The following is a 118,057-nucleotide window of genomic DNA, read 5'->3' on the forward strand; positions in this document are numbered from 1 at the left end:
TATTCTTGATACTCGGGTTCGAATTGAAGATGGAACAATTGTCGATTGTTAATGAGTTTACCGATGTGTTTCGAGGAATTACCGGTTTACCCCGGATCGTGAGGTTGAATTCATAATTGATGTAATTCCTGCATGTACTCAATATCAATAACACCGTATAGAATGGCACCAGGTGAGTTAAAAGAGTTGAAGACACGGTTGCAAGAGTTATTGGATAAAGGGTTCATCGAATCGAGTACATCACCTTGGGCGCTTTGTCTTATTTGTGAAAAAGAAAGATGGTTCGTTGCGATTGTGTATTGATTACGGTAGTTGAATAAGGTAACAATTAAAATAAATATCCATTACCTCGTATCGATGATTTGTTTGATCAACTGAAAGGTGCTGCAGTTGTTCTCAAAAATAGACCTTAGATCTGGGTATTATCAATGAAGGTTAAAGAGTGTGATGTGCCAAAGACGCTTTTCGAACTCGGTATGGTCACTACGAATTTTTGGTAATGCCTTTTGGTTTAACGAATGCCCTACTGCATTTATGGATTTAATGAATCAATTTTTCAGTCTTATTTGGATAGATTTGTGGTGGTATTTATTGATGACATATTGGTCTATTCAAAGACAGAATCCGAACATGCACAAAGACTTGAGAATTGTACTACGACTTTGAGAGAAAAGCGTTATATGCGAAATTAGTAAATGTGAGTTTTGGCTTCATGAGGTTGGATTTCGGGTCATATTATATCACCAAGGAATTCGTGTGGATCCAAGTAAAGTTTGGCGGTGGTGAATTGGAAAACACCAAGAATGTAACTCAAGTGCGAAGTTTTCGGGATTAGCAGGATACTATTGCCGTTTTGTAAATAATTTTTCCATGATTGCTTCACCAATGACTCATTTATTACGAAGAATGTTGAGTTTATGTGGTCGATGAATGTCGTGAGCTTTGATCGATTAAAGAAAATGTTAATGAAGCTCCGTCTTAACTCAACCGAATCGTATATACCGTATGTTGTGTACAATGATGCATCTTTAAGTGGTTTGGGTTGTGTGTTAATGCAATGGAAAAGGTAGTGGCTTATGCTTCACGGCAATTAAAACCACATGAAAAGAATTACCCTACACATGATCTTGAGTTAGCTGCAATTATTTTTGCCTTAAAAATTTGGAGACACTATTTATATGGTGAGAAGTGTTATATGTATACGGATCACAAAAGTTTGAAATACTTAATGACTCGAAGGAACCGAACTTAAGACGAGACGGTGGTTAGAGTTCTTGAAAGACTATGATTTGGTTATTGACTATCATCCGTGGAAAGCTAATGTAGTTCTTGATGCCTTTGAGTCGAAAGTCATCCTTGTTTGCACTTCGAGCAATGAATGCTCATTTGGCTCTTAATGAAGAAGGTGTTGTATTAGTAGAATTGAAGGTAAAACCAATGTTTCTTCAACAAATTCGAAGCTGCAGAATGAAGATCCAAAATTGGTCTTGAAACGACAAATGGTTCGGGATAATTTAGATTCGAGTTCAAGATTGATGATGAAGGTATATTGCGCTATCATAATAGGATTTGTGTTCCAAATAATTCGATTTAAAGAATGATATTCTTTCTGAAGCACATAATAGTATGTATTCTATTCATCCGGTAGTACAAAATGTATGGTGATCTGAAAAAGACATATTGGTGGCTGGTATGAAAAGAGAAATTTCAAATTTATTGCAAAATGTTTGATTTGCCGACAAGTTAAAGCGAGCATCAAGTGCCAACGGGTTTATTACAACCCATTATGATTCTGAATGGAAGTGGGAGCATATTTCAATGGATTTTGTGTCGATTGCTGTGACTCCAAGAAAGAAAGATTCGATATGGGTGATTGTTGATAGATTGACAAAGTCGACACTTTATTCGGTCGAAATGATTTTTCACTTAATAAGTTAGCGAATTGTATGTGTCGAGATTGTGAGACTACATGGAGTTCCAATATCTATCATTTCGCATCGGATCCGAGGTTTACTTCAAGATTTTGGAATAAATTGCTAGAAGCTTTAGGCACCAGATTGAATTTTAGTACAGCATTTCATCCTCAAACAGATGGACAGTCAGAGCGAGTGATTCAAATTTTAGAAGATATGTTAAGATGTTGTATACTCGAGTTTGGTGACAGTTGGGAAAGGTATTTACCGTTGGCTGAGTTTGCTTACAACAATAGCTATCAGTCTAGTATAAAAATGACACCATTTGAGGCTCTTTATGGTAGAAAATGCAAGACTCCATTGTGTTGGTCTGAATTGAGTGAATCAAAAATAGTTGGGGTTGATTTGATTCGAGAAACCAAAGAGAAAGTCCGGATTATTCAAGATAGTTTAAAAGCAACTTCAGATCGTCAGAAGTCATATGCGGATTTAAAACGAAGAGACATAAAATATGCAGTGGGTGATCGAGTATTTTTAAAAGTTTTACCATGGAAAAGGGTGTTACGATTTGGTAAAAAGGGAAAATTAAGTCCGAGATTCATAGGGCCATATGAAATTGTGGAAAGGGTTGGTCCTGTGGCTTATCGTTTGGCTTTACCTCCGGAACTTGAGAAGATTCATAATGTGTTTCATGTGTCTATGCTAAGGCAGTATAGGTCAGATCCTTCACACGTAATTCCCCATACTGAAATTGAGCTTCAACCAGATATGACTTATTCAGAAGAACCAGTGAAGATTTTGGCTCGTGAAGTTAAGGAATTGCGGAACAAAAGAGTACCATTGGTTAAAGTATTATGGCATCGACATGGTATGGAGGAGGCAACCTGGGAAACAGAGGAGTCAATAAGATCACAGTATCCAAATCTATTTTCAGGTAACAAATTTCGAGGACGAAATTTTTAAAGGGGGGGAGAGTTGTAACTACTAATTTTCAAGTGGTGTCGGAAATGGTGATTTGAGATCACTAAATTCGACAAATAAGATTGAACAAGATAGTAATTTAATATTTATGAGTCAAGTAAGAATTTAGAAGAATTTGTGAAATGGTGAAATTAGTGAATTAAAAGAATTTATTAGGTCAAACGGGTCAAAAATGAAGTATCGAGACCTCAAAGTCGAAAATCGAGCTATAAATATTTTTATAAATATTTATGGAGTGTCATTGAGTTAGTATTAAAGTTTCGTTAGAAAATTTTAACGTTTGGATGGCTAACTAATTAAAAGGACTAAATTGAAAATAGCACAAAATTTGTTAAACCGTGAGTAAATAGCTTAAGTATTTAAAAGATGGATTTAAAGAGCAATTAGACCCAAAGGTTAATGGCTGGACGGTTTGGGTATGAAATAAGCAAGAAAACAATGTGAACAAGGGTAAAATTGGAAATAGATAAAAGTTAATAGTTAAATAATGATGTAATTGAAAAATCTAGACATTTCTTCATATTTTCTCAGCCAAAACGCCATAGAAGGTCTGGAGAAAGCTTGTTTTCATATTTTTACATCATGTGAGTTTAATTCTTGCTTTTCTTGATAATTTTATGTTTTATGACTTTTACAATTAGGTCCACTTGTAGAATTCATTAGTTTTTGATTTTATGGGTGAAATTGGAAGTTACCCTAGATGGATAAGGAATTTTATGATGAATTATTATTAAATTTAAGTTATAATTTCATATTAAGGTAGTTTTATTAAGTGATTTTGATAGGAAATGATATTTAGGACCTAATTGTGAAAAAGTTGTGAATTGAAGGTTGTTGTTGAAATTCAGAATATAAAAGGTTTTGAAATAGTTTATAATGATAAAATAAAGTGTTAATTGAGAAAAATTAGTTCAATTGATGGGTGAATTAGCGGGGACTAAATTGTGAAAACTGTAAATTTTGGGGTAAAAGTGCAATTTCGAAATTTGAACAGCATAAATTGTGAAGTGAAATAGAAATCAAATAAATGCTAATGAGTAGAAATATTTTATATTATAGATCAAGAATCCAAAGAAGAACGAGGAAAAGAAAAAGTTGCGGAATAGTCCCTAAATTTCAATATCTTCTACAAATTAGCCGGGTAAGTTCATATGGTTGGAATTAGATGTTTATTTGTGAATGATTGAAGTTTATAATGTGTTATTATATACGAATTTGTTGTGGGATTGTGTAGATTTTGTTAATGAAAGAATAAATGTGGAAATGCAAATTAGGAAAAACGCAGGATTGAGTACGTTCGTATCGTGACGTGTGATGAATTGACGGATAAGACCATGGTTGTTCCATGGAAAAGTGTGAAATGTAGGTATGGTATCATCCATACTGAGTTGTGAAATGTAGGTATGGTATTATCCATACTGAGCTGTGAAATGTAGGTATGGTATTATCAAATCCATACTGAGTTAAAAAAATGTAGGTATGGCATTTCCCATACCGAGTTGAAAAATGTAGGTATGGTATTTCAATGAGGAAAACCATACTGAGTTGTGAATCGTGGCATTGAGCAACGACGTACTCAATTTCGTAAGCCGTTTCCTAATTTGATTATAAGAAATAAAAGAGAAGTGATCCAAATGAAAGAGATTGAGTAGTTGTTACTGTTGAGCTCAACTATGTGAATTATTATAACAATGGTTGTGAATCGCAGGAAACTTTAGTAAATGTTTTGGTATTGTTTGGAAATATTATGTTTGGTAAGCATTACTTTTAACCTATGAACTTACTAAGCTTCAATAAGCTTACTTGTGTGTGTTTAATATTTTTATGTAGATTGACTTGAAGTGAAGTGGGTAGATCGGATCAACACAACAAAGCACACTATCCAGATCAATTCCGTAGCTTTTTTTATGTTTGAAGATTTATATGGCATGTATAGAGTTTAAATGAAATAAAGTAAAGATGTTATAAACTAGTTAACAACATTTTGTACTAAAATAGTTTTTGGTTAGTAGCAGTAGTTTGAGTTTGAAAATTTACCATAAATCATGAAAATCTAATTAGAGGTTGAATAAAATATGAAATTAAATCTTATTGAATCTAGTTTCACATAGAGGAAACGGTGTAAGCAAAAGGCTTTCATATCAGGAGATATTTGAATTTCTGTGAGACAAGGTCAGAGTGATTTTGAACTCCCCTGTTCTGATTTGTAAAAATCATTAAAAATTGTAAAAAAATTAATTAGGAGTCATACGATATATGTATGGATTCCTTATTGAGTATATTTTTAAGATAAATAAACGGCTTGGTTATTTGAATTCTGTACATGGAGAAATTTGGTTCGTAGTGAACAGGGGTCAAAGCAGCTGAACCCTGAAATAGGGGAGACTTCAACTAATAAACTGTACGAATTGGCCCAACCAAAAATTCTAGAAAAAAATTAGTAAGTAGATATATGAGCCTAGATTTGGGAAAAATTTACGGATTTGGATTTCGAGTTTTGTAACTTGAGATATGATTTTTTTTCATCTGTAACGCAGTTGGACAGCTTGTCTGGAAAGTGTGATATAAATTGTTTGAATTTGTTTAAGTGCTCAAATAAGTTTAGTAATGCCTCGTGCTCGACTCCGGCGACGGTCTCGGGTAAAGGGGGCGTTACATTTAGAATTCGAGTCCTAGTCTAATCAGTAAAATTATCAATTTATTAGTGTAATTAATTTATTCAGTTCAATTAAATAAATTATTAAAATTTATATAAATAAAAATATTAAAAACACGATTCAACCAATTCAATCTATCTGTCTAGATTAACTAAATACATCATTAAAAAATTATAAAAACAAAAGATATTTAAAATAAAAAATTATAATTCAATTACTCAATTCAATTAATCCGTATCAATTTTAAATAAACTAATTTAATGTATTTCTTCATACTGAAACTCCCAATCAATCCGATTCACCATTCCATTTAGATTCAAACTATCATTATTTTTTCCAGCCGTAAACAATCCAATCTAAGAAGTAAATTATTCCTAAATCACTTTGGCATAAAAGAAGAATAACATCAAATCAAAGGAGTTGAAATTGAAAATGCTTTTTCAATCTAAATTTTAATCCGTCTATTGTCTTCATTTCTTTTTCCTTTCATTTCAGCCGTCATTATTAATCTATTTACTTTTTATCAAATATTTTATAATTTTTATAAAGAAAAAGGACACCAAGAATATATTCTCATGGGCACACACAACAAGAATAATATCTACTAAAATCAAACACAACTTTCGATTTTTTATATCTAGTTTGAGGATTAAAATAGAAGAAGGTGGTGGTTTACGCAGCAGTGAGGTTGTCACGAAAAAGGAAGGTTTCGTTTAGGGTGACGGTGTGGTGTAATACAATACGTTTAGTTTATTTTTTATCTCACACTATAGTATTATTGTAGTATCTAATTTTACCGTCATCGTTATTTTTACACTAACCGCAGTTAAATGTACCGCCCATCTAAACTCACTCGAAGTAGGGAACAAAAATAATATTTATAGGCGAGGATGATCATTTCTTAAAAAGGGAAGCCATGAATTTTATTTGAGATTAAGATAAACTTATAAAATTTTGAAGGGTAAAAAACGTATAAAAAAATTTATTCAAAAGTTAAAAGATTTAATTTAAATTATTTATATTTTGAGAGAGATTAAAGTGAAAATTTCTCATTCAATCAATGGATCAAGGTAGTTGTTTATCTCTTCGCTTCGATGTTGATCCCTTCTCCCTAAGTCTTAACATGTGTTTGCTCTAGTTTTGTCATGGTTGATCACTTATAAAGCATGATAGATTTTTAGATGATGATGGAATATCTCACGTGTATTTCATGTAAAATAGAATTCAACACCAAACTTTAATAAGGTAGATCAAAGATGTATTGTGTGTTGAGCATGAATATGCCTGTGAAGACTATAATTGATGAAATATTGTCCACAAGTAAAATCATCATTGACGAAGTTAAGACCATACAAAATAAGAGTGACGATGCCTATTCTAATAAGGTATTGGTAACAAATTCCAATGAACATAACAAAAATAGTTTAAATATTAAATAAAAACGTTAAAGTCTATTTCATTATTTAAAATAATATTGAAAAGTTTGAAATATATTATTCATATTACTCTTAATATATTTTGAAATTAAATTTAAATAAATATAAAAATAGTTTGAATAATTTTAGATCCATGGATTGATATTTTTAGTTAAAATATATTTAAATTTTTATATTTTTGTACATTTAAAATTTAATTGCTCTATTTTTATTTCCATAAATTTAATTAATTTAATTTTCAGATTTCAAATGTCAAATTTAATTGTTAATACCGTCAAAGTTATTCTATTAAATTTATTAGGTGACATTTTAAAACAACAAAATATTCCATTAGTGGTCGCGTAACAAAAAAAAACTTTAAAATGAATCTAAATTAAAAAAAACTTTAATATTGTTAATTTTTAAATACAAAAACTAAAAATAAAAACTAAAATTCCTTAAAATAAAATTATAAAAACTAGACTCTTAAAATAACAAGAAAATAAGAGGATTGATAGGAACCTCCAATATTAATGAATTAAAGATAAAGTTTTGATTTAAAATATAAAATATAAATTATGAAAAGGAAAATTATTATATTTTAACTTTGTGAACCCAAAAATTTTCAAACGTAAGCATCATTTTAAAGAAAATATAAAAGCCAAAAAGAAGGGAGGGAAGAAATCGCCCGCTCACTATCAACGACCAGTCCGTGATTAAACATTCACTTCATTCTTTTCCCAAAGATAATTCTCCTTCACTTTCACAACAAGATCAAAGCATGTAAGTGGTGCAAAGACTTTTCTTTTCCCCTTTATTCTTTGATTCTTTCTCTTTTGTTTCCTTTTATCTTCTTGGGTGTCTATATCTTCTTCTTCTTCTTCTTCTTGTTTGGTCCCAAGGGTTATTTAGGGTGGTTTTGTATTATGGATGCTCGTGTTCTTGATGGTATAATCAATAGGTTGCTTGAAGTTAGAGGTAAACCAGGGAAGCTAGTCCAGCTTTCTGAGTCTGAAATAAGGCAGCTTTGTCTTGTTTCTAAAGATATCTTTTCCAGGCAGCCTGTTCTTTTAGAGCTTGAAGCACCTATTAAGATTTGCGGTATCTTCTTTTTACTCTGTTTTTTTTTTTAAAAATTAAATCTGTCTCTCTGTTCATAATTATGGATAATTTTGACTCTTTTTGAAGTGGGGGGGGGGGGGGTTGCCATTTTATGTGTTCACTTGTTGTTTGATGATTTGTTTCTGGAAAGTTTTTGTGTTCTTATGTTCATAAAATTCTTCATTTCTGTGATGGGTATGGCTGAATTTAAACTACTTAAAATGGGTTATCTTCGATTTATTTTTGGAGTCAAGCTTGAAGTTATTTTTGTTGTATGGGGCCTATGGGCGTTTTGATAGCAATTAGACCTTCTGCATGTTGTATAACACTAAGATTTATTTGATTATTTCTGAAAAGTTTTCAAATTTAGTTTCCTTATGTAGTATTAAAGGTGCTGATTCATGAATATGTTCATAAAAATTCATCATTCCTATGATGGGTATGGCTGAATTTAAACTACTTAAAATTGGTTTATTAAATTCTTGCTCACGAGATTGTGGATAAAAATACCATATACCATTTACTAGAATTTAGATTGTATTTTGTCCTCTTTACTAAAAAATTAGGTAAATTAATCATTGTAAATTAAATCAAAGAGCAAATTACTCCTTTTATTAAAGATTCTATCAATTTCTACCTTTAAGAATTGGTCTTATATGTTCGAATGAGGTACACGTGGCATATCACATGTAATTGTCTGGTTATTCTACTAGCAACACCCCTTTTTAATAGTAGAAATAGATGAAACTTTTAGCAAAGAAAACTGGCTTGTTCTTTGATCTAATGGACAAGAACTAATTGATCCATTTTTTGAGTAATAGGGTAAAATACAATCTAACTCCTACAGCAGGACTTCCATGGTAATTTAACCGGAGATTGCGCAATTTGACTGCAACTGCATATTTTGCATAGTGTGAATTTGTTTTCCACTTTTGGAGGTTTCTTAATTCTTATTGCTGCCATAGCCATAAGCTTCGCGATATTCTGTTTTTGAAATTCATTTACACTCAGTCTGACTAAGATGGGATTCATTGAGAAACCTAAGCATAAATCATACATAACATGTTTCTTATTTGATGATTATTTTCATGATCCAGGAGACATTCATGGTCAGTATTCTGATCTCCTGAGGCTATTCGAGATTGGTGGTTTCCCTCCTCATGTCAATTACTTATTCTTGGGGGATTACGTAGATCGTGGAAAACAAAGCCTCGAAACGATATGCCTTCTCCTTGCATACAAAGTCAAATATCCCGAAAAAGTTTTCCTTCTAAGGGGCAACCACGAATGTGCTTCAGTGAACCGCATCTACGGATTTTATGACGAGTGCAAACGAAGATTCAATGTCCGGCTTTGGAAAGTGTTCACTGATTGTTTTAACTGCCTGCCTGTGGCAGCTCTGGTTGATGAAAAAATATTCTGCATGCATGGTGGACTTTCACCAGAGCTCCTTAGCATGGACCAGATTAGAAAGATAAAGAGGCCTACTGATGTTCCAGACTCTGGCTTACTGTGTGATCTACTATGGTCTGATCCTTGTAAAGACATTCTGGGATGGGGTCCTAATGATCGGGGAGTTTCCTATGTGTTTGGTTCCGACAGGGTGATCGATTGTCTCAAGAGGCTCGATCTTGATATCATATGTCGAGCACACCAGGTTTAAATTCGTTCTACAGGAAACATTTGTTAGATTCTTATGGCTTCGGGTTCCTTTGTCTAATTGAAAGATAATCTATGCTTGTAGGTGGTTGAAGATGGATATGAATTCTTTGCTAACAGGCAACTTGTAACCATATTTTCAGCACCAAATTACTGCGGCGAGTTCGACAATGCTGCTGCCATGTTGAGCGTGGATGAGTCTTTAACTTGTTCTTTCCAGATAATAAAGGCTGCAGATAAGAAACCGAAGTTTGGGTTTGGAACCTTAGCTTCAACCAAGTCTTCCATTACTCCTACTAGAATCAAGGTATGGAGTCTCAATATGCATTTCCATTTGGGGTTTTTGTTATTGTTAAGTCTTAATGTAGACCCAATGGCATATAATATATGGAGGATCATACACTGATGTTCATCTTCGACTATGTTCTGAAAACGGGCACTTCAAAGAAAATGAAAAGTTCGGGTAACATTATGTTTGCAGGAGCAATGGCCGGAGCAAGAGGAAGAAGAGGGGTGTCATTTGATGTGATTTGTTGCTTTCTTTTGATTTAGAACAACACATACAAGGAAAAAAAACATAAGGCCAAGAAAAAAGAAGAGAAAATAAGGCCAAAAAAGAAATGCTACTTTCTAGATGGGGACAATAAGGCATGAAGTCTTTTGAATGTACATCTGTCAATCCAGATTCATGGATTTTGCATGAAGATAATAGGGATCTTTGGACTTGAGCTGTTTATCATTTTTCTTCGTTGTTTGGAAAATATGTAGAAATGGTGGTGAGGAGGGCTTAACTGCACTGGAGCCCTGGGGATATTAATGGTGTCAAAATTTGAGTGAATCATTAGTTTTTTTTAACCAATTAAATTATAACCAATTAAGCATGATTTGATGGTACGTTTTAAAGTGTATGATTGAGGTTTCTGTCATTCTTACATTGCATGAGATTAAAGAAATCAATCATAGTTTGTTAATATGAATATATAAATAATATGTTAGTACAAAGTAAATTAGTGTTTGATTACCTGAAGTATTGGGTAGTGCTAAAATATATTATACTCTTAAAGAGAGAATGCATATTTGAATTTTGAAGACTATGAGAAAAATAATCACAAACTCTTATCGTGGATAGTAAATCGGATATAAAAATATAAAAATTTATTGAATAACAAGTGGAGTAATAAAAGATAAATTTTATCAATCTTAAGTTTGTTCATTGGCTGTAATTTTGATTCCTTTTGCTTTCGTGATATATTCGTTAATTTTTTATACAATTCTTATTGCTACACATAGTACTTAAAATTTTAAATAAGAGGATAAACAATTTAAGGGCATTAGATTCTATATCTATTTTATTATTAATGTATTTAGAATTGAATCAATAATCAAACCAATCAAATTATCAATTTCCTATCAATGAATTCAAAGAAAATAAATTATTAAATTTTTATAAAAAAAAACTAGTCAATTTTTTTAACTTGATCCATGCCAATTTTCAAGATGAACCGGTTTTACACCTCTAACGACATTGGTACCCCTGCCTGCCAGTCCTTTCAAACAACACTGTTTTCATCATAAGCAAACAATATTTGAATTTGTTTAAGAAAGAATGAAACAAAATATAAAAAGAATGGTTTCCCCTTGGGATTTTATTTCATCAAGCAGCACATATAAAGCTAGAATAAGTTTTTTATTTGTTTTTAGCCCCTTTGTTCTACAAATGTTTTCAGAGTAGTCCCTTTAATTTCATCTGCGCGTGAAGAACCACATGGCGGCACTGCAGATGTCTTCAGCATGTCTGGAACTGGTATGTCTTTTATGCTCAATCAACCGTCGGAAAGCATCAACTTCCTCATCTCTAAAAACGGTGTCTTGACGTGAAGATAAAACTGCAAGAATCCTCAGTAGCCTATCAACAAGTACACCTCTACCGATCTTCCGCAACACAATCTGCACTGCCCCTAATTTATTAAACTCTGCTATGTTCTGATATACAGTACAAAGGCTGAGTATAGCTGAAGCAGCATCAATCTTTGCCAACGGATCCCCTACTCGTACGAGTTGGAGCAAAGCCGTGGGAGCCATGGATTTTCCGATGATGAACTTGTTCGATTCGAGTGACAATAGCGATACGAGAGCCATTGCAGCACTTCTCTTTGTTTCAGTGGTACCATAGTAAAGAGCTCGAGTAAGCACATGGATGACAATAGGATGTTCCCCCATATGTTGTTTATTGATGTCATCGGTTGAAATGTTTAAAACTGTTTTGATCAAATCTTCTTGGAGCTGGAATTTGGAACGGTACACGGTGACCGATATTGGACCGAGCAATCTCTTGATACTGTCCGGGATCTCAGCAAAAACTGCCCTGCATGCTGGTTGTGACTTTGTCACCATTTTAAGCTCTTGAGCAGCTTCCTTCGCATCAGAAAATGAACAATACAACTTGTGAAGCAACATGTTTACTAAATCTCGACTCTTCTCCATCATCTCTTGGCTTTTTAGTTCAGCTTCATTCGACTTCAACCAGTCTAGGGCCTGAAAATTGATCAACATCCATAAAAGATTCTCCAAGAATTAGATTACAAGTTTACAACATTAAGTAAAACCCATTAAAGAAACAAGAAAGTCTAACCTCGGTTGAAACCGAGACAAAGGGATCACCCATAATGAGTGGTGGAGATGAAACAGTATTGTTGATTAGCTCATTCAAGACTGACTGAATTTTAGTATCCATTCCAATAATAGCAGATCGATTCAACTTCATCTCTCTTAAACGAGACAAGATTCTTATAGATTCGCTTAGTATATCAATTCCATTGTCATCTTCATCTTCAAGAATCATTGTTACTACCATCTGAAGTTCTTTCTTTAACTCCCTTACTTCCCTTGCAGCTGCTGATGGCTCCCCTGTTTCAGCCATTGAAGATGATTCCTTCCCTTTTGTTGATGATGACTCCCCTGTTTCAGCCATAGAAGATGGTTCTTTCCCTTTTGCTGATGATGACTCCCCTGTTTCAGCCATAGAATATGGTTCTTTCCCTTTTGCTGCTGATGACTCCCATGTTTCAGCCATTGAAGATAGTTTTTTCCCTTGTGCTGAAGATGACTCCCCTTTTTCAGCCTTGAAGAAAGAAAAAGAACTAACAGTTTCTTGGTTCTTTCTACTTTGAGCACTCAAAGAAAGAAAATAAAAGGGGAGTTCAACTAGCAAAAGAGAGAAATGAAAAGAAAAGATTGTAATCTGGACTGAATTTTCTCACCCTTCTCCCTTTGTGCTATATATATTTATACTTATATAGAGGAAACTATTGTTAAGCTGTTTTTAATCATCCAATTATTTAAAATTACAAATTAGTCACTAAATTAATTAATTTTTTTTAAAAAAATCCTGAAATTCCACCTAATATACTTTCCATGTGAGATTAAACAAATAAAAGTTAAATCTTAACCCGCCCTCCCCCAGCTTTTTACTTTTATCAGAGAAAACGTCCCAAACCTTGGTGATTAGCCTCCGAGCTTCAGGTGAAAACCATGGCAGAATCTTGAAATCTCCTCTGCAAATTTTCTTATACATCGCCACAAAGTTATCATCTTGAAACAGTAAAAATACCCCACAATACCAAATATCCGCCTTAGCTTTTCTCATTATTTTGTTCTTTTGTTTACAATCTTTGTGACTTCAGTGAAGGTTCAATGACCCAACATACAACCAAGCTCGGTTTTAGCTTTATCCGCCATTTTTGAACTTTAAAAGTTCAAGAAATAGAAAAAAAAAAACCCTTTTATCTAAAGAGAAAGGATTGTATGAAACAACCATGTTATCTGTACTTTCCAATAGTTTTATGTCACATTAGTATTTTTATTCGTACTGATATAATATAAAACTATTAGAAAGGGATACAGATAACGTGACGTTACTGTTTCATACAATACTATTCCTTATCTAAATTACAATAGAAGTGACAAAAATAAAGAAATGGAAGACTAAAAAATGAGAGAAGAACATGTGAGTGAGTGAGTCAACGAATGAATGAATCACATGTCTTCGACGTGTTTACTCTTGTATGGAAATTAGGTAGCTTTTAAAGTATATTTGGTGGAAATTCAAGAATTTTTTAAAATTCCACATCATTCATTTATTATCTTTTATCGATACTTAACAGAACAGGATAAAAAAAACAATTTCAATTAGTTTGGTGATTAATTTGTAATTTTTAATAGTGAAGTGACCAAAATAAAAGTTTAATAATAATTGAATGACCTATGGTGAAATTTACCCAATATAGTGTTGTCAATTCTAGGAAATAGGAATGATTGAGAGGGATATTTTATGTCAAAATAGGTTAGAACTTGACTGACCAATTATTTTCTATTGCTATGCAATTATATTTTGGCATAATATTAATCTAATTTTGTCAATTTATTCTTTATTTTTAAACTATATTTGATTTTCAACTTTTAAAGAAGTTTAATTTGAGGAATAACCTTTTTTAATGAGTTAAATTGTTATTTTTAATTAAAATATTGATTAAAATATTAATTTTTAAATAGTGCAGTATGTATGATAATTCATATATAGTCCCTCTTTTTTATATTTTTAAAATTTATATATATATTAATTTTGATTTTTAATTATTGAATATTTTATTATTTTTAAATTATTTATTAACATGACATATAAAATAAATAATGTCATGTCAATATTAAGTATAAGTGGACTACCGATAGTTATTATGTTAATATCACTAAAACTTTAATGTTTTAATCAAAATTTTCGCTAAAAAATAATTTAACTATTTTAAAAATAATAATTATCAAATTTAGCTAAACGAAAGAATAAAAACGAGATTAACAAAAAATATAAACATTAAAATCCAAATTTAACGTTTCCTCAAATAAGGATTATAGTAATTAATTTAATTAATGGAATTATGCTCGAAATTGCTTGTGAAAAAGTACTAAAGCTCAAATCAACACTCAAATGCTCATTTACTATGAAAATCAATTAGCATGATTATGAAATAATGATAAATTTAACTATTAAAATATTTTTTTTATGATTAGGTCCTAATTTTTTTAGTCAGCTTTTAAATTTAAGCCGATTGGAATTGAAAATGAAGATTCAAAGCAAACAATATTTGAATCTGTTTGAGAAGAAGAATGAAATCAAATGTAAAAAGAATGGTTTCCCCGTGGGATTTTATTTCATCAAGTAAGACATATCAAGCTAGAAAAGGTTTTTATTTCCTTTTGGTCCCTTAGTTCTGAAAATGTTTACAGAGTAGTCCCTTTAATTTCATCTACGCGTGAAGCAAGGTATGGCGGCACTAGCACTGCCGGTGTTTTCAGCACGTTGGGAACTGATATTTCTTCTGTGCTCAACCAAGCGTCGGAAAGCATCAACATCCTCATATTCAAAAAAGACGTCTTGACGTGAAGATAGAACTGCAAGAATCGCCAATAGCTGATCAACAAGTATACCTTCATCAATCTTCTGCGACATAACTTTGATTGCCCCTAATTTATTAAACTTTGCTATGTTCTCATGTACAGTACAGAGGCTGAGTATAGCTGCGGCAGCATCCTCTATGTCTACAAATCGAAGCAAAGCCGCGGGAATGGTGGATTTTCCGATGATGAACTTGTTCGATTCGAGTGACAATAACGATACCAGAGTCATTGCAGCAGTTCTCGTTGTTTCCATGGTTCCAGTATAAAGAGTGCGATCAAGCAAAGGGATGACACTAGGATGTTCCGCCATATGTTGCTTATTGTTGTCATCGGTTGAAATGTCTAAAACTATTTCCATCAAATCTTGCTTCATTTTGAGTTTGGAAACTCTGTAGCTCAAATCTTGCTCGAGTTCGGGATCGTAATAGTCCTCGGACAATAACGGACCGAGTAATTTCGTGATGCTGTCCGGGAGCTCGGCAAAAATTGCCCTGTATGCTGGTTGTGACTTTGTCAGTTTGCTAAGCTCTCTAGCAGCCCTCACCTTATCAGAAAATGAACCAGACAGCCTTTCAAGGTGCAGGTTTGCCAAAAGTCGACTCGCGTCCATCATCTCTTGGCTTTTTAGTTTAGCTTCATTCGATTTCATCCACTTCAGCGCCTGAAAATTGATAAACATCCATAAAAGACTCTTCAAGAATTACAACATTTCTGGAATGATAATACAAGAAATCAATTAAAACCCATTAAAGAAACAAGAAAGCCTAACCTGGTTTGAAACCGAAACAAAGGGATTACCCATGACGAGTGATGGAGATGACATAGGAGAGTCGCCGTCTTGCTTAGGTGGCAATACTGCTTTACCTTTATCATCATCCATTCCAATAACAGCAGGTTGATTCAACTTCATCTCTCTTAAACGAGACAAGATTCTTATGGATTCGCCTATTGTATCAATTCTATTGTCATCATCATCATCTTCTTCAAGAATCTTTCTTACAACGCTTTGAAGTTCTTTCTTTAATTCCCTTACTTCCCCTGTTACTGATGATGATGAATCCCCTGTTTCAGCCATTGAAGATTGTTCTTTCCCGTTTGCTGCTGGTGACTTCCCTTTTTCAGTCATTGAAGATGGTTCTTCCCCTGCTGCCACTGGTGACTCCCCTGTTTCAGCCATTGAAGATGGATCTTTCCCTGTTGCTAATGATGACTTCCCTGTTTTAGTCATTGAAGATGGTTCTTCCCCTGCCACTGCCGGTGACTCCCCTGTTTCAGCTATTGAAGATGGTTCTTTCTCTTTTGCTAATAATGACTCCCCTGTTTCAGTCATTGAAGATGGTTCTTCCCCTGCCGCTGCCGGTGACTCCCCTGTTTCAGCCATTGAAGATGGTTCTGTTTCTTTTGCTAATGATGACTCCCCTGTTTCATCAATTGAAGATGGTTCTTCCCCTGAAGCTGCCAGTGAATCCCCTGTTTCAGCCATTGAAGATGGTTCTTCCCCTGACGCTTTCTTTCCCTTTTGCCGATAATGAATTCCCTGTTTTGGCCACTGAAGAAAGAAAAAGAATTAAAACCTTCTTTGTTCTTTCTACTTTGAGCACTCAAGAAGAAAATAAAACCGGGGGAAGGGGGGTTCTAATAGCAAAAGAGATTGATGAAAAGAAAAGATTGTAATTCGGACTGAATTTTCTTAGCCTCTCCCTTTGTGCCGTATGTATATTTATAAACTACATTTCATTAAATTATTGTTAAATTTTCTTTTTGTCACTCAAGTTACAAATTCGTCACTAATTTGTTTTTTTCTTTTCTTTTCCGTTAAGTGCATAACAGAGGAATGACGTGGAATTAAACAAATCTTGAATTTCCACCTAATATATTTTAAAAGCCACCTAATTTTCCTGCCAGATTAAAAAACAAATAAAAATTAAATCTTAAGCCACCCTCCCCAGCTTTTCTTCTTTTATCAGAGAACTCCCCCCCACCAAAAAAAAAAAAAAATCATGGCGGACACTTGAAATCTCCTCTCTAAAAATCTTCTTATACATCGCCATCAAGTTATCATCTTGAAACAGAAAAACCACCCCCACAATACCAAATATCCGCCTTAGCTTTGTCGTACCCGTTTTGTTTACGATCTTTCTTTCTCATTCTTTTGTTCTTTTGTTTACGATCTTTGTTTGATCGTCATGATATCAGTAGTTCTTCATAAACTTTAGTGAGGGTTCCATATTTTTCGTGGAGCAGAGATGTGTTCTCGGTTTTAGCTTTATCCGCCATTTTTGAACTTTAAAAGTTCGAGAAATAGAAAGAAAAAAAACCCCTTTGTTCTGAATTTCTGTATATTTATAATAGAAGTGACAAACATAAAGAAATGGAAGATTAAAAGAAGAGGGAAGAGCATGTGGGTGAGTAAGTCAATGAATGAATGGATCAACTGTCTTCGACGTGTTTCCGGTGACAATTCCAACTGTCGATGGATCGCTTATGGTGGCCTCGAAGCTCAGGCCGCGTCAATGATGAACTTTTCATATCTTTACATTCCCAAAAGGGTCTTAAAATACGGTGTATTTTTCATATCAATTCTACTAATGATTGAGAGGGATATTTTTTTTTTTTTTGAAATAGCTGGGTTGTATTGAATAAATTAAATAAACAGAATCCTAAAACAAAATCAGCCCGTTTGACCATGAAAGGCCTGCCAGGCTTTGTAAAATAAAATAACATAAAACATAAAAAAGCAACCCAGCATTAATGAGCTGTTATTTCCTACAAATCTTCCTAAAATCTTCATTTTCATTTACAACTCCTGGAAAGGACAAAAGGCTGATATTCATTAAGTTCTCTTCTTCGAATCATACACCTGTTGGAATTCTCATCCACATCCCCGATCAATTTCTGCCTCCGTGACTCTCTTCCTTTATGTATGATAATGAATCATACACCTTGAATCGGGGGCTTCCATTCTGCTCTAATCAGGCTAGAGGCAAGTTTTCCCCGTTTAATGCTGTTTAGTTCTTGTAAGTACTGTACGCTAAATCTTGTCGTCTCTGCTCCTGACATTTTCTTGCCTTCGTGGATCCATTTGTTTCTAGCCGACCAGATAGCCCAGATGGTGCATAAGAAGGATTGAAAAATATCAATACTGTTGTTGTGCACAGTCCAGGTAAACCATTCCATGAACCATTCCATGAATTCCATATTTGCTACTCTTTCAGGCCAGTCAAATTGTAAGCTATTCCATGTTTCCTTTGCAGCAGCGCATTCTCGAAAGACATGGTCTCTGTTCTCTACACCCTGCTGACATCTTGGGCAGATGGCGTCATTAGCTAGTCTTTTAATGCGTAGATTTGATAGTGTAAGAAGGTAGTTTAGAGTGACTCTCCAGGCTGCAATTTTTATTTTTGAGGGGAGGTCACTATTCCACAATTTTTGTAGCATTCCCTGTTTCCATTTGGGTTGCATCTATTATTATTGATGGGGTTGCCATGTAATAGTAATCTGCACCCACTTCGGACTGTATATTCACCCGTTGGTTCGCCTCTCATCCTGTGAGATGAGAGTAAGCGGGATTTAGAGTATTCTCTGAGCATCTTCTGCGAAGAAGGTAGCTGTAATCAACTCTGTTTTCCATGTTCTAGTATTGCTATCAATCAGATCTGCTACCTTCAATAAATTCTGATTTCTCACTATTTTTCGAATATACAGATTTCTATCCTTCGGAGCCCAGACATCCTCTTCAATACTAATATTCTGGCCATTTCCCTCCCTCTAACACATTACCCTCCGCAAAAGGCCTTTTGTGGCCCATATACTTTTCCAAGTATATGAAGGTAAGTTTCCTAGCTTACAGTTTAGAAGTCAGTTTTTGGATAATATTTAGCCTTCAATGTCTGTGCTAAAAGAGAGTTGGGGTTTTCAATTAGTCGCCATCCTTGCTTATCAAGGAGTGTAATATCTCGAAAATTTTTACAGTAAAATATTATCCGTGATATAGTAAAATAAGGAAATAAAGTGACAAAAAGGGAATTTTTGAGTTATGTCAATATTGGGAAGTATATTATGATATATTAATTTAAGAAAGGACTAAATTGCAAAGATGAGAAAAGTCTTGTTGCACAAGAATAAATACTCAAAATTTAAGGGGTTAAAGTGTAAATATAAAAAAGTTGAAGGACTAATGGTGCAAATATTTTAAGGGTGGAATGATCTAGAAACCAAGAAAAATTGATGAATTAGGACCAAATTGAATAGGTGAAAAATTATGAGGGACTAAATCGTAATTTTACCAAATTAAGTGATGACTCAAGGATGGAATTCTAAAAGATCATGAAGGGCAAAATGGTCAATTAGTAAGAGAGAGAATTCTAGAATGTGATGATTATGTTGATGATATTTTAAATTAATTAATTAGATAAATGTTATTTTATTAATATTTTTATGAGATATTTATTATTATTATATTATTATTTATTTAGTATAAAAGGAAGGAAAGATTAAGAATTAACATTACATTTCCTTTCCCATGCAACCAACGTTAGAAGAGAAGGAAAAGAAAGAAATTTTGTTTTCTTTACAATTTGGTCCTTTCACCAAAAATTCACCATTTTCACCTAGAAATCAAAAGAATTTCCATAGCTACTAAGAGAGAAAAATGTTAAGGAGACCATGGGGAGTTAGAATATCAAGCTGGATTCAAGAAATAGGAGCTGGAGGAGAGAGAAAATCAAGTTAAAGATTAGTATCAATAGAACAAGGTAAGTATATCAAGATTTCAATACGTTTTTAAGTTTGTTATTATTGACAAAGCATGGAAATAATGTTATAGTAGAGTTTTCTTACATAAGGTCCTATGTTCTTGATATGTTAGTGAAGAGAAAATAAGAGAAAGTGATGAGAAATGGTGTAGAAAAAGAAAATAAGGGTGTTATAACATGGTAATTAATATCTTGTACTAAAACAGTTTTGGACAGCAGCAGTAGTCTAACTTTGAAAAATCATCAAAAATTGTAGAAATCTAATTATAGGATAAATAAAATATTAAATTAAATATTATTAAGTCTAGTTTCTTATAGAATAAATTATGTAAGAAATGGTATTGTAAATCATGAGATATGATGAATTTTGTGAGACAAGGTCAGAATGATTTCAGGTTCTCCTGTTCTGACTTTATAAAATCATAAAAAATTGGATATAAATAATTATGGGATTAAATTTATATTTTTAGAATCCTGAATGAGTCTATTTTCAATAGAAACAAACGGGAACATCATTCGAATTCTGTACGAGGAGATAATTAATTTTTAGTGAAGAAGGGTCAGAACTGTAAAATAGCAGAACAGAGGTAATTTTAAAGAATAAACTGTACTTATTGGCTAAACCAAAAATTCTGAAAATTTTGTGGTAAGAAGATATATAAGTCTAGTTTTAGGAAAGATTATAGGATCTTAATTTTGAGTTCTATAGCTCCAGATATAAATAATTTAGTGACTATGACGCAGATAGACAGCTTAAATATTCATAAAAGTAAATAATAAAAATTATGGATAATGTTACTTACAAGTTTGTTATCTACATTAAGGATGTAGAATGGAGAGGATGAGGAGGAAAAATATGTATGAATATTCATCTAGCATGGCTAATTTGTATATTTAGGCTCAGGGACTAAATTGAATAAAATTAAAACTTTATGGGCAATTTTGTAAAAATGTCAGAAATTACCAAATTGCATGAAATGGATTATTTTATTATTTAAATTAAAAAATTGAATGAAATTATTAATTTAGTTTAAGATCGGGGGAAAACATGTTTTAAGGATTAAATTGAAAAGTGTTGAAATTATGGAAAATTCTGATATTTTATAGAACTCATGAACTGTTATCAATACATACGAGAATAATAGCTGGAAATAAGGATTAAATTGCAAGAATTTTATTTTCCCTTACCCTAAGGATGAAATCGTCATTAATTAAAAGTTTAGGGGCAAAAATGGTAATTTTGTCTAGAGCATTAATTAAATGCATTATAATATGAAATGAATGAAAATGATGATTAAATTTATTTATAAAGATCCGGACGACTTAAATATGAGACTTGATCGTAGAAAAGAAAAGATATCGAATTAATGAAATTATAAACACAAACAAGCAATGAGGTAAGTCTGTGTAACTTGAATTATATTCTTAAATGCTTGAAATGTATGTTATTGATGTGAAAATAATTTGAATGTTCATTATATGAAAATTGACGGAACATTGATATATTTGATAAAAAGGGGAAGAAATCTCGGTTGAATAAAAGGAAATTTCAATGGATCTCTGAAAAGGAATTGACGGTAAAAAGGATCTAGCCCGGACGGGTGATCCTATCCTGATATAGCCCTCCCGAAGAATACGTGTAAATGGATTTAGCCCGGACGGGTAATCCAAATTAGGATCTGAATTTAGCCTGGACTGGTAATTCAGATCCAAGCTCATTAGAGTAATTGTCGTTGCGGATTTAACTCGACCGTAATCCCGACAATACTCTATGAGTTTATATTACGTGGATTTAGCCTGACCGGTAATCCCACCGTAAGGATGAGGTTCACGGAGTGTGCTCTCGATATGAAATGTGTAAGACCATGGTTGAAAGATACCATGGCAATCGATATGAAATGTGTAAGACCATGGTTGAAAGATACCATGGCAACTCGATATGAAATGTGTAAGACCATGGTTGAAAGATACCATGGCGACTGATATGAAATGAATAAGACCATGGTTGAAAGATACCATGGCAACATGACGGGAAATGAATAAGATCATGGTTGAAAGATACCATGGCAGCGTGACATGAAATGTGTAAGACCATGGTTGAAAAATACCATGGCAACATGACAGAAAATGAGTAAGACCATAGTTGAAAGACACTATGACATCATGTCAAAGACAAATAAGACCGTGGATGAGAGACGCGATGACATCTATTGAACAATTGATATTCAGGTAATATGTATCAGATGACGAATGGTTATATGAAATAGTTGTGTGAAATGTTTACAAGAACGGTCATATGGAAATATATGTACAAAATAGTTGTATGAAATAATTATGAAGATAGATAAACAAAATAAGAATAAGTACATGTAATATAATTTATGTTAAGTTTGATATAAACTTTACGGAATAAATATACATAAAATATATGGAAATGATGGTGCATGAAATATTGATATAATGAAATGATTGATATATACTTATGAAGAAACGGTAAGAGAATGATATGTTTCATGACATGTACATATATGATTATCTTTGATATGTTAATATAAGGAAATTATGTAAGTAAAGACAATTATTAAACTCAAGTGTAACATGTCAAGAAAATAAGTATATAAATGTTGAATTTATATGAAATATATGCAAGTATACTAACAATGATGTTGTTTGACGCTTAGACAAGTGTCAAGCTATTGATTGAATGGTAACATGTTTAATTATAAGAAGTATTGAAATGGTAAGTACTTAGATGAAAATAAAATTTAAGATTTTGCGAAATTTTTTTTATGATCCCAATTTAATTCTGGTTGGTTTTTAATGAATTTTTGGGGCTTCGAGGGCCCAATAGAGAGACGTTATGATTATTTTCAAAATATTCAGTAAACTCCGGTAATGCCTCGTACCTATTCCGGCAATGGATACGGGTAGAGGGTGTTACAAGGAGGGCTAAATTAAACTTTTCAAAATTACAATAGTCGATACCACCTAATTCTTTTAATTCACATAAGTTTTTCCATGAGCACCAGTGTATTCCCCTTTTTCCGAACCCCTTTTGCCACCAATACTTTGCTATAAGTTGTTCCATATCAATGCATACTGGCTTCGATAGTAGAAAGCATCCCATTGTATAAGCTGGAATTGCTTGTAGCACAGCTTTAATGAAAACTTCTTTTCCCCACTGTGATAATAATCGAGAGCCCTAACAATCAATTTTTGCTTTGATTCGATCTTTAAGGTGTTTGAATGCTACCATTTTCCTTCTTCCCACCATATTTGGCAAGCCCAGATATTTCTTTGTGTTATTCATCCTATTCACCCCCAATCTACTTACAGTAGTCGAACAAAATATTTCAGTTGTGTTTAAACTAAAGAAAACTGTGGACTTTCCATAATTAACGCATTGTCCCGAATAGGCTTCGTATTTTTTTAAGATCCTTTCAAAAATTCCTGTACCTTTTTCACTTGCTTCCCCAAACAGAATGCAATCATCCGCAAAAAGAAGATGAGTGAGGGCCTCGTCTACTCGCATTTACTCCTTTCAGCATTCCTTCCTTACTTGCAAGTCTTAATAGTGTAGACAGTCCCTCGCTGCATATAAGGAACAGAAAAGAACTCAAAGGGTCCCCTTGACGTAGGCCTCTCTCAGGACGAAATACTTCCCCTGGTTTTCCATTCAAAACAACCGAATATGAAATCGTACTGATGCATCTCATAATAAGCTGAATCAAAGACTCGTCGAATCCCATTTTAGCCATCATTTGTTCCAAGAAAATCCATTCCACCCGATCATAGGCTTTGCTCATGTCAATATTTAGAGCCATCAAACCTTTTTTCCCGATCCTTTTATTCTTCATAGATTATAGAATTTCATATGCAAGAAGAACATTATCAGCAATTAATCTACCTGGTACAAAGGTGCTTCTGGATCGATACAAAACTGTAGCCTGTTTGCTACAGATTTTGAAATTATTTTATAAAAAACCAAGCAAAGGCTAATTGGTCTAAATTCTGATGGAGTTTTTGGTTGAGAATTCTTTGGGATTAGCACAATATTCGTATGGTTTAAAGGATTAAGAGATTTTCCTTTATTAAGAACTTCCAAGCAAAAATCACTTACCTCCCTCCCTATAATATGCCAAAATTTTTGGAAAAAAATTACCGGAAATCCATCAGGTCCAGAGGCTTTTGTCGATCCAATACTTTTTATTACTTCAAATATTTCCTCCTCTTTATAATCTGCAGTCAGAATTTGATTCATACTATCAGATATATTGCAGCAAACACCTGAGAGTATGTGACTCATATTACCAACTCCTTTAGATTCGAATAGCTCCATAAAGTAGTTCTTTATCATGATTTCCATATCATTTTCTTCCGTTTTGAGAATACCTTCTTTATCCTCCATCCCTCGAATATGATTTATTCTACGTCTTTGGGACACGTGATTATGGAAGAAAGCCGTATTCCTGTTCCCTTGTCTCAGCCAATTTGATCTCGCTCTCTGCTCCCAGTACATCTCTTTTTCCATCTCCCAATTTAGTTCCATCTTTACATCAATTATCTCGGCAAGGATATCATTGTCTCTATCCTTTTTATCAAGTTCGGCCAGTCTTCCTCTTAGAATCTTCGCTTTCCTTTCACGGTTTCCTGTGATTTCTTTTGCCCATTTTTGTAAACTCAACTTGGTATCTTCAAATTTTTCCAAGGAATTACCAGATTACTTTTGCCAAATTTCCTTGATGATTTCTTCACACGATGGCTCAGTGATCCACCAAGATTCAAATCTGAATAAATTCCTTCCCGTGCTTTTTACATTTGACATCATCTGGATGAGGACTGGACAATGATCAGAGAAAGAGTGAGTTAAGTGTTGAACCTCGTACTAAGGGAACAGGTTTAGCCACTATTGGTTCGCAACTCCCCTATCAAGTCGTTCTCTGATATTTGTGTCTGTAAAATTGCCCCTCTCCCAAGTAAACTTTTTCCCTTTGAAACCCATATCAGCCAGATCACAATCTTCCAGAGCTTTTTGAAATTCTTTCATTTGTCTCTTATCTTTTGTTCTTCCTCCACTTTTCTCATGTACATATATAATTTCGTTAAAATCTTCACACACACACCATGGTAAGGAACTATTAGACTTTAACCTGCGAAGTAGGCTCCATGACTCCTGTTTGTTTGATTGATTTGGGTTGCCATAGAACCCAGTATACTGCCACATATACAGAATATTTTCTTCATTAATCTCCACATCAACATGATTGTTCGAATAACTATAAACTTGAACTAAATCATTACCATTCCAGGCTAGGCTTAATCCACCACGTGACCCACTCGCTGAAATATACATATCATTTTGAAATCCACATTGCTTTCGCAATCTCTCCATTCTACTACTATCTAATTTGGTCTCCATTAAGAAGACCATTTGGGGTTTATAAAGCTTCAACATATGCTAAAGCCTTTTAGACACCTGAGAATTCCCCAATCCTCGAACGTTCTAACATAGAATTTTCATTGTTCCCGGTTAGCTGACAATTTGCCAGCCGCTGATCTAATTTGTGAAAGTTCATCATTGTCTCCCTTAAAAGTTTGAGACTTAAACTTTGCTAAATATCCTCCCAGATTCTCGTCCCTGTATTTAGCTTTTTTAAATGTATCTTCACCGTTCAATTCTGAAACTATCTTTGTCTCTGGATCAAATTTTCATTTTCCATTTATATAGTCATCTATAAATGAATCATCTTTCTCTTTTTTGGATAGGCGCTGCCAACTCTTCTTCCTGTGGCCCAATTTAGGAGATTCAACTGGGCTAATGGAGCCCACTAATTTGTAGACTGTTTTTGGATCTTCCTCATTACTATTCCAAATTGTATCTGCTCTATCCACCACTTTTGTAGGCCCCACTTGCATAGAATTTGCCTTTGAAACAGTTTCTAAATTACGGTAATCTTTCTTTGTTTGTGCTTCCCCTTTTATAGGCAAGTTTTTTGCCTAGATCTCCTCGTCATTATCTCTTGGAGCTCTTTCCCCCTTTTTAGGCGATATCATCAGCGAATCTCTTTCATCTTTATCTCTAGAACGTTCCTGAAATTTTTCCATTTTTCGAGGCATAGAATCCTGTTTCGGAAGCACTTTCTTTTTCGATTGGCGAGTCAAGGATGTCCTCCTGATGATAGCACAGCCGCAGTGTTCGCCACTTCTTCACCTGTGTAGAAGCATTGTTGCATCGATTTTTTCATTAGTGATCCAAATAATAGGCTTTCTTTCCCAACTATGGAAGATTCTGCCTTAAGGGTTATCGAGAATGGATAATCCTCTTCTGTTTTACTACAGTCTCCTGTTTGTATTTCCAATCATTCTTTGACCCCATGTCCCATCCTTCCACACCCAAAACAAAAGGTTGGGAGATTTTCATATTTGAAAGCTAACCAGACTTTCCTTCTTTCATCCAAAAAGACGAATATACCTCTTCTTAATTGTTTTTGTATATTCAAATTAACTTTAATTCGGCAAAAATCTCCCTTTACCTCGGCTCGAATTACTCCCCCAAAAGTAGACCCAATAACGTGCATCAAATATTTCTTATCACATTCAAGTGGGCACGGGCCAACCTTTAACCAAAAGGGAGAGAAGATCAGTTGAATCTTATTGCGCTCCATAGGTTGCTTCAGTCTGTCAAAAATAATTAATTGTTTCCGAAAGAACCATGGGCATCCCTCCAAAATCTGTTCTAAATCCTCTTTATCTTCAAAGGAAATTGTAAATAAATTCTGACCAGCAATGAGAATCTCAAACTTTTTTTTTGTTTTCCAGATAATCCTTAATTGCGCTCACAGACTGTCTAGGTTGTACGATTTCCTCGTTCAAACTGAACAAATCAGCGTCGGATTTTTGGATGGAGTAACTAGTGAACTTTTCACCGTTAATTGAATTAACTCTTTTTCAAGAAGAGCGATCTCGCTTCTATCATCCATTGCTTCAGAATCACCGCTCGTCTTCTTCCCAACCACAATATTCACTATTTCTTTGGGAAACCTAAGAGAGCACTCTTGACTCTTCTTCTCTTTTATTTTTATTTTTTGGTATAAAGACAAGGGTAAAATTCATGGCCAGGTAAAGTTAATAAAGGTTTTGGATGCTGAGGAAGCCCATTTCTTAGCCTTAATTTCGCGATGTCGATTGTCTGTAGGGAGTTGTTGTATGGAAACTAAAAGGAGGAGACGCTAAATGTCTTGGATTGCTGGTGGAAGCTTTCATCCTGCATTCGTCTATCCTAATAAAATGTTGCACCATTTCTTGTCCATGTTGAGAAGTTCATTAGAGAAAAAATTGTAAGATTTGAGAAAAAGGAGGATTGAGTGTACCATGAGGATCCTAGCTTGAACGATAACAGCACCACCAATCAGGTTATTATTATTATTTCGATTTATTGAGACATCAAGACAGAGAGACCATTGAGGAGCCACTTGGGCGGTGGGGAGAGATTTGCGTAATCTAGGATGGGCTGCTGGCAAATTTGGGAGATCAAAAGAATGAGAAAAGATCATTAATTCTGAAAACAAGATCATTTTTGGATTTCCAGATAATCCAAACTGAGCAAGTAACCAGGGTATAGAATCTCTTGGAGTCTTGTTAAGAGATGTTATTTATATCGAGCCAGTGGAGAATCCAACGAGACAAGGAGGGCATATTAATGGAGTCTGGTCAAAACGAAAGTGGAGAACCAAACCATAAAGCCCTAGCAAAATGGTATTGAAGGAAAAGGTGTTCGATAGTTTCCCTGTGCTTGGTGCATAACGGGCACACATTACCAATCTTGGATATCCTTCTAGAATAAATTTGTCTTGTAGGTAGACAGTTGTTGCAAATTTTCCAGAAGAACACGATAATTTTGAGGGGGAGTTTGAGTTTTCAAAGATTTTACCATGCATTGTTCAAATGATCACGTGGATAGCCTCCCCTCGAGTACCGCACGGTCTGGTGGCTACTCGAATTGGTCAAATTGCAGGTAGAGCTTTACATGTGGACAGCAATGGAGGTTACCCTCATAACATTCATTTCCTCGGGGTCAGAGTTGATATCAACCCTTGGAAACCTCTTATTGCTGGTTGTTACATCCAAAGTGATGACGGAATCAGATTTTGGGTCCACTTCGGCTATGAACGTGTGTGTAAGGTCTGCATCCAATGTGGCACCATTGGCCACTCTCGCAACAACAGTCCCCATGACAACTGACAACCAGAGCAAACAAAAGAAATTAGGCTAGTCTTGGTTTCTCGGAATTCAATGTCAACCAAATTCATTTTAGATCTACCATTAGGGCCTCAAGAACCAGATGTTCCATCGGTTCTACTTGCATGGAACTTGTCCCATCTGTTGCTGTCTGTACTAGCTCCATCTATCCTTTTGCTCTAAGCCGTCTCCGTTTTGGTTCGAACACTGTTGTCCGTGCTAATACCGATGCTAATAACAATGATCAGAATAGAGACAATAACCAGCCTTGTGCCTTTGATGATAACTCTCAAAGAAGTGTGTCTAATGATGATGAAGATTCCGACCCATCCATGAGCGTTGAGACGACGATAGTGAGGATCACACCCCCTCAAACAAACATTCTCTATGAAGAGGTCCCTCCTATTGATACTGAGCAAGTTTCTAGAGATGATCTCCCACTCTTGCTGTTTGGATATTTTATGTCAAAATACTCTAGTACTTGGCTGACTTATTATTATACACTGATACACTAGTACTTGGCTTAAAAATTGAAAACCAATTAGAAAATACATTGATACATAACAAATGCCAAGTTTTTAAATGGAAAAAATATCTCAAAAAAAGCAATGATTTTGAAACGAACCCATTAAAAACAAAGGATTTTTAGCGTGAAAAATACAGAAGGATTTCATGCATATTTCAACATTCTTTTACCTTGGTGTAAAATTCTATTGACAACACATCAAAGTAGTGGGCGTGCCGGAGTGGTTATCGGGCATGACTAGAAATCATGTGGGCTCTGCCCGCGCAGGTTCGAATCCTGCCGCTCACGCTTATCATTTTCAATTTTTTTTCTTCATTTTTCCTATCAATCCTTAAACGTTTTCTTATTATTGGCTTGGCACCCCCAAATTTTTAAAAAATTCCTTCCAACTCCATTTTTAAAAAAAAATTATGTCTCCAAATGTTTTGAAACTTTTGATTAGGTCCTCTCAGAGTTTGAGAATATTTTCATTAAGCCCCCAAAATTAATTTTGAAAATTTTCATAAGTCTTCAAAAAATTGAAAAAAATCATTATAACGTTTTTATATGTTTTATTTATGAATTGATAGGAGTTATGGTTATACAAGTTTATAGTTTCATTAGTACAGTACTTGTGCATATATTTTTATACTGGTAAAATGTATTAAGATATCTTAATTAACAAATATTGAAAAGGTTTAATTAATAAAAAAATTGTAAATGTTAGTAACTGAATTTATTATTATGTCGTGTATATATATAATAATCTTTTACATTTAATATTAAAGCATTCTAATTTTTTAATTTAAACTTTTAATTTAAAATAATTCTCATTAAATCTTAAGTAACCAAGTTTGAGATCCGTTATGCACAATTATATGTGTAGGTCTTTGAGTTCTATCATATATGGAATTTTTAATCTAGTAGTTCCAGTTTGTTGGCTTTAGTTGGGATTGTATTAATTCTTAGTTTATTTATGTTGTAATTGTTTGATTATACTTGGTGGTTACTCGAACAATCCGTTTGTAATAGTTTAATATTTGTGATTATTTAGACTTGTATTTGTAATTGTACTTGCACTTGCACTTGCACTTTAAAAAATAATCTATTTTCTTTAATTTTTTAATAAAAAATCCTACCATTATAGTTAAATTGGAATAAATTAGACCTTTTATTTTTACTAATTAAATATTAAAATTTTGATTAAACTGTAATAAGAAACTACACTCATATATCTTGTCATGGTTAGACTTGATTAAGAGTTAGGTTACTTGTTTGAGCCCAAAAATCTATCTGAAATTTAGATGGGTATGAAAAAAGGTACTGTTTAAAATATAGGTTGAGTTCAAACTTAAACATCTAAATATCAACTCATTTTTAAATTTGTAATATATTGTATGTAATTTATAATACATAAAAATTAGATCTATTATTTAATATTACAATGTATCTGTTAAAAATATGTTAAGTTGTTTATATTTAAAATAGTAGTAAAAATTATATAAAATTATTAAATGTTAAATTTAAAATAGTATAAATAATTTTAAAAAATTTAAACAATCATATAAGTGAGTTTAAGATGTATTTGAGTTAATAATTTATAAAAATAAATAAATTTAAATAAAATTATGACTCATATTTTAAATCCAACCACGTTTAAAACAAATAAAATTATACCAATATGTTGGATCCGAACCTGACGTAATCACCCCAACACTAGTGTTAATTGGCAACCTTAACGAAAAAGCTAATTTCAAGAGTTTAATTGATACTTTCGTTTAACTTCCCAATTAAGTACGGTTTTGATTAAGAGTTTTATTAATTTTTAATTATTTTACAAGGATTTATATAAAAAAGAAGAAAGGTTTTTCAAATTTAATTTGAAAATTCCAGGCCCTGACCCATCCTTCTCTTCCCTTCAGCTGCCTGCTATTGCCTTCAAGTTTCCCGACGACGAAATTAAATAAAGGTAATTTTTGAAACCCTAAACTTTTTAACGGTTGATAAAGCAATTATATTTCTATTTGAATCCCAAGTTTCCCCACCGCTATTTGAAACCCTTAATTTCCAGTTTGTTAGAATCGACGATAAAGTAATTATCTTTCTGGTTTTTTTTTTAAATTTAATTAATTTCATATGTTTTTGCCCCTTTCTTTTAGATTAGACATGGCTGCTGCAGTAATTAAGAAGTTCTTCATTGCATCAATGTTCATGTGGATAGCTCCCCTTGCAATATTGTATGGTTTTAATCATAATTTACTTCCTGGTAAGACCCATTGATTCCTTTTTTTCTTTTTTCTTTTTTTAAACTGAACGTCTCAAAATTGGTTTTTTTTCCCCTTTGATTTTAATGTAGAAGTTGGATCTTCCTTTTTCTCTTTTTAATTTTAAATTTAGGCGTTTTTAACCTAGTTTAGCATTATGTTTATCTAAGTCATGAATAGTTCATCTATTTTTTTCATTTTATTAACAAAGGCGATCGCAATACGAGACATGAGAAAGGGTTACGGATATTGGGATTCAAGTACATACCATCTATTGACGAAGACTGTATGAACTAATTAGACCACGATCCGGGATATGGGACGGGGGTTATGGATGTTAGGATCTGAGCTTAAACTGCAGGAATTAATTAGACCATAGTCCGGGATATGGGAAGGGGTTACGGATGTTAGGATTCAAGCTTAAACTTGTCAGATGCCACATCTTAAAGGAAACTGCATAAACTAATTAGATCACACCCTGGGATAAAGGAAAGGGTTACAGATGTTAGGTTTCAAGCTTAAACTTGTTAGATGGCAAACTACATGAACTAATTAGATAATAATCTGGGATAAGGGAAGGGGTCGTGGATGTTAAGTTTTGAGCGTAGGCTAACTGGGCTGCAGTCTGGGATAAGGGAAAGGGTTATGGATGTTACGATTTGAGCTCAAACTTCTTGGATGCCACCTATTAAAGGAAACTACGTGATCTAGTTAGGGCAGTCTGGGATAAGGGAAGGGGACGGTCTGGGATGTGGGTTTTGAGCTTAAACTTGCATGAACTAATTAGGTTAAGTCCTAAGTTCGAGTAGTTCATCTCATTACTGTTAGCTTTTGCAGTTCAAATGAAGGCTAAACTCATTTCAGTAGAATGGTGAAAACATGGAAACGAACCCTATTGGTTTGGAAGCTTTAACTACATGTTATCAGTAAAATGGTGATCGGTGCTTATGTATCGGAACCGGTCAGTGCAAAAGCTTAACAAGAGCCTTGATAAGAACTTGTTTTCTGTCAATGAGTAAGAAAACGAGAACACTATCAGTGTTGAAACCTGGAGCTCTTTGTTGAGTTGAATAATTTAGATGCACAAAGTTGTGAAATACATATGCTGATATATTACAGTTTATCTGTTCTGATCCCACACCTAGTGAAGTGGTTGCATACTACTTTTCTATTATCAGTGCTTATAATTGTTGTGAAAGCATCGAGTTCCATTGTTGATTTATTTGTTTATGCTATATAATCTGGTTTATTGAACGGGAAACATTGGTTCTTGGAATAGGTTCAACAAATTTATCTCCCCATGCTATGACTCTGGTGAGTGGATTCGTTGCTGTAATTTCGGTCAATATAGTTATCGCATTCTACATCTATATGGCAATGAAGGAACCTTTGGATAAGCATGAGCCAGATCCAAAGTTTCTCGCTGATGCCAAAGCTAGTGTAAGCCAGCCAACGGGCGAAGCTCCAACCTCTTCCGAGTCCATAAAGAAACGAGAATAGAATAGCCGAAGCCTGAGTAACTACAATGGAGAGAATGGAACAATGAGGGTCTGTGCTCCATACTCATGCCTTATGATTATGAAATTAAGTTCTTTCTAATGTTTTTGTTGTATATTTAGACTCATTTCTTTTGGTCTTTTCGATAACATTATCAAGTTTTGATCCAAACCTCGTGATTTTGATTATTGTTAACTTGTATTGACTTGCATTTCTGAAATCATACTAATCTTTCAACCTGTCCAATGTTTCATCCAAGTTTTTTTCCTGTGTCTGCATTTTTCAATTTTTTCTGTATTCAAACATGTATATAGCGTATGATCTTATTAACAAAATAAATTAATTACTGCATAATAATTCATCCTCAATGTAACTTTTGATATATTCGGACATAAATAAAAAAATTACAATCCTTCAAATATATAAAAAGAAAAAAAAAAGAACTTTACAAATATTGAGCCGAGTTCATAATATTGAGTATATCTATGGAAGATATATATATCCGTATTTCACATTTATCACAAATCCGGGCAACATAAAATACAAAGGTTAGTTACAACTTACATGATAAAACTTTGATGACTTAAAATTTACATCAACACACTTCACAGCTAAAAATCGACAAAAAAAAAATTGTGTAACTTCCAACTCCTAATTTTTCTTGAAGCATCTGCATCCGAAACCCATTTTTGTTGCATATTCGGATATGGATACGAAGATATGATCTTTCAAGGACCTGCCAAATACATAGCTGATGATACAATTCCTATACCATATGCCTATATTCAAATCCGAGTCCGAGTAATATAGAAACCAAATTCTTATCAGTGAACTTTCAATCTGTAATATCAAAGCAAAGCTTAGCCTCATCCCAGGGGCCATTAATCTCAAACTTGTATTCTTGAATCCTTATAAGCCAGTAAGGGCAAACCACATTAACAAAGATCAAAATCCCCACTAACAACACAAAGAGCAAGCAATGCAGGCTATAAACAAATGTTAAAGTGACAGCCATTAACCCCAGAGAAAACAAAAGGTGCAACCTGAAAGAGTATTTCTTAATACAGTAGGTGACCAATGGTGCAAATAGGAAGATTTGTAATGAAAACAGCATGGTGGCGAAAACATGTACCCGTGACGGTAATCGGGATGCTATGAAAACCGAAGCGACAATGGAAGCGTTTAAGGAAATACAGCTGGTTAAGTTAGGGTTCTTGAGAGCACCCGAAGGTCTTATTGTAGAACCGGAATAGTCGTGAAGGAAAAGATGGAGCAAGAGGAGTGAAATGGTTACTGCCCAAATGGAATCCGAGCTGATGGACCTTGTCAACGTTTGGTATATTGGAGCTAACACGAATAATCCGGTTGTGAAGAAGGAAACGTTAAGGACGTAGTTCCAAAGACGTTTGAGGGAGAGCATTTCTTCAGTTAATACTAGGATTATGAAACCAGAACCAAGAAGGCTTATATCCAGAAGCAAGAGGGAGTTTTCATTAAGGGTTGACCTAAGGGTGTAGATCCATACCAAGACCACAAGAAAAACAATGCATAGATATTGTGAGATGGAAACCGAATCTTGCATCACCTTAAGCATATTCCGTTTAACGACATTAGCATTCATTACCATGTCTTCAAGGAAAGTTTCATCTGTGTGGTTGTCGTCGTATCCAGGTTGCATCCCTCCGTATGCAACTTTTCTCCATCTGGATGGAGCCAGGGAAGAATCGGCAGTGAAGTTCATATCCATCTCAATGCCACTGCTGTGGGAGAAATCGCAACTTCGTGCTTCAGATTGTCACAAAGCAAAATGTTCATCTTCTAGGGAAACCTCTGCTTCCACTCCATTAGATTTTAAGAAGCCAAATCTAAAGATTGTTTCAATGTTTCAGGGTTAGCTTGAATAGCAAACAATGAAAGCTGTTTGAATATTGCAGCAATTTATATCCAAATTTAATAAGAGCATTACTAATTTAATAGCTCAAATACAGAAAGAATAGCCCAAATGTTGGTAAAAGCATCATGGAGGCTCCTGTACTAGGTGTGAAATTGCATTTTGCCTCCTCTACTCAAAAAATGAGCAAACTAATCCCTTTACATTAGATAAAAGAGCAAACTGCTCCTTTCTGTTAAAATTTCATCTATTTCTACCATTAAAACATGGCATAGCTAACAGAATAACTAAACAGTGACACATGATGTCAAGTGTACCTCATGCTAACCTACAGAATAACCAATTTATTATTTGATCCAAATATACAAGGATTAATTTTTGAGTGAATGGGGCAAAATGCAATTTGACTCCTACTACAAGTGCCTCCATGATCCTTTTACCCCAGATATTTAAAACATCAAATCTCATTTCACTCTTCATTTTTAGATATGATCCTTCCAAACCCTCTCCAATTTTTTTTTTAAAAAAAAATTGAACATATTAACACATACACGAATCCAACACTTGTACCCAAGTTCAAGAAACATAGTCTGAAGCACAATTCATTGTTGACTTATAGGCATTGAATGCATAATTCATTGTTCATTAGCCCAAACCTAAGGCAGCCCCAATTTATCCAAAAACAGATTCAAATTATCAATCAAAGAAAGACCAAGATTCCCACGCACAAATCCACAGCGCTCCAAGAAAAAGAAAAGAGAAAATTTACTCAAAGCAATAAAAGAAAGAACCCAGAATTAATTCATGAATATTGTTGATTCAATGACAGACCCCAAATAAACAATCATCAATTAAAATCCACTTTTTGACATAGAATACTCTTAAAAATCATGTTTTTAACCACAAAAACTGAGAACAACCCACAAATCATCTCAACATCCATTTCTGTTTCAGAGAAACATAGACTTTAACAATTAACAATAGGAACGAATAAAGAAGAACGAAAATCGTACCTTAAATTCCGAGATAAAGGAACGTTGGAGATGGGTTTGAGAAAGGTGGGAGAGCTTTTAACGTAGATGGATTGAGAGAAAGAGAGGTCTATAAAGTGCAACAAAGACCCAACATTTGGCCCAAAAGGGGTAATTTTATTCAATGAACTAACGTATTTATCTTTTGGGTAAATTCCACCTAAGGTCACTAAATTATTAATAAGTTTACAATTTAGTCACATAACTTCAAAATGATACAAAATGGACACCAATTTTTCATTTAAGTCACTAAGTAGTTAAAATTGTTGTCATAAGACATTTTCTACTTGCATCGTCTATGCCAATTGAAAGATCTCGTTCCACTTCCTTCCTATAGATTTTTGTTCAAAAACACCTTTGAACATCTCAAATCTGCAAATCAGGATCTAAATAATTTTTTTCTCTTATCTCCAACATTGGTTGTCAAACTAGTTTGGATTTAAAGTATGTTCTTTTATTCGTCAATGAGTACTGATCTACTATATTGATCTTCAAATCGACGCTTGAAACTCACTAGTTAAACTTTAAAAAGAATTAAAAGTTTAATGACTTAAATAAAATTTTTTAAATAGTTTAATGACTTCAACAAAAAATTTCAAATAATTTAATGATAATTTTATAAAATTTTAAAGTTAAGTGACCAAAAAATAAATTTTTCAATAACCTTAAATATAGTTTACCCTTAGGTTTTTTAAGATTAAAGTTTTGCCAAATAAGGGCTTGTGGAATCCGTTTCCATATTCGCTTGCTGGTGCTAATTCGTATGCTGGTGTAGTCTGCGCCCACGCCGCTTATATTCCCTTTTTCTTTTTCTCGCTAAACAAACAGAAAATCAGCAACCCTCTTCTTTTACATTCTGTGGTAATTTAACTAAGAGCTGAATCTTATGGCGTCTTCTTTGGCTTCTCCGTCCCCAACTTCTTCCTTTATCAGGAACAAGGTCAGTGCTTTCGATTACCCTTTTTTAAGATTTTGATTAGTGTTTAATTCTTTTTTATTAATAAGTAAAAACCCTTTTTTAATGACCAGAAAGATTTGGGTTTCTCTGCTTTCCCTTCAACATCTCAAATCGCAATTCAGAAATGTAAGAAACAAGTTTCGAAGAAAATCGTCTCAGTCATGGCACCTCAGCAATCAGAGCGTAAACCAGCGACCACAGGCTCTGTTAGTTCCTTGTTTAACTTCCATTGTTTCATTTTCATCGATCGGTTAATGGATTTGTATTGATTTAAAAAAAAAATGGGGTTCCTTTTCAGGTGAAGACTGGAATGACAATGACAGAAAAGATTCTTGCAAAAGCCTCTGAGAAACCACAGCTGAGTCCTGGTGATAATGTTTGGGTTAATGTTGATATATTGATGACACATGATGTTTGTGGTCCTGGTTCCATTGGTATCTTCAAGAAAGAATTTGGTCAAAATGCAAAGGTATTCATTTGCTATATTACTCTCTTTTTCCTTTTTTTTTTTTTGTTGTTGTTGATTTTAACTCTTTTCTTTTCTCTTAGGTTAGTTTTGTGCATAATTGAGCTGTTTTTTATGCTTGTTAGATTATAATTAGCCTTTTGAGTTCACAATTTCACATAGCATTTCAAAATTGAAATTTTTGATTTCATGAAGTAACAATAGCTATGTCACTGTTGTAAGCTTCTTCTTGTTCTTCTCAATTGAATGCATTTTTGAAGATTGGAAACTGATTTTGGTGATTTCTCTTACAACTTTTTTCATTTGCCAATGAAGTACTTTGGTAGTGTAGAGTCTTCGTCCTTGTATTTTTGCATTTAATTGTGTTCAAGCTGTCTATTTGCAGTGGCTGAATTCATTAACTGTTTACTATCATTCCGGTATTGAAGGTTTGGGACCGTGAAAAGATTGTTATTATACCTGACCATTACATATTTACAAGTGATGAACGTGCGAATCGGAATGTAGATATTTTGAGGGATTTTTGCACAGAGCAAAATATCAAGTATTTTTATGATATAAAAGATCTTAGTAATTTTAAGGTATGACACTTTACCTACTTTATCTCGTAATTCATTTCTCGTCCGATACTCTGAGGAACTAGGGGTATATTCTCTGTTTATTTACATAAAGCTGAATGCTAATTCACAACATTGCAGGCAAACCCTGATTATAAAGGTGTATGCCATGTTGCACTTGCACAAGAAGGTCACTGCAGGCCTGGAGAGGTAACAAATCTTTACCAGAATTATTGAATTGTAAAACTTAAATTCAGGCCTTATGCTCTAGAATTGCTGTTATGTTTTTTATATCTGCCTTCAGGTTTTGTTAGGGACAGATTCTCACACCTGTACTGCTGGAGCATTCGGTCAATTTGCTACAGGAATTGGAAATACAGATGCAGGCTTTGTCTTAGGCACCGGGAAGCTTCTACTCAAGGTTTGTTAATTATTCTTTAAGGTTTCGCTTGATTAAGCGTGTATTCCTTTTTTTTTGTTGGGGGGGGTGCATTGGCTGCGCTTGTTAGTGTTATGCTTCCCGTAGAATTATTGACCCTTTTTTTATGGTGAATTGAGAGTTTAGGTTATCCAACTATAATTGAAGGATTTTTGACAAAGCTCTAGCTCTTTGATGGGTGATTTTCTCCTTCCTGTTTTCTGCTCTAGGCATCTAGTTTGATTTGATGACTGTCTTGGCCTTTCCTTCTGTGAACAAATATGAGGATTTTTATGAGTTGAAGGACGATACTTGCAGAGTTGCATTTTATTTGGTGGTATAATACTTACAGTTCATGTTCAATTGCAGGTTCCACCAACATTGAGATTTGTGATGGATGGTGAAATGCCTCCTTATCTGCTTGCAAAGGATTTGATTTTGCAGGTAAGATCATATACTTTTAGGCAATCATTTCATTTTTATATAAGTTTGGTCATATAATGTTTTTCTAAAATGGTTCCCTTTGAGCAGATCATTGGTGAAATATCTGTAGCCGGTGCAACATATAAAGCCATGGAGTTTGTCGGAACAACGGTTGAAAGTCTAAATGTAAGTGAACTTGTAATGTTCCATAGCTGTTAACATTAGGTCCTTAAATATCTTCTCAGCTAGTTTGATTTCTTGCTGGGAGAAATCATGAATTTGATTTTGTAATTTACTTGTATTGGATAGATGGAAGAACGGATGACGTTATGCAACATGGTTGTTGAAGCTGGGGGAAAGAATGGAGTCGTTCCCGCTGATAGTACTACATTTAAGTACCTTGAGGTGAGAGCAAAAATCATTGAGCATGTTTATCCAGATTCCCTACTTGGATCAACATCTACTCTTGAACAATGTTGATTTCATTTAGTGTCTATTGCTGCTTTCATGCCTAGCTTACGGATTAATATCTTTTGCTTTCTATAGGGTAAAACATCCCTGCCATATGAACCAGTTTACAGTGATGCACAAGCAAGGTATTGTGATTAAATGGTTAATAAAGAGTTCATGTTCTTATTATTATGGTCTTGTTTGCTATTGGTTAGTATGATTCAATGGGAGACTGGTCTCATTCTTCTTTGGGTTATCACTTAAAACGAGACTTATAGCCAAATAGGATTGCAAATTCTAGTATATGCTACTGTGATTTCTACCCGCATATAACAGTATTCTAGACTGAAATAGGATTTGGTTTTATATTCTATCGTGGCCGGTATTTACCGTACTGTTTCATGCTTGGAACTGTATTGAGATGAGTACAATTATGATTACATCTTCTCGTCTGGCTTTCAGTTATCTTTCCGAGTACAGATTTGACATCTCAAAGTTGGAGCCCTTGGTGGCTAAGGTGAGTGCCTGTATAAGTGATGAGTTCTTTTTTTATATACACCCTCCCCCCCATCTCCCTGTTGCTCTTTACTAAAGTTTATCTTGTAAAAGTCGCTTTTATCTCTATCTTCGCCGTCTTTTTCTTCTCTTGTGTATGTCTGTGTGTACAATGGAGTGATCTGTTAAATCTATTTTGCAGCCACATTCTCCTGATAACCGTGCTTTGGCAAGAGAATGCAAAGATGTTAAGATAGACAGAGTTTATATTGGATCTTGTACTGGTGGTAAAACTGAAGATTTTCTTGTTGCTGCTAAAGTCTTTCTAGCTTCAGTAAGAGTCATACATTCCCATTCCTTATCCGTAGAGCTCATATATTATTGCGTAGTTTATGTACAATAAAGAAACTAAGCTGTGGCTGATAAACTTTAATTTGCTTGACCTGCAGGGAAAGAAGGTCAAGGTTCCTACATTCCTTGTCCCGGCTACACAAAAGGTGCGACTCAGTATCATCAATATTAAAACATCCCCTAGTTTTCAATTAGAATCAACGAATAAAGAAGTAATGATAAAAAAAAATTGCTATTAAACTATTAAAATTGGCAGGTTTGGTTGGACTTATATACTCTCCCTGTACCCGGATCTGGTGGGAAGACATGCTCCCAGATATTTGAAGAAGCTGGCTGTGACACACCCGCAAGCCCTAGCTGTGGTGCTTGTTTGGGTGGCCCAAAAGACACATATGCACGTATGAACGAACCAAAGGTAATTAGTTTTTAACCCTTAAATATTACCTTCAAAAGCATTAGATTTGTTTTCCCGTAGTTTAATTACCTGAACTTTTCATTTCCCAAAGTACCTGGGTTTGACATATATTCAAATACGTGTACTGTAACACCCTCTACCCGTATTCCGAGCCTAGAATAGGGTACGAGGTATTACTAAACTTAATATGATCAATCATGTAAAAAAAAAATTAGCCATAAAATTTTTTTCTAAATTAAAAACTTTCATACATATGTTTAACGTCCCTTATATGGGTCTACGGGGCCCAAAACATACATTCAGGGTGGTTCGGGACCAAACTGTAAACATATGAAATTTTTGCAACACTTAGAAAATTTTCACACTTTGGAGAGTCACACGCTCGTGTTTTTAACCCGTGTAACTCTGTTTATAACTTCATCACCCTTGTCAGTCGTACACTTCATATAAATAACAACAAATGTGTATGGGTTTAATTCTCATTTAATTTCTCATATATATACACAATTTCACGTTATGTAATCATACAACATATAATAGCCATATTTCGTAATCTAAATATATTTTCATAACAACTTATCTTGATTTTAAACTATTCCCTATTTAAGCTTAAATAACCAAAGTATTTGAAATATCATCTTTATACAAATAGTACATATGAGTTATATAATTCTATAATTATGAATAAACACATTTATCAAACATTTTCTATATTCATATATCAATGTCTCATGTCTTCATATATCAATAATCGTCATTTTCATTAATTTTAAGTTCAATTTTATAATTATTTGTCTCGTGTTCAATTTATTCCATATCGAATTTTATTCATTAAAACATTTGAATTATCAATACATATGGACAATACATTCAAGATGAACAATTATATAATCACAAATGAATTCATTTATCAATCAAGTTCTATACTCGTATCTTATCAACTCGTACTTTCTTGTATCACATAATTTCATGTAACACGTATCAAACTTTGTCAAATTAGTGAACGTCTTACGAAATTAAGTATTTTGTTTTCTCGATGCCATAGTTCAATTATGGTCTTACACATTTTCACATAATGATGCCATAGTCCAGCTATGATCTTACACATATTCAGATATCGATGTCATAGCCCAGCTATGTTCTTACACGAATCACATATCTCACTGATGACATATCCCAGATATGGTCTTATATAGTAGCATATATCACATCGATGTCATATCCCAAATATTGTCTTATACGGAAATCACTTGTCACTTGTCACTTGTAGCCGAAGCTACCACTATTCACTGATCAGATGGCTGGAGCTACCATTTTTCACTGATCAGGTAGCCGGACCTATCACTTTTCATTGATCAGGTAGCTGGAACTACCACTTTTCACTGATCAGGTAGCAGAAGCTATCACTTTTCACTGATCAAGTAGCTGAAGCTATCACTTTTCACTTGTCATTTGTCATTGATCAGATAAGTGTAGCCGAAGCTATCACTTATCGCTTTCACTTTTCCTTGATTAGATAAGTGTAGCCGAAGTTATAACTTATCACTTGTTGTCATGGTTTAACCATGGTCTTTTCTTTCAATTCATCTTGTCACTGAACTGAAATGCTCAATTTGATCATTTATTTAATTTTCATGCTTTTACATTATTCACGATTTTATCATCAACACATATGAAATAACACATCATGAAATTCATAAAATTAACAAATAATCACTAAAATTTAACCATATAAACTCACAAGTTCAATTTTTGTATTATAACGATAATCATAATTTCATAATAAATATATCAAATAAAACATTATATCATTTCTAATCCAACACTTATTGATTATAATCGGGCATGTGATCAATTTATACACGAGTCATTCATATATTTTTGTATATTTTCCTTCTCTTCTTCATCCACATCCTTAGTATAAACAACACACTTGTAGGTAACATTATCCATAATTTTCACTATCTACTTATGTGAATGTTCAAGCTGTCCATCTGTGTCATAGTCACTAAATTATTTTTATCTTGAGTCATAGAATTCTAAATTAAGATCCATAAATTTTTCCAGAAACTAGACTCATATGTCTTCTTACCATAAAAATTTCATAATTTTTGGTTGGGCGATTAATCTGATTTATTCATTGAAGTCTCCCATGTTCTCATTGTCGGCGGTTTAACCCTTCTTCACTAAAAATTAATTATCTTCTCGTACAAGATTCGAATGATGTCCTCGTTTGTTTTTCTTGAAAATAGACTCATTCAGGATTCTAAACATATAAATTTAAACCTCTAATTATTTTTATCCAATTTTTGATGATTTTTCAAATTCAGAATAGGAGAACCCGAAATCATTCTGACCTTGTCTTACAAAATTTATTGTATCTCGTGATTTACAATTTCATTGCTTACATAATTTCTTTTATAAGAAACTACACTCAATAAGCTTTAATTTCATATTTCATTCATCTTTTAATTCGATTTTTACAATTTTTGTGATTTTTCAAAGTTAAACTACTGCTGCTGCCCAAAACAGTTTTAGTGCAAAATGTTGATTTTCATTTTACCCCAAATTTCACAATTCATACAATTCAGTCCTTGCTCAATTAACCCTTAAATTAAGATAATTTTCTCAATTAATACTTTTTCTAGACATTATAAGTTATTTCATAACTATTGAGATTCAGAATTTTCACATAAAACTCTAACTTCAAACTCTTTTACAATTAGGTTCCAAACATTCACTTTTTATTCAATTCTTTCAATAAAATCAGAATATAAACAATTTAAAACTCTAATTCCATGCCAAATCATCATATACTTCCAGCACTCATCCATAACAACTTCAAAAATTAGACATGGAATCACAAACTAATAAAATAGTAAGTTGGACCCAATTGTAAAAGTCCAAAAACATAAAAATGTCGAGGAGAAAGCAAGAATTAAACTTACATGAAGTTAGAGTATAAAAACCAGCTTGAACCCTCTTTAATTGCTGTTTTTCAGCTGATGAATATGAAGAGAAATAAAGAGAATTTTAGATATTTCAATTTAGTCTTTTTTATTTAATTAACCACCCAAACGTCAAAATTTTCTGACTAAATTTTATTATAAATATTTTTAAAAATATTTATAGCTCGATTTATGAAGTCGAGGTCTCGATACCTTATTCTCGACCCAATTTACCGAATTAATTCTTTTAAATCACCAAATTCACTAATTGAAAAATGTTTTTATATTCACATTTGACTAATAGGTATTAATTTATTAAATTTTTAACTCATCCGTCGGATTTAGTGATCTTAAATCTCTATTCCGATACCACTTAAAATTAAACTGTTATATATACACAAGAGCTTGAACCTCCAAATATATGGAAAAAAAGGATAGAGCATATTTTTGTTAAATATATATTCATATTTGACACAGTTTGCTTTCTATAGTTTACCCTTATGTTCATGTTCAACATATATTCAAACACGAGTACGAGAGTAGGAGCCCAAAAAAATTGAGAATTTTAATGGAATCACCATTGCAGGTCTGTGTCTCAACAACAAATCGGAACTTCCCTGGTCGGATGGGGCACAAAGAAGGCCAGATATATCTTGCTTCTCCGTATACAGCAGCTGCATCAGCTTTGACCGGTTATGTCACCGATCCAAGAGAGTTTTTGCAGTAAGAAACTTGAGTAAATATTTTGTAGGTTTAAATGTATGGCTCATATGAATAAACCATAGGTTGAAAAAAGAACCAAAAAAAAGAACTTTTTGTTGTATCCTATATTCCAATGGATTCATGCAAGGAATGCCAAAAAAACTTGAATCTCTCTTTCGTAAGCTTTCATAAATGAAAATTGTTGTTTGGACAATTCTTGGAATTATCATGTCGAGTATATTACATGTTTAATAGTTTAGGGATCTAAAATTATATTATTATCCCTTCAGATTATCTATTGCCATATTCGACAAAGTGTATAGAGATCATGTAAGGGTAATTAATCTATCCATCTTTTTTAATTATTTTATTATTATCTTAATATATCTTAAAAGCAAGTGGTATCAATTTCAATCCGCTTGTCGATATTTTTTACTCTACTTGCATAATAATTCATCATGTAATTGAAAAAATATAATTTTTAATCTTTGAAATTAAGTTGTGTTTATACTTTTTTTTTTTCTTTTCTTTTTTTCCACTTTGACACTTGAACTTAACAACTAAGTTCATTTTGGTATTTAAGCATAAAAGTTCGATGATGTAGTATTTTGACCTTACGTCATACCATCACTTGAAAATTTAAAAAGTTATATAAATTTTCTAGTAGTGTGTAATAGTCTTAGAGTGACATGTCTTTTGATAATTGAACCGGTGATTCGATAAGTTAAACCAATGTTTTCTTATTCATCTAATTTGATTGGTTCAATTGGGAAATCAATAATAATTAAACAACTAATTAAAAATTATGAGATTAAATGAATTTAATTGTCAAGTTCAGAAATTAAAATAGACCCAAAATATACAGATATTAAAATAGACTTAATTGCCAAATTAAATTCTTAATACAATTTTATCCCATCATGTAATGATCATCAATAACACACTAAACTTCTCTCCAATTGTCATTTGTCCCACAGTTGCTACAAAATTCATATTGTCCTCCACCATATGTATATATATGAACCCGACAGCACAAGGTAGCACCAATGACCTTTTTACTCTTTGAAATGTCCCAGTACTGGAACATATATAATTGCCAAAACCATCTTTTTTCCTTACATTACAGGCAATCAACAATGTCTTCCTAGGATTATATATATAGAACCTTTCCAGCTGTTGGGGTTTCCATTGCTATTATTTGTTGTTTTGAATGAGCCTACATAAAAAAAAAAAAAAAAAAGCTCAAAGTCATTAAACTGTTATTAAATTTTTGTTTTAGTCATTTAACTTTAAAAAATTAAAAAATAATTACTAAATTAATAAAAAAATTATCATTGAAGTAACTGGACTGTTTAAATCATTGTTGTATAGCATTCTTTATTTGCACCGCCTGCACTAATTGAAAGCTTTCATTCCTTTCTCTTCTACAATTCAACTTTCTTTTTTTATAAAACAATTTTAAACGTCATAAATCTATAAACTAAAATCTAAATAGCTTTTTCTCTAATCTCTTACACTAACTATCAGATTTAGATAAACTTGGATCTAAAGTATATTTTTCTACTTGTTGATGGGAATTGATTCTCAATGACTTAAATAAAAACTTTCGAATAGTTCAATAACTATTTTAAAACTTTTTAAAATAAAATAACTAAAATTTACCCTAATATTTAATATCCATTCAGACAGCTAAAAGGAAGAGAAAAGAAAGTAATAATGGGAATGGGGAGACCTACCAGTTTTGAATGAAGGGCTTGCAATAAGCAAAGAAAAAAATAGCAATGATTGCATAATCTTAAATCACCTAAATGTGTTCCATTTTTCATCAGCAGCAGTATCTTATACATCTCTCACGCCTTAGATTACATTTGATTGAATCAACCACCAAATATATGTGTGTATATATATATATATATATATAAAACAACCTTTTAGATAATGAATCAGACCACTTGTATAATTTTTGTTAAAATATTACATAAGTTCTTATATTCTTCATAAATCTAGAATTTAGTTTTTATATTTTATTTTTAGGAAATTTAATTTTCTATTTTTCATATTTCAAAAGTTAGTTACATCCTTATTAAGTTTTTTTTGAAATATCACACCAATAAATTTATTAAAAAAATTTACGGTGTTAATAATTAGACCTAAATTTTAAAATCTGAAAGTAGAGAGATTACATTCCTAAAACTAAAAAAATAGGGGCTAAATTTTAAATTTGTGAATAGTACAAACCTATGGCATATTTTAACCCATAATTTTTTTCATCTGATGCCAAAGTTCTACTTTTTTTTTTTTTTGGGTTAATATATTTTTTGATACTCAAGTTTTTTTGTCTCAATTTGGTACTTGAGAGGATTTTTTTTTGTCCGGCTTAAGTACATTAGTTTGACTTTAAAGTAAAAATAGGTACTTAAGTTTAAGTTTAGTCCCAATTAAGTTTCTAAGTTTTTACCGAAACATACATGTCAAATACTCATTGATCTATACGATATTCTTTAGAATACAATTTCAAACACAATACAATCACATGATACAAAAAATAAATTCGATATATCAAATTCTTGCATACCAATACTATTGCTAGTAACCAAAAACAAAAACACTCAGAACCTTATATTAAATGTAAAGTATAAACAAAACATAATGGAAAACACTAAATATCAAAATCACACACAAGTTGCAGCAAAGCTCAAAAATAACGCTCCTTTTTTTTCCCAGTACTCGCATATATACAGTATGTTGAAACACGTCAATTCGGTCGAAAAATTTTATATTGATTCGAATACGAAAACAACCATCAATTTTCTTTTCTAAATTCATTTAGCTTTTTGTGTTCAAACTGTGGATTTTTTTTTTTTTTTTTGTTTATACGGAAAATTAAATGGCGAATTGTGATGTCGGTCGATAATGTTATATCAGTTTGCTTCTTTGTGTTCGGTTCCTTTCATGGAATCTAGGAGCTGCAACAGATGAATAACAAGAATAAAAAATGGGTAAAAATCGAAAACCGAAAACCAAAAAGAAAAAACTTTTACCGAGTCCATTAGCCTCGGAGGTCTTCATGATTCGGAGCCTTCGAACTGAGGTGAGAAACATCCTGAAAAATACAAAAAAAAAAAAAAAACAGATTACAAACAGGGAAACATCAAACTAGTTTTGATTTCATTTTTTGGATTTAAAAAAAATAAACATACATCCATGGAACATCTCCTACAAGCATCCAATCTCCCTCTTTGTCTTCATAAGTCAAAACAAATTCAGATGATCCATCCAAAAGCTTAGACGGCATTGTTAATTGTTGTTTCTCTGCACCTACACAAAGGAAATGTCACATAAGAATCAAATAAGTGGTCAAACCATTTCAATTTAACCGGTTTATTTACTTTAAAATTTAAAATAAATTAATAATAGTTAAAGAATTGAATACTTATATACAAATTAATGGGCTAAAACATAACATAAAAAATCCAACAATTTTTATTAGAAATTAAAAAATAATTTTAAAAAATTGGATTTTTAGTTTTTAACCAATATTTTCAATTTTCGATTCTTTTACGAGTTGAAAATGATTATGACTATTTCTAGTTATATGTCATTGGTTGGACCACCAATTAAACTAGCCATGTTCATAGATTGGACTATCTTTCCGAACTTGGAGACCCGTCTAAAATTTTAAAGTATTTGGACAAAAAATTAGACCAATTTAAAATATGGATAGGTCTCAAATTCAAACGTTCAAGCCCCAAACCTACCTCAGCTTATTCTCTATATTTATAATATATTATATTATGTTATATATATTAATATATATAATTAATAACATATAAAAACTAAATTTACAATAATATATAATACTATATAAAACATTAAAAAGTTAAGGTACCTAATATAAAATTTTAGTAAAAAAATTACAAAATTAAAATAACATAAATACTTTTAAAAACTTAATTTAAATTAATTTATAAATATGAAAGAGTTTAAACAAAAAATTAAGTTCTATAACTCAAATTATAAATATAAAATATATAAATATTATACTTAATCCCAATTCAACCTAGTCGGATCCAATCCATAAACACTTTTACATTAAATTAATTTATCCAGTTTTAACTATACTGATCAGATGCTAAATACTTTAATTTTAGACACCATTGCATAAAGCTTCGGGTTTAAACTTTACCGGCGGATCTGAGGAACATATTTTCGAGTGCTGAAGCCAAACTATGATAAGAAGAATGAGCATTCAAATTCACTTTCCTTCCTATTCGAATGCCATCCATATTGACTTTAAAAAACCCAATATGCCCTAAATTTTCATTGGGTTTTTTCAGCTTTGAACCATCTTTTATAGCTTTATCTTCTTCTTCTTCTTCATTAATCCCTTTGTGTTCTTCTTCAGCTCTTGGAGCTTTAGCTTGGTTATTATTAACCAAGCTGTTCATCCTGTAAGACCTTATGGGTGGCCATCCGACAACTTGACTGCATTCAAAAACATGGAATTTACGTTAAATAAATTAATTTCGTTTATATGTATTTATGCATGTATATGTACCTGGTAGCAGTAGGAGAGCCACTGTCATGGGGGACAGATTGATCGGCGGCTCTTTTGGTCCCTGAAACGGTAACTGAAGGAGGAGTGCCGCCGTTCATGGAAGCTCGACGAGGAACAGGGAAGTCTTTGGCAGTCAAGATTCTACCACTAGCCTTATTAATCTTCCCTGTAGGACCACCAATGCTCAGCCCTAGTCCTAGCTCAAGCTCAGTCTCGGCTGGATACGAGCTTGCCTCTGACATTGCTGACTCGTTTGTTGAAAACCCAGAAGAACCACCGCTTCCGCCGCCGTTGGCTCCGCCACCAAGTAAAACTAAGCCACCTTCCATTACAAGAAAAAGCAAGAAATTCTAAGGGTTTTGGGTGAGGTGAAGAATTAAAAGGGAGAAGAAGGTGGTGGAGGGAGTGATGATATGGGACCCATATGTCCCCTGGTGCGCCCACCACCTTCACCATTTTCAGACATGATCATATCTGTGTTCTTTTTTTTTTAATCAATTATGTCTCTTTAGAATTTATGTTCTTTTATGATTTATAATTATGAAAGGTATAATAATAAATTTAGTTTTTGTTTTGTAATTTTAGTTTTTTTATAATTTTATTATTATTTTGACTCTCAACTTTTAAAGTTTAGTCCAATTATATTTTGTTAGATTAATATATTGATAAAAATGTTAAAATTTTAATGAATTTGATGTAATAATTTACATTATAGCCCCATGTGTATTTCATAAAAATCAAAAAATAACAAAATTTTTTTCAAATTCAACAAAATTCAGAAAGTTAATAATTTTTTAAAAGAATTATCCATGTAAACAATGAAATGCATATAGACTACCATGCGAACTACCATATTAATTTAGTTAGCTTTGCTAATCCCATAAAAGTAGTTTGAATAAAATTTGAAGGTTGAAAGTAAAAATAATTTTAAAAATAACTAAAGTGACAAAATGGATAAACATTATAGGCTAAATTAATCATTATGCTTATATGATATACTGAAATATTAGGTTAAACATTTGTTTTGTCTTTTTACTATTCTTAAATTTGACATTTAATCTTGTATATTAATTTGACATAATTTGATATCTTTATTTTTGTTACGTCTACTTTTATAACGTTTTTAGTTAATTCAAATGATTAATATCGTTAATTATTTTAGTAAAAAAATTATATAAAATTTCTTAAAATTACCATTTCTAACTTTTTATATTGACATGAAATTTTTTTTTTTGGTTTAGAATGAGTGTTTATAAGAAAAATTCACATCAACATTTTAATCGGAATTATTAATGGTGGTAACTATTTAAATTAACTAATACTATTATAAATGTAAAAGAGCAAAGCATTTCAAATTAAAAAAAATTAAAGGCCAATGAAACCTTGGTAATGCTGGTAAAATTTGAGGCTCTAAACATTAAGTGTTGAAGTTCAAGTTCTACCTTATAAAAATTATAGGTGGGATAGTTAATTGAGCCTAGTTAGTTAACTTAACTTGAGTTAAGCTATTCAATTCAATACCTGAAATGCGATTGAAATTGTAGTTCAAAAATATATGTAGGGATTAAATATTAAGATTGAGTATACTAGAGTGACCTAAAATAAAATTTAACCGTAATACTGAAATAATAATAAATATTTAGGGCATAAGTTGGTAACTACGAGAACTCCTAGGTAGCAGTCTCTGATTTCAACTGTCATTTTATGCTTTTTCAGTTTAAAGTATGTTACAATTTTTTTTTCATATTATATACTTTTGTTTATGATATTTTCGTAGCTAGAATTTAGCTTCTTTTTTTTTAATTTATGTATTAGTTATTTCAGTAAAATTTTAAATAATCATATAACTTGAATTATATGAAAGTTTTTTTAATAATTTCATTATATATTTTATCAAATATGTTCATTTTCATATAATAATATATTTCAAAGATATTCAAACTATATCTTTTTACATTAATAATAATACTCATGTCAATTAAATTAAAAATAATAAGTTTAAACATTATTTTATTTTTATAAATGGGGTTAAAATACATAAAATATTTTTTTATATTTTAAGGATATGTGTTACCATATAATAATATTGGACCAGGTAATTTTTCTCTTTGAATTATATTTAATTAGTACTTACCTTTATTTTCTTTGATATATAATTTAAATTTACATGAGAAATAATTATTCATTTTCCTCATAATTTTACTTTTTCTAAATTAAATATTTATAATGTTTAGAAGGTTCCATGGTACACATCACGTGTTATAATTAATATGGATAATTTACCTTTTGAAGAAGTCACCTATATGGTTACTTTTGATTTTGTCTTTAGAAATTATAAATTTGAAAAAAATCAAAAGAAAGCTCTTAAGTTGAAAAAGTAATTCTAAAACATGCTTTGTGACCTAAAAAAAATACATAATGATTAATGAAGGAAAAAATGGGATTAATTAAACATATGGAAGATGTAATCAATGACAAATGCACAAGCAATTAATATTTTATACTTTTTTTTTTATCAAAACCCAATATTCTTAATGCTAATTATGATACTCAAGTAAAGTATAAAAAAAGGTAATTTTAATTTGACTTGATTAGTTGTTTTTAAAGTTGTTTAAGGGTCAGCTCAAATCGTAATTAGGTTTTAAAAAGAATTCTTAAGTCCAAGCTTTTTATGGGTCAGCTTGGCACGATTTCTTAGTCCATTTTATTGGTTAAATTAATAAAATATTAAAAAAAATATATTTTATAATTTAATTTAATTTAATTTTAAAAATATTGTTTATTTAAATTGAACTTGGTCAACTCAATTTTGATACATAAAATTTATATCCAAACTTAATCAAATTGGATAAAAATAAGTGAGCCACTTAAATCGTGAATAAATTTAGCTATAACTTCTTTCAAATTAGAATAAAGATTTTGTTATAATACAATTTTATTTATGCATATTTTATAGCATTTAATTATTTGATTTTTATGCTAACAAGCTCGTGAAAGATTTGGTTATATTAACAACTTAATTAGATATAAATTAAATTTTAGTGATAATAAAAGTTGGCTGTAAAATTTAAGATATTTTTATTATAGTTGGAAGTTTAGTATTGTTTTATTAAGATTTAGTCTTTTATTTTATTAAGACTTCTAGCGAATTTATGAGGTAAGAGTCTCTCATAATATTAAAATAAGAGAATCTATGTGAAATCGAAGAGTTTGTGTATGATTTGACTCATCTCCATAACTTGTGACATGCTTGTTTTAGGAGGAAAATATTTTCATGTTCATTTTATAGTCCATCAAGGGTGTAGACAGGGGTCTTTTCCCTCTTAAAAAAAGTAAAATTTTCTTGTAATCCCCCAACAGTTTAAAAATTACAAGTTAGTATAATAGTAATTTTGTAATTTAGCTCCTAAAAAAAATTATGATCCACCTCTGGCCTCCTTAAAGCAATTTTCTAATTTTAGCCATGTGATCCATATAATTAATTTTTTCAAGATTCGTGGTTACCCCTTCGAATAACATTATATTTAAGATTTGAATTTAAATTATATCTCTGTAATTTATCTTTCCACTAAATCTTACATTCTATTTAATGATTTTTTTGTTGGTTTTAAAGCATTACCATTCGTTAATTACAAAATTTTTGAAATATTATTTTTAACTAATGCTGCTAATATTGGTTAACCATTTATATATAATTAAAAGAACAGGAAAGAAATAACTTTGAAGGGGGAGAAAAGCATAAAGTTGGTATTCTTTTTTCCCCTATTTGCCTCAGAAATATGGAACCAATGGCCATTAACTCTGAACAATGTTTGTCCTTGAAATAATTAAGGGAAACCCTTTTCCAAAGCTTAGGTATTGTGTGGGATTGGAACTTGAGACCACAATGTTGTGTTTTCGGAGCCTTGAGTCCCTCTATTTTGTTTAAAATATTTAAAGCATCTCTACCCCATTTTATTATTTTTAGGTTAAAAGTGTGTATAACCCCTTTTTATTTTAATAAATTAATTTTCTTTAAGAAAAACGTATTTAGTCAAGTCTTTAAATTTTTAAATTTCACAACTTAAGTTATTTGACAAACGTTTTTTGCCTTTAATTGTTACATTGTTGATATGACTGTTAATGACATTGACTTGACCCTTCAAACAACGTCAGTAGTGACATATAATAAACATAATTTATACACATTTTTAATTGAAATATTTTCATATTTTTAAAACTTTACATGTACGATTAATAAAATGTAAAAACATATATATTTATTTTAAAAATATTTTATTATATAGCTTTAAAGGTGCTAGTAGAGTTAAAACATCAATACACATCTCATATTTCAAAGAAAAATAATTTTAATATTTTCTAAACTTTATATAATTTAGAAACATCATCTTAAATGATCTAGACATTTCATTCGGACTAAAATTTTTATATGATTTTATTTTTAACTTCTTTTATTTAATATTTTATAAATTTAATTATTTTTAAAAATAATTTTTATTTTTGCTTAGTGGTAGGTGTCATGCCATTGCCATTTCAACAACTATTGTTGGTGTGAAGCACCACTACAATGTCACTAATGGCCAAGTCAATGACGCGACAATCAAAGATAGAAAACATTGGTTAATGAAATTAATCGATACTTAATGTTTTTCGTAAAATAATAATTGATTTTTGTTAAAATTTAAGAACTTATATACTTTTTTAGTCCAAGGATAAATATTAAAACTATACATGAATTACATGAATTTTGATTCAATGTGCAATGTCATACATTAACTTTGATTTTACACAATTTCATGCATGAATTTTTTATTTGACTCAATTTTTATAAGCCACTAACAATATTAGCGAATTAGCACAATTTTAAATTGATATATTACATACACAAACAATTATATTAATCTAATACTGAAAATAAATGTGTGTATTCATTTCTTTAAATATGTACAATTGAATCAAAACTAATGTTATATATATACATATAACTCATAATTCAAGTTTCATATATATAATTGAATCAAATTAAAATTTATATATCAAATTACACGTTAAACTATAAATTTTATCTACAAATTTAATATTTATTTATATTGCAAAATGTTTTTATGACAAAATATTCTTAAAATTCAATAACAACCTCAAGGTATTCTTAATCATTAGCAATACTTTCTCCTTTTTTTTCTCCAAATTACAAAATCAAATGTAAATTCAATAAAATATAAAATATATATTAAAAAAAAGGGGAAAAGAATGGCCTAACTCAACTTCATAAATCGGTCACTCTTCAAATCTCATTTTTAGGTTCCCCATTATATATATCCGAAACATTTAGTTCCACATTTTTCAATTTATGGCCACTCAAAATTCTCTTTCTTTTTCAATTAAGTCCTTTTCTCAAATTCAAAGGTAACTCATGTCATCAGGAATGGAGCTAGGGGGACCCCGGTGCAAATTCCCTTTTTTTCTACCGGGGACAGCCCCACCACCGCCGCAAGTAATCGAAATTTCGCACCCACAAATGTTACCGAAACACGAAAACGTGCTGCCGTTGTCGGTGTGTCTTCGAGCATGTCTCGATCGTTTCGACGCCGGAACCGCAGTCGAAACAGAACTCGAAGTTTCACCACCCCGGTCATAAACCGGCGGCAACTCCGTTCTCCATCGTTCTAACTTCGATCGAAGCCCTTCAATGCTTTGATCATCTAAACTCCATCCCAATATTGAACTCTCACAATCATCAAATCTGTTATGGTGCAAGTTTTGCGCCACCGCAGCCGCCACTTCTGACGGTGAGGGACCAATTTCTGAATCGGTCCAAACTTTGGTCCCGCCCATTTTCTTTTGGCCACCGTATAACACATTCGGTGACTTCCCCGGTGGTGTTTTCAACCCAATTCTTTGGCCATTGATGCCATTTTTTCCGGTATCCTCAAATCCAACAATCGAGCTTGATTTTCCCTTTTTTGCCATTTTCCCCGGATCCTCAAATCCATTAACAACCGAGCTTGATTTTCCCTTTTTAACCCATTTTCCTGGATCCTCCAACCCGTTAACAACCGAACTTGATTTCGCCTTTTTGACCCATTTTCCTGAATCCTCCAACCCGTTAACAACCGAACTTGACTTCCCTTTGTTAGTATTAATTTTCCCAACTGTATAATTCACCATTGAACTCCCCCTGGAATTAATTTTACCATTATGTTTTTCGGGTTCGAATCCGAAAACAATTGACCCACCACCGTTAACAACTGAACCACCATTGATAATCGATGAACCTTTCGTTTTAGGCCCTAAATCTAAAGGAAAAACTGAACTCGAATCACTCTTAGTTCGTCGAAGCTTAGGCTTAGCCAACGGATGAACCACAACTTGTTGATCATTATAATTGCTATTGCTTTTAGCAGAAGAAACAGGCATCTCTTCTTCACCCATTAAATGCTTATATCCCACCGCCGACGACCCCATATGCAAATACAACGGCATGCTCCTCTTTGAGCTATCAAGCAACGCCACCCCAATGTTTAAAATCCCTTGGGGTCGACCCGATGGTCTCCAAACTTGAAGCGCAACGAACGTTGTCCCTAATGAAAATTCTTGCCGACGGTTCAACGGTAAAGAGATATGAGGAATAAGGTTTCCGATGATAGCACGAACTGTCCCGACATGAACATCACGAAACCAATGAACGGCGTAGATTTCAATCATGACGGCAGATGTATGGCCGTATAGAAACTCCTCATCGACACGGAAAATGAACTTATCGTTCCACGTCGGGTTATTATGGCCTTGGCTATCGATTCGAGTCGTGAGTTTCCGCTCTGAATGAACCCAAGCCACCGCGTATGTTCGCATTTTACGACGACCTACGGGTTCTAAATCTTGCGCAGAGATCACGTTGAGTTCCAAGAGCTGAAACGGTGCCACATTATTATTCATGATTTCACCTTTCAAAAACAAAAAGAAAACAACAAATTCTTTCAAAGAAAAAAAATCAAATATTAAAGATTCTATATTGATCGACGATGGAGATTTTCGTCGTCATTAACGGTGAAATTGGGTCCGTTTTTCGTCGTCGAAGCCGTCTGACGACGACGACGAGGGGAAAGGGAAGGGTCAATGTTGAAGAGGAAATAGAGGAAGAGAAGAAATTTGAGGGCATTCGGGAAATGGACTTGTGATTTGTGGTAAAAGAGATTGAAACCGTTGTTTTCTAACGTTTTGATAGTTAACAAGAAACGTTTTTGTTATTTTTTATAAATTAATTAGAATTATTATTGATTTAAGGAAATGAGAGTTTTGTATAATGTTAATTTGTGATTTTCATCCCTATACTATGTTAAACTTTAAGATTTAATCTGGTAAAAGTATCATAGTCCCTATACTATGAGTAAAATTGCATTTTGCTCCCTCTACTCAAAAAATGAGCAAATTATTCATTGTGTGTGAGTTCAAAGAGCATATTGGTCATTTTTGTTAAAAATTTCATCAATTCATATTGTTAAAAACTGGCGTGGTCGATGGAATAACCAGACAGTGATACGTGAAATGCCACATGAACATCATGTTGACATACAATGACTAGTTTTTAATAGTAAAAATGGATAAAAATTTTAATAAAATGATCGATTTGCTCTCTGATTTAACTTACGGGACTAATTTACCCATTTTTAAATAGAGGGGCTAAAATGCAATCTAAGTCTTAATATAGAGCTTCTATAGTACTTATATCGATTTAATTCTAATTTGATATTATTTCTTCTACTTTGTTAAAGTTATTAGTTAATTCGATTCATGTTTAAAATTATAACTTGGAAATATTTTTTCTTAAAAATAATTTTTAATCAATCGGGTTGGCGAATTAAGTTTTAGCTTTGTTGGTAATATTATTGTCATAATGATCAAAAGGATGTTGGTTTGAACACACTTAATCATATATTATTTTTCGATTCAAGAATTTAGGGAGTTATAAGTATTAGTAAGAATTGTATGAAAAAACTAATAATGTTGATCTAAAATTTTAATGAGACATATTATTAAGAGAAAATCCTAATCAACATTTTAATTAGTATAGTTAATAATCTTTGATTATTTAGACAGATATTAATTTCCAATTTCAAACATAGAAAAGGACCATCATCACATTAAAATTTTAAAAAATCTAAAAATTTGGGAATTTATTTTTTTGAAATTATAAAAATATTTAAAAATCATGTTTGAAATGGATATAGACAAAAGATATCTAGATTTGTATTTTTTTGCAATTTTTTTATAAATTTATAATGTTTTTATGATAATCTATTTATATATTTTGAATTTCTTTTAAATTTATATGTAATTTTCTTAAAAATAAGTCATGAAATTAAATTCGATTCGGGTGATTAGTATTAACACAAAAAGAAAAACAGAAAAAAGTTAAGAAAATTTGACAAGCAAACACATTTTATTTTTTTTGGTCCTAAACTTGGGTTCAACTCAAAGGAGAAAAGTGACAAAAAGTAAAAAGAGAAAGAAAGAAAAGAGATCCAATAATACTAGCTTGAAAATAAAGAAAATAATAGCTAAAATATATTTTCGGCAAACCAAATATTAATTTAATAAAAAATATTTAGTATATTTTTAGCGGAACTTTCAAAGAGGCGTGATAATTTTTAATGTTATTTGCAGAATAAAAAAATATTATTAATGAAAATATTTAGTACATAATCAATTGAGTTTTTAGACTCTACAAGTAAAGTTAGAGGTTGACAAATGTCTTATAAGGAAATATAGTAAAATATTAAAATAAACAAATATTGAAAAAAAAAACATGTGGTAATTTTTAAGATTACTTGTGGAACAAAAAATATATTGTCAATGTATTAAATACTAACTCATATAATAATATATAAAAATATTAATAAATTATTATATCCTGACACTTGCAAATAATAAAATAAAATTTCTTTAGAAAATTTGTCTAGTATATTTGAAAATTTTCTTTTATTTTCTAAAGATTCAATAATCATACTACTTAAAATACATTGATTAGATTAATTAAAATAGAAAACATGGATTCAATCAAGATTAATTAGTTCAACCCTTTTTCAAATTGGTGTACCCATCAATTTTTTATTCAAGGAATGTTCCAATAAAATGACAATAACTACTACTAGATTACGCCACAACCATCGTATAAGTGAAACAAAACACATTTTATGTATTTTTTAAATTTTATTCAACAATAATTATAATAAAATGGTAAAAACATGTATATAAATTTAAATATGGATTTTTTAATTATTTTATTTAAAAATTATATTAAAGTTTTATAAAAATGACAAAATATTATTTTAATAATATTTATTGTTTATTTTTTTAAATTATATCAATCTTTCTCAATTAAATTATTTATCAATTAACCAATAATACCAGTTCAAAAAAATTATAATAAGAAACATAAATATAACTCTGCCTTAACAGCAAATATAAATGCTATAAAATAATAAAAATATGATAAGGTTACAAATTGTCATCGTCTTTCATCCATTAATTCAATAAGACAAAACATGATTTTCTTTTCACTTTTCTTACAAAAAAAAAAAACCCTCATTTGTTACATTTTCATGCTTCCCCCCTAATGGCTAATGCTTTCGCTTTGTTCAAACATTTATGTTCAGTTCAACACACACACACACACACACAAAAAAAAAAGAAACCATTTTTTTTACACCCTTTAAATGAACTCTGAAAACCCTTCAAGAATCTGCAACCAAAAAGAAAAAGAAGAAAATGATAAACGAATTCATATCATATAAAAAATGAAGCATTAATGTAAGAATTAAAAAAAAAAACATATTACCCTCATGTTTCTTCATTGAATTTCTAGCAAACATCATCAAAATAACAATGAATCCAATTCCAGCTGCTCCTCCTAATATTATAGCCACTGTCTTCCCTGTCTCTTGCCCTGTTTCTATACATCCAGAAAAAAGGGTTTAAATGAAAAAAAGGAAAACATTTTTGAAACTGATTTTTCTTTTTGGAGTTCTCGAAGTTTTTACCTGTTGAAGAAGCCGCTAAAGGATGTGAAAACGAAGATGATGATCTTTTAGGGACTCCATGAATATAATAATTGTAACTAATGAAGCATTTATGTAAATAAATTTGGCCTGAATTTGAATCACCACATTCAACTTGAGCTTTTTGAACTGCATTTTTAATACATTCCCCACAATCTGAGTCTCCTATATCACCTTCACATTGTCCCAATACATAAATAGATTGATAATTTGTGGTGAAAAATCCATGGTTGTTCACCACACCATTCTCCAATACTGAAAAAGCTGTGTCCCTTTTCTCTTCAAATCCAACCCCACCACCACCATTACCGCCGCCACCGCCGCCACAAGTTTTGTATAGCATTTCCATGCCTGAAATTTGGGGGAAACCAGACACTTCATACAACATGTAACAACCAACAAGTTGGATCCTTGAGGCTATAGTGTTGCTACCACAAAGTTTGTCTGATAAAGTTGGGAGCTTGCTTACACAGTTGTAACAATCACTGTTGCTTAAGTCTCCTCTACATTGAAACAGACCATTAATGGTGGTTTGAGCTGTCCCTGTTTTTGTCTTGTAAAACTTTACTTTCATGGATTGTGAAAGTAAGGTTTGAAATAAAGCTGAGAGAGCTTGAGAGTATACACCACCTGGATCTGTAAATGCTTGCTTTGCACATCCTTTGTAGACCAAATTTGTGATATCTGAACCAGATTCCACCATTGATGAAAGCTCAAGGTTTGTGAACAATACAATGAATGAGAGGGAAAGAAAAAAGGGTCTCAAAGAAAAAGAAAAACCCATTTTTTTTTTTATAAAAATCAAATCATTGTAGTTTCCTTCAGTTTTTGGCTTGGATTTGTAGGAAAGCTTACTGGTCTTTTTTTTTTTTTATATAAGTTTTGAGTTCTTTTATGAACTTGGAAGAAATCAAAAACAAAGAAAAAAGGGTTATGCTTTTGTGGTGATTTATGGGAATGATGAAAACTTATTAAACAAATGGTTTAATTTAATAACTTGTAAGAGAATGAGAACAAAAATGGGATTTATTTTGAAGATAAAAACTTAAAAGAAAATATTTGAATAATGGAAAGTTGAAACAATATTCTCTGCTTGGGAAAATGGCAAGGAGGTATGAATGTAAAGGAATCTGCCATGAAAAATTTTGACTAAAAGGATACGGTACTGTATCTCACTTCAGAACTTGCCTTGAAAACCTACTGCATATATTGTTTAAAATATGCTTTAAGTCATTCTACTTTTTTAATTTTGAAATTTAGTCCAATAATTTATTAAATTCCTAGAACTAAAAGTATAGGGATTGAATTCCAAAATTATGAATAGTATAGATACTTATGGTATATTTTAACCTTAAAAAATAAAACAATATTTAATCCTTTAATTTAATATTCTTTTCATTCGATCCTTAAATTTTAAATTTTGAAAAATAGATGGACTAAATTCTTGAAAATAAAAATATATAGACTAAATTTTAAATTTGTGAAGAGTATAGAGATTTATGACATATTTTAACCTAAAAAATAAAATAATATTTAATCTTTCAATTTAATATTTTTTAATTCGATCCTTAAATTTTATTAAAATACAATGGCATGATACTTTCGAAAATATCATATAATCACCTGAAAATATAATAAAACTATATAAAATTTAAAAGTAGAAAAAATTATAGTATAGTATAATCGAGTACCACGTAATCACATTTTAACGAAATCCAAATTTAGAGATTAAATTAAGATATTAAGTTGTAAGACTATTATGAAAAAAAGAAAAGAAAATTAGAGATGATGAAAAGATTATTAAATTCATGTCACTTTTATCCCTGTGTATACACATTTGTTCTATTCTGCATTTTTATTTTGTTTTTTTTTTCTCGAGAAAATGGCAGCCTGCCTAGAATGCATTTAAAAGAAACTTAACCATAAGGAGAAAATAAAATAAAACATCATAAAATCTGAAGATTTTATCCTGTTTGGGTGCTGGGAGTTAGAGTTGTTTAAGATTGTCCTAAAATATTTAAATTTCTTTATCCAAGTTTGTTTTCACTGATTTTAAACCAATAATATTTTATTTTGTTTTTCAAAATAGTAAATATTTATATAATTGAATCTAAATGAGATATATTAATTCTATTGTTAAAATTTTAATTCAGGTTTATAAGAATTTATAAATATTAATAAAATTTTGAATTCTTATATCATTTTAAATTAATGACATAATCACTTTTTTGCTCTTTAATTTAAAAAATCATTTTAGTCTTTCATTTAATTTATCGTATTTTTAGCTCTTGAACTTACGATTTTTGTCAAATCATCTCAAAATAGAGGAAAAGTTAACGTTTTTAACTTTACTAATGTGACATACTGATGGATGACACTTCATCATTTAATTAATTTTTAAAATTTAAAATATTAAAAATATATTTTAATAACTTTTATACATTTTAAATTTTTATAATTTTTATATATTTTTTGAATTTTAAATTTTTAAAAATAATTAAATCTTGACGTGTCATTCACATAAAATTTATTTGAATACCACATCAAGAAAGTTAAAATGTTAATTTTCTATTTTAGGTGATTTGACAAAAAAATATATTTAATGATTAAAAGAATGAAAAATTAAATAATAAGTTAAAATAATTTTTATAAAGTTGGTGGGTTAAATAAGTAATTAAAATTAATTAAATAACTCCTGAGTTGAGCTTTTAATTAAATTAGTACTTGAAAATTAGTTTTTCAAACCTCGACTAGATAAACATGTATTATTCACCATGACGAAACCAGGGGGCAATCAATAGTATCATACTTACCCATAAATGGCCTATAGGTTACAAGTTAAAATCTCATCATGCGCAAATTTTTCAATTTCTACAATAGGTGAGGCTTGCTTTCAGTGCACGGTTTGTTCAAGTGCAAGCAACACTTTGCTAACTTCTTTATAGAATAGTATGTTAAGACAAAAATTTTACAAAAGACAATTCTTTATGAGTTAATGGTTCACTTAGCATTGACAAACAACACTCCACAAACCTTTTTAAAAGAAAGAAAGAAAACACAAAAATCATCATTTTACCTCATATTTAGTATTTGCATGAATTAATTATAGTGTGGATAGATTACTCGACAAAGTTGGATATTATATGATTATACAACAAGAAAAATAATTAAAAATAGTCAACAAGGGCTTAATATAGTCAGCAAAGACGAATATTTTGAATCTTGAGTATCCATATTTGAGATGTACTATGCATAAATTTATGCGCGGGTCTCCAAGTCTCATAATGTGTAGTTGTCATGTACAGGTTTTAATGCAGTTTGTCGACTTTAGTATAATTATACTAGTTTTTAATCCGTTTTGTATCTTAATAAATTGGTTTTACTTTGTAATTATTCAACATCATTTGTTTTGTACCAATTTAATACTTGTGTTATAAATAGTTTGATTATATTATACTTATAGCACTTTAAAAATAAAAATATGATATGACATCAACATAAAATTACAATATTTAAAGAAAAATATGATAAAAGTTTTAGGAAAATTATTTTTGAATTAAATAAGTATAGTAAAATGATAAAAAATAAATATTTAAATAACAAAAATGTGTGAATCAAAATAAATTTTTTATCGGATTCTTAAACTAAAAATATTAAATTGTTAAAAAATATATAAATAACTTAAATATGATTATGGGCTAAAAATTAGATAAATTAAAACATAAATCCAGGAAGTAAGGCTAGCAAATAGCGAAAGTGTTGTTGTTTGAATAAAGTGAAGTGTAAAAAATTGAAACATGGTACTCAAGTGGAAAGAAAAACATAATTAGTGCACATAATCATGTAAATTAGAAACCTGAACATCTTCTTAAACATCTTTTTTAGCTTTTTTTTAAGAGGTTCATAATATCGTACTTTTAAATTTTGTGTTTAATTTTTGAATTTGATAATTTTATCGATTTATCTTGAATTGTAAATTACTATTAGTTTTAAACTTGACAAAGTTTCTCAAATTTATTCTTAAAAATAAATTCCGTTTAAGAATAATAATATAACATTCTAATATATGTCATATTATGGTTTAAAAATTTAAAATTTTTACTTTTAAAATTTTTAAATGTCACGTTATTGTATGTTAATAAAATCTAAGTTTATGAATTAAATTAGAAACAAGAATGGGCCAAATTATGGTAATTTTTTAGGCTGAACTTTTTGAGGAAAACAATTAAATAATAATTTTTTTAATATAGTAATATTTAAATAGAAAAGAGTTACCATGTTTTAGGGATATAAATAGAAATTCGATATTTTTCCAAAAGAAGAAATCTAAGCAAAAGCCAAACGTCGCACCGCTTCGTTTTCTTGTATTTTTCACTCTTTTTTCCCACCGACAAATCACCAAATTTCTCCTTAAATTCTTACATTAATTTTCATGAGCTAAAGCTTAAAAAGAAAGCATTTTTAGCACCGAATCATTTGAAAAAGAAATTGAAAATGTATACATTGAAAGATAAAGTAGCTGAGGGTCTTTCACGTTTATTTTCAGATTCATCAAATCATTCTACTCCATCTGATCTTTCTCAGGTAATTTTTTAGTATTTTTTGTTAGATACTAGATCTGGGTTATTTATAGAAATGTAGTTAATCTTTTATTGATGTCTATATTGTTTTTTTTTTAAACACTTGGGGCAGCTGAAAATTGTGTTTTTCCTTTGTTTTGTTTATGATCTTTGGAAAGGAACTGTAATTTGATAATTTGGGTTATATACATATTCATTAGATAATGCATGAAAGGAATAAAAAAAATGTAAAATATTTTCATTATTTTGAACTAGAACTCACTTCATAGACTGGGATTAAATTGAAGTTCTTCATTTTGAATTTCAATTGTGTAAAACTTTAAACAATGGTTTTTGGATAGGTCAAGTAATAATATATATTTTTGTTTAAGGTTTGTGTTTTTTTTGGGTTATTTTATGTTTTTATGTTTGTATGTGTTGAAAGAGTCAATAACTTAATTGCCTTTTTAAGTTTTAAATTTGCTGTGAGTTGTAGTTTTGAGTGATTTCATGATATGGAAAAAGTTTCTGAATGTGTAGGCTAGTTTGTATTCCAAAGGACCAAGCTCTTTGTATTCCATTTTTTCGTATATTACCCCTTCCGTAAGCTCGGGCGGGTCTAAATCGAAAGATCATGGAAGTCATCTCAAGCCAATCGAGTCACTTCCTATTAGATGGAAATATAGGACACTTGAGTTGCAAGATGAACCCTTGGATAGCTGTGAAGACCTCACAATTCCTTTTACAAATGAAAAATTAGTAAGGGTTCATGAAGTTAAGAAGAAAATTTCGGAAGATGGTGACAACAAGCAAACAATTAGTCCTCGGGGTGAGGATAAGGACCGTACCTCTGAAAGGAGGAGCAGTGATTCCGATGAATTTCTAGATACACGAGAGCAACGGAGTTCAATAAAGCCTCCACTGAACCTTTCTGATGAATCGGTGTTTATTACCTGTGATTTGTACGAATTCTTGGTGTCTTCCCTTCCCAATATTGTTAAAGGGTGTCAATGGGTGTTGTTGTATAGGTAAGTCTTGCAGTAAGCTTTGAAGTTCTTTTGGTGAAAAGCTACATTGTATTTCCGATTTTGGATCTTTGATTTGGTAATTAACTCTTTGAAATGAAGGGCAGTACGTTGAAACATGGTATATCACTTCGTACGCTTATTCGTAAGAGTGCTGAACTTCCTGGCCCTTGTTTGTTGGTATGTTGATGGTTGTATATTAGTAATTCAATTGTTATGAGAGATTATCTATCTGAACCTTGGAAGTATTATTTGCATGGTGCTGTACAAATTTTAGATTACTGGAGATAGGAAAGGAGCCATCTTTGGTGCAATGCTAGAATGTCCCTTGAAACCAACACCCAAGAGAAAATATCAAGTAAGCTAACATGCCTATTTAACTTACAAATATGGTTTTATTTACACAATGAATTGGTTTCTCTTGGTGATTTGCTCCATTTTTGCTGTTTTTCTACATATCGTTTCATTTCTTAATTTGTAAGCTTTGACTTGGCAGTCTTTTTAACTTTTCTCTTCTTGCTTTATGACAGGGAACAAACCAGACATTTGTTTTCACAACTGTATATGGTGAACCGAGGCTATTTAGACCAACTGGTATGCTATTTTGTTAAAACTATTTGATGTATTTTGTTTCTTAGAACTGTAATGAACGGTGTCAGTACAAACCTTACCAATTACCAGTCTATGAAGTTTGAGATCGATTTAATGCATGTTGCTGGTTGGAAGATGGGATTTTGTTCATGCTGTTATTAAAACATTATCAATTTGATTTCAAATTAAATGTATGAATTGTCAAATGTTGAATGCAGATTGGTTTTTTGAACAGATTCTTGTTTCTTTCCTGAAACTAGATAGGAAATGATTACGACCTTAATGAATAGTACAAGCAATTAGTAATGGTGAATGTACTTGAGAGGTCCCTCTATTATAGGAACCTGATCAAATTAGTCCCTCTACTATTAAATGGATCAATTTAGTACCTGTATTGTTAAAAAGAAACAACTAAGGCCAAATTTGAATAGAGTTAACATATTTTATATACAAAATGTCATTTGCTGTTTAACAGAGTTAATATTTTTAAAATTTTTATGTTTCTGTGAATGAATTCTTTTCTTTGAAATTGAACTGCAAATGAAAAGAGATTTTTTTATATAGTAAATGTTAAACTCTGTTACAATTTATACTTGTTTGATTTTTTTTGATAGTATAAGGACTAAATTGATCCATTTGATAATGGAGGGACTAATTTGATCCGGTCCCTATAATACAGGGACCTCCCTAGTGCTTTAACCATTAGTAATTGTGTATCAGGGCTAATATGCTGGTTTTTCATTGTGTGAAATATTAGTCTCCTTTTAATCTGCCGATGTTGAAGGTATTTCCATGCTATTATAGTCTTTGATCTTTGTGTCCTATCTACTGAAACAGGTGCCAATCGTTATTACTATATATGTTTGAACGACTTGTTAGCAGTTGGTGGTGGTGGCAATTTTGCTTTGTGCTTGGATGGAGAGCTGTAAGTTACAATCTCAAGTTTTCTCATTTACTACAAATGTTTGTCCTTTTTGTCATGGTTTGGGATTTTCTCTTTTTAATAGTTTAACCGGAAGTAGTGGACCTTCTGAAACATTTGGGAACTTGTGTTTGGCTCATAACCAGGACTTCGACCTTAATAATGTCGAGGTAAATTTATGCTCGTTTGACCCTTTTTTTAACAATATCTTATTTGGTTATCTGATTCTCAACATTGGCTTAAAATACGACCTTTAGTGATCTCAAATTCTAGCTGAAAATAGGAAGGTAAAAGGTGGAATATTTATGAAATGTATAGAAACTTACCCCATAGCATACCAATGGTATAAGTAATCGATATTTGAGAACATGTGGCATGCTTGTTCTTGTTGATGCATACTAGGTGATGAATTTAACTACTGCAAAAATTGAATCCAGAGCTTAACTCAAGTGATTCATGTAAAGATGTGAGATCCAACAGACCTGGAATTCGAGCTCCGGCTTTCCCCTATCCCCATATTTTAGCCTCCTTTATACAAAAAAAGGAAAACTCATTGTTTTGAATTTCATCCTTGTCAAATTAGGGTAAGGAATTTAACGAATAAGTTGGAGGCTTCATTTACAAGGAATTCTTGTGCATTTCTCATGGATGATAAATACAATTTCTTTAAGTAAAGCCCCGGCATGTGTTTTTGTTTTGGGGATAAAGCCACGTGAACTCGGAACTCGGTAACTTTTCTTAGTGTCGATCCATGGAATGTTGAGGCACTCTAATATTTTGCCATGACATTATCTAAATTTAAAAAAAAAAATTAGATGATAACATGAGTACATGACACAATCTCATAATCTCATGTCATCACATGGGCTACAATGGGAAATTTTATGAGAAAAAGTTTAGGGACTAAATGTTGCATTATTCTTTGTTTTTTCTTCCTTAATAACTGTTTGGCCTGATTGTAACTTTTAGTATTTCATGTGATTTTAAACCATGCAGCTATGGGGTTTCACACATGCATCACCCTATGCCTCAATTGAAAGCAACTGAAAAGTCTTCAGGGAGAAACACTTGTCTCCAATTGCATGGTTAAGGACACATCCTATCTTCTTTGACTTGTAATAATCAATATCCATCAATCCCTGCAATGTGCCCTCATTTTGGGGCTTTAGAGATGAATTCTGATGACAAATCTGGTTGTAGTTAGGGTTTAAAATCTTTTTTTTTTTTGGGGGGTTGTTTAATTGAGTAGTACGGTGAGCGATTCATATTTCTTTCAGATTACTGCTATCTTCTAATCTATTAATGTTTCTAGTATGAACAATTTGGCTGTATCGTTTTAAAACTTTTTATTATTTTATTAATAATACATTTATTTTACAGAAATTCTAAAATGTATTTTTCAGATTAAATGAATAAATAACTCAGAATAAATTGTACTGAATTTTATTAAGAGAATTCTTATTAAATATCTTTTTCAGAGGTAAATATTAAAATTATATATAAACTCATACTAAAACATATTAATCTTTATTTTTTTATAATTTTATCATGAATATAATTTTATGTTAATATTTTGCACACAAATAATTATGTATATTTCTTTTTAAATGTGTATATTTAATAAAATCAAAGTTTTAAGTTAAAATTTGAATAATTTTTAAATAATTAGTAATTGAAATCATTCAACTGGTGATCTATTATCATTGAGCAAATCTATAATTTAAGTTGTAAAAATCTCCATCAATCCTTGTTTTATACATACTATTTTGGATTTATTTTGACGAAATAAACATTACTTTATATTTTTAGACTATTTGATAAAGGTTCAAAATTTTCTTTCAAACATTTCTAAAAATCATTTTACAAGCAAACAAAAATAACCAACAATTATTTTGTTTTAAAATTACCTAGTATCTTAGATATATTTTTTACATAAAAATTAAAACTAATCATAAATTAAAAACAAAATCAGTTTGGCTAACCATAATTTTTTAATCGAAACTTGGTTGATCGATTTTCAATTTTTCTTGCTCAGCCTTCAGTTTAAATAAGGGAGGAAAATGCAGCAATGAGGAATCCTCTTAAAAAACAGCCAACATTAAAAATGTTACATAAAAACTTTAAATGTACCATCCACTCTTGCAGTGTATACAAATAAATACTACAATCTAAGGCCACAACAAACCTTAAACCCAAAAAAAAGTCCATAAGTGCTGCCTAGTTAAGATAAAAATCCCACTAGTGATGGTTCAGTTCTAGGAGTTGGAATTGTCTATAATATATTTTCACCTGGCTTCATTTCTTCAAAACCTTTTTAAATGAGACAGTGGCACATACATTAATGGAGGAATGGCAACAATGGTAGACATTCATGCCCTCCCTAGCTTCAAAAAAGCATTTTTGGGAACAGAAGCACAAGACTAAAAGATTTAAACCCACCTCAAAATCTGACAGTTCTTTAACCACGAAACCGAGCAGTCGCAACTTATCATATATGAAGAACAGAAGGGGTTCCTTTTTATGATACTGTTGAAGCATCATCACCTTCGGGAAGGCCAAATATGCGAAGGTTGCGATCCATTGATCCCACTGCCAAGTACTTTGCATCTGGACCAAATTTGACACAAGTTGCTTTACCTGCAAAAAGAAAAGAACATGGCACTTCTACTTCAGCTGGCAATCAAAAATAATGATGGATTGAGCCAGGGGGAATTAGAAGATGAACCTGTGCCGGACAGATCAGGTAAAGTTTTGATGCAATTCCATTCAGCTTTTACGCTGCCAACTTGGTAAACTCTGAAAGCACAAAATTAAATCAGTATCAACAAGCATAATGATTAAATCAGTTTCAACGTAATATTGTGGAAAGGATGAGCTTGTTAAGTACAGAGAAATGGAGAACATAAGATTTCTGGCAAGTTTAAAAACATGGTCTTTGGGTTTTAATTGAAAGGCATCCAACATTATCACTAAAATTCCAGAGTTTGTTAAGCACTCCATTGAAATGTTATGTGCATACAACAGTCACCACATCCAGTTTAAGTTTTACTTCAGAGAAATATGCCATGCAAAAACTACATAATATATACAGTTGAGAGCACCTACCTTATATCTGAGCCAGCAATGGCAAGGTAACTCCCACTATGGTCGAAATCCACTGAAAGAAGAAAGAAAACATTCAAGCTGCTGTTAAATATAGCTTTTCATGATAACAAGCTCATTTTTTGCTTGCTCTATTTTTCTTTCTTTTTTTATTTCCCACGCTCAAAAGTTGCCAAGGTGAAAAGCAAGGAGCATAGACAAATAAATGGTAGAACTATGCCAAAAATTATGAGATATATAACTCATTCTGAAAAGAGAGCCAATAGAAGACAAGGTATTATACAGCCATGCAGGGTCTGTTATCAAGATGAACATACCTGAGTTGGTTGGTGTGTCTTGATCATATAATTCAAAAGATCGAAAGTTCTTCAATTTGCGTAGATCCCACAACTTAACACCATCATGAGCAGCAGTCTGCAGTTAAAACATAAATCAGATTGCGAAATTCATGAAAATCAACATAACATGCATAATTTGGCTAGATGCTTACCGCAAGGAAGTAACCGTTTTCTGAGAAAGATATGGCTGTTACAGCCCCAGTGTGTCCATCAAAGTTGGCAACATTTCCCTGTAGGGTAATAGAATAAAGAGGAAGTGGTTTTAAAAAAATTGTAGACAAAGAAAATATCTGAAAAACGAATATCCAGCTGTCATAAAGTAGTTCCTATATACCCGACTCTTCACATCCCAAATTCTAACAGTAGCTCCAGTGGTGCCAGTTCCAAGGATAAGGCCATCAGGATGAAAAGCTGCAGACGTATAGCCCATAGAATTTGATGGGTCTTCAACCTGCACAGATAAAAATCTGACTCATTCTTGGATTTCCTCTTCAAAATAAATGAAATGGAAATTTAGCTCAAGGAAAAAGGAAATCATTTTACCAAGACCCAAATGAGTAAAAATAATGCTAACTATGTCTTTCCATTGAAAGTCCTAAAGACGATGGAAATTTCATTACATGTCAGAAATTAACAAGCAACTGATAGTTCACATAACACTATGACTGTGGAACACAATCAGATCACAGATTAACTTTAGAGCACTTCATGAATCTATTAAACGCATGTTTAGACTTATTGTTAGAACTCAGCATTCAGGATCAACTTTAAGAGCTAGTCCATTTTACCTCACAAACAATAATAGCAAGATGTCCATTGTAATGAAAAACCTTACAGATCAAAGAGAAGGAAAAATATAGGAGTTGGACCTGGGTCAAGCATAAACCAGACGAAAGATCATAAAAACACCACGTCGTGTCAAGTGAAGCAGTTACAAAGTAGTTGTTAGTGGCATGGACCGTGACAGCTTGCACCTGAAAGAGTAGAAGGTAGATTTATTCTCATGTCCGTAAGACCACAAATGAACCAGAACCAAAACTTGATAACCAAGCAGACAGTTGAGAATACGTGTACTCAAAAACATATTTACCTCAGCTGTATGATCTTTCAAAATATGCCTGCAATCATACTTTCCATCTTCAGACCCTTGCCAAATCCGAACAGTCTACAACATTCAAAAACCAGTTAAACTGAGAAGCAAGCTAATATGTATGTAAAACATGGAGTTCAGTTATGGTTAAATGATTAAAATGTGAATACTACATCCTTTCAAAAAAATCTGTCTCGAGCAACATAAACCTAAAATAAGGACTGATGCAAAGGAACAAAAACGGGAAGAGACTTGAAGAATCGGCTTACCTTATCTGCTGAACCACTTAAAAATACATCATTCTGGGCTACAAATTTTACACTAGTAACCTACCAAAGAAGAATGTAGTCAGACAACAAATTTCAAGCGAAAAATGTAGACAACAACCCTTGAACAAAATAAAGGAAACTGAATAAACCTTCTTAGAATGCCCACTTAGTGTAGATAAGATCTCTCCAGATGTTCGATCAAAGAGTACAGCACTTGAATCAACCCCTCCAGTGGCAACAATATCCTAACAACCAGACATAGAAGGAAGTTAATGGACCAAATTTGCATGGTTATCCATAAAAATTAAAAAATATACTCTTAGTGATTATAGCATTAGCTAAATCCTCTAAGCTATTTATATTCCTCCAAACAAATGCAGAATGGCACCGGCTCAGATTTTTCAGGCAACAGTCTGGACACATATGAGTTTACAGAATAATAAAAAGATCAGAAACTGATAGCCTAACATGACATGAATGAACTAAACAAAAAACTATTTCTCATATCCTATATTTTTAAGAGTAAAAACATGCAATATCCAAAACACATTTGCTTCCTGTCCATAGAGGTGTAGGCAAAATGACAGTTTTACTAAAGGGATTATCTAAAAGAGCACCATACCTTTGAAAGATTGATATCAATTGAAGTGATTCCAGGTTTGTTAGTCTTGTGAAGAGGATGACTAGATAGTTGGGTATACCTCTCCAAAGCATCAATGGGAGCTAAAGTGGGAGGTATCTGAAAAGAAAGCCCAAGGAAAAGATTGGAAGGAGAGGGACCAAAAGGAAAATATGAATATGTTATATGGAAAGCAATAGTTGGAATTAATCAAAATATGCTAGATAAAAATTGTACCTGGCGCTTTTTACGCTGTTGTGACAGAGCTGCATTACATTCTGTTAACTCAGCAATAATACTATCAGAAACCCCAGGACGCATTCTCTTTCCACCAGGGCCCATATCTTCACTCTCTGCAGCTATAATTACAAAAAAGAAAATCTTAAATAAGATACTGAATTAGTTTAAGATGAACAAATATTAATGAAAAGCACACTGAGAAGGAACCTCTCTTTCCATTGCTGAGAGCAGAAACATTGGCAGTAGCTGCTGATGCAGGCAACGGTGCCTGCCTCTCAGCCTGTGCGAGCAATGACCTGGCTTCGTCCCTTTCCTTTTTAAGTCTTGCAATCACACGGCAGGCAGCATCATGCTGTACAAAAACAAATTGAACAACATTATAATTACTTAATATATATATAACCAGAAAGAAAAACACCAAAAGTTAGATTTGATAACCACATGATCTTGACAAGTGATCTTTATAATCAGCTTCCTTTACAGTTGGGGGTAAACAGTTTTAAAGCAAACCGTTCAATTAAAAAAAGTACAAGGACTGTACATAAAAGCTCAAGGTAAAAAGAAAACTCCTTACACAAGCATACAACAACATTATGCTTAAGTATTCATCTTCTCTGGGAACGTTAAAAGAAAAATCACCGCTTGTAAGATTGTAAAATAGATTCTGCCAAAAAGAGCTCACATCATATAAACATTGATATCCAAATTGTTGTTACCTGGTAGAGTGCATGACTTAACTCTTGCCTGGCGGTATGAAGCTGCTGCTCCAATGCAAAATTGGATAGCATTAAAGCATCCCATTCCTGTAATGGGGGCCGAAGTGAAACATCAGAAGCAAAAAGCTAAAGAAAATTCAGTGCAGAAAAAAAAGAAATTTATTGGTGAGTGTAAAATTGCACTGATAACAATTCCAAAGAAACAAAAAAAGAAATTTTAAGGAAAGCATTCAGTTCTAGCTAAAAAAATACAGTGAAGTAAGACCCCTGCGGTAAAATCAATAGTAGAATACAAAGAATTACACAGCACAAGTAAAAACCCATTCCCACCATGCACTGACATGGATAGCAAAAAAGAAAAGGATAAACATGAGGTATACAATAATTTGAGCTAATTCAGATATTATATATGTGTGTGTGTGTCAAGAAAACATACATTCTGAAACATTCCAAGCATCCCAGGAATGCTAGCTGCTGTTAAAGATCTGGGCTTCACAATCTGGAACAAACACCATGAAAACAAAGAAATCAGCTCATAAAGAATCAATGGAAAAACATGTAAGGAAACCACCCTTAGTAAAATCACCTTGCCGGTTTTGACCGGGACAATGTCGTCCATAGTAAGTGCCTCCCCAGTAACTGGACACTTCCCATAATCCTAATTCAAACAGCAATACAAATATCCTATCAAACATACAGCTAATTTATCAAAAGTTAGCTTAAATCTAAAAAGTAAAATAGAACTTGAGAACAAAAGGCGAAATTATATAAAAAAAAAAAGAACAACCCTTTTCATTAAAAAGAAAATTTACACTTTAGTAAGCATTCAAATAAATTTAAAAACTAAAGAACAGAACCCTAGAAACTAAAAGAAAGAAAAAAAAAAAGAAAAAGAGAAGCCGAACCGAAATATGACGCTCGATTAAGCGTTTCTCGTAGAGCAAGCCGGATTTCGTGGAGACAACGGGCTCCTCCGGCACCTCACCGGAGACTGCATGGAAAAACGAAAATCTCTCAGACAAAAAAAACGACAGTGTTAAAGTATAGAAAAAAAACAAAAAATAGAGAGCTTACTTGAACAGTTCATGGTGAAAGAGGAATTAGGGTTTCGATGGCTACTGAAATCAACACTGGAAAATTTTTCAATAGGCAAAAAAACACAAGGAGCAGCAGCAGCAGCAGCAGCAGCAGTTAAAAGGAAGAGCGAGGGACGGTCGAAAAAACAATAAATAATATGAAAAACAAATCTAAAGTGGATCAAAGCGAGAAGGTCAATGGATTAGATTTAGAGGTTTTTTTCCAATTAGCCTTTTAGGGTTTTACTGGCCCAAGATAAGTTTGTCCGTATTTGGGCCAAGACATTACTATGGTAATCTTTGGACACACACTTTATCTATAACAGAGGCGCTCATGAATGAGTTGGATTTAGGTTTAATTTTTACATTATATCAATATTATATATAAGTATTTAAGTTTGATTTAATTTAAAATATAAATTTTAAAAAAAATTTAACTCGTACATATTTATAAATAATTAATTCAGCCAATATGTGGCTTAAACGAGTTGAGTTTAATTAATTATGTTTTTAAATTATAAATTTTGATTATATTTTTGATAGTCTTTTTTTAACTCGTAAATAGAAGAATAATATGCTTCAATACATTTAAACTCACGCCCTCCTACATTAGTAATGACATCTATACTAATTAAATTAAAACTCAATTTACATATTTTAACATATTTTTAAACATTTAGTATAAAATATTTATAAATTTATTTATCAAAATTCATTTTTTCTGTCCGAAATTTTATTTCAAACCCTCTCAAAATTCTGTGGATTTGAATAGATGATGTGACTTTGTTGTAAGTCCAATATGTAATGACTGTCCAGTGCAATAAATTAGAACAAGCAGGAAAAGAGAATATAAGAATATTAAAAGAATTACAATCAACATTCCGGGAGATTGTAATTTGTAATAAATGAAATTAAAGCAAAGAGAATAAAAGAAGGGTTGATATAAATTTATTCTCTGAATTTTTAATTCTTTTATTTATTTTGATACATAAATTTTGTAATCAGGTCAATTTTAATTTCTAGACTTAGATTACATTAAAATTTGATGACTCAACACAATAAAATTACATTATATCATCGTTTGTAGTTTTTAAAACTATACAAATTTTAATTTTTAGTTCATAATATGACACAATTTTAAAGTGGTCACATTTGTTAAATTTAAAAACTAAAATAAACCTAATCTTTAAATTTAGATACCAACCTAATTATTAATTTCAAGGACTAAAATTTATATTAACCCAAAAAAACCAATCTCATGTTGTTTATTTTTCAAGCTTTCCAAAAAAACACAGTACCAACTTGGCAGTACTTCGACCATTGCCTCCCCCTATCCTCCTCTCATTTCTCTCTCATTCACATGACTAACAAAAAAAATCCCTTTTTTTAGCTAACAAAAACTAAAAATCAATACTTTTAGAATAGTTCAAATTATCAAATTTCCTTTGATTTAAAATAAATAAATTTAAAATTTAAAAATATAAAAATTAATTCAATTAATTAATTTTTATCCCTTTTTAAATTAATTCCTCACTTGAATGAATTTAGATGGACAATAAAATACAATATGTTTAACTATTCAAATCCACCCTTCATCTAATCAACCCATACAATTTCAGACAACTTTGCTAAAAACAAAATTACCGTGTTTTGGATTATATTTGCCCTCCATACATAGGAAGTGGACCATTTTTTTTCAGTCTCATGACAATTTTCTGTGTTCATATCTTGTGTGTATGTGTACTCCAGCTCATCTCCTATTCTTTTCTTAATGTAATTTTCCTTTAATGGTTTCTTTATGAAGATTTCCCCCCTTTCCTAATCCGGATCCTTTTCTCATTTTTCTTATAATGTGTATCTTTGACTAAAAATATAATTAAAAATAAAAAAAAAGTGGGGTCACCATGGAAGGAGAGAACATGAACCTTGAAGAACCAAAATTCCACAACTAAACGTGGCTTACAACAACAGTTTTTCTCCCCTCCCACTACTTTTGCTTCAATCTTGGATTCTTTTAATAATATATTATTTATTTGTTATTATGACCGGTGTCTTCAACAGTTAACAAGAGGAGAAACAAAACAGTGTTTTGGAACCTAGTAAAGTTTGCTTCTTCCTTTATATCTCTCTTTCTGACAAAAAACAAAGTTGTCTTTTTTTTTTTTCTCCCCTCCATTATATTGGTTGAATTAAGCTCATTGTTACTAGGTGATTATTATTATTATTTTTACTTCATTGGAGATCTTCTTCTTCTTCTTCTTTGCTTGTGTTACTTTGTGTATTGAATTTAAGGTAGTTGAGCTTCCTTTCATGGATCCATTTGTTTGAGGTGAGCAAAAAAAAAAAAAAGTGAATCTTTTTACTTATTCTATTCCTAAAAGTTTGCAACTTTCTTCTTTAACCTTATTATTATTTTTCTTCTATTCTTTGCTTATTTCTGTTTTTTTTTTCTCTGGTATCACTTGAAATTTCTGGTTTAAGTGTTCCAAATATATTTTTTTGTTTCATTTATGCCAGGTTGAAGGCTCCAAATTTGATGAAGGACTTAGGGTTCATCTCTTTGCTGCTTTGAGGGTAAGTTCCCCCCCCCCTTTCTATGGTGATGGAGTTTTGCCTAGGGTTCATTCATGGCTTTAATTTCAGTCAAGTTTCTGGGTTTTTTTAGTGAAATTAATGAGATTCTTATGATAGTTTGTCTTTAATTTGTTTTAAGGACCCAATTTCATAATCTTGAGCTTTATATATATATATATATATATATGATTTTGATTGCTAACCAACTTTCCTTTGATTTGCATTTGCTTTTTTTTCCCCCTCTAGATACTGTGAGAATAAATGAAAAAAAGACGAGGGAATGTAGAATGTTTGTTCTTGTCTTTCTTGTTCATAACTGCATACTGTCATATACTATGTGTGTGTGTGTGTATATATATATATATCTAAGCTCCATTATTACTTGATAAGGCTATAATTTGAGTTCAGACACGTTATGCTTTGGTTTCTTATTACCGAAATTCCATCTCCGACAAGATTTGTCTTAAATCTTAGCCTTGTTCTTTCTAGTTGAGATAAGGACTGGTTATTGTTTGTATTTTTCTTCAGATTGCTTGTGAATTACGAATCCGATTGTTGGAGGCTTATATAGTGGGGAATTTGTCCGCTCTCAAACTCGCATCAACCATGTCGAGACAGAAAATATGGTGATCAGCCGTGCTCATCACTAAAGACAATGGACGGCATGCTTGTGACTGGCCGGAAAGATGAACAGGAGAATGACGATTCGTTGCAAAACGGGGATTTATCAGTAGGAGAGAATGGAATGAATAATTCTGAGTTGAAATTGAAGAAGCTGGCAAGAAAGGTAAATCCATGGCATGCTTTGATGTTAAATGCTAAAAGATTACAAGGTCGGAAAAATCTTATAAAGGATTCGTTGCAACGGAGTATTTTCGACATAAGTCATAAGATCCCGAGGCATGTGGTTACTCTAGACGAGAAATATCTTCGTCGTTGCCTGGAATTGATTCATATCAATGCGGCAAAAGCAGCTCGGTGCAACATCTCTGTCAACTTGAGCTCTTTAAACATGGGCGTTTTGTCCGATGGATTGAATTCAAATAAAATGCGGGATGAAGATACATGTGATTTTGACAGGTTTGTTTTCGACTGTCCATTGGCAGTTGAGACCGGTAGTGTTGTCCTTGGTCCGGCTGATCCATGGGTTGTAGGTTCGATAATGGGCAGCAGGAGTATGGCAAATATATTGAAGAGCCCATTGTTACAGAAATTGGGTGTATCGGACGTTGATTCGAGTTTAATGGATGTTAAAGGATCAAATATAAGTTCCGATTTCACAAACTCCCTTGGTGGTTTCATGCATTATTCCTTGAATAAGCTTGGAAGTGAAACACACGTATTGGATACTCGTAAATATGGATCAGAAACAGTGCAAAAAAGGCTTGTGTCTGTGTCAAGTTCAAACTCATCGTGCTCTGATCAATCCTTTTCTTCTAATTCGACAATGATTTCGCAGGGAATGCTTCAATGCACATGGAAGGGTGGGATTCCGTATTTTGTTTTCTCCCTCGATAATCAGAGGGTGGTATATGTAGCCAATTTGTTGAAGGAAGGATCGGCTCAGAATAAAGGTCTGGGATATACATACTTGTTTCGGTCTAGCAAGGGTGGTCATAAGGAACATGGGATTAATGATAATGACTTACATCTTGTTGGTAAGATGAAGGTATCTACTTCTTTCACAATCGGCCCCCAAGATTCTAAAATCATTGAAACGGAGTTTGTTTTGTTTGATGGTAATGAAACTTTTAACCTGGAACCACAAACTTCAAGCCATAACCACGGGAAGAATAAGGGTATATCGAAAAAAGTGGCAGAAGTATTCAAGAGCAGTCACTTATCCAAACAGAGAACAATATCGAGATATCGTCGGTCAATTTCCTTAATCGAAGATTCTTCTTCAGATCCTATCAATTATTCTGATGCACTAGATCGCATGAATCTGTTAGATGAACAACTTCCACCAAATTTTGAATCCCTCGCTATTATCACAAGGGACCATATCCCCAAAAATTCTCACTCGGAAGTTGGAGGTTGGGGCTTAAAGTTTCTCAAGAAAACAGGGGTTAAGCAAAAGATTGACCCTTCAGATTGCTATACCGGTGATTGCTCAACGAGTATGGATATTATAGTTCCAGCAGGTATTCACGGTGGTCCGAGAATCCAAAATGGCGGCCCATCGAGTCTTATCGAAAGATGGAGATCCGGTGGACATTGCGACTGTGGTGGCTGGGACTTGGGCTGTCCGGTGAAGGTACTTCAAGCCAGATCAAGCAAAAAAGACGGCTTACCTCCAACTGAAATATCCGAGGCTTGCAAGTTATTTGATTTTTTCATTCAGGTTCGTGCAATACTATGAAATCTGAAACACAACAACAATACAATATTACAAAACATTATGATTGACCCTTTCCCGACTTTCATGTTTCAGGGTTCCGAGCACGGTTCTCCGACGTTGAGCATATCAAATGTTCACGATGGTCTGTATTTCATTCATTTTCAACCATCGCTCTCAGCTCTACAGTCCTTCTCGATTGCAGTGGCGTACATCCATAACCGAAGCCCCACTCTCCGACCGAAAAATGTACAGCGGTCCAAGTAACAGGATCTAGAATCGAAATTCATGTAGTTGTAACCGACCCCTTACTGTCTTATAATGGTGTGTAGATCGAAATTTAGGTATTTTATACAGGAATTTGAGATTGTTAATTTTTCATGCTTTGTTTTCAGATTGTTATGAATGTAATGTAGGTTTTGATTTTATCATTGATTGGAAATCTTATCATTGATTTCTCATAAACAAAAGATATTGTATTTTGCTCATTTTGATTGAATCTACAGTCTTAGATATGTGTGTCTATATATATATATATATGCATTGTTAGTATTTCTTTAGGATAAATTATACAGAAAGTAATTAAATTATTAAATTATTAGTAAGTTTATATTTTAGTTACTTAATTTTAAATGTTTTCATTTAAGACGTTGAATTATTCGAAAGTTTTTACTATATTGTTATGAGTTCTTTTTTTTCTTTTTCTAATTTGAACTTTAAGCAATGATTTGACCAAATAAATCAAAATCAAAACCAAAATGATCTGAAAAACTCAAATCGAACATGACCCAAAGTATCAATGTTGAGCCGAGGCTCAATTAGAAAGTACAAGGAAAAGATACCATTGGCATCTTAGTTAATTTTTATTACTAGTGCTTGCATTTTGTTAAAGTTGTGGACTTAATTATTATACTTTAATTTGATCAATTTCATTTTATACCTTTTGAATTGGTCAATTTTAGTTTTCTTACTTTTTAAATTTTGAAATTTAATCCTGACCCAAATAGTAGCAGTTAAACTCAGTAGTTTAAATTCAATTATTAGTCTTATACTATAAGTACAGTTGTTGATTTGGTCAATATTATCTAATTGAATCATTGTAAGTCCCTATAATTTTTGAATTTTGAAAATTCAATCTCGATGCAAATGATTATCATTAATTTATTAATTAAATTTTAGTAAATAATATATGAAAATAATAAGTTGAAATGATACATATATTTTGGGTGCATTAAACTCTGAAAATAGGAAAATTTAATAAGTTTAACAGTTACCATTGGCGAGGACTAAGATTTTAAAATTACAGGACTAAAAGTGACCGAACAAAAGTATATATAATTAAATCCACAACTTTCGTTATAGCACAGGGATTAATAGCAGAATTTAACCTAGAATAAAAAAACCCTATATATTGCTTGAAAAACCCTAGCATTCGATCTCTGTTTGTATTCGGCCGTCGAAGATGTCGAAGCGAGGTCAGTTTCTCTCTTTTTTCTCTGAGCCCATTAATTATTTCCTTTTTTTTCTTTTCATTTTCTGTTTGTTTCCAGAGAAAAAATATGAACAATGATATTTCTTTTTATTTTTTTAATTAGGGCGTGGAGGATCAGCTGGAAACAAGTTCAGGATGTCACTGGGTTTACCAGTGGCTGCCACCGTGAACTGTGCCGATAACACTGGTGCTAAGAACCTTTATATCATCTCCGTGAAGGGGATCAAGGGCCGCCTCAACCGATTGCCATCGGCTTGTGTTGGAGACATGGTGATGGCTACTGTCAAGAAAGGAAAGCCTGATCTAAGGAAGAAGGTCTTGCCTGCCGTCATCGTGAGGCAACGTAAGCCTTGGCGCCGAAAGGATGGTATTTACATGTACTTTGAAGGTATAATCTTTGTTTTTTTATAGATTTGTTAATTATTATTGTTTGTGGTTTCATTGCTTGGTAGTGTGAATTGAAATTAGGGATCTATTGATTTATGTTATTCGGGCTCGGTTGTGAGTGTTTGATAATTGATTCGCTAATGTTCATAGTTTTCGAAAGTTTTTGTATGTTGGAGAGATAATTTGAAGTGAACTAATTTATCTTATAGTTTAGGGTTGAGGGTAAGTAAAACTTGTAGATGGACATGTTGATTCGTACCCGTACCTGAAAACTTGACGTGATCAACATGGATAAAAATCTGGCCACTCCAATTTGACCGTAAAAGCTAACAACTCGAGACCAAAACCTCAACCTGAATCATTTAAAACCTAGAACTGACCTGATCTCGAAATGAAATGAATTGAGTCCTAAATAACCCAAACCCAAAACGGCCTGAACTAGTAACCTGAAATGGTTTAAACCTTTTATGACCCAAACTCAAAAAACCGAGGCTCTAAAACAAATGACCTGAAGCTGAAAACAACCGAAACCCAAAGCTCAAATCTGAAATTGGCCCTAACTTGAGAGCAGCATAATTATCCGAGTTGTGTAGTGTTTTTGTAGTGAAATTTCTCTCATTTGGGATCTTCCATTTCATAAGTCAATCTCTTTCGGGGAACTTTCATCGTGATCTCCTATTTCCTGTTTAGGTGGTTCTCTACACATCTCATACCAAGATAAATTGAAGTATTGACCTTACCCCAATATGGTTATGATCCCTGATTGACTTGTTTAATAGGAATTAAATTATGTCATGTATTACCAGGCAAAAGTCCAGGTATCTACTTCAATGTTCAGTGGTTGATACCGTTACTAGTCTGGAAAATTAACTGTGTCCATCGTTGCAGATGCGTTAAGTTTCTGAAGCTTGCATGTGCTCCATTTGGGCCGTACATATTCTAATATGTGAACATTGTGATAGGAAATTCAGTGAGTCTTAAATGGTCTTGACATACGAGCCAGATTAATGTTTGATGGCTGACTCAGTTACTAGTTTGGAAAACCGAGTGTCTCCATTGTTGTAGATGCATTAAGTTCTTGAAGCTTGCATCTGCTCCGTTTAACCACTGCATATTTCACTGGATAACACTTTGGGACTGTTTTTTGTTATTTTACTCAATACTCTGTTGTTAGTGTCAGATATAGGTATGTGACTGACACCAACTATTCAAGAGAAATGACGAGTTCTGATACACTGCATTGCTTAAATTTATTGGAGTTCTGATGTTTTAGTGTTCTTAGTTTCTGAATTGAATCATGTCTGGATTGCAGATAATGCTGGTGTCATTGTGAATCCGAAGGGAGAAATGAAAGGTAAAAAGCCAATTCAAAAACGATTTTGATGATTTCAGGTCAACACATCGGCTTTTTAATTGAAATTTCTTAATTGAGAATATTGTTATATAGGTTCTGCCATTACTGGTCCAATTGGGAAGGAGTGTGCTGATCTGTGGCCAAGAATTGCAAGTGCAGCCAATGCCATTGTTTAGGGATTTGAATTTTTCTAGAGTTTTTTGTTCCCTTGAGTCATGGCTTTTTGCTGGATCAAGATTTTGTTATGTGTTTTTTAGGGTTTCTTGAAAAATATCGTATGGATAGCTTTGATTTGGATTTTGATGCTGGGATGTAGTTAATGGATTGTTCTCCCATGTTTAAGCTTATTATTTCCTTTTTCATTGAGGATCTTGCTGATCTTAGCCATATTAATCGTAACTTGGAACCGGATTGCTGATTGAATTGGAAATCAATCAGTTTATCAGTCTGGACAGAGGGAATGAATCGGTTTGAATTGGTTGAGGTAGTGATTGAATTGGATTTTTTTCTAAAAAAGTTTTGTAATATTTTAATATTTTTATAAATTTTTAATAGGTTATTTAAGTGAAATCAGATTGGCTGTTTGATTGAAAATCAATGGTTTGACCATTTTGATCCGGGTATTGATTTTTTACAATTTTGTTTTGACATCTAAATATTGAAGTTTAAGAGACTAGATTAAAATTCGACTATAGTTTGAGAGTGCTTGATGAAATAAACCCATGAATATTTATAACTTGTTGGTTTGTGAGTTTACATTTTCAATTGTCTGAAAAATTATTATATAAATAATACAAAATAAAACTGAAGTATGTTCTTGTTGGACATGAAACTACATAAACATGGAACATTTTGTAATAAATAAAGACAAAAACGAAAGTACACGTGTAAGGCCATAAATCAGGCAAGGAATCCAAGCTTCTCACCATTCTTCTTTGCCAAACGAATCAATCCTTGCCTTTGTTTACCATCTGCCCCTATTGCTTTGCAAAATTCGTTTATTACCTTGAAAATATAAAAAATAAAATTAATATATAATAATAGAAGGACCGAACGGTATTAAATTAAATTACATATATTATAAGTCTTTAATTTAAGCATGGTAGTCGGGTTTAAATGCGCTTATATGCATAATATACTTTTATTTAAGGATTTGAAGAATATAAATAATAAAATATATTATGCATATAATTATGATGAAAAATTATACCACGAAAACCATATAAGTATATAACATAAGAAATCATTATAAACAGGACAAGGATATATGGATTTCTGAAAATGTAAATAATACAGTGTTAATAAATTATTTAGCATATAAATTTGGTTTTAATATTAAATTTTATACTTGGGATTTTTTATTCTAATTTGATATTTAAGTTTCATTTCGATATTCATTTTTTTAATTTGATATTTGAAGGTTTTTCTAAGTACACGTGAACTTTAAAGCTAAACTAAGTAGTAAACTGGAACTGAAAAAGAATTCATATACCAAATAATATATTAACCCTTTAATATAACTTCTAGTATGATGCGAATACAGGAACCGTAAATGGATACCTGAGAATGTAAGGCAATAGCTTTTCCTCTAAGCTGATTGAACCTCTTTTTGCCCACGATTTGGCGAGTAACCACCACAAGCGGCGCAAACACCCCTTTCCCTTCATTAACGTTCTTCATCATCGGCTGAGCTCGAACTGGCTTTCCGATTCGAACGACGTTGGGAGCCGATTTAGCCGCCAACATGGCATAATCTTCACCTCCATTGAAGGAACTCTTCCCTAAACTTCCCTTAAACCCAGCTACTGAAACCGAAGTAGAAGCAGCCATTGAAGACTTATTCAAAAGCTTCTCTTCTCTTACAGATAATGGGAGAATGGGGGTTTCTTTTCGTTGTTTATGACTTGTGATTGGTAAAGCTCTACTGGGTTTTTTAAAAAAAATGAAAAATGATATATTTTTTGGGTGTAAATTAGAGAGCCTGGTGTGTTTGTGTGGACTGGAGAGCTTCATTGAAGCATTAGTGACCACATATATAATGTTGGCTTCTTTTGGAATTTTCTTTTTTCCATAGTTACGTTGAATCCTTAATCTCCGTTAATTTTGAAGTAGGGTTGGGTCGAATCGTTTTAAAGGTTAAAATATATTCATAATATTTTTCATAAATTTAAAAATTAGTAATATATTTCTATTTTTAAGAATTTAACTTTTTTTAATTTTAAATTTAAGTCAAATTTAAATTCATTATAACATCGATTTTAGTTATATAGTCATGAAGTTGAATTGAATTTTTTTTAAATTTCAAAATAGCCAATCTCGAAAATTTTGTCTAAGGAGTAAAATAAAGTCTTGCATTTTTATAAGTTAAAATGAAATTTCATAATTTTAGTAATTTATATTTTATAAATTTTAAAAATTAAATTAAAATTTCTTTACCTTAAAAGAGTAAAACTTAATTTTATCATTTACTAAATTAAATTATTGTAAAACTTAAAGAATAAAAATAAAATTTTATATTTTAGGAGGGTCGGCCCTTACAAGTCCTTCTCCTATCATGCATACAATTTTTTTAAAAAATATTAATAGACTTAAATTTAGAAATTTAGAAAATCGAAAAATAAATTTTTAAAATATAAATATAAAACAAATTTTCAACCATCAAATAAAGTTTTTCTAATTCACAAAACATGAACTATGGATATTTTCTTTATGGACTTTTGGATTTTAGTTTAGGTGGCAATACGTATATGTTTTGGTTACTGATTCATTGTAACTTATGGTCCCCATTTTCCAGGAAAATCTAGATCTGGATATCTAGTGGTCGTTCCATGGATGATGATGATGATGGGCTCCATAGATTCATTCTGACCGTCTAATTTAGAATCTTTCCTGGAATTTATATTTCACGGTGGAAATAAATTCCCAATACTTCACCCGTTTTATAATGGCATAATATTGAATTTAGTTCTCAATATTTTCATTTTTATCAATTTAGTCTTTATTCCTTTTATTAAATTTAGTATTAATTTTAAAAAATTAAATTAAATCTAACCATTAGCCTTTCAATAAAAGCTGAGCTATTATATTTTAATAAAAACATTGACTAAAGTATTAAATTTTTAAACATTACAACTTATATACCAATTCACACATCCTCCATACTATTTTTTTTTCTGAATTTTGAGATCTTGTTTATAGTTTTTTTTAATTTTAAATTTTTATTGATATAACATATAAGAAAAATAGTATCATGTAAGTATGAAATATACACAGATCGCTACGTTGGTTGTCATGCCCACATTGTTAAAAAATTAATGTTTCAATTAGAATTCCCATTAAAAAACGTTTGAATATATCCTAAGAGAATAATGACTAAATTGAAGAAAATATAAACATTGAATGCTAAATTTGACATTATACTTTTATAAATTTATTTAAATTAAAAATCATATATATTTAATCAATTAAAATAAAAAAACTCTATACAAAAATCAAAATATATTCTAACCAAAACTCACACACCATAAAAACTTAAATTTAAAATATATCTTCATTAAAACCCACACATAAAATTTAAATTCAGAAAAATTTATATATATATATATATAAAAAAAAACACATTTTCTCATTGGAAGAGCAAGGAAAAAAATGCGATTTTGAGGTAGAAAGGAATACGCGTTTGACGGATAATGAAATTTCAAAACTCTTGATTTTGATTATTAGAGTGTTCTAGAACAGTGCAACATAAAAATCTAACAAAAGTTTATTATCAAAAATAATTATAATTATAATTATAATAAAAATTAGATTTTGATGTTCAAACCCGTGTGTTAATTTGATGATTAATGTTTTGAATCGCGCTAATTACATTGCTACTAGAGCTTTGCACTTCTCTTATAATTAACCAAAAAGAATATAATAGTTCAATTTCTTTACGGTTTAATTTTTCTATAGAATTTTTAAATTTTACTTTGATATTATTTGATTTTCTTATATTATTAACATTAAATCGTCAAAACAACTTATACCATTAAAATTAGTTTAATGATAATTTGGCTACTAATGTTTGTATTTTTTTTGTCAAAATAGCTTTAATTGTATTTTTGAACTTTTTTTGTCATCAACCTTTTCTTTTTCCAATCTGTTTTTTCTAATAGACTTACTGAAAATGCCGTTAAAAAGTTAATGAGGATGATGTGAAATTTTAATAAGATGTAATTTATTACTTAGATAACTTAATAAGATAATTACATGTGAAAAATAAAAAATAATACATTAAATTAAAAAGCAACTCTTAATTGAAAGAAAATAAACGTAATTATCTAAAAAATTAATTCAAGAGAAAATTTATCGAAAACAAACATATGAAAGATTGAAACATTAAATTTATTCATTAAATTTGTTAGAAAAAGCAGTTTAAAAAATAAAAAGTTAATGATAAAAATTTTAAAAATACAATTAAAACATTAATGACCAAATTTATCATTAAACTATAAAAAAATTATTGTAATTTTGAAAAAATAACACTCCAACTCGTAATCAAAAGTTTCTACGTCATTTAATATGTGAAACTATGATTATACAAAAACAAGTTTTCTTATGTTCCCAATTTAAAAATCTTAAGTATTATTAATATTTTTTATTAAAATTTTGCATCAACACACTCATACAATCTTAATAAATCATTATGAATTTAGTAATCATACATAATTGTAAAAATAAAATAAAAATTATTATTTTTAATTTAAAAATATTAAGTATTTTTAATAATATTCGTTAAAATTTACATCATCACACTCATACCATCGTAATAAATCATTATGAATTCAGCAATCAAACATGATTATAAGAAAATTTATTTGAATAGACTTTCACAAATATCTATACATATATATATAAAAGGTGTCAAGGGTCACTTATTTGAACTAAAACTAAAAGAAAAGTAAAAAGGTTTCGTTTTTAATGTTTTAAAGATTAAATTTTAAATTTCACCAAATGCAGTAAATTTGTCGTATGTAGATACAAAGGGTAATTAATTATTATTACCATTAGTTTGTAGTTTAGTGTATCCCGTTGAAGAAGAGAAGCTGGGCATTTTTAACCATCGTCTACGAAAGCGGGCAAAACCATGGATTTTAATCCGGAAACGGATTCTCTTTATCTTCTTTCCCAAATCGCCCCATCTTCTTTTTATCATTTTAGATTTTGATGCCACCATTTTTCTCATCTTTTTCCACCCTGCCCAAACATTTCATTATCACTACTTTATCATTCCCAACTTACATGTATGTATGTATGTATGTACGTGCTAAATGCTGAATTCATACCTTGAACCTTTTTAATCTGTCCATCTTCTACCCTTGACTTTTCCAGGACCTGAGGTTGATTAAAAAGAATCATTACTGGTTAGTTCAAGTTAATGCATATGTTGAATTTGTTTTTAACCAAGTTCATGTCCTTTATAAGGATCTTCTATATATCCTTAAAAACAAACAATATAAATGTGTGTGTTTTTTTTAAAAGTATCGTGAAAGTCTAAGAATTAAATTGTATTTTATTCCCTTTATTTAAAATTAGATAAATTAGTTCTTATGCATTAAATCAAATAATAATCTTCAATTTTTGTTAAAAATAATTATTTTTACTATTAAAAATTGGTGTTGTTGACAGAATAATTTAATATCATGCGTAACTCATTCTGACATATAAAAACTAATTTTTAATAGTAGAAATGAATGAAATGTTTAATAGAATGATCCATTTACTTTCTGACGTGCAAAATTAATTTACTCATTTTTTTGAATAAAAAAAAAACAAAATAAAAACTGACTTTTACTACAAAAGTCTCAATAGTACTTTTGCCCTCTCTAATTATACACTCATATCATGCTACATTAACTTTTCATTTCCTCTAGTATTTATGTTTAGATATTGAGACTGGAGTAGATGATAGATATATACACATATATGATTAAATGCTTTAGGAAAAAATATGAGCCCAGTTACTATCATTATGCCATTTCCAAGGTTTCAGCTTAGTACCTCAACTAAATTGTCCAATCGTCTTCTCATTCTTCTTTGTATAAAGCCTCTGGTGCACTGTTGAACACAAATTGCAAATATTATAATTCCAAATATGAAAACAAAAAACATAAAGTAATATTTAGTCTCTGAAGCCTTAATTTTTTTATTCACATTAGTCTTGAAATTTTGTAATTTTTTTTTAATTTGGTCCTTAAACTTAGACTCCTCACTTATCACCTAAAAAAATTTAAAAATTATATAACATCTCAAAAAAATTATAAAGAAGATCAAATATTTTTAAAAAAGTTTTCAGGCGATAAGATCAGTACAATCTCATTCCTTGACAAATTCCAAATCTAGGACCAAATTAGAAAAAAGAAATTTCTGAATTTCAAGACTAGTATGGATAAAAAAAATTAAGAATCAAGTTGAAAAAAGTTATCAAATTTAAGAACTAAATGTTAGTTTATCCAGAAAGAAAAGAAAAATTAAGATGAGAAGGGTGGGGAAAGCTAAAATCAAGAAAGAAATGTGTTTACCTTTACATGGTGTTTAACATAGGCATAGAAATTTAATAGACTCCACACAATCTTGTCTAGTCTCTTACCTTCAACATGGTGTGAAGATATATCTGTCAAACAAAAATGTCATCTAAACATGTTACTCGAATATGGTTGCAAGTGTCAGATTGAAATGTTATTTAAAATTAATTTATGCTAGAGTGAGTGTGACATGTAAATATTTTCAAGTTCTTTTTTTACCTATATCTTGAGAATTCTGGGAGAATCATATCTATGTATTCATGTATGAAATGAATATACATTAATTATGAATATTTAAAAGAAGGGATAAAGTAATATTTAGTCCTTGAAGTTGGCAATTTTTAAATCTTGGTCCCTTAGTTTTTTTTATCCTTATTAATCTTGAAACTTCACATTTTTTTTAATTTAGTTATTGAACTTGAATTCTGTTAATGTATAATGATATAGCACTATGAGATTATGTCACGTTATCACTTGAATTTTTAAATAATTTTTTGGTATTCTTTTAGATTTTATATAAAATTTTAAAATTTTAGGTGATGACATAACATATTTATACCTTTAAATCCAAGTTCAAAGATTAAATTGAAAAAAGTTATCAAATTTTAAGATTAATGTAGACAAAAAAAAATGTAGAGACCAAATTAAAAAAAATACTAAGATCAGATATTAAATGTCACTTTATCCCTACGAAAAAGAGTATTTGGACAATATAATGTACCAAACGAGACAAATCCTCCATTAGTGCTCAAATCTTCAAAAGGTTCTCCTCTAAGTTCTAGAGGTGGAATAGGAGACCAGTTGCATGGAGGTACTTTAGCCCACTTTTTTAAGCTCACCACATCAATAAGCTCCTATCAAGGCAACAAATGGAACCAAAATAAATCACATTATTTTTTGCAGCTATTGTAACAATGAGTTTAATTATATAATGCCAGAAATAACCAGAAATTGGGTAAAATAACCATGAAAACTACTATATTAGGAGTTGGATTGTATTTTGCTCCCTCTATAAAAAAAAAAAAGAAGAAGAAGAGCAAATTAGCAAACTGATCCTTTTGTTAAAAAGTTCTATCCATTTTTACTATTAAAATTTGGCCCCCGAATGTCAAAATGAGGTGATACATATGGCATGCCATGTGTAATTGTCTAGTTATTCTATCGGCTACACCAGTTTTTAACGGTAAAATTGGATAAAATTTTTAACAAAAAGGGATAATTTGCTCTTTGATGTAACATACAAGAACTAATTTGCCAATTTTTTGAGTAAAGGGGGAAAAATGCAATATGAGTCATAGTATAGGGACCTCCATGGTAATTTTTACCCCAGAAATAGTGTTGTGTTCTTAAACAGAAAACCTGAAAGAAGGATGTTGCAATGATCACATCTGAGTTATCTTTGAATCTCATGGGAAACACTGCTACTATCTTTTGAGGCTGCCAAAAATGTTGTCATTCGTTAACAAAAATGCCGGACTCACACCCGTTTTCGCGACAATCACACCCGAGCTCCGGGTAACATAGACAGACATCATGCTAGAAATTGAAGGATGATATTGTATAATATAAATGTCAGACACATGATGCATTATACAGAGTTTTTCAATGGAATCTAAGCCTTTGTTGATCCTAAATCATTGCAAATTGAGAAATAAAATTACCTGTCTGATGACATAGAAAGGCTCTTTGGGATGATAAATAAGTTTGATTGGTTTATACGTCCCTTGAGATGAATCCCCAGAATTCACATTTTGCAACATTTCTTTCAGCTGTGAACTTAGTATTACAGCTTGGACCGAGGAAACTTCAGTGATTATATTCAGAGATTCTGTACAAATGAAATACATACATACAAACATACATAAATACATGCATGTATGTATTTAGTTATAATAATCACTGAAATTTCATGGAATTATTATTGCAGTGAATAGATAGCCATGTTTCTCTCTTATATGTCTTCAATTGAATACATTCAAGCAAAGACTTGTTAAATGGTCTAATTACACTTTTAGCATCTCCTAAACGTTAATAATTCAATTTAATCCGTTTTAGCTCCTTTATGTATATGGTTATAATAAGCCCTGAAATTTCTTGGAAAGTATTACTATTGCAGTGAATGGATAGCCATGTTTAGCTATTACATGCCTTCAATTCAATACATTCAAGCAAAGACTAGTTAGATGGTCCAATTCCACTTTTAGCCACTCCTAAACCTTAATAATTCAATTCGATCCCTTTTAGCTCCTTTATTAAATGGAAAATTGTAGTTTTGGCTATTAAAAACTAATAATTCAGCTTAAGCTATTTTAGCTTTGATCCAAAAAATTTCTAATTTTTTCCTGGGCACCAACAGAAACTTCCGGCTTCGTCCCTAATGCCATTCTATGAACATGTATATGAATATGTAACCTTCTAAGGATATTCCAAATAAGTAGAAAATTTTAGGGGGAAAAGAAAAAATCATTGAGATAAAGGGTATTTATTTAACAAACCTTTGTTATGTGGGAGCTTGGAAAAATCAAGTCTTAGAGTAAGCTGGTATCCATCATTTGCAGGCTCTACAATGTGAAGAACATCAGTGGAGATTTGCCTTACCATTTTCAGGGTAAATGGTGACAACCCATATGAAAGAAACACTCCTTGGGACAGGAATGGAGTCGATATCGACAAGTAGGTAACTTGTGGTTCAGATACTGAAGACTGTAAAAAAAAAGAAAAAAGAAAAACAGAAATGAAGAAATTAGAATAATCCAATTAGAAAATATAGATTAAATCTACTGAATATAAGACTAGTGATTGAATTTAATTAAAATTTCAAAATTTAAAAAATATAATTACAAAAAATAATAAAAGAATTTCGAAAAAAATAACAACAATGGCTTAGAAGTTAGAACTCATATAAGTAGGAAAAAATTACCTTTATATGATATTCAACAGATCCAAATTCATACAAGTGATGATCAACCTCTATTGGCTTTTCTGCACTGCAATGACAAAAGGATTAATACAAATACAGTAACGAAAAATGTTCAACACAAACATTTATACGAACACATGGATTGCATTGTGGATTGCATGTTTCAACATATAAAAAACAATGGCTTACTTGTATATTCTGAGCAGTATCTCCTTCAAAGCTGGTGAAGCTCTCTCAAAGCTTGCCATTTTTACTGTGTTAAGCTTTCAACAATGGCGGTTTCTTTAAAACTGAAATATATATAAGTGAATTTTGAAACAAAAAAAAAATGATTTGTTTTTTGAGTGGAATGCAAGTTCAATGGTTGCAATCATAATTAGCAACCTCTGAAGCAATCACCCCACTTTCTCTCTTTACGAATTAACTTATTTGTAGAGTAAGCCAAAATCGATCACTTGTCACCTATCATCATTTTTTTTATTCTAAATTTCTTCTTTGATCGGTTTCCACCATGAAAAGACAAATATCCCTTCATCATATTTTCGCTATCATTTGATTTGAAATTTGTTTTCAATTTTGTAAATTTGTACTAAAACTAATCATTGGGTTTAATTGAATTTCTCATTCCACTAATAAATTAATTTAATGAAGATGGAATTTCACTTCAGATCTCATTAATAACAATATTTAGGTTGAATCATCCATAATATTTTAAAATGTATTCCCATAATTGAAAAAAAAAGGAAAACTTGTATTTTAAATAAAAAAATATCCCACTAAATTTATTGTGATAAAAATAGAGAAAATAAATTCAAAATGTACGAAAAATACAACAGTTTAAATCATATTTTAATCAAATATTTATTTACATCATATTTATTAGTTAAGCAACAAATCACTCTGTCTTGGATCTAATTTCTTCTCAACATTGAAATTAAAATGTAACTATACTGGTCAACGAAGTCGAGATTGCGTATTGTTTTTATTTTAGTATTGTGCATACTAATACTAGTGTGTTTAGGTTTACCATTTCAAGTTTATTAATATATATTTTTAAATATTTTCATATATTAAATGTACATATATCTCAATTACGTACATATAAATATATTTATATAAATTATGTTAAGTAGTTTGATTATATTTTATTTTTAAATAAAATTATAAAAATAAAAATAATTCAAATAAAAATATCAAAAAAGAGTTTAAATATTAAATTTTTATTTCAACTGGTATGGAATAAATTCATATAACATATATAGATAAAATTTACAATAAGATAAAAATTAAAATTTATTATTTCAATTTATTATCAAAACGGAATATTTCGTTGAAACTCATGTGATTAATCTTAGAAAGTAACATCTGAATTTTATTCAAAATGGGAGTGGATGTGTATATTTTACCAACTTTATTATAGTCCAAGTTACCAACCACCTAATAATATTCTTTTCAATCAAATCATCTAATTGACTAAAATCGTCTATTTATATGAGATTTTATGTATTTATAGCATTTTAAGAATATTTTATATTTATATAAAATTTATTAAATCAATATATATTTCGAATTTAATTGTTGCATTTATAAACTCGTTCAACGAAGTATGAAAACCCAATTTATAAATTTTAATTCCAATAACATAATTTTATTTCAGCAATAAAATGTGGATAGTTTATTTTACTTTTAATAGAATTCTTAGAATATATTATTATTTTTATTGCCAATCCCAAAATTGTAACAATTATTTATAAATAATTATATTTATTAGCTACCCGAATCAAAGTATTAAAATACTTTTATTCAGCTTGCTCAGAAATCAATCCCAAAGTGTCTCGTTACACCATAGTTCAACAAATACAAAGCATATGGTGCATGCTTCGTTAAGGTACTGAAGGGGGCCTTTTGTATGGATTGCCAAGTGCAGCAACATTTCCGGGGCGAGAAAATACAACCTACAGACATGTCATAAAAAATCCTCCAGTGTTGTCATTGTTTTCCCGGAAAAATACATTCATAGTACCAGGGGAAAAAAAAGAAAATTCACCTGGTAATTTCCAAGTGTATTTGACTTGAAACCAGCTGCACAATAATCAAAATAATACTCCCATGTTCGGATGAACTTGTCGTTGAATCCCAATGACATGATTTTGCTATCAACAATGAAATCAAAATGCAAAATTTCGTAATAAGTTACTTAATAACGATATTAAACTCTTTATTCTTCTTAAAATACTATTCTAAATACGTATTGAGACATGAATATGAGTATATTCTACCAAATTATAAGAAGAATATAGGAAAAATGAGTATATCCATATCATATGCATACTTATATCTAATTCTAGAAATTCTTGGATCTTTCAGTTTCATAAAATACCGTTTCAGGCGAAGGTATTTGAACCATGGCGGATGGCAAAGGGGGCCTTGGCCCCACAAAAAAAGGTAAATTTATCATTTAACCCTCTAGATTTTTATGCAATTACATATTAGTAAAATAATAAAATTGCATTTTAACTTTTTCATGATTCATCGCCTCACTAAAATTAATTTTCTGACTTCGTCCCTGTTCAAATATGGGTGCAGAAATCATAGAAAACAGTAGCAAGTATATCCGTATCGGTATCGTAAGACATACCTTTGATTTTCCAAGAAGTTCCTTCTCCAATATCTAAGTGTTTGGTAGTAATGAAGCCCTATGTTTTCAACATGCTCCACACTACACATTTTTACAAATTAATTTTTCAAGATTGAAAAATAATAATTGCATGATATAAACAATAAACGACTATATTTATATAGAGAAATTTTGTTAGGGTAAATTTCACTAAAAGTTACCAAACTATTAGTAAATTTATATTTATGCCACTCAACTTCAAAAAGTTACGAAATAGTCACTAAACTATTTAAAAGTTTTCATTTAGGTCACCGAACTATTCAAGAGTTTCAAATAGTTTAGTGACCATTTTGTAACTTTTTGAAGTTGAGTAACCAAAACATAAACTTACTAATAATTTAATGACCTTAAGTGTAGTTTACCCAAATTTTTATACCATAGTCTTGAAGTAGCACTCATGGCTGATGTTATCCTAGTGAATGATGGTAAGCATCCACCAGGGAAGATGTATTCCTTGATGAAATCTGAGCTCCGTCGGTACCCATTGTAGCGTTCTTCCGGTATTGATATGAACTGTGGAAACATGAACGCACCAACAAGCATTTAACAAACAGTCTGAAAATGTTTCAAGTCACAAATTTACAATTACCTGTAAAACAAAAAGTCCATCTTCTGCCAAAACTGATTCACAGCAACCAAAGAATTCATCCATGTATTCATGGCCAACAGCTTCTATCATCTCACTGCAAAGGCCATATATAATTCCGGTCTTACTCTCCAGTTTTTTTTCTAGAATATCCGTGTCTGATTCACTTATCCAACATCTATTGAGATATTGGTATGGGGTATGGTAAAACTTCGAAAATGATTCATATCATCCGACACTGACATTTAAGTTCGAGTAACATACGTAAAAAACTGGTTGCTAAAGAACTTACCAAGATATAATTCTGTCATACTTGTAGGTGCTAGGTAGTTGTCGATAGTCACAGAGTTGAAATGTTATATTATCCTGGCAGCAAAGTTAGAACATTATGAATTTCAATCCAAAAAAAAGCTAACTTTTAGAGTTAAATGAAAACTGTTTTGGATATTGGTTCGTAGATTTGTAACATTTAAAGTTGTTTCTTGAAAAAATTGTGGAAGAGAAGGGGAAGAAGGGCTTTCTGTTTCGATTGGTGCAGGTGATGTGAACAGAGAAGGCAATATAGCAGTAGTTTTAATAGCTTAGTGCCTTAAATGAAAACTTTCAAATAGTTTCAGTGACCTTTTTATAACTTTTTGAAGTTGATTAACTAAAATGTAAATTTATTAATAGTTTAGTGACATTGTATAGTTTACCTTAAATTTAGTAAGCAAATCAACTATGCTGCAAAGACAACAAGCCTAGATGTGTTCCCAGCATTCTCCATAATGGCATTGCCAGGCAATTTGCTGCTTATCATTTTGACAATAGTTTACTAATGTTGCTCCGACTCTACGCATTTCTTATATATGTGTGTGTGTATATAACTAGACTTGAGCCTGGAAATATGATCTTTTAAGGACTCTTCAAATACATGGAAATTTTTGAGAAAAAGAATTGAACATATCCATATCAGACACAAATTTAGTTTAATACTCACAGTCGGGACTGAATAATATTGTTATTTACAAAAATTTGCAGATTATAGATAGATACCTGAAGTCCAGCTTCCTTAACTCTCATTTCTGCAAATTTTAGTTGCTCCTTGGATAGAGTAATACCAGTATATTTACATCCGGTTCGTTTGACAACCTCAATGGCTAAGCTTCCCCAACCACATCCAATCTCAAGAATTTCATGGTTACCATCAATTCTTGCCTGGATCATTGAAAATAAAATTTGATGAAAAATATTAGGGTATGGTTTAAAAGTTTTAAAATATGACTAAAGCCAACCACTAGAGCAGTCTGGACTTACTTTTTCAATCAGAAGAGATATCTTTCTCTGTTGTGCATCCTTCAAAGCTTCATTTTCAGACTATATAAGATAAAAAATAGTTGCCCAACAATCTTATTTAATGAATAATAACACAAAATTCCAAGTAATTAAGCTTATTCTTTGTTTAATGATGGTAAGTCTAACCTTAAACACTGCACATGAATATGTCATTGTTTCATCCAAGAATAGAGCATATAGGTCATTACTCTATAGAACAAAACCAAAGAACAATTTTAAGTATTAGGAATATCTCTCGATAAGCTGTAAATTATCATAAAAAAATAAAGAGAAATTATAAACACTTGCTTATTTATTTCATTCAACTCCATAGGTATACTTTTCAGCTACTTACAAAAATAGGTGTGTATGTACGTACTTATTTACCGAGCATAATACATGTTTTATACTTGTATATACACATAGAATGGCATTTTTGTTTCTCGATCATACCAGGTCGTAATGACGAGAAATGTTCCTACGAGCTTGTGTTAGAGTATTTTGTCGTAAGACATGCTTGAAGAAATACTTCGCCGATGTTAAACCTGCTGTAAACAAAAATGGCGTCCACCAACCCCTAAACCAAAGAAGTTGGATGCTAAATCAATTAGATTTAGGAGAAGCATATATATATATAGATAGATACATACACTATGTTCATGTGGTTTACCAGAGACAGTATACCTCTTCTTACTCAGTTTTGAGTTGGAAGAAATCAAATCTCTATTGGCAATGAGAATCTGCAATCAACAAAGAAAATGTTGTAAAAGTATATTCCAGTAGGTATAGCTTATTGTTATTCTCTTGTAAATTTTCTTACCATGATGAGATTTAAAAGACCATCATTTTTATCAACAAAAGTGAAGTCTCCATTGATATATGCATCTGCAAGGCCTAAATCTGCCTCTGTCATAACCTGACAAATCAATTTAAGTGCTAATCAATGGCTGAATATACATAGTTTGACATAATAATGTATGACCTTGATTCCGAAGTATTTACCTTCCAGTAAAAATGTGGATAGTGAACTCTAATAACAGTTTTTAGATTACATTTTTTGCTAGTTCCCTCAAAGGTAAACATTGTGCCACCTTCCTCCAATAAGCTGTTCATGGAAAAAGTATAAAGATATTTTAATTACAATTATGAAATCTCCAATCGATGTCCATGGTTAAACAAATAAAAGAAATATGAAGTGCATTGGAGAAGCTAGACTGCCATTGCATATATTGATATAAATAACAAATATCTAAGCATAAATAGTTTGCTCATATTGACTGATGAAATGTGAACAAGTTAGCCCTTGAAATCTAAAGTAGAACCCATGTTGTTGATCATCAAAACATGGAATGATCTCATAATTCTTGGACAAGTATTTGTATCATTAGAACAGTTAACAACCAGCAGAAGTGAGAAAGAATGCATAAGAACATATACGAACTCACATCACACAGCTGGTTGATATGAAATGACTGAGGAATCGAGTAACAAAAGAGCGAGCCCCTGTTTCCATCAGAGAGGGTACCATTTGTTTTGGATTGCTCAGAACAGAATAACTTTTTCCCAGCACACCATTGGCGGCGGACATCCCGGCCTAGAAAGAAGTGAACCTCAAGAATGAAATTCATTCTACTATATGAATTGTTTTGAAAAAAGTAAAAACCTTGGTGTAAAATAGGTTGGGAAACAATTTAATCATATGGGATGAATTGGTTTGATAACAGTTAAGATGCATGCTAAAAGAAGCACATTTTACAGCTAACCGAGTTGTAAATAGTTGGTACCTTTAATCCATCTTCATGAAAGCCATAGCCTGAAAGAAAAATGACTTTAGTTACGATAATGAATCACTGGAAACTAAGTTACGGCATACATCTTTTGAATGGAAACATGCATCAAATCACCATACAATAAATTCTCAGAGACAAAAGCAATGAGAAAAAGCATGCTTATCATAAATTATTTCTAAATTTCCTAAATGTCAGACAACCAACAAAAGATCATGCATTGCTGGCTGCTAAGTGACAAAAAGGGCACTTTAGCTCAAATGCATACTCTACATATATAACATGAAAAGGAAGTTTGAAAGCTATAACATGATTAACAAAACGAAGACTGTCTGCCGAGGGTCTTTTATACCAAATCTGCTCACCCTGGTATGCTCCACAGAACCAAATCCCTCTCTTCCCTTGAATCTGATCAAGCTCAAGTGAAGCTTTTGTTGCAGCAATAGATGGTACTGGATGGCCTGTTCTCCACTTAAACAAAGTGTGTCGTGGAGTATAATCTGGATTGAGCGTTACAAGAAACGGTAGGCTTGTTTCTCCAAGATTCTGCAGTATCATACAATGTAGACAATCTTAGACAATTTAAACAGCAATAATTGCTACTCTAAAGTTAATAGGGTTAGAATCCAATTTCAAGAAGTAATCCCACTTGCAATATCCTAATATCATAATCTTTTGGTGGAAGATCTAACACAGTCCTCCTGGTCATGGTGAGACTCAACATATTTCAAACCAAAAACATATGAGACTGTATGAGAACTGTGATTAAACATTATATATTTCAAACCAATAGCTGCCGGCCATGACACCGAGTTTAATATATAGCGAAGAGAACATATTACCTACCTGAAGCACATTAAGCCAGTACGTTAAGCATACTTTCTTGTCAGTACTTCCAAGAAAATTCCATGCACTCCATGCTGCAGGATTTTTCGGCATGAAAGTTGTGTCATGATGAAGAAAAATATCACTGCCAATGAAGAATCATAAAAGATTGTGAAAATTGACTTGAGTATTCATCCTAGATGAGAGATACATAGAGCCAGTAACTATCTATCAAATATTCAAATACTTCAACAGGGTTATCTCTGTCATGGTGAAACGTTAATCCATAAGAGAGATGCATTGCAGAAGACAGGTACCTATAGACATATTGAAAAGCACCAAGTACTCTCAATTCATCATATGTTACTTGGCTCCCTAACAATCTCAAAGCATCTGGTGCATGAATAGCCAGTATGCAACCTTGAAATGATTCTTGAGACTCATCTCCGCATAATACGGTGCAACCTGTGGCAAACATGTTATAATTACTAATGGAACCATAAAAAGTTTCTGACATGAGGAAAGTCTCAACATACACTCCGCATCCACCATGTTTGAATGGTTCAAGAAATAGTTGTTTCAGCAGATTGAGGAACAGAAATGAAGTTACTATTGATCATCTTCAAAGACGCAACTTAAACATGTTTGATTCACATATAGAAATAGTTAGTCCTTATATATTTCCTGTAGATACTTGATTATTATGCTTGATTGTGTTCAATACAATGAAACACAAGACTATGTTGCTGTAAGTATGTTACCAATAAACTTTAGCTGAACATGTAGTTGGCTTTCTGAATAAATCTTGAACGTATCCAAAACATATACTTGAGCAAAACATTGAATTCAAAGACTCACCTTCATCATCACTCAAAACTGAATGCACTTCACACCCAGTTCTTATTATACAGCCTCTGTTCTCCAGCTCTTCTCTGATCTGATGGACATTTAGCCAATAACCAAACATCAAAGCAAGCTTGCATCTAATGCATGCAAATGAATTCAGATACTTTGAAGACAAATCATCTTAGCAATAGATATGGTGCAAACAGAGAAAACAAACCTTATTTACGTATTGACGCGAACGCCATCTGACAGTCATCCACTGTGGCCGTCCAAAAAGCTATATAAAGAAAACCAAAGTATCAGAAATTCCTTATAGAGACATCAAACAGATTCTCACAAATACTCAGATTCTTACATACCTGAAGTAAATGATGGTTTTGACAAAACGAAAGAATTGAAAAAGCAGAAAATTCCATAATTCTTTCAGTAGGACTAGACCATATCAAACCACATATCGGTACCTAGAGACAATATACCAACACTGTCATTGCTATTTTACTGCTACAGTGACTTATTATCAAACAGGTAGACTTCAACATAAAGACAGTCTCTGACTCACCAGATAAGCCTTTAGAAACAATTCGGAGTAACCCCGCGAGTCAACAAACTGTCCCAACGTCTCATTGCGGTCGAAATCCGGGTTGCTTTCGAGAACTTTGAGATAACTACAAAAATGGGAGGTGAAGATAATCAATACATCACAAAGTTATGATCCAGCAATGAGTTTTTATATATATATATATATAGACACATTTTTCATTGCTGACCAAATAACATCATTCTTGAACTTGATAATTTCTCTAATCATTTGCCAAAAGTAAAGATTAAAGAGGTTCCTTTTCTGTACAAACAAGCTGGAAATGCCATTACGGCTGCCCCACTCAATGCCATTGCCATGATTTAAGCTCACTGAGAATGACATATCAGATGGTTCCATGTCAACTCCAAGTCTCTCAAACAATTCCATCATATTTGGATATGTTACCTGCTAAAAAGATAAATTTCAGCACATTAAAACACATTGCGTTATACATTATGAGACGGTGTCTTAATTAGTTTTTATTCTTATAACAAATTCTTAATCAAAGTATATATGTTGGGTTCAAATCTTGCCCTTTTCTTTTATGAATTTAGTCCCTCCATCATAATTTCAGCATCAGTTTTTCTTTTGTTTTTTCTTTTGTGTAACTTTTGGAAATGTGTATATAGAGTGTTAGACTAATATTTGTTTCATTAATTCTGACAACTAATTTCATATGTTTTATGTGATAAATTTAGAGTTGTCCATGAGCCGGATGACTCATCCTAATTTGGGTTGAGCTTAGACAAAGAATTTTTATTTACACTCCAAATTTGACTCAAATTTTAATAAATTTTTAAAAATACATTTTTTAAATGTAATCATAAAAGTATATTAATATATTAATATAAAACCATATGGTTTATTATTTTATAAAAATTTAGCGTCGAACATTAAAATATTAACATGTAAATAATTTTTAAAATTAGATCGGTGATCGAACCAGTTAAACTGTTCGTTCTCGGTTCAATCATCAATTTAAGAATAATTAAATAAATAATTAAAAATTAATTGTAAAAAAATAAAAATTAATGATACAATTCAACCATCAATTTTTATCTCATTTTATTTTTAAGTTTTTTTGCTAGTTCAAAAACAATTTGATCTCTAATTGGTTAAATCAATCGAACCGATTCAACCAACTGATGACCACAATCAGAAATTTATTTAAAAAAAAAAAAAACTTACCCGATTAAAGACCATGAAACCAAGGTCCAAATCAACATCATGGAAGGTAACAGTATTGGCATGGCCACCCAAATCACCTTCTTTCTCATAAAGCACCACATTAACACCAGCTTTGACAAGAACATATGCTGATATCAACCCACTAATCCCTCCTCCAATCACTGCTATTTTCATTTTTCTTATTCTTTACAACCCTTCCCTGCAAACTTCAAAACAATGCAAGTTTATTATTATCCAGAAGACTGTAATTTAAGGTCAAAACATATCATTAATATTTACAGCAAACAAGACTGTCAATAAAGTAGAACTTCGATACATACTACTCAAGCAACTGAACCAACCCGGAGAAATAAACAATAAAACACTACTCAATGTGAAGACTATTTATCAAGCTTTTGCTTGCCGGTAGATAACGCAAATGGAAAATCTATTGAACTGTGATGTGCTTTTTGCCTTCAAGGGTCATGTTATTCATTTGGTTTTGTGTTATATTTATACATATATAATTTTGGGTAAATTACGCTAGTGGTCATTCAACTATTAGTATTTTTTCTTGTCACACAACTATGAAAAGTTTTAAATTGGCCACTCAACTATTCAATTTTGGCTTCTTCTTTTTTTGTCACTAGCTAATTAATGGTGACAGTTTTTAAAATCGGCATAATAGCAAATTTAACCCTCAAATTGACACAATGTATAAATGTTGATAACCAAAACAAAATTGAATAGTTGGGTGACAATTTTATAATTTTCCATAGTTAAGTGACCAAAAAAGAAAATTACTAATTATTGGGTGATCATTTTATAACTTTTCATAGTTGAGTCATGGGTGACCAAAAAAGAAATTTATTAATAGTTGGGTGACTAATAGTGTAGTTTACTCTTTTATTTTTGTTTGTGGGATCTTTTGGTACACGATAGTCTTATTGAGTTTCGATTAAATTTGGAGTTGAACTAAATTGAACCTTTAAACAAGAAGGAAAAACTCTCATGGTGGTATTTTCTTTATCTACGAAACTCAAATTTGAAACATTGCTTAAAGGGTATTGTGCTTCTTCTTACTACTTGACTCAATAGGCGTTGGTATGAATAGAGTTTTTACGTGTGAACTTATGTGAACCGACTCTTAAGTGACTTAAATCCAATAACACCTAAACTCAGAATGACGCAATTCGAAGATGACTTAAACCTAAAATCATCCGATTAAGTAACTTGAAATGCAATGACTTGAAAACATGATTCATAAACTCAAATGACTCAAACAATCATCCAAACCAAAATTGACCTTAACTCGTAATAACTCAAATTACCCAAACTCAAAATTAATTGAACACATATCCCAAAATAACGTGAGTCCAAGGCGAACCAACTTGGAAACCCAATTGATAAACTATAACTTCAACCCAAAGTAGTCCAAACTTAAAATAATCAAATCCAAAATTACTCAAAATTTTTAAAGTTTTAATTAATTCATAAATGAGTATGATTCACTAATTTGTAGTGGGTTAATTATTTATTTGTATCAAATTATAGAGCAAAAATTTGAAATTTAAAGTATACTTTAAGTCTCTATACATTTCGCACATTTAGAATTTAGTCTCCTTACTTTTATTCTCAATAATTTAGTCTCTCAATAAAAAAGTTAATATTATTAACTATGTGGACTAATTACATATAACCACATAATCTTTTAATAAAAAATTTAACGATATTAACTATTTGGATTAATTGATAATATTATAAAATGGTATCAAATTATGTGAAAAATTAAAATGTAGAGATTAAATATCAAATTTAAACATAAGAGAATGACCAAAATTAAAATTCAACCTTTTCTTACAAAAAAAAAAAAAAAAAGAAGCAGCAGCAGCAGCCGCCAAGTAGGATACGTGGGAAACATATAGATAGAAATGGATCTTGTTGTGTTCGAATCAAAGGAAGATAAGAGGTTGAAAAAGGCTCTTAGGCTTTCTCTTTGATCTATAAAAGGAATAGACCAACAAGAATTTTGAATCGGAAACATCGACAGATTCTTATGGACTGCAAATAAATATGAAACAAAAAGAAACTTACTGTTCCAATTTCATCACTATCCAATTTTAATATCAAAATAGTGGATATAGTAATGATTCAATGGGTTGGATGCACTTCACTTTTTCTTTTCTTCATTTTTATTCTCTACCATGGATTTGATCGAAATAATGTAATTCAAAATCAATATATATATATATATTTGTTCCTTCAAGAGTCGGAATATCATTACTATTTTTAGAATTACTTTACCCTAGAGAGGTATTAGACTAATTTTTCAAACTCAAATTCGACTTAAAAATAGATTTAATTTTTTAAGTTCGATTCAATTTAAAAAAATGGTAAGTTTGGACTCAATTCAATTTATTTATATTTGAATTTTTCTAAATTAATTTTTATTTAAAATTAATTTTTAAAAATATAATACACTAAATACACTAATATCCGTTCAAATAAAAATTTTCTAACATGTCAAAAATACATTAAAAAGTATTTACCACAAATATAATAAATGTTTTATTATATTAAATATAATTTTCAACTTTTATATTTTGGATTGGGTTATTTAGTTAGGTTTAATGTTTTGGGTAATGAGTTTAATTATTATTGAGTTAGTGATTTAAAATGAAGATAGATAATTGTTTTTATAACATAATATATTCGGGCCAAGTCAAGTCAAGTTAAGCTGGAGCAAAAAAAATCTTGCCCAAAGTCAAACCCATATAAAATATGAGTCTTAAGATTTACCCAAATCTATTTTTTGTGTCTCGTATTTTTGTCGAAACTCTCTCATTCTTTAATTGGGCCATTGAACCTAGACAAGTGACCCGAGCCATGCGTAAGTAGGGGTGTTCAAATTTCGATTAAAACTGAATTAACTGACCAAACCGATCTAATTCGATTGAAAGTCGGTTAATAATTTTTTGAAAGTTCGTTTATTGGTTAATTCGATTCAAAATCGGGTAATTAACCGAACTTAATAATTAATAATACAAATTATATGTAGTTTTAATTCAATTAATTCTGATAATTCGGTCAAATGAGCATTATCAATTTATTTTTTTATATGTTTTATACTTGTTTTAACCAAAAACAAAAACATATAAATTTTGGTTAATTCGGTTAACTAAATGAATTAACCGAAATATTTCGGTTCGGTTAATTCTTTTTTAATTTTAATTTTGTTAACAATTTAAAAATTAAAAATTCAGTTACTTCAATTAATACTACTTCAATTCGATTAATCAAACAATTAACCATTTGAGCACTCCTATACGCAATTCTACTCTAACTCATTAGATTATACATATTCAATTGAGGTTTTATTGGACAACAATAATGGACGATATTGGTATATTGATATTAAACTATAGTTAAATTTTAGAAATATACTTTTAACTACCTAAACATATTTAATCATTATTATTTAATCGTAATTAAAATTTAAAAAATTTAAAAATATAAATATTAAATTTTGTCAATTCCAAAAATTAAAATTAAAATTAATTAAATTAAAATAATATTAAATTTAAAATTTACATAAAATATAAGTTCTAATACCTAAATTTGACCCACAAACTGAATTAGATGATTGAAAGAGAGCCTCTTAAGTTGTATTTTTTCTTCTTAAAGGAAATATATATAAGTTATTATGCCGAGAACCTCCCATTTTAGTTTTATATATAAATTAAAATATAGAAATTCATTATAAATTTTATTAAAATAATACGATTCAAAAATATAAATAATATTATTTTTATTCTTTAAAATTTTGATATTTTGTATTATGATAAATGTAACGACCTAATTTTCAATTGGTGTCGAACGGTGATTCGAGATCACTAAATCCGAAAAATGAGTAGGAAATATTATTAATTTAGTGAGTATAAGTTAAATGTGAAGTTAGGAAAAATTTTGAAATAGTGAGCAGTGTACTAAAAATAAATATTAAAATAATTATAATCAAAAACGAGGTATCGAGAACTCGGGAATTTTAAATGGAGCCATAAATATTTTTATAAATATTTATGGAGTATTAATAAGTTAGTATTAAAGTTTCGTCAAGAAATTTTAAAGTTCTGATAGTTAATTGAACAAAAAGAACTAAATTGTATCAAATGCAAAATTGTGGGAAATGATTAAATAGCTTAAATGATAAAAGAAAGAGGGTTTAAAAGGCAAATAGACCCAAGGTCTCTTTGGGCTAGACGGCAAGGGCATGAAATCAGCAAGAAAATAAGGAGAATTAAGGGTAAAATTAGAAAATTGCAAAATTTACTTAATAAAGCTAGGACTAAAGTGGAATTATCTAGATTTCTCTTTATTTTTCTGCATTCTCATCAGCAAAAATGCCATGGAAGAGTTCCCTTAAGCTGGTTTTTCATATTTTTACTTCAAGTAAGTTCAATTCTTGATTATTTCTTAAATTTTTGTGTTTTTGTGACTTTTACAACTAGGTCCACTTGTTGAATTCATTAGTTTTTGATTCTATGAAAGAAATTGAAAGTTTCTATGAATATTTTCTAGAAGTATATGATGATTTGGCATAGAATTAGAACTTTAAATTGTTTATATGCTGATTTTATTGAAAGAATTGAATAGAAAGTCAATGTTTGGGACCTAATTGTAAAAAAGTTTGAATTTAGAGTTTTATGTGGAAATTCTGAATTTCAATAGTTATGAAATAACTTATAATGTCTAGTAAAAGTATTAATTAAGAAAATTATCTTAATTGAGGGGTTAATTGAGCAAGGACTGAATCGTATGAATTGTGAAATTTGGGGCAAAATGGAAATTAATATTTTGCACTAAAACTGTTTTGGACAGCAGCAGTAGTCTAACTTCGAAAAATTACCAAAAATTTTAGAAATGGAATTAGAGGATGAATAAAATATGAAATTAAATCTTATTGAGTTTAGTTTCTTATAGAAGAAATGATGTAAGCAATGGAACTGTAAATCATGAGATATGATAAATTTTGTTAGACAAGGTCAGAATGATTTCGGGTTCCCCTGTTCTTATTTTGTAAAATCATCAAAAATTGGATAAAAATAATTATGGGCTTAATTTTATATTTTTAGAATCTTGAATGAGTCTATTTTCAAGAGAAACAAACGAGAACATCATTCGAATCCTGTACAAGGAGATAATTAATTTTTAGTGAAGAAGGGTCGGAATTGTCAGACAGCAGAACAGGGGAGATTTCAATGAATAAACTGTATTAATTGGCCCAATCAAAAATTATGAAATTTTTATGGTAAGAAGATATGTGAGTGTGGTTTTAGGGAAAATTAGTGGATCTTAATTTGGATTTCCGTAGCTTCAGATATAAATAATTTAGTGACTATGACACGGGTGGATAGTTTGAATATTCACATAAGTAATTAGTGAAAATTATGGATAAAGTTACTTACAAGTGTGTTATTTATACCAAGGATGTAGATGGAGAGGAGGAGGAAGAAAAATATATGAATGACTCGTGTATAAATTGATCAAATGCCCGATTATAATCGATAAGTGTTGGATTAGAAATGATATAATGTTTTATTTGGAATATTTATTATAAAATTATGTTTATCGTTATAATATAAAAATTGAACTTGTGAGTTTATATGGCTAAATTTTAGTGATTATTTGTTAATTTTATGAATTTCATGATGTGTTATTTCATATGTATTGATGATAAAATCGTGAATAATGTAAAAGCATGAAAATTGAATAAATGATCAAATTAAGCATTTTAGTTCAATGACAAGATGAATTGAAGGAAAAGACCATGGTTGGACCATGGCAACAAGTGATAAGTGATAGCTTCGGCTACACTTATCTGATCAAGGACAAATGAAAGTGATAAGTAATAGCTTCGGCTACACTTATCTAATTAAGGACAAGTGAAAGTGATAAGTGATAGCTTCGGCTACACTTATCTGATCAAGGACAAATGACAAGTGAAAAGTGGTAGTTTCGGCTACCTGATCAGTGAAAAGTGGTAGCTTCTGCTACCTGATCAGTGAAAAGTGGTAGCTCCAGCTACCTGATCAGTGAAAAATGGTAGCTCCGGCTACCTGATCAGTGAATAGTGGTAGCTTCGACTACAAGTGACAAGTGATTTCCGTATAAGACCATATCTGGGATATGGCATCGGTGTGATATATGCTACTGTATAAGACCATATCTGGGATATGGCATCAGTGAGATATGTGATTCGTGTAAGACTATAGCTGGGCTATGGCATCGATATATGAATATGTGTAAGACCATAGCTGGGCTATGGCATAATTATGTGAAGATGTGTAAGACCATAGTTGAACTATGGCATCGAGAAAATGAAGTACTCAATTCCGTAAGACGTTCACTAATTTGACAAAGTTTGGTAAGTGTTACATGGAATTATGTGATACAAGGAAGTACGAGTTGATAAGATATGAGTATAGAACTTGGTTGATAAATGAATTCATTTATGATTATATAATTGTTCATCTTGAATGTACTGTCCATATGTATTGATAATTCAAATGTTTTAATGAATAAAGTTTCAACATGAAATAAATTGAACACGAGACAAATAATTATGAAATTGAACTCGGAATTCATGAAAATGACGGTTATTTATATATGGAGACATGAGACATTGATATATGAATATGAAAATGTTTGATAAATGTGTTTATTCATAATTATGGAATTATATACCTCATGTGTACTATTTGCATAAAGATGATATTTCAAATACTTTGGTTATTTAAGCTTAAATATGAAATAGTATGAAATCAAGATAAGTTGTTATGAAAATATATTTAGATTACGAGATATGGTGATATATGTTGTATGATTACATAACGTGAAATTGTGTATATATATGAGAAATTTAATGAGAATTGAGCCCATACACGTTTTTTGTTATTTATATGAAGTGTACGATTGACAAGAGTGATGAAGTTATAAACAGAGAGTTACACGGGTTGAAAACACGAGCGTGTGACTCTCCAAAGTGTAAAAATTTTCTAAGTGTTGCAAAAGTTTCATATGTTTATGGTTTGGTCGCGAACCACCTTGAATGTATGTTTTGGGCTCCGTAGGCCCATATAAGGGATGTTAAACATATGTATGAAAGTTTTTAATTTAGAATAAATTTTATGGCTGATTTTTACATGATTGATCATATTAAGTTCGGTAATGTCTCGTACCTATTCTAGGCTCGGAATACGGGTAGGAGGTGTTACAATAAAATGTAGAGATTTTAATTTAATTTATAAATGTTTTGTCAATCCTATAGAGAAGAATTTTTTTAATTTAAAATAAAGTGTTTTGAAAGTGTTTTCTTTTAATATATATTGAAACATGATTATAACTTAATTTTACTGCATTGCTCAAACTTTGCTTATTACTTTAAATATTACCTTAAAGTATTATGCTTATTACTATAAAAAGTTTATTTTATAATAATATATCTACACCTTTATATTTTTTCATATATACTTGAGAAGGCGAAAAAATTGGTCGCTTGTTTGCTACGAAGGCAATCATGACGTACCGTTTGTCCCTATGAAATTCGAAAACAACGCATCAATCATATATTCGATTTGAGTTTAATTTTTTAAAAATCGAATTATTACGTGATAACAATAATTTTTTAAAAATTGAGCCATTAGTTCACCAGTACAATTAGTTTAATCACCTCGATTGATTCGCCCGATTCAATTAAATAAATCACTAAAAATTCATATAAATAAAAATTTTAGTTAAATCGAATTTAGCCTAGTTTAACCTATTTATACCGATTTCCAAATTAACCAATCTTTATGCCTCATGCCTCTCTTTGAATTGATACTCTAATTAATTCTCAATCCAATTGATTGGTCTGATCTAATTCAAACAATCATATGGTTCAAGAAAAAAAAAAAACTAAGTATATATTGGTGAAATTGTATGCCAAGTCCCTCTTGTTATAAGGGCTAGATCAATTCAGTTCTCTTATTATTAAATAGATTAATATTTACTATTTAAAAATGACATGATAATTATTATTATTTATTTAAATTTTATTTACAGAACCATAAAATATATTTTAAAATATTAACTATGTTAAACAATAAATAATATTTTTAAAGAGTAAATGTTTAACTCTTACATGATTATTTTTAATCGTATAAGGACTTAACTTATAGGGTCCATGTAATAGAGGGCCAAGCAAATTCACCTATATGTTTTTTACAGTGAGATAAAAAGAGATGATTATTAGAGGCTGGAATAGAAATAAATTTGACTAGTAAAGAAAATATTGCTATCTTAAGTATAATTTAGTACCAGCCTATCATTCTTCGTTTTCATTGCATTACAACGTTGGCAAACCTCCATTAAACCAGTCATTCATTCATGGCCGACAATATCTCTGTTTTTTGTTTTTGTTCTTTTTTTGTTGTCTCTTTCCTTATAAAAACTAAATCTAAACCCATTTTCCCATCCGTTCGACGGGATCCTTTCAATTCATTTTCCATTGATTGTCGACTTTCCCCCATCCTCATTCCCCCAACCCTTTCTCAGCCATGGACCACCGTTCACAACGGGAGTTGTGCGCCGGTCCCCTCCATGGCGCCACAAACACCAACACCGGCACTTCCCTTCCCACCACCACCACAACCCCAACCCCAGTATTGGAAGAGTACGAAATCGACCTGGAATGGCCTTTCGAATACCTCGATGGTCTCGACTGTGACGCCATCCGTGAAGCAGCTTACGAGATTTTCTTCACCGCTTGTCGTTCATCGCCGGGGTTCGGAGGACGGAACACTTCGATGTCATCTTCGCATGATCACCATGGGAATGTTGTGGATGGAGGAGGGAATGAATCGCACGGGTCAGGTTCAACAAACGGGCGGGTGAATGGGGTGGTAATGACCCCGACGAGTAAGGTTAAAAAGGCTTTGGGTTTAAAGATGTTGAAAAAGTCGCCTTCTCGGAGGATGTCGTTTATTCCGACGGGCTATAATGGCGGCGGCGGAATGTCTGGGACGTCGTCGTTTGTTTCTCAAGGACATTGTAGTATTAACACCGGTTCTGGCAATGGAATGGGGTTTTCTTCGGCGCAGAATCCCTGGCCACGGCGGCCGTTGACGTCGGCAGAACTTATGAGGCAACAAATGAGGGTGACAGAACAAAGTGATCATAGGCTTAGGAAGACTCTCACCAGAACCCTCGCGGGCCAAGTACGTAGTAAAATTTTAATTTTAATTTTGGTTAATTCCACGATACGTCCCCAAAGCATCCCCAATTTCAAATTAATCTCATCATATTATTTAGGTCTTTCTGTGACTCTAGCTGTCAGCTTAGGTGTTAGCCAGGATCAAATTTTAATGACAGTGTTTGTTTTAACAAGTTAGAAGCTAGTTGTCAAGGGCCAAGTGGGGAATTCAATATTGAGATCAAAATAAAATTTTAAACTTTCGTGAGGCCAGAGGTAAAAACTTTTTCTATAAAACTTGAATTGAATACTTAACAACTAGGGGGAACCTACCCCTAGCTACGCTCCTTCTAGTTGTCCATGAAGTCTTAAACATGCTCTTTAGAAGCGAGCTACAATTTAAACCCTAAGCTTACAAGTAATAGTGACAAATTGAAATTCAATAAGAACGTTTTGAAGCTTGGGACTGATTTATAATCTAAGCGGTAGTTTAGGATGTTCAGCGCAATTAACCCTTTTCTTTACTGAATTCAAAAAGGGTTTTTTCACAAATTTAGTCCCTACTAATTTATTGAATTTTGCTTTCAACAGACAGGAAAGAGATCAGAGACTATAATCCTTCCACTAGAGCTTCTTCGGCATTTAAAACCATCCGAATTCAATGACCCGCACGAGTACCATGCATGGCAAAAACGTCAGCTAAAGATACTAGAAATAGGCCTTATCCTTTATCCATCAATACCTATAGACAAAGCCAATTCTTTCATGATCCGTCTCCGCGACATAATCCGAGCCGGTGAGTTGAAAGCCATCGACACCAGCAAGAATTCCGACATGATGCGTACGTTGTGCAACAGCATCGTGTCTTTATGTTGGCGGAGCAGCAATGGCGCTCCTACTACAGTTTGTCATTGGGCCGACGGGTACCCTCTCAATGTACACATCTATACCGCTCTCCTTAGATCCATTTTCAGCACTAGGGACGAGACGTTAGTGTTGGACGAGGTTGATGAATTGCTCGAATTGATGAAGAAGACGTGGTCTACGTTGGGGTTCAATAAGCCGATGCACAACGCGTGTTTTGCTTGGGTGCTTTTTGAACAATACGTCGTGACAAACCAAGTGGAACCCGACCTCCTTCGCGCAGCGTTTACTATGTTGTCGGAGGTGGAGAACGACGTGAAGAAGTCGAATCGGGACGAAACGTACATGAAAATATTGTCGTCCATGTTGGTTGTGATGCAAAATTGGGCGGAAAAAAAGTTGCTTAACTACCATGAGTATTTCAATAGAGGAACTATTGGTGGGATTGATAATCTTTTACCTTTGGGAATATTATCGACGAAGATTTTGGCCGAATGCCGTCGGATCGGAACAGAGGAGGGCAAGAAAGCGGATGTAAAAGTCTCGGATTCGTCCGGTAACCGTATTGATCACTACATTCGATCTTCCATGAAGAATGCTTTTGCAAGGGTGAGTACTTTAACACACAAATAGGCAATATAGGCAAACTATATTCTTATCATCAAATATGCTTATTTCTTGCCACAGATCAATGATAATGTGAAAAATGCTACCATGGGAGGAAGAGGGGAAGCTTATGAAAACTTACTTCAATTGGCTAAAGAAACCGAGGATTTAGCCGCGCAAGAGAGGGAGTTATTTAGTCCAATATTGAAGAAATGGCATACAACTGCGGGCAGTATTGCAGCCGTGACGCTGCATCAATGTTACGGAGAAGTGTTGAAACAACATTTAGCTGGGACGAAAATGCTGAACAGTGAGATCGTCGGGGTGCTACAACGAGCCGCAAAACTCGAAAAAGTCTTGGTTCAAATGGTGGTTGAAGATTTTGATGAGTGCGGTAACGGAGGCAAAGTGATTGTTAGAGAAATGATGCCTTATGAAGTTGATACAGTCACAATAAGGCTATTGGGCCAATGGATCGATGAAAGATTAAAGAAAGGGAAAAAGTTACTTCTGAGTGCAAAGAAAACTGAAGTAAATCAATTTACTTTTTGGATTCTAAATCTATGGTTAAAAAGCATACTAATTGGTTGTAATTTATGTTGTAGACATGGAACCTGAAGTCGAAAACCGAGCTGTACGCGCATTCGGCGGTCGAGTTGATGGCATTAATAAAGGAAACTGTGAATGATTTTTTTGAAATCCCGGTCGGGGTTACTGAGGATTTAATTCTTGATTTAGCCGAAGGTCTAGAGAAAATCATTGAAGAATATATCATCTTTGTAGCATCATGCGGTGAGTAAAATTTCATTGTGCTTCCTTCACGGGTTTTTGATTTAGCTTTTAGGGTTTTTATTTGATTCTTTTTTCAGGTTCCAAGCAGAATTATCTTCCAGCACTCCCTCCATTAACGAGATGCAACCAAGATTCGATGTTTTCGAGGTTTTTGAAAAGGGCTAGTCCATGCGGGGTTCGTGTCGAGGACATGCACCAACTTATGACCACTAAATACCAACATCCGTCCCCATCGACGAGCATTGGGACGCAATGCCTTTACGTCCGCCTCAACACATTGCATTACTTGATCACCCACATCCATTCCCTCGACAAGACCCTCGCAGTCTCGCCGAGGGTTTTGTCGAGGAGTCGTTTAAGCAGCCGTAAGCAGAACGTTACTTCCTTTTCCTACTTCGAACAAGCGAACCAATCGATCCAATCCGCATGCGAACACGTATCGGAAGTCGCCGCGTACCGCCTTATCTTCCTCGACTCGAGCCTCGTCTTTTACGAAAGCCTCTACGCCGGCAGTGTAACCAGCTCAAGACTCCGGCCCACCGTACGAATCCTCAAAGAAAACCTCACCGTTCTCACCACTATCCTAACGGACCAAGCACAAGCATTAGCAATGAAAGAAGTAATGAAAGCGTCATTCGAAGCATTCCTCATGGTACTCCTCGCCGGAGTTCCATCTCGGATCTTCAACCGGTCAGATTATGAGATGATAGAAGAAGATTTCGATAGCTTAAAAAGGGTGTTCTGCGGTATACCCGAAGATGTAATCCAAAAAGAAGCCGAGAAAGCTGAAGGAGTAATATCCTTGATGGGGCAAAGCACCGAACAGTTAATAGAAGATTTCAGCATCGTTACCTGTGAGACCAGTGGAATAGGGTTCATCGGCATAGGTCAAAAATTACCGATGCCACCGACGACGGGAAGATGGAATAGATCGGACCCAAACACGATACTACGAGTATTGTGCCATAGAAATGATCGAACGGCTAACTTGTTCTTGAAGAAATCGTTTCAATTGGCCAAAAGGAACTTGTAATCAATGAAAAATTATATATACAGTGTGAATATTTGAAGAACAGGTTGGGGTTTTTTTTTTTTTTTACTCTAGTAATGGGGTTTTAATGGATGTGATTGTTGAATTCAAGGATTTTAGTGGAAAAAATTATCGAAGGAAATGAGGGATTGTATATTGATTTTCTTAGTTGAGTTAAATGTTTGTTGGTTGGTATATGAATGAAGATTGTTGAGTGCTGAAGGCAAAGGGATGGATATTGGGATTTGAGAAAGCAAAAAAGAAAAATGTGAGCTTCATGAATATAGGATGGACTAATTTGGTTAAAATCTACTCAATTGTTCTAATCATTAAATTTTTTAAATTATGAATTTAATTTTTTTCATTATTTTGATTGGTTATCGATTTTTAAAGTTTCATCCGATCGAAAAAAAAATGTGATCATGATTTACTTAACAAGCACTATGTCTATTGCGCCCATTTGGCACCTCGGTATTACTCGGGGGCCTTCGATGGAGTTTTGGGACAAACCATTGCTAGATTGTTTGCAAACCAGGTTGCTCCCATGAGCCCGTACATGACTTAACCAGTCAGGGCATTTGTGGTCGAAAAGATTAACCAGTGGGGATGAGAAACTTGGTCGGTTCCAGGACACCATAAACAAGAGTCGTTTGGACAATTATTATTAGACACAGGGACAGCTAGGGGCGGCTGACAGTGGCACCGTAATTAGGTGCTTTTAATTTTTTAAAAATTTTAAATTAACAAAAAGTAAAATTACACTCTAGTTCTAATAATACTAATAATAAATTGATTTAATCTTTTTAAAAGTTATAAAGATATATAATATTAAAATAATAAAATTGTACCGTCTTTAAAAAAAATTTTCACCTGAATTTGATATTAGTAATTATGGTTTCAATTAACCTTGTTTTCTACATCTTTGGGGTGTTTTGTTTCAAGTATAGGAATTCAATTATGATTGTGGTGAATCCTTGGAGTTTAGTGAAATATAAGAAGAAATCTAACAAGATCAAGATCATCGTAGCTTTTCGTTAAATTATGGTTTCGGCCTCACTATTATTCTAAAATTTAAAATTTAATCATTATATTTTAATATGTCGTAATTTAATTATTTTAAGTTTATAGATAGGGTTAGGATGTAGGGCTTGTCCCAAACAGGCATCAATTGAAGACTTAAACCTAAGTTTTTTTGTCCCTTAAATGGTTCAGTCTTGTAAAATAGAAGTTAACTATTAGAGTAAGATTTACAAACTCGAAAAAAAAAACAATATCAATTTTACTAAAATAGAAGGGACCATTTTTGTAAATTTGATAAAATACATGGACTAATTATAGAATTTGACCAAAAATGCTATAAGATTCCGATAGTTTCATATTGAAACTTTCCTGATTTTTCTTTCTTTCCAAACACATAATCTCAAACACACGAAAAAAAAATGGAGGACGGCCAAAGCAAACACACTATCAGCAGCCGCCTGCAAGCCGTAAAGCAAAAATCTGGCAAATCCTATAATCAAATAGCCGAAGAAACCGGCTTAACCAACGTTTACGTGGCTCAGCTCCTCAAACGCCAGGCTCAGCTCAAGCCTGAAACCGCTCCTAAGCTAAGGGCAGCCTTGCCCGAATTGCCTGAGGAGCTTCTCCATGAGATGATGAAACCACCGTTACGGTCCTATGATCCGAACCTTATCCAAGAACCCACTGTTTACAGGTTCTTCTTCTTACACAATTCATGTTAAATTATCCAAAAAAGAATATTTTTTTAAATACCCTCTTTTTTTTGCTTTATTGCAGGTTGAATGAGGCAGTGATGCATTTTGGTGAGAGCATAAAGGAGATTATCAATGAAGAGTTTGGTGATGGGATGTAAGTTGTTTTTTTTTTCAGTGGTTTATTTTGGGTGTATTTTTTGGCCGTTCATTTCTTTGGATTGTTTAGCGTTTTGAGCTAATCAGCGAGTAGAAAATGAAAAAATTTAGCTCTGGAACTAGTAACACAATTTGAATTTAGAAATAAAATCTGGATTTCTGATTGTTTTCTTGAGCAAAAAGATCTGTTTGGGGTGTTTGAGTTTAGGGGTAGAACAGGAATTAAGAGAGCTTAAGGGAGTTCTATGTAAAATTGTTCCGCGCATTTGAAGTGTCTTTTGAGCTCATATCCTCATATTCATTGTCAAACACGAGTTATATGTGTGTGTGTGTGTGTGTGTGTGTGTGTGTGTGGAGGGTCTTTGGAATATCATATCCTTGGACTTATGTTCGGATAAGTGTCAAGCATGGATTTCAGACAATAGGTGCTTAACAAAATATGGAGTCTCGGAGCATTTTGGGGGGGTCGAGTTTTGATTTTCAAGCACGGAGAACTTAAACAAGCTCTGGCTGTCTAAATGATTTTAATTTTCATATGTCCATTCACTAATTCATGTTCATCGTTTTTGTTTAGCATGTCAGCTATAGACTTCTACTGCTCTGTTGACAAAGTTAAAGGCGTGGACGGGAAAGACCGTGTTGTCGTCACACTTGATGGAAAGTACTTGCCGTACAGTGAACAGGTTAGTTGCCCTTCGGTTTTCTTTAGTTCATGAATGAAAACATAAATGATCATATGGATCCTGATTGTTTCTTGTTGATATGGAATACTCATTTTTTGTTGTTGATTGTGGATTTTGGATTCTACTTCAGTTTCTATAGTTTGTCCTGATTGATTCCCGAGTTAGTTTTAACCTTGTGGTCCGATGTACTTCTAGTTTACCGTTGTTTAATCAGCCCATTTTTGAGTTTACCTTAATAACGAGAGTTGATCTTAGAACCTTAAGCTTCCTTAAGAAATGAATCGTTACCGCTTACCATGCTAGAACACTGGAAAACTTCTGTCATAATTGGTAAAAGAACCATAGGGATGAAACCTATATTACTCGTTTTTGTTTCTTGAATGAAACGTGATCGATCGTACAAATCCTGATTGTTTCTTGTTGACATGGAATACTCGTTTATGTTGTTGAAGGGTCTTAAGACAACAACTCACGTTGATCGTAGATCTAGGATTCTACTTCAGTTTCTATAGTTTGTCCAGATTGATTTCCGAGTTCAAACAGTTTACCGTTGTTTAATCAGCCCACTTTCGAGTTCACCTTAATATCGAGAGTCAATCATAGAACCTTAAGAAACGGATCGTAACCACTTACCATAATTGGTAAAAGAAACTAGCATTTGCCCCATAGGGATGAAACCTATAGTACTTGTACTCGGATATGACTCTTGGATACGGTTATAAATCCAACATGGATATGTTCAATTTTTTTTTAGTTTTTCAATGTATTTGGACGATCATCGAAGGGCTATATTCCCGTACTCATTTGCAAATTCCTTTCTAATGGCAGAAATCTGAGCATATGGTTTCAAGATTAAGGCTGCAATGAAAGCTGATGAACAGCCATATCCTGTAACCTTGGAGCTTCTTGTTGAAAGGAAAACAATAAAACTTGGTTTGTATTTTCATTTATTATGTTACTTGAACTATTTATTTTTCCGTCTCCGAACATGTTCCGGCATATATCCGGACATGTATTGGATATACTCGTGTTTGACATTAATTTTGGAGTTCAAATAAACATGTCACAAGTTTTTCAGTGGCATTGAATTATCATTTGCAAGTTTTGAGTTTTTTTCTTTGAACTTTGGTTATGGCATATTTTATGGTATGATTTTGAAGTTCTAATTTTCAATTCTCATAGAAATTATAATAGAAAAAGAAAAGGCTTTTTAATATTGAGAAAACTGTACCGTTAAACAATAATAAAAAATTAATCAATTTTCAGTAAGCAAACATTTTAAAAGATGCTCGAGAAGATACAATTGGATTCAAGTAAATCCTCTGTATTTCTTTTTTCTTCTAGAGAAGTGACGTTGAATTTTTTTCAATCAATTTGGTTTCTAAACTTTTTGTTGGTTAACATTGGCAAATTTCCCCAATTTGGTATTTCAACTTAGATTTAATTACAATGTGATAACATGTCACTCTCTCAAAATGTTACTACTTAAAAATTTTAATTTTTTTATAAAATCTAAAAATTGTTTAAAAAAATAAAAAAAAAATATTCCGGTGAAGATGTGACATAATGTTAAATTGTCATGCCATCATACTTTTAACATAATCTTAAACTACTTGAAAAAACTATCAAGTTTCAAGACAAATGTTGTAAAATATCAGAGACCAAGATGAAAAAAATTGGTAACTACTAAATGTTATTTTATCCAGAAAAAGATGAAATAATTCAGTAGTTGGGTCTAATTCGAAGGCCAACTTTTTTCTATGGAAAAGCCCAAAATATTCAAAGATAAAATTCCAAAACCTTTCCAAGTCCTTAAAACCCTAGGACTCTCATTTCACGACTCACCAGACGCCTCTCCCACATCACCAGATTCATCATCCTTGCTAAAGTCATTACCTTTCAATAGACTTGTTGGTGTTTGGATGCTGAGAAAATGTGGGAAAATGATGGGTTATGGTTGGATTAGGAAAGGAAGATACTATCTTGGTTCTTAAAGTTGTTTACTTTTTTGGGTTTGTCTTTTTTTTTTTCTTAAAGATTGATGCTTTATTAGCATTGATTGATTATTCAATATATATATGTTCCTTTAATGGTGGAATGCCTGTTTTTATTTTATACGGTACATGTTAGTCCATCTTGGCAAAGCTAAAAAGCCTTAATAGGCAATGCTTAGTTTTGAATGCTAATGGACTTAAATCAAATATCTTTTCTCGCAGTTTTTTTTTTTTTTGGTGCTTCTTCTTCCATTAAGGAGCTCAAATCAGTGAGGAAGATACACTAATAAATGGCTCATAGTTCTTGTTTTGAGTGTTTTTTCTTGGGGTTCATTTAGTCCATCTTGGCAAAGCTAAAATGTCTTATGAACAGTGTTTAGTTTTGAATGCTAATGGACTTAAATCAAATGCCCTCTTTCACTACTCTCTGTTCTCATCTTCCATGGAGTTCAGATCAGTGGAGATGATACATAAATTTAAATTTCATTTACAATGTATGTGAATATTCATATAGATTTTACACAATTATGTAATGAGTCAATTTTTTCATGCTATGTCCATCTTGGCAAAGCTACTAGCTTTTAGACTTGGCAATGTGTAGCTTTGAATGCTAATGGACTCACATTGAAGGTCCTCTCATTACACTATTTTTATGCTTTTCATCTATGGAAATGCAGAGTTATGGGAGAAGATGCATGGATTTATATGTGTCATTATTTACATTATTTGCACACTTGTTACTTAGCTACAAACATGAAGTGAACGCTAGTGGACTCACATCGAAGTCCTTGATAAATCGATATGCTTTTTTCTGGAGTTTTTAGAGTCATTGAAGGAGAGATACATAAATTTACATGTTATTTAGCTAC

General features: G+C 31.8%; 19 protein-coding genes, 1 long non-coding RNA gene and 1 other non-coding gene across 29 annotated transcripts; 10 read left to right on the top strand and 11 right to left on the bottom strand.

Moving 5' to 3' along the window:
* Window positions 1-2,509: 2,509 nt before the first annotated feature.
* Window positions 2,510-4,790, top strand: LOC128280926 (uncharacterized). The gene is made up of 3 exons (XR_008271139.1): window positions 2,510-2,847; window positions 3,954-4,035; window positions 4,725-4,790. It is a non-coding gene; the product is annotated as an uncharacterized LOC128280926 (long non-coding RNA).
* A 2,809-nt stretch (window positions 4,791-7,599) lies between these two features.
* On the top strand, window positions 7,600-10,590 carry LOC108457248 (serine/threonine-protein phosphatase PP1 isozyme 3-like). Its single transcript, XM_017756207.2, has 4 exons — window positions 7,600-8,067; window positions 9,165-9,724; window positions 9,812-10,033; window positions 10,208-10,590. The coding sequence occupies exons 1-4, from the start codon at window positions 7,893-7,895 to the stop codon at window positions 10,253-10,255; spliced, it is 1,005 nt and encodes a 334-aa protein (XP_017611696.1). The 5' UTR covers window positions 7,600-7,892; the 3' UTR covers window positions 10,256-10,590.
* A 768-nt stretch (window positions 10,591-11,358) lies between these two features.
* LOC108455264 (U-box domain-containing protein 9-like) lies at window positions 11,359-13,013 on the bottom strand. Its single transcript, XM_017753845.2, has 2 exons — window positions 12,359-13,013; window positions 11,359-12,261 (listed from the first exon to the last, which is right to left on the bottom strand). The coding sequence occupies exons 1-2, from the start codon at window positions 12,797-12,799 to the stop codon at window positions 11,470-11,472; spliced, it is 1,233 nt and encodes a 410-aa protein (XP_017609334.2). The 5' UTR covers window positions 12,800-13,013; the 3' UTR covers window positions 11,359-11,469.
* A 1,906-nt stretch (window positions 13,014-14,919) lies between these two features.
* Window positions 14,920-16,660, bottom strand: LOC108455265 (U-box domain-containing protein 9-like). Its single transcript, XM_017753847.2, has 2 exons — window positions 15,947-16,660; window positions 14,920-15,838 (listed from the first exon to the last, which is right to left on the bottom strand). The coding sequence occupies exons 1-2, from the start codon at window positions 16,658-16,660 to the stop codon at window positions 15,023-15,025; spliced, it is 1,530 nt and encodes a 509-aa protein (XP_017609336.1). The 3' UTR covers window positions 14,920-15,022.
* A 1,451-nt stretch (window positions 16,661-18,111) lies between these two features.
* On the bottom strand, window positions 18,112-18,767 carry LOC108455266 (uncharacterized). Its single transcript, XM_017753848.2, has 2 exons — window positions 18,686-18,767; window positions 18,112-18,563 (listed from the first exon to the last, which is right to left on the bottom strand). The coding sequence occupies exons 1-2, from the start codon at window positions 18,765-18,767 to the stop codon at window positions 18,112-18,114; spliced, it is 534 nt and encodes a 177-aa protein (XP_017609337.2).
* A 10,134-nt stretch (window positions 18,768-28,901) lies between these two features.
* TRNAS-AGA (transfer RNA serine (anticodon AGA)) lies at window positions 28,902-28,983 on the top strand. Its single transcript has one exon. It is a non-coding gene; the product is annotated as a tRNA-Ser (tRNA).
* A 1,384-nt stretch (window positions 28,984-30,367) lies between these two features.
* On the top strand, window positions 30,368-32,681 carry LOC108457389 (uncharacterized). Of its 2 annotated transcripts, none has more exons than XM_017756422.2 (3): window positions 30,368-30,643; window positions 30,839-30,940; window positions 32,218-32,681. In XM_017756422.2, exons 2-3 carry the CDS (start codon window positions 30,841-30,843, stop codon window positions 32,436-32,438), a joined length of 321 nt encoding a protein of 106 aa, XP_017611911.1. In that variant the 5' UTR covers window positions 30,368-30,643; window positions 30,839-30,840; the 3' UTR covers window positions 32,439-32,681. The 2 variants fall into 2 exon arrangements, with proteins under 2 accessions (XP_017611911.1, XP_017611910.1); XM_017756421.2 differs by having other exon boundaries at window positions 30,442-30,643; window positions 30,834-30,940.
* Window positions 32,682-32,879: 198 nt separating this feature from the next.
* Window positions 32,880-35,470, bottom strand: LOC108457388 (phosphatidylinositol N-acetylglucosaminyltransferase subunit C). The gene is made up of 2 exons (XM_017756420.2): window positions 35,340-35,470; window positions 32,880-34,300 (listed from the first exon to the last, which is right to left on the bottom strand). Exon 2 carries the CDS (start codon window positions 34,180-34,182, stop codon window positions 33,271-33,273), a length of 912 nt encoding a protein of 303 aa, XP_017611909.1. The 5' UTR covers window positions 34,183-34,300; window positions 35,340-35,470; the 3' UTR covers window positions 32,880-33,270.
* A 554-nt stretch (window positions 35,471-36,024) lies between these two features.
* LOC108457512 (3-isopropylmalate dehydratase large subunit, chloroplastic-like) lies at window positions 36,025-43,754 on the top strand. Its single transcript, XM_017756627.2, has 15 exons — window positions 36,025-36,297; window positions 36,387-36,521; window positions 36,614-36,784; window positions 37,210-37,362; window positions 37,480-37,548; window positions 37,643-37,759; window positions 38,126-38,200; window positions 38,288-38,365; window positions 38,489-38,584; window positions 38,726-38,775; window positions 39,092-39,146; window positions 39,327-39,458; window positions 39,574-39,621; window positions 39,732-39,890; window positions 43,425-43,754. Exons 1-15 carry the CDS (start codon window positions 36,244-36,246, stop codon window positions 43,563-43,565), a joined length of 1,533 nt encoding a protein of 510 aa, XP_017612116.1. The 5' UTR covers window positions 36,025-36,243; the 3' UTR covers window positions 43,566-43,754.
* A 2,320-nt stretch (window positions 43,755-46,074) lies between these two features.
* LOC108456203 (auxin-responsive protein IAA12-like) lies at window positions 46,075-48,586 on the bottom strand. Its single transcript, XM_017754799.2, has 5 exons — window positions 48,099-48,586; window positions 47,727-48,025; window positions 46,741-46,858; window positions 46,582-46,643; window positions 46,075-46,506 (listed from the first exon to the last, which is right to left on the bottom strand). The coding sequence occupies exons 1-5, from the start codon at window positions 48,425-48,427 to the stop codon at window positions 46,457-46,459; spliced, it is 858 nt and encodes a 285-aa protein (XP_017610288.1). The 5' UTR covers window positions 48,428-48,586; the 3' UTR covers window positions 46,075-46,456.
* Window positions 48,587-53,158: 4,572 nt separating this feature from the next.
* Window positions 53,159-55,310, bottom strand: LOC108455267 (uncharacterized). The gene has a single exon (XM_017753849.2). The coding sequence runs from the start codon at window positions 55,032-55,034 to the stop codon at window positions 53,499-53,501; it is 1,536 nt and encodes a 511-aa protein (XP_017609338.1). The 5' UTR covers window positions 55,035-55,310; the 3' UTR covers window positions 53,159-53,498.
* Window positions 55,311-57,540: 2,230 nt separating this feature from the next.
* On the bottom strand, window positions 57,541-59,329 carry LOC108457043 (plasmodesmata-located protein 2-like). 2 transcript variants are annotated; one of them, XM_017755846.2, is made up of 3 exons: window positions 58,139-59,329; window positions 57,937-58,044; window positions 57,541-57,840 (listed from the first exon to the last, which is right to left on the bottom strand). In XM_017755846.2, exons 1-3 carry the CDS (start codon window positions 58,938-58,940, stop codon window positions 57,833-57,835), a joined length of 918 nt encoding a protein of 305 aa, XP_017611335.1. In that variant the 5' UTR covers window positions 58,941-59,329; the 3' UTR covers window positions 57,541-57,832. The 2 variants fall into 2 exon arrangements, with proteins under 2 accessions (XP_017611335.1, XP_017611334.1); XM_017755845.2 differs by having other exon boundaries at window positions 57,937-58,050.
* Window positions 59,330-62,445: 3,116 nt separating this feature from the next.
* LOC108457041 (uncharacterized) lies at window positions 62,446-66,644 on the top strand. Of its 2 annotated transcripts, XM_017755844.2 has the most exons (8): window positions 62,446-62,740; window positions 63,256-63,743; window positions 63,848-63,920; window positions 64,018-64,098; window positions 64,271-64,334; window positions 65,169-65,256; window positions 65,339-65,423; window positions 66,250-66,644. In XM_017755844.2, the coding sequence occupies exons 1-8, from the start codon at window positions 62,651-62,653 to the stop codon at window positions 66,298-66,300; spliced, it is 1,020 nt and encodes a 339-aa protein (XP_017611333.1). In that variant the 5' UTR covers window positions 62,446-62,650; the 3' UTR covers window positions 66,301-66,644. The 2 variants fall into 2 exon arrangements, with proteins under 2 accessions (XP_017611333.1, XP_052874868.1); XM_053018908.1 differs by lacking the exon at window positions 65,339-65,423.
* Window positions 66,645-67,334: 690 nt separating this feature from the next.
* On the bottom strand, window positions 67,335-72,918 carry LOC108457269 (pre-mRNA-processing factor 19). Of its 2 annotated transcripts, XR_008270784.1 has the most exons (19): window positions 72,702-72,918; window positions 72,533-72,618; window positions 72,214-72,285; window positions 72,064-72,126; window positions 71,628-71,714; window positions 71,119-71,263; window positions 70,909-71,030; window positions 70,675-70,791; window positions 70,202-70,297; window positions 70,053-70,112; window positions 69,784-69,858; window positions 69,563-69,667; window positions 69,028-69,144; window positions 68,846-68,923; window positions 68,673-68,769; window positions 68,359-68,410; window positions 67,979-68,049; window positions 67,693-67,890; window positions 67,335-67,563 (listed from the first exon to the last, which is right to left on the bottom strand). XR_008270784.1 is itself a non-coding variant. In XM_053018907.1 (18 exons), the coding sequence occupies exons 1-18, from the start codon at window positions 72,712-72,714 to the stop codon at window positions 67,772-67,774; spliced, it is 1,575 nt and encodes a 524-aa protein (XP_052874867.1). In that variant the 5' UTR covers window positions 72,715-72,918; the 3' UTR covers window positions 67,335-67,771. The 2 variants fall into 2 exon arrangements, 1 of the variants encoding a protein (XP_052874867.1); XM_053018907.1 differs by having other exon boundaries at window positions 67,335-67,890.
* A 1,683-nt stretch (window positions 72,919-74,601) lies between these two features.
* Window positions 74,602-78,130, top strand: LOC108454065 (uncharacterized). Of its 3 annotated transcripts, none has more exons than XM_053019402.1 (4): window positions 74,602-75,032; window positions 75,185-75,277; window positions 75,806-77,621; window positions 77,712-78,130. In XM_053019402.1, the coding sequence occupies exons 3-4, from the start codon at window positions 75,933-75,935 to the stop codon at window positions 77,880-77,882; spliced, it is 1,860 nt and encodes a 619-aa protein (XP_052875362.1). In that variant the 5' UTR covers window positions 74,602-75,032; window positions 75,185-75,277; window positions 75,806-75,932; the 3' UTR covers window positions 77,883-78,130. The 3 variants fall into 3 exon arrangements, with proteins under 3 accessions (XP_052875362.1, XP_052875363.1, XP_017607863.1); XM_053019403.1 differs by having other exon boundaries at window positions 74,602-74,802; window positions 75,221-75,277; XM_017752374.2 differs by having other exon boundaries at window positions 74,604-75,032; window positions 75,221-75,277.
* Window positions 78,131-78,861: 731 nt separating this feature from the next.
* On the top strand, window positions 78,862-81,418 carry LOC108457357 (60S ribosomal protein L23-like). Its single transcript, XM_017756376.2, has 4 exons — window positions 78,862-79,090; window positions 79,211-79,495; window positions 80,807-80,848; window positions 80,942-81,418. Exons 1-4 carry the CDS (start codon window positions 79,078-79,080, stop codon window positions 81,022-81,024), a joined length of 423 nt encoding a protein of 140 aa, XP_017611865.1. The 5' UTR covers window positions 78,862-79,077; the 3' UTR covers window positions 81,025-81,418.
* Window positions 81,419-81,606: 188 nt separating this feature from the next.
* LOC108457356 (protein PROTON GRADIENT REGULATION 5, chloroplastic-like) lies at window positions 81,607-82,879 on the bottom strand. The gene is made up of 2 exons (XM_017756375.2): window positions 82,409-82,879; window positions 81,607-81,853 (listed from the first exon to the last, which is right to left on the bottom strand). Exons 1-2 carry the CDS (start codon window positions 82,859-82,861, stop codon window positions 81,749-81,751), a joined length of 558 nt encoding a protein of 185 aa, XP_017611864.1. The 5' UTR covers window positions 82,862-82,879; the 3' UTR covers window positions 81,607-81,748.
* Window positions 82,880-85,673: 2,794 nt separating this feature from the next.
* LOC108454896 (actin-related protein 2/3 complex subunit 2B) lies at window positions 85,674-90,987 on the bottom strand. Of its 2 annotated transcripts, XM_017753508.2 has the most exons (10): window positions 90,524-90,987; window positions 90,335-90,401; window positions 89,910-90,117; window positions 89,076-89,242; window positions 88,774-88,851; window positions 88,136-88,268; window positions 87,412-87,503; window positions 86,891-86,947; window positions 86,176-86,224; window positions 85,674-86,086 (listed from the first exon to the last, which is right to left on the bottom strand). In XM_017753508.2, exons 1-10 carry the CDS (start codon window positions 90,580-90,582, stop codon window positions 85,881-85,883), a joined length of 1,116 nt encoding a protein of 371 aa, XP_017608997.1. In that variant the 5' UTR covers window positions 90,583-90,987; the 3' UTR covers window positions 85,674-85,880. The 2 variants fall into 2 exon arrangements, with proteins under 2 accessions (XP_017608997.1, XP_017608998.1); XM_017753509.2 differs by lacking the exon at window positions 88,774-88,851 and having other exon boundaries at window positions 90,524-90,986.
* Window positions 90,988-92,029: 1,042 nt separating this feature from the next.
* LOC108456157 (uncharacterized) lies at window positions 92,030-100,311 on the bottom strand. Of its 2 annotated transcripts, none has more exons than XM_017754756.2 (24): window positions 100,138-100,311; window positions 99,137-99,354; window positions 98,929-99,034; window positions 98,729-98,830; window positions 98,587-98,646; window positions 98,382-98,460; window positions 97,841-97,988; window positions 97,545-97,668; window positions 97,064-97,244; window positions 96,696-96,724; window positions 96,357-96,505; window positions 95,914-96,016; window positions 95,732-95,827; window positions 95,596-95,651; window positions 95,365-95,488; window positions 95,059-95,121; window positions 94,894-94,953; window positions 94,633-94,794; window positions 93,890-93,963; window positions 93,601-93,694; window positions 93,388-93,524; window positions 92,973-93,053; window positions 92,382-92,487; window positions 92,030-92,289 (listed from the first exon to the last, which is right to left on the bottom strand). In XM_017754756.2, the coding sequence occupies exons 1-24, from the start codon at window positions 100,309-100,311 to the stop codon at window positions 92,218-92,220; spliced, it is 2,598 nt and encodes an 865-aa protein (XP_017610245.1). In that variant the 3' UTR covers window positions 92,030-92,217. The 2 variants fall into 2 exon arrangements, with proteins under 2 accessions (XP_017610245.1, XP_017610244.1); XM_017754755.2 differs by having other exon boundaries at window positions 97,841-98,011; window positions 98,378-98,460.
* Window positions 100,312-108,534: 8,223 nt separating this feature from the next.
* On the top strand, window positions 108,535-112,983 carry LOC108455263 (protein unc-13 homolog). The gene is made up of 5 exons (XM_017753844.2): window positions 108,535-109,373; window positions 109,940-110,821; window positions 110,900-111,349; window positions 111,424-111,610; window positions 111,688-112,983. The coding sequence occupies exons 1-5, from the start codon at window positions 108,714-108,716 to the stop codon at window positions 112,641-112,643; spliced, it is 3,135 nt and encodes a 1,044-aa protein (XP_017609333.1). The 5' UTR covers window positions 108,535-108,713; the 3' UTR covers window positions 112,644-112,983.
* A 1,031-nt stretch (window positions 112,984-114,014) lies between these two features.
* LOC108454750 (cyanate hydratase) lies at window positions 114,015-116,295 on the top strand. The gene is made up of 4 exons (XM_017753314.2): window positions 114,015-114,354; window positions 114,438-114,509; window positions 115,086-115,194; window positions 116,023-116,295. The coding sequence occupies exons 1-4, from the start codon at window positions 114,080-114,082 to the stop codon at window positions 116,059-116,061; spliced, it is 495 nt and encodes a 164-aa protein (XP_017608803.1). The 5' UTR covers window positions 114,015-114,079; the 3' UTR covers window positions 116,062-116,295.
* Window positions 116,296-118,057: the final 1,762 nt, after the last annotated feature.

This window comes from Gossypium arboreum, chromosome 9, assembly GCF_025698485.1.
Source record: "Gossypium arboreum isolate Shixiya-1 chromosome 9, ASM2569848v2, whole genome shotgun sequence".
NCBI classification, from domain to species: domain Eukaryota; kingdom Viridiplantae; phylum Streptophyta; class Magnoliopsida; order Malvales; family Malvaceae; genus Gossypium; species Gossypium arboreum.

Bases quoted from the DNA above. Each gene is read 5' to 3' on its own strand.
- LOC108457041 (XM_017755844.2), top strand. From the start codon at position 62,651: ATGTATACATTGAAAGATAAAGTAGCTGAGGGTCTTTCACGTTTATTT. The intron at 62,741-63,255 runs GTAATTTTTTAG...CTGAATGTGTAG, and splicing joins CTCCATCTGATCTTTCTCAG to GCTAGTTTGTATTCCAAAGG. The intron at 65,424-66,249 runs GTAAATTTATGC...TAAACCATGCAG, and splicing joins TCGACCTTAATAATGTCGAG to CTATGGGGTTTCACACATGC.
- LOC108457512 (XM_017756627.2), top strand. From the start codon at position 36,244: ATGGCGTCTTCTTTGGCTTCTCCGTCCCCAACTTCTTCCTTTATCAGG. The intron at 38,585-38,725 runs GTGAGAGCAAAA...TGCTTTCTATAG, and splicing joins CTACATTTAAGTACCTTGAG to GGTAAAACATCCCTGCCATA. The intron at 39,459-39,573 runs GTAAGAGTCATA...CTTGACCTGCAG, and splicing joins CTAAAGTCTTTCTAGCTTCA to GGAAAGAAGGTCAAGGTTCC.
- LOC108457389 (XM_017756422.2), top strand. From the start codon at position 30,841: ATGGCTGCTGCAGTAATTAAGAAGTTCTTCATTGCATCAATGTTCATG. The intron at 30,941-32,217 runs GTAAGACCCATT...TTCTTGGAATAG, and splicing joins TAATCATAATTTACTTCCTG to GTTCAACAAATTTATCTCCC.
- LOC108457356 (XM_017756375.2), bottom strand. From the start codon at position 82,861: ATGAAGCTCTCCAGTCCACACAAACACACCAGGCTCTCTAATTTACAC. The intron at 81,854-82,408 runs GTATCCATTTAC...TATATTTTCAAG, and splicing joins CTATTGCCTTACATTCTCAG to GTAATAAACGAATTTTGCAA.
- LOC108455266 (XM_017753848.2), bottom strand. From the start codon at position 18,767: ATGCTCAGAGAATACTCTAAATCCCGCTTACTCTCATCTCACAGGATG. The intron at 18,564-18,685 runs GTGGGTGCAGAT...TAAAAATTGCAG, and splicing joins GGGTGAATATACAGTCCGAA to CCTGGAGAGTCACTCTAAAC.
- LOC108457357 (XM_017756376.2), top strand. The intron at 79,496-80,806 runs GTATAATCTTTG...TCTGGATTGCAG, and splicing joins TATTTACATGTACTTTGAAG to ATAATGCTGGTGTCATTGTG. The intron at 80,849-80,941 runs GTAAAAAGCCAA...ATTGTTATATAG, and splicing joins TCCGAAGGGAGAAATGAAAG to GTTCTGCCATTACTGGTCCA.
- LOC108457269 (XM_053018907.1), bottom strand. The intron at 68,924-69,027 runs GTATATAGGAAC...ATTACCCTACAG, and splicing joins TTTGGGATGTGAAGAGTCGG to GGAAATGTTGCCAACTTTGA. The intron at 68,770-68,845 runs GTAAGCATCTAG...TTTTAACTGCAG, and splicing joins AAAACGGTTACTTCCTTGCG to ACTGCTGCTCATGATGGTGT.
- LOC108454750 (XM_017753314.2), top strand. From the start codon at position 114,080: ATGGAGGACGGCCAAAGCAAACACACTATCAGCAGCCGCCTGCAAGCC. The intron at 114,355-114,437 runs GTTCTTCTTCTT...GCTTTATTGCAG, and splicing joins CAAGAACCCACTGTTTACAG to GTTGAATGAGGCAGTGATGC. The intron at 114,510-115,085 runs GTAAGTTGTTTT...GTTTTTGTTTAG, and splicing joins GAAGAGTTTGGTGATGGGAT to CATGTCAGCTATAGACTTCT.
- LOC108457388 (XM_017756420.2), bottom strand. From the start codon at position 34,182: ATGGATATGAACTTCACTGCCGATTCTTCCCTGGCTCCATCCAGATGG.
- LOC108457248 (XM_017756207.2), top strand. From the start codon at position 7,893: ATGGATGCTCGTGTTCTTGATGGTATAATCAATAGGTTGCTTGAAGTT. The intron at 9,725-9,811 runs GTTTAAATTCGT...CTATGCTTGTAG, and splicing joins TCATATGTCGAGCACACCAG to GTGGTTGAAGATGGATATGA. The intron at 10,034-10,207 runs GTATGGAGTCTC...TTATGTTTGCAG, and splicing joins TTACTCCTACTAGAATCAAG to GAGCAATGGCCGGAGCAAGA.
- LOC108456203 (XM_017754799.2), bottom strand. From the start codon at position 48,427: ATGGAAGGTGGCTTAGTTTTACTTGGTGGCGGAGCCAACGGCGGCGGA. The intron at 48,026-48,098 runs GTACATATACAT...TTTTGAATGCAG, and splicing joins GGCTCTCCTACTGCTACCAG to TCAAGTTGTCGGATGGCCAC. The intron at 46,507-46,581 runs GTAAAAGTTTTT...CATCTGTTGCAG, and splicing joins CTCCGAGGCTAATGGACTCG to CTCCTAGATTCCATGAAAGG.
- LOC108455264 (XM_017753845.2), bottom strand. From the start codon at position 12,799: ATGGCTGAAACATGGGAGTCATCAGCAGCAAAAGGGAAAGAACCATAT. The intron at 12,262-12,358 runs GTTAGACTTTCT...ATCAATTTTCAG, and splicing joins TTGTCTCGGTTTCAACCGAG to GCCCTAGACTGGTTGAAGTC.
- LOC108454065 (XM_053019402.1), top strand. From the start codon at position 75,933: ATGGACGGCATGCTTGTGACTGGCCGGAAAGATGAACAGGAGAATGAC. The intron at 77,622-77,711 runs GTTCGTGCAATA...TTCATGTTTCAG, and splicing joins TATTTGATTTTTTCATTCAG to GGTTCCGAGCACGGTTCTCC.
- LOC108455265 (XM_017753847.2), bottom strand. From the start codon at position 16,660: ATGGCTGAAACAGGGGATTCACTGGCAGCTTCAGGGGAAGAACCATCT. The intron at 15,839-15,946 runs GTTAGGCTTTCT...ATCAATTTTCAG, and splicing joins TTGTTTCGGTTTCAAACCAG to GCGCTGAAGTGGATGAAATC.
- LOC108457043 (XM_017755845.2), bottom strand. From the start codon at position 58,940: ATGGGTTTTTCTTTTTCTTTGAGACCCTTTTTTCTTTCCCTCTCATTC. The intron at 58,051-58,138 runs GTAAAAACTTCG...CTGGATGTATAG, and splicing joins TTTAGCGGCTTCTTCAACAG to AAACAGGGCAAGAGACAGGG.
- LOC108454896 (XM_017753508.2), bottom strand. From the start codon at position 90,582: ATGGCAAGCTTTGAGAGAGCTTCACCAGCTTTGAAGGAGATACTGCTC. The intron at 90,402-90,523 runs GTAAGCCATTGT...TTGTCATTGCAG, and splicing joins ATACTGCTCAGAATATACAA to TGCAGAAAAGCCAATAGAGG. The intron at 89,243-89,909 runs GTTTGTTAAATA...TCATTTGTACAG, and splicing joins CAAGCTCCCACATAACAAAG to AATCTCTGAATATAATCACT.
- LOC108455263 (XM_017753844.2), top strand. From the start codon at position 108,714: ATGGACCACCGTTCACAACGGGAGTTGTGCGCCGGTCCCCTCCATGGC. The intron at 111,350-111,423 runs GTAAATCAATTT...TTTATGTTGTAG, and splicing joins TGAGTGCAAAGAAAACTGAA to ACATGGAACCTGAAGTCGAA. The intron at 111,611-111,687 runs GTGAGTAAAATT...TTCTTTTTTCAG, and splicing joins CATCTTTGTAGCATCATGCG to GTTCCAAGCAGAATTATCTT.
- LOC108455267 (XM_017753849.2), bottom strand. From the start codon at position 55,034: ATGAATAATAATGTGGCACCGTTTCAGCTCTTGGAACTCAACGTGATC.
- LOC108456157 (XM_017754755.2), bottom strand. From the start codon at position 100,311: ATGAAAATAGCAGTGATTGGAGGAGGGATTAGTGGGTTGATATCAGCA. The intron at 98,831-98,928 runs GTGAGTCAGAGA...TATTGTCTCTAG, and splicing joins TGTTTCTAAAGGCTTATCTG to GTACCGATATGTGGTTTGAT. The intron at 95,122-95,364 runs GTATGATCGAGA...TTTGTTCTATAG, and splicing joins TTTCTCGTCATTACGACCTG to AGTAATGACCTATATGCTCT.